The 106,059-nt window shown below is 36.1% G+C and overlaps 6 protein-coding genes and 3 long non-coding RNA genes across 15 annotated transcripts; 3 read left to right on the plus strand and 6 right to left on the minus strand.

The window, feature by feature from the left end:
• Positions 1 to 2,153: 2,153 nt before the first annotated feature.
• Positions 2,154 to 23,491, minus strand: LOC125660699 (monocarboxylate transporter 2-like). Of its 3 annotated transcripts, XM_056152783.1 has the most exons (8): positions 21,940 to 23,491; positions 21,468 to 21,658; positions 7,721 to 7,864; positions 7,274 to 7,630; positions 7,032 to 7,173; positions 5,116 to 5,372; positions 2,599 to 2,651; positions 2,154 to 2,289 (listed from the first exon to the last, which is right to left on the minus strand). In XM_056152783.1, the coding sequence occupies exons 1-8, from the start codon at positions 21,975 to 21,977 to the stop codon at positions 2,269 to 2,271; spliced, it is 1,203 nt and encodes a 400-aa protein (XP_056008758.1). In that variant the 5' UTR covers positions 21,978 to 23,491; the 3' UTR covers positions 2,154 to 2,268. The 3 variants fall into 3 exon arrangements, with proteins under 3 accessions (XP_056008758.1, XP_048748397.2, XP_056008759.1); XM_048892440.2 differs by lacking the exon at positions 2,154 to 2,289 and having other exon boundaries at positions 2,313 to 2,651; XM_056152784.1 differs by lacking the exons at positions 2,154 to 2,289; positions 7,721 to 7,864 and having other exon boundaries at positions 2,313 to 2,651.
• Positions 23,492 to 23,628: 137 nt separating this feature from the next.
• LOC125660672 (monocarboxylate transporter 2-like) lies at positions 23,629 to 43,561 on the minus strand. Its single transcript, XM_048892396.2, has 7 exons — positions 43,423 to 43,561; positions 42,974 to 43,164; positions 34,944 to 35,087; positions 34,497 to 34,853; positions 34,243 to 34,384; positions 31,582 to 31,838; positions 23,629 to 25,107 (listed from the first exon to the last, which is right to left on the minus strand). The coding sequence occupies exons 1-7, from the start codon at positions 43,458 to 43,460 to the stop codon at positions 24,932 to 24,934; spliced, it is 1,305 nt and encodes a 434-aa protein (XP_048748353.2). The 5' UTR covers positions 43,461 to 43,561; the 3' UTR covers positions 23,629 to 24,931.
• Positions 26,577 to 29,856, plus strand: LOC125662571 (uncharacterized). The gene is made up of 2 exons (XR_008799641.1): positions 26,577 to 26,916; positions 29,461 to 29,856. It is a non-coding gene; the product is annotated as an uncharacterized LOC125662571 (long non-coding RNA).
• On the minus strand, positions 29,213 to 31,573 carry LOC125662573 (uncharacterized). Its single transcript, XR_007365437.2, has 2 exons — positions 30,539 to 31,573; positions 29,213 to 29,819 (listed from the first exon to the last, which is right to left on the minus strand). It is a non-coding gene; the product is annotated as an uncharacterized LOC125662573 (long non-coding RNA).
• Positions 43,562 to 45,824: 2,263 nt separating the features above from the next.
• Positions 45,825 to 64,334, minus strand: LOC125660684 (monocarboxylate transporter 2-like). The gene is made up of 6 exons (XM_048892422.2): positions 63,113 to 64,334; positions 51,158 to 51,301; positions 50,711 to 51,067; positions 50,466 to 50,607; positions 49,143 to 49,399; positions 45,825 to 46,947 (listed from the first exon to the last, which is right to left on the minus strand). The coding sequence occupies exons 1-6, from the start codon at positions 63,231 to 63,233 to the stop codon at positions 46,772 to 46,774; spliced, it is 1,197 nt and encodes a 398-aa protein (XP_048748379.2). The 5' UTR covers positions 63,234 to 64,334; the 3' UTR covers positions 45,825 to 46,771.
• On the plus strand, positions 59,119 to 62,292 carry LOC130051225 (uncharacterized). Of its 2 annotated transcripts, none has more exons than XR_008799642.1 (2): positions 59,119 to 59,905; positions 60,581 to 62,292. It is a non-coding gene; the product is annotated as an uncharacterized LOC130051225 (long non-coding RNA). The 2 variants fall into 2 exon arrangements; XR_008799643.1 differs by having other exon boundaries at positions 59,119 to 59,229.
• Positions 64,335 to 69,078: 4,744 nt separating the features above from the next.
• Positions 69,079 to 90,254, minus strand: LOC125660649 (monocarboxylate transporter 2-like). The gene is made up of 7 exons (XM_048892382.2): positions 88,365 to 90,254; positions 87,721 to 87,911; positions 78,502 to 78,645; positions 78,049 to 78,408; positions 77,773 to 77,914; positions 77,253 to 77,509; positions 69,079 to 70,449 (listed from the first exon to the last, which is right to left on the minus strand). The coding sequence occupies exons 1-7, from the start codon at positions 88,400 to 88,402 to the stop codon at positions 70,274 to 70,276; spliced, it is 1,308 nt and encodes a 435-aa protein (XP_048748339.2). The 5' UTR covers positions 88,403 to 90,254; the 3' UTR covers positions 69,079 to 70,273.
• On the plus strand, positions 70,444 to 73,583 carry LOC130051226 (uncharacterized). Its single transcript, XM_056152786.1, has 3 exons — positions 70,444 to 72,619; positions 72,728 to 72,763; positions 72,865 to 73,583. Exons 1-3 carry the CDS (start codon positions 72,481 to 72,483, stop codon positions 73,377 to 73,379), a joined length of 690 nt encoding a protein of 229 aa, XP_056008761.1. The 5' UTR covers positions 70,444 to 72,480; the 3' UTR covers positions 73,380 to 73,583.
• A 301-nt stretch (positions 90,255 to 90,555) lies between the features above and the next one.
• LOC125660618 (monocarboxylate transporter 6-like) lies at positions 90,556 to 100,565 on the minus strand. 4 transcript variants are annotated; one of them, XM_048892374.2, is made up of 7 exons: positions 100,368 to 100,565; positions 95,930 to 96,120; positions 95,706 to 95,849; positions 94,979 to 95,335; positions 92,511 to 92,652; positions 92,114 to 92,402; positions 90,556 to 90,761 (listed from the first exon to the last, which is right to left on the minus strand). In XM_048892374.2, exons 1-6 carry the CDS (start codon positions 100,403 to 100,405, stop codon positions 92,138 to 92,140), a joined length of 1,137 nt encoding a protein of 378 aa, XP_048748331.2. In that variant the 5' UTR covers positions 100,406 to 100,565; the 3' UTR covers positions 90,556 to 90,761; positions 92,114 to 92,137. The 4 variants fall into 4 exon arrangements, with proteins under 4 accessions (XP_048748331.2, XP_048748319.2, XP_048748312.2 ...); XM_048892362.2 differs by having other exon boundaries at positions 92,146 to 92,402; positions 95,706 to 95,840; positions 100,368 to 100,564; XM_048892355.2 differs by having other exon boundaries at positions 92,146 to 92,402; positions 100,368 to 100,561.
• Positions 100,566 to 106,059: the final 5,494 nt, after the last annotated feature.

Consider the following 106,059-nt stretch of genomic DNA (forward strand, 5'->3'; position numbering starts at 1 on the left):
TATATTTATTTTTTCATTGGGTAGAGGGGGTATGTACATGAGATCTTTATAAACACGCTATCCAGTTGAGGTACCTGTGGTTTCTACAAAATTTGTAGGTCACAAATCAATATCTTACAGTCGCAAATGCTTCATTTTCAAGTTTGTTGTTCAATTTAATAACATTCATTCGTTATATTCGCCTTTCATTAGTGTACCAGAAAAACTATGAGATACTTTAACATCGATTTCATTGGGAGCATTATTTATAAGTTTTACATTATGACCCCTGGATCGAGGCCTCTGCTGGTGGACTGTTAGTCCCCGAGGGTCTCTACAGCCCAGTAGCGAAGTACTTCGTTACTAGCTTGAAAATACGGATGTATATTTAATTGCTGCTATAAAATTTAGAAATTCAATTCAAAATTAAGGATTATCTCCCTCATGCATAGCTCTTATTCTTAGACGAATTTGACTCCACTTTTTTTTAGGCACGCTGTTTTTGGCTATAATAGCTCTAAAACTTCATTGTTATTTCGGATTTCAAACATTTCGGTTGAGCATCACTGAAGAGACATTATTTGTCGAAATGCGCATCTGGTGCATCAAAATTGGTACCATATAAGTTTTAAATACAGTTAATAATTGATTCAGATAAATCTCTTATATAATGTATGTACATGTATACCACATTTATTGATAAGTATGAAAAATGCAACATATCATAAATAGAATATCATGCTAAAATCCACATCATATGTCATATCAGACCCGAGCCCCATGAAAACTCTCGGTCCCCATCTCAACCCCTTGGCTGATATGGGGCCACTCAGGCTGATATGACATACGATATGGATTTTAGCATGTAGCATTCTCTATATGAACGAGTCTACTCTCCATCCCAAAAATAATGAAATTGAGAAATTCTAATCATTAATCTATCTGAGGAATGAAACACTGTAAATAGGGAAATGATTGCGGTGGTTTTAATTTCGTTATGGGGATTTTTCTGCGAAATTAAAACAACCGCAATCATTTTGCAAGAGTAACACAATACGTTTTGAACAGTTACCAGTTAATAAATAAAAATTTGATTCCGCAAAAATAAAACCACCGCAGTTAGAGCAATATGAAAAACCGCAAATTTTAAACACCGCGAAATTAAAACCAATTACAGCATCTAATATTGACCCATTATGGGTAAAAATATATTCATCCTTTGGCGACCAAGTTTATATTTTCATACAAATCTTATTTTGTCAACCATCCATCTTTTAATCCTGAGAATCCTTGCAGCACTGTCCTGGCCGTTGTGGGATTGTAGGAATATGTTTTTCTTATTCGTGGTCGTCTGTGATATTGCAATAACTGTGTAATAGTTTTCCTTTTATCTTTTTTCTTCGTGCAAAAAATGAATGGCAAAATCAGAATTCTTTTCATCAAAATGATTTGTATTTATATGAAAACATGTGTATGCTATGTATGCTATATTCTAATCATATGCCTCAAAATGCTATCATTCACATCAATGATTATGCATTTTGAAAGTTTGTCATTCTTACCGACAACCTTTCATGGTAGACATCAATCACAGTTCATGGTGAAATGATCACAATAAAATCCACAATGCAAATATCCTATTCACACTGTCCGTGGAGAAAATGTTTCGCTCCATCTCGACCAAACCATGCAGTTATCATATAGAGGTCTCAATGTACCCCGGAGGAGGTATAATCTATATGTATACCTTGAAATTGTTTAATTTCCTAGCGACCGATTTCCGTGATTGGTCGAAATTTAACAGTTTCATTTGGATGTAATATCATATATGAAAGGTGAACATAACGAACAGGGATCAATTTCATCACTCCTATAAGCAATACAAAATAGATAGTTGGGCAAACACGGACCCCTGGACACACCAGAGGTGGGATCAGGTGCCTAGGAAGAGTAAGCATCACCTGTTTCTGTGTATTGGAACAGTATACAAGTTGTGAATTTCATTGTGGTTTTACCTATCCATTGAATATTATTTTACCTCCCTTTCGAGAATATTTCACTTATATGGACACGTCACCACTGCCAGAGAAGGGCTGCAGAAATTAGGTTTTTGCTCTGCGCTTGTGTCCAATGATCAAGGAGGGATCTTTATCGTACCGCACCTTCTGTGACACGGGACCTCGGTTTTTGCGGTTTCATGTCCCATTTAGTCGCCTCTTGCGACATGCAAGGGGTACTGAGGACCTATTTGAAACCTGGATCCCAACGGCATCGTTGTAGTTTGAAATTCTAGGGATATGAGTACCTAATCTAGCAAAATTGAGCTCATGTCAAACAGTTATTCCAGTATATATTCTTTTTTCTGTTAAACATTTTTTTAATTAAGGACACTGACTATAAAGGGTGAAGATAAACAATCGTTTCTGAAATTTCGTGGATGTTCTTAAAGCCGTGTTACGTGATCTCAATATCGTGACCACATTGTCAAATGCATTATTATAGGTGTGAGATTATGGAAATAGAGTTGTTATTATGAACATGTTTTCTGTCTCTTCTTTTATAAATGTTATCCACAATAATGAGAAGCAATGACGCAAACGAACAAATAATAGACGATACCGATGCAGTGTAGAAGACGCCTTCATATCCACCTGTGACGTCACGAATTAATCCTGTAATGAAAGTTAAAAAGAAAAAACAATAAGATACCTTAGAGAGATATGAAAGTGACATATACTAAGGAAATACTTTGAACAACACAAGTAATGATGTTTCTAAGTGTATGAAAGGTGAAAATAACGAACAGTGATCAATCTCATAACTCCTATAAGCTATACAAAATAGAGAGTTGGACAAATACGGACCCCCTGGACACACCAGCAGTGGGGACATGTGCCTAGGAGAACTAAGCATCCAATGTTGACCGATCACACCCGCCGTCAGCCCTATATCTTGACCGTTCAATCCATGTGTCAAGGCTGTTTATTGGTTGTGACTGTGACAAAGATAAAAGCTAGGACAATGGAGGCCTAAAAGACGCCTTTCCTGTATTTACAGTACTCTTAGGTCACCTGAGTCACTCGGGTGATTATTATCATTGGTCTTCATCATCGTGCGCCGTGTGTTGTCAGTTAACAATTTTACATTTTTAACTTTTTGAAAACTAAATCATGATGGCTAATTATTACAATTTATGGCGTGAAGCATCTCTAGGATAAGAGGAATAAAAGTTGTTAAATTTATTACTTTATCACCCCTGGGGCCTATGGGAGGGGCCAAATATACTTTTAAAAAGGCCATATTTTCTTCTCGACTCCCACCCAAGTGGGAGAAAACTAAATGCATGGATATGATGTCAATGAAGAGCTCTACTTGAATTGTGATATTTATGGTCACTAGGTCAGGAGGGCCGATGTGACCATATAGTGAACGTGTATTAAATAATTTCTTCTCCCATACATGCATACATATGAAAAAAACTAAACGTTATGATGTCCATTAAGCCCTCTATCAAAATTGTGAAATTCATGGCCCCTAGATCAAGGGTTCAGGCCCTAGGGGTGAGACCAAAATGGCCATATAGTTAAAATATATTAGATCTTAGAAAAACTTCAGAAATGATTATGATGTCCATGATGCTATCTACCTGAAACAAGAACTTTATGGCTTCTGTGTCAGGGTTCAGACCCTAGGGAAGGGCAAATACGACCATATACTAGTAGCGAAAATGTGCTAAAACCTAGAAAATCTTCTCTACTGTCATATTTCTGATTATTAGAAAAACTAAATGCATGATTGTGGTGATGTTCATGAAGCTTTCTACTAAATTGTGAAATTCATGGCTCCTCGGTCAGGGGTTCATGACTTTGGGTTATTTCTTTCTTCTCTACTTTCACAGTCATGGGAGATAAATTGAATGCATGGTATGATATCCGTAATGTTCTCTTCTTAAATTGGGAAAATCCTTAGTCAGGATTTCGAAGGAGGGTGCTAGATGTCAAAATCATTTATGTTACGGGGGAGGGGGCTGGATGTCAAAATGGGTTTTGTTTCGGGGGAGAGGGCTGGATGTCAAAATGATTTTTGTTTCGGGGGAGGGGGCTGGATGTCAAAATGATTTTTGTTTCGGGGGAGAGGGCTGGATGTCAAAATGATTTTTGTTTCGGGGGAGAGGGCTGGATGTCAAAATGATTTTTGTTTCGGGGGAGGGGGCTGGATGTCAAAATCGTTTATGTTTCAAACCCCATTTTTCATTCTGTAAATGAAATTAGGAATTGTGTACATATTTTAAAAAATCATGTTGGCCTCTTGTGAGTTTCTTTATTGTCATATTTGCAAAAGGTAAGACTTAATCCATTTAAATGTCGAAAACTACCGTAATTTAGTAATAAAATGTCTAATTTTTAGCATAAAAATTTCAGAATGTTCGCCTTGGTAATGCAAGGTGAAGATAACGAACAGTGATCAATCTCATAACTCCTACAAGCAATACAAAATAGAGAGCTGGGCAAATACGGACCCCAGGACACACCAGAGGCGTGATTAGGCGCCCAGGAGGAGCAAGCATCCCCCGCCGACCGGTCACATCCGCCGCGAGCCCCATATCCTGATCAGGTAAATGGATGGTCTTACCCTTACCATCAAACGGACTTTCAATAGCATATTGAATGTACCGCTCTTACCTAAAGCTGATATCTCGGAATATGCATATTCACTTTTAGGTTTTAAATGTTTTATTATCTTACAATTTTATGTGCCCCCTTTTAAGAATCCCAATATATTTTGGATCGTACCTCGATGTAACAATTTCGATAGTTACATATTGTAAAATATATCACATGTATCATTCCATTTAAGGATATCCACATCGAAATATTAACGAAACAGAAATCGACTGTCTTTACGTTTCAAAGTGACCCTTACCATCCAACTTCTAAGATTTGAACAACACGATCATAAGTCTGTAAATGTTTCAGTAACTCCTTGTCTGATGTAAAACGTTTGCGAAGTCTGACAGAACAGGATGCGAAAAATAATCTGAACAAAAAGATCTACAACAGGGATACTGATGCTATATCACTGATTATCCCTTGTCCTAGCATTTCATTACGATCATTGAGAATATATCAAACTCACCACCAATATATCCGCCAACCGCAGTTGAAACTCCATAGGAGGTCATTTCGATTGCTGTTCCAATCGGAAAAAGATCCATGGGGAGTGACTGAAGAACAATGGGTGCGCCTTGAGAAATAAGTAGTCCAAAGCAAGTACCGTATAGTCCGGAGGTGATCATCAGGACTGGGTGGGACTGAAGGAAGTATGGGTATAGCGCATGACTGATAGCCAAGGCTAGACAGATGTAGCTCCAGTGATACAGTATCTTGGGTCGACTGAAAAAGAGTCAATATTGGTTTCTGTGTTTTCGTATTTTCCTGAAATCCTGATAATACTTACTATCGCGAGATCTTTTGTAAACTGCCAGGAAATTTATATCAATTTTATCTCATGGTACATCTTTAAGCAATACATTCGATGTAGATAAACAGTCAAGATAACAAACAGTAATCAATCTCATCAATCCTATAAAAAGTGCGAAACTAAGAGTGGGACAAGCAGGAGCAGATTATCATATGGCTAGGACTAGTAAACATCCCTGTTGAAGGGTCACATTCACGGTAAGTACTGTATCTTGTTCAGCTAAGATAAGTCATCCATAGTCAAATCCGGGTTACAATAGGTCCTCAGTACCCCCTTGCGTGTTGTAAGAGGCGACAAAACGGGGCAGTCCTTCGGATGAGACTGAAAAAACCCGAGGTTCCGTGTCGCAGCTGGTGTGGCACGATAAATATTCCTCCCTGCTCAATGACCATAAGCGCCGAGAATAGACCTAAATTTTGCAGCCCTTCACCGGCAGTGGTGACGTCTCAATATGAGTGAAATATTCTCGGGAAATACGTTCAACAATATTCAATCAATCTATAGTTAAAGTCAGTATGTAAAAAATGGTCTAACAATTGGTATGAAACACTTCCGACAGCATTCGACCAAACGACAGGTTGTACTTGCGAATATGTAAAACTTATATGGTACCAATTTTAATGCACCAGAAGCGCATTTCTGCAGGATGCTAACTTTAAAAGATAGTAGTCAAACTCCTGTTACATTAACGTATTTGCAAGTAGCTCGGTTGAAAAATTCATCATGCGCAGAACATCCTCTTGCTTATCAAATCAGCTAGGAGACACAGACACCACATGCAAGTGTTTATGGATTGAATCATTGTACATGTATATTGTTTAACGTCCCTCTCAAGAATATTTCATTTATATGAAGACGTCACCATTGCCGGTGAAGGGTTGCAAAATGTAGGCCTGTGCTCGGCTTTTACGACCTTTGAGCAGGTAAGGAATCTTTATCCTGCCACGTTTAGTTTGATACGGGGCGTCGGTTTTTACGGTAGCATCCGAAGGGTGTCCGGGTAGCGCAGATGTAGCGTTCTCGCTTCTCACCGCTGCGACACAAGTTCGATCTTCGTGATCGGCTGTGGTTGTATGTGAGAGGGTATGTCGGTCGCCCGTTCGGACACGTGTTTTTCCTTCGGGTATTCCGGTTTCCTACCACCTGAATGACCCATAGCGTAACCATCCGTGCATCAATGGACCCCATTGAACACAAGCTTTCGAGTTTTCATGGGTTATCCTTGGTATTTATGTATATATGTCTGTATGTATGTATATACCGAATAAACCTTTATCTAAGGACCGCCCCATGTAGTCGCCCCGTACGACAAGCAAGGGATACTGAGGACATATTCCAAACCAGATCCATACGGGACGGTGTTTATGGTATATTTCTACATAAATATCAGAAGACTGCGATGCAGAAGCCGAAGTCTTAACGTCCAGAAGAAATACCAAAATTCGTCGAATATAAATGATAAAGCTATTCTCTAAAATGTCTATCAACCATGTACGGAAAGCTTTGTAAAACCATATCTTAATAGCAATAAGGACATCTTCAGCACAAATCTTTTGACATTTGTTTCTTACCTGAAGAATGATGATAGAGGTACCGCGAGAATTCGTCCACCCACATTGAATACGCCGCTCACAGTAAGTAACAATGCAGCATCTTCTTTGGTATAATTGTTTGAGACGATGAAATCCGGTAGAAACCATGACTCAGCGAAACCTGCCTCAAATACATGTAATAGTATATACCGTGATTGTATGAATAAAACATGTTGATGAAGAAACAAGAGTTATAAATAATATATTTACAAATTAATTACCAAACATTCCAAAGAGAAAAACATCGAATATGTAAATTGAAAACCCTCTCTTTTTGAAAACGGCAAATTGGTCATTCCACTTGAAGTCTTTAGATTCAGTCTTATCTAATGGTGGTAAATTTAATTTCACTGCTATCCCAATCAGGTTAAGATGAAAGAATATTCCAGCAGCTATCATGAAAGTTCCTCGCCATCCGAACTCTCGTAGGAAATACTCAGTCATATAAGGTGTTACGAACAACCCCACTCCAGCTCCAATGGTAATAGATGAAAGGAACTTGTTTATAGATGAGTGACCCTGGAATGCTCGTCTGGCATTGACATATGACAAGAATACTGCAAACACAAATCCACATCCTAAAAATGAAATAAAATGGGTCACGTTTCGGAGTTCAATCAAAGACGTTGTGTATTTTTATACTTTTGCAAACTGTTTAGTAAACCTACCTCCACCAACACCAACAAGAAGAACAATTGTGGTAACACTTTCTGAAAATGCTGCTGCTAGAAAACTAAGACTTCCTAGCAATGATCCAGCCATCATACACGGGAATTCCCCTACTCGTCTGATAAGAAGTTCCGCTACCACTCCTGTGAAATATGAGTTCTAATAATTATTGAGTAATGCTAATTCGACGAAAGTTGGTCAATCTTATGTGTCGGTACATCTCTATGGATGTAAAGTAGTTTCTCTATTACTGACATATAGGGATCGGGTAAATCTGCATTTAATTCAATCCATATTGAAAGCATCTTCATATATGACATTACTGTCATTAAATGAATGCAGTATTAAAGCATAATATTCTAATTATGACTTCATTAAAGTTGTCGTTTGATTCAAATCCGCGTTCGGTATTCCAAGGTAGGTTTTTTTTATATACAAGATATAATGTATGATAGCTTAATTCTAATATGCCATGCATACCTCTTATCCTTGGAAGAATTTGGCTCCATTGTTGGAACTCTACTTTTCCTTTTAGCTCTTACAAGTTTATTGTTTTTTCGAATTTCCAAACTTTCGGCTTGAGCATCACTTAAGAGACATTTATTTGTTGAAATGCACATCTGATGCATCAAAATTGGTACCGTATAAGTTTTACATTATGACCCTTGGGCGGCGCGGGTTCGAATCCCGCTCGCGGCGGTAAGTGAGAAAGTTTCCCAGTCTACTTTCGGAAGGTCTGTGGTCTCTTCCCAGGTACATTGTTTCTAGCTTCTCTCTTCCATCAAGAAAATCTGGGCGCCACCAGATAACTGATAATTTGTTGCGTGTGTCGGAAAACACAAAAAAATGACCCTTGGGTCGTGGCCTCTGCTGGAGGACTGTTAGTCCCCGAGGGCCTCTACAGCCTAGTAAGCTAATTACTTCTTTACTAGAATGAAAATACGGATGTATATTTAATAATTGGGATAAAATTGACAAATTCATTTCAAAATTAAGGATTATTTCCCTCATACATAGCTCTTATCCTTGGACGAATTTGGCTCCATTTTTTGGCACTCTAGCTTTCCTTTTTAGCTCTTACAAGTTTATAGTTTCTTCGAATTTCCAAACTTTCGGCTTGAGCATCACTGAAGAGACATTATTTGTCGAAATGCGCATCTGGTTCATCAAAATTGGTACCGTATAAGTTTTGAATCTATCATGTGCTCAACTTTGCTAATTTTGTGTTTCATATCTCAATAGTTTGTGGTTTATGTTTACCTTGTGTAACTTGTCACAGCACTAGCATGCATCATAAGAAACGTGTTTCTTTGTAAATTAACCACTGAATTTTTAGTAAATCTTCGATTTTATGAATGCAACTGGTTTGCTAAAAAAAATGGAATACCGTACATTAGCATTGTGTGATAATTTGTTAAAATAGCCATTTCCTTTCATAGAACAAAAGATTTTAAAAATAAGAATTCACTACTAATACTTGTATTTACCTTCACATAAAACTTTGACAACAAAATAATTTAATTTATTTCATATTCTAAATTTCGTGTGTTCAATTTACAGAAGAGCTCGCGTTGATTCGTTTCTAACGAAAACAATGTACTAAATTGTGACCCCAAAAAAGAAGTTTGGACTTAATTTTATTTCAGTCATGTACTGTATGATATGTGCTATGTCAGAAAAATGATACTCTTCAATTAAAACACGAATGTAACATTAACATGAACGTCTTTTGAACAAGTAAAAACACGAAACACCTGATGTCGTTGTCCGGTCGGATCTTCATGTTTACATCGAATGTAAAAACAGGAGTTCGGTGAATATTGAAAAACACAAGGGAAATTATCTCACTGAGCGTTTAATGTTCTGGGTATCCAGAATGAGATGGTATCCCTGGAAATGAAATTCGGGACAGATTAGTGTCTCTTAAGTACAATCTCGATTCCCACGTGTTTGACTTCCTGGATCAATTGCTTGGGTTAACTTGTATCATGTTTTAGAAACATTTGTGTAACATTTTGAGTCATTTGCTTATACGTTATCGAAGAAAGGTAACAAACTTTGACTTCAGTGAAAAATGGAGATAACGAACAGTGATTAATTTAATAACTACCAAAACATACAGAATAAATAGTTGGACAACCACGGAACCCTGTGTATACCAGAGGTGGGATTAAGTACCTAGGAGGAGTAAACATCCCCTGTCGATCGGTCACACCCGCCGTGAGCCCCATGTCTTGATCAGATAAACAGAGTGTATGATTTTTACACAATTGTTAATTGCGGTCATTTTCATCGTGATTGTATATATAATTCCAGAAAATGAATCAATACCCTGTGATGCGTCCTGCTGGAATTTATTTGGAACATTTTACTTTTCATATCTTTAATGCATTTCTGTAGGAAAAGTATTGAGAATGTAAATATTATATTATTTAAACAGTAGTTAGTACTACAATACACATATGAAAAGTGAATATAAAGAACAGTGATTAATCTCATTACTCCAATAAGCAATACAAAATAGAGAGTTGGGGAAGCAAGGACCCCTGGGCACACCAGAGGTGGGATCAGGTATCTAGGAGGAGTAAGCACCCCCTGTCAACTAGTTACACCCGTCATGAACCCTATATCCTGATCAGGTAAACGGAGTTATCCGTAGTCAAAATCAGTGTGCCAAGAACGGCCTAACAATCGGTATGAAACACGTCGGACAGCATTAGACCCGATGATAGGTTGTATTGACGAAATATGTCGTTATAACGACCATATAATTTGCGAAATGCTGACTTCAATCGATACTGTTGAAACCCTTGTAACATCAACTTGTTTGTTCATTAGCTTGCCTCGTTTGAAAATTGACCATACGCAAAGCAAGCTCTTGTGTATTGAATCAGTTGAGATATATAAACACTATATGCAGGTGATAATTGAATATAACTACATAAATATGGGAAGTTGATGATGGAGAAGCGGAAATAATCCCGTTTGCCATACAGTTGAGTTATCAGTTTGCCGTTATTATATACTTTCAATAAAATATTTTTGTATGAAACAGAACTGGACGACTCTGTGTTGTTTTTTATTTCGAGCTCCCGGGGGATATATCAAATTTACACATGAATGAAAGTTATTATTGTTCACAAAATATCGTCGATATACCTAAATATTGAATTGAAGGCCACAACAAGAGATTTGTTCTTCTCATGTAGAAGTTTTTGAATAAATCCTGCTTCATATGAAAACACACAGGTCAGCTAACAAAGTCGTACCCATGGGAATTCCAACAGACTGTTGAAAGACCTTATCACCAAAAACCACGAAGATATTGTCAATGAGGAACTCTAGCATATTTTTTTAATTTGAACTTCAGAGTAGTTGTGCGTGGAATCAGAGTTGTGTTTAACAAAGTAATTTTTTGGATGACTGATCACTAGATATGAATATTTCCGTTTTCTATTTTGTTGGAGAAGCAACTGTCTATGACGTCAAAAAGTCGTCTTTAATTTATCGTAAGGAATGGCCGTGTACAGTGTTGAAAAGTCATAGATTTTGATGTTATTGATTTTTTGGAAAGTTTTGTAATTTCAAGTTTACTAAAGGTAGTTTATAATTTTTTAGAACCCACATTTGGTGAACACCAGTTTCTCCTTCATAACTGTTAATGTTTTCATATATTTATAATATAGTCATATGTTAAAGTCAAACTGGTAGAAATGTGTGTGCATGGATGTCATATTTCTAATCCGCGTCGTAAAATTATACTTCCTCTCCGAATTAGCATCTTATTAAACAAACATCGATGTCAGTGACTGTTAACATGTGTTGTTCATTCCGTTCATTTATCTTTTGTTTTCACTATCAATCAATTCCCTTATCCATGACAAAATACACTGGCATAAAATGACCTAACTCTAAAAATACCACCTTCATAGGTTCAGATCATTTTCTGAATCCGCCCATGAATTTAACATTTATACCGAAATAGAGCAAACATGACACTATACAAAACAATGACCATGCATCAAACGGCTGGGTATGGTACATTTAGGTGGCAGGGGACAATTGTTTTGGTTCTGAAACATGTGGGCAGGGGTGTACATCAAAGTCAGATTTTGACAGACTAATGAAAAATCATATTTCCCTTTTATGTCAATACTTGTATTTCATATCGGTCTAGTTAATAAATCATGACCCTAATTTACAGGTAATCTATAAATACTAGTACTGGTGCACAAAATATGCTCTGAGCAGGTGCCCCTTTTTGCTTTGATTTTCTCTCATTTTGGCTAATCCGCTCCACCCCCACACTATCACAGTACCAAGCGTGGGGATGTAGACACTGTGCACAATCAAGAACCCTATCTACCCCTCTCAAAAATCTACCTTTCATATGGGGCCATTCACCTTGCCTCTCAGCTACAGACCTTTTGTTTGCTGGACCATGCATGTTTTCACCGGAATTTCTTCAGCAACTGACCACGTGTCTTAGTTTCGTATTTGTACCCATCTATATGCTAAGAATCATGGTAACACATGTTGTATATCAACATTCTTATTAAGTCACATTTGACATGCATCCTAGGATTATTGTATACACTGTTACACATATAACATCACTTCAAATATGGGGTATTTCCAGTTTGTTGTAAAGTTGACCGGGCCTATAGTGAGAAGCTATCCCCTGCTACCTTATGTTGGGGAATATGTAACAACAGCACTTCGTGCAGAACTATTTCGTATCCAACGTTTGTTTTGTCAGAGTAAAAAAAATATTCACATTAACAAGAATTCGTTGAAAAAGGACCAGAGCCACAAAGTACTAAAATTGGCCCTTTCACCAAAATAAATGAGACTTTCACAGTTGATGCTCTAGGATTTATAGGTCATAGAACAATTTATTTTATAACAATATCTTTTCTAGTTTTCGTTTTACAGTCATTTAAACTTTGTGTTGTTTTTCAACAGAAAAACTATATAACGTCATGATGTTGACGTTATGAGAATCACAGTGTAATACACAAATAATGGACGCATAGGTTAATATATATTTTTTGGGCTTATTCTGATTGTAAATCACAACTGTTAAAATACTAGGAACTTGTATATTTTCTATCACGATGTTTAAATTTGTGATATATTGCCCCCCCCCCCCCTTCCCACTACATAACACTACAATTTTTTCCCCGCTGTATTGGACATAATTGAAAAATCGTGATCAAAAATTAAAATTCCTTGCAGTGAAAGGACCACAGCAAACAGTATTGTTTTACCGTCTATCTCAAAGACGAGTTTATATTTTCAAGTTGCATATATCTATTTGTATCAACTTCCATTAAAATTGATATAATTGAGGATTAAAAAAAAGAGAGACAACTGTATAATTTTGATTAAACTTGAATTATTATAGTAACTAATTACAAAAATGGAGTTTTAAAACTATTTTTTTTAAAATAAAACACGGTGGACCTTGAAAATTGTCGGCACCTCTGAAGTCTTAATTTTCTGAGCGAGGTAGACATTTAAGTCCACGGAGATCTGACGTCTGTGTCTCCTTTGTGCCACCGTGCACCTTCGTGTGATAAAAAAAAAAATACTAAGCGAAATATTAGTGGGTGAAAATTAAAACGTATAAAACGGCGACTTGTATATATTCATATCATTTAATGATATATATCATTGTAAATTTAAAATAGTAATTTAATTTTTAAAAATGTACCTTCACTGTCTATCTTTAAAGAATTACCATACTGATTTGATAACTTACTTAAATTGTTTACATGTTGGAGTTTGCTATTCGAAACAATTCATCTTAATTACCCTTAACTTATGACGTCCGTTCTGTATTAACTTTCCACGTTTATATGTTTGAAGCAGATATAGAGTGGACAGTGTCACTAAATGGATTTTAATTATCTCTAAGTAGAAACCTCAACATGTTTGTAAATCGGGATTATTTCTTGTATATAGATATATCAAGATATTGATATATATCCGTATGCAGACTTCCCCGCAGACGTTCACACCTTTATGAAACGCCCAAATTCTCGACATCCCGTACACTAACACCTGTACGTGTTAGTCGCACATTGTTTCACAGCACGAGTTCACCAAGAGAAGGATCATTTGACTTTGAAAATGAACAAACGAATATCACATGGTATAAATTGGCATTGATTTCAATTTGTTAAATAGCATGAATTATATCAGCTCAAAGAAATGTGGACCATAAAATGACAAGTAAAAGCATTGGTTTATTTGTGCGATTATTTTAAAAGATTGACATTTATATTAGTGCACCACATGTATTTTAATGTATAATTTTCATTGTAATTAAGAATATTAGATGATTTAGATCCGCTGTCTACATGTTTACAGGTAGTGTAGAAATATCAAAAAGTGTACAGTTGACAACGCGATTGAAATAAGAATGCGGACAATTTTTTGTTTATTCAGTGACTCACGAACTTACCCGTCTTCTGAATGAAAGTTATAGAACATACTAATTTTTTTTATATCAGTTATAACACCCGAAAACGGGGGCAAAAATCATCTTCGCTTGCCATGGGTTTTGGGTCGATTCTGCTCTTCGTGGGCTGAACACATTTTGCTATCGAAGATGGAAATTTTCTTTAAAATGCCTAGATTGTCCGCTTGCATAAACATGTATTACGGTGGTAAAAAAAGTCTAGTAAATCCAATGAAGTTGTAGTAATATAAATTTTATATTTATTTCATTTTTGACTGAGAGGGCGTTAGATAGCTAGGCACGTAATATCGGTTTAAAAAAGGGAGGGGGGGGGGGGGGGGCAGTCCTAACTCGCGCCAGCCGAATAATTTAACATGGAAAAAAGAGAAATTAAATATATCAGAATGAAGTGGAATGGTTAATTAATAAGAATAATATTGTACATTTAAGATTTGATTAAACTTCCCGTACCTGTATACAATTACTGGTGCTCTCTCTCTCTCTCTCTCTCTCTCTCTCTCTCTCTCTCTCTCTCTCTCTGTTATAGATTCAGTACTGTTGTATAGCGTGTATGAATAGAAGCAACTAAAATGCAAATCGTCAAATAATGTTGTCTATATATATTTGTGTGTGAACTAATTGCATTTGAAACCGATATTTTAAAACATCCTTACAGTAGACTTGGATGGGTCCATGTGGCGATCTATCCACTGCACACTTAAAGAAATTGAATTTGGGAGGGGGATTGGGGCAGTTTGAGTGGATGAAAACCACCACCGCCACCACACACATGTACACAATTAAAAGGTTTTGAAGATTGGACAATTTAAGCACAATTTCCTGTTGCTATTGTAGGCTGGATTATTAAATTAAGATATATTTATTGGCACAACACATGTCCAGTTTATTAATTGGCAAAACATATATAATATAGCATTCAGTCCGTCTGTCATAATTTAATTTTATTTGTATCACGCAATTTGATTTGTTGAGCACGCTGAAAAAAATATTTGTTTATATTGTTTAAATGTAACTTGGCATTGGGACACACCTCCTTGACAACCAAGACGACACTATTTTTCCTTTTCTAATTTTACATTGGACAATGGAACACTGATACGTTGATAGGCCTTCGAACTAGGCCATGAAATTGAAAATCAACGGACTCAAACATGCACAATCTATAAATGCTGTACTGTCTTACCCCCCCCCCCCCCCACTCCCCCACCCCCCAAACAAAAAACAAAACGCACAGTCTTTGTTTACAAGTAAAGTTACATAAAAATAGAAAATAAAAAACTCATGACATGTACAACGATATCATATGTGAATTCAAAACAAAACAAAACCAGTATATCGAGTATTTTCATATGGGGGTTACTTGATCCGCCTATCGAAGCATAAAATGCGTCATGAATATCTTACAACAGATGACGTCATGTCTCATCGATAACATGTGGATCGCTATCTATGAATTGCTTACATAATTTACTGTCGGATTTAACTGGCGGCAATGCTGCATGCTATGGTAAGTCATGTTGTAGTTTAAATCTGTTATTTTGAATTCCTTTTTGCCTGACCAGGTCATGCTAATATTCAGCCCGAAACTTGGATGTACTGTAAAACAAAGGACTTGCTCCCAATGTACGTAAAGTTAGGTTAAATAAAAGTTATTTCGAATGTTGACAGTCTAAAGCTGCGTAGTAACACTTTTGTAAAATAAATAAAGCAAAAATTATTCGATATGATATCAGTACCATACAAGAATACTTGCGTGAAGCCTGAATATTTTCCGATATCCCAAAGTGAAAGAAGACGCTGCGCCATGTTCATTTCAGTCACTAGGCCTAACAGTTTCGGTAACTGTCGTTTCGTTCAGTGATAATGTTTATGATAATAATGTAAAACTACCAAAATTGTACACAGTTTTTAAGCAACGATGCAATGAAGATGTATTGTGAACGACTTTAAAAGATGAAAACAACTAGGTATTGAAAATGATCATTTATAGTAAAAGGGCAAAACAAGCTGCAACCGAAAACTATTATTATTTGAGGGAATTTCCCTTGCTTTAAAAATAAACACCGAACTAAAATGACCTATGTACATATACATGACACGAAATAAAAAGCGTAGTTTCCTTCTCCATAAGATACTTAAACCAGCCATAGTTTCTGTAAAATTCAAGTTTACCACCACTAGCGCATTATAACCGTAATATTTTTCAGCAATCCGGAATATCGTTTTTTTTAAAATAAAAATAGTGCTCATAGCTCGCCCTAAAATATTTTTGCATTTATGGTCAATTGAAAAGGTGTATATTATAAAAATACTTTAAATATTTTGGGCGAGATGAAACCAGTATGACAAAACCTTTACAAAATAACCAGTTTTTGGTGGAAAATGACAGAAATACGGTACCATATCCGGTTTTAGTAAGTATACAGCTTTAGTTGTGCTCCTATTTTTAAAATCTAACATGTTTTTTTAAGCCCCGGATTCTGATACATATTTATAACACCAATACTCCTATTCAACACTTACTTTCATTTTTATATATTTTAAGGGCCATAATATGGGGTTTGTGGCTCTGGTCCTTTGGGTACCGGTGCTTTGCTTTGATCAAACACCTCAAATTGAGCTAGAATATTTCCTACAAGTGATGTAGAGTTGTAATCATTTACATATAATGGAAATATTTACAATTTCAATTATCAATGTCAATGACCTTCCAATATGAATAGTAGTCAAACGCTCTATCCAAGGTATTATTTCTTTTAAGTATACAAATATTTTTATAAAACTGCACTTTCGGAGTTTCCATCCGTGACATTGGCCTTTCACTTGCAGCCTTGTATCTAATTTTAACAAATGTAGTCATGCTGGAAATGCTTGATCATACCAAAATGAAATTACAACGCATATGTAACATGTTTTGAAATCGATGCTAATCATAAATATAGGCACACAAGGCGCATGTATGTTTTCCAACATATGTGAATAGTATGAGTGGCAAATATTTCTTTTACGTTGTGTTAATAAAATATATATTTTATCCCTATGGTTTTTTTTCTTATGATTTTAATGCTTTTTGCTTAAGATTTTCACATGTTACACAAGAAAAGGTGAAGATAACCTAACAGTGATATCATACGGTAACTACTACATGGAATACAAAATTAAAGAGTCGGGCAAACACGGACCCCTGGATTACCAGAACCGGGATCAGGCGCCTAGAAAGATTAAGCATTCCCTATCAACTGGTCACATCCACCATGAGCCTTATAACTTTATCAAGTAAACAGAGTAATCCGTTATCAAAACCAGTTTGTAAAGAACGAACAAGGCTTAACAATCGGTAGAAAACACGTCAGACAACATTTGACCCAATGACAGGCTGTATTGGCAAACTAGATCGTTATAACGACCATAGAATTTGCGAAGTGTTGACTTAAAATGAGATTGTTGAAACCCCTGTAACATTAATTTGTTTGTCAGTAGGCTACTTCGACCATACGCAGAAGAAGCTCATGCGTATCGAATCAGTTCAGGATCATAAACATGATATGCAGATGATAATGAAGTATTGCTACACAAATATGGGAAGTTGACGATGGAGAAGCTGAAGCCATTCCTTTTGTCATAAACCTGAGTTTTTAGTTAACATTAACATCTAAGTGCAATAAAATATCCGAGTACGATGCAGATGGAACACTGTGGTGTATTTTATTTAAAGTTATCTGAAATATATCGAATTGACATATGATTGAAAGTGAATTTATCTATTAAAAACGTCAATACATCTAAATGTCGAGTTGAAAGCAACAGCAAGAACGTTTTCTTCTCATATAGAAGTTTTTGAATACATTCGACCTCATAAGAATATAAAAACAGGTCAGCTAACAAAGGAGCAGAATTCGCACCCGTGATAATTCAAAAAGGCTGTTGGGAAAACCTGGTCACCAACGACTACGAAGGTAGTTTCAATGTGAAACTCCAGCATCTTTTTAATATCAACTTCAGAGTACTTACGCGAAGAATCAGAATGGTGATTAACAAACTAATTACTTTAATGACTGATCGCTAGATAAGAGTATTTCATTTTTATTGAGAAGCAACTGTCTATGATGTCAAAAAGTTTAATATTTAATTGATCATAAGGACTTATTGTTTAAAGTCTTGAAAAGTAATATGTTATGATGTTGTTAATTTGAAAAAAGGTTTTGTGATTTAAAATGCAGTAAATGTTCTTGAAATTTTTTAGAATACATGTTGATTTTAAATTTAATAATGTTAATTTTAAGTCAAATAAATGATCAATATTTACCATTCTTTGCTTATACGTGCATTTTGTGATCATAACTCTCGAAGAAAATTGTAATGCAATTCATCAGGAAACCGAGCATTTCTTTACGTAATCATTAATGCTTGTGGGTCCATATCTATTTTTAGCTTGCTTTGTATTTGACATGAAAAGGAGAGAGGCAATTCATTTTTGACAGTATAATTGCCACAATATTCATATTGGCTTAAATTAAAACAATAAATGAATTGTATCTTAAAAGCATGCTATGATGGACGAATGTAACATTCAAAGAGAAATGGCAAATTTCTTTGGAATGCCTCAAGTGTAAATGACAATACTTACAAGATAATGGAAGAAAGTATGATTGATGTCTACAAACAAGAAATTTCAACAGATATTTCAAATTCATCAAAAGGTTTTTTATATCAGCATTTGATCGATAACTATTGTTTACAATACTACTTAACAAAAATCTTATATTACACGCTTTAGATCTTCATCTCATAAACTGAATGTTGAGGTTGGAAGATATAATATTATAGTCAGAAAACGACGGATCTAAATGATGTGGAGGATGATTTTCACTTTATTTTAAAATGTCCTCTATATGATGACTTGAGAAAAAATATATTCAGAAATGTTATTATACAAAACCCAGTGTTTTCAAACTGATTGAATTTCTTAGTGTCAAAAATACTTAAAAAACTGATTAAGTTTCGAAAATTTCTACAACATCCAGAAAAACTACGAAAGTTTCATATGGTGTGATACTTCTTTCATTTAAATTGTGTATCATTGTAACATTGTTGTCTACTCACTCTACACAACGTCATTTTTTAATCTGAATCTGAAAACATATATCAAATTCCCTTTGTTTGACGAACAGATGAATAACTGAATTATTATTTCTAAACATACAAAAAAAAACACCTGGAAAAGGATAATAATCGCTTATATATGCATGCATCAAATACCAAGCATTTTCTTATAAACCTCATTCATTCCTTGATATTGAAACATGTAAAGCATGCTTCAGTACATATAAAGGGAAGGTAAGAATGATGTCCCTTTAAATACCATAGATATTGCAATTTTGATGACCAGCAAATTGTTAGATAATAACGAAGTACGTAGCTACTGGATTTTGGAGACCCTTGGGGATTAACAGTCGACTAGTAGAGGCCTCGACACAGGGGTCGTAATGTAAAACTTATACGGTACCAATATTGATGCACCAGATGTGCATTTCGACAAATAATGTCTCTTCAGTGATGCTCAAGCCGAAATTTTGAAAATCCGAAATAAGAATAAACTTGTAAGAACTCAAAGGAAACGGTTTGTTATAATACAAGCGTTTCTCTACATGCTGACTTTTTACATTTGTCGCCCTACGATATCGATAAATAATTATGATGTGGAATCAATCGTGGAATTGTGTGTAAACAAAATAGGATGTCTTTCAAAAACTGTTTAGATTGTAACACTACTTGGAGGAAGACATGGAAAGTAGCTGTTAGAAATGTCTGTCAATTGAAAATGAAGGCATGAAGTGTTCATCAATACCGTGCGAATCTCGGATTGGCTGAAGGCAAAAAAAAAATGACAAAGATGAGCAAATAAAGAGATGATCTCTACATATGTTCAATGAAAATTTTGTGATCCATATAGGCGCCGCCATTTTGCTTTGTTCATTAGTTGCTTCTACAGTTATTCGTGTTTTGATATTCAATGCCAAAAATACAAACTGACGTGCAATTTGTAATTCAAACACTCCATTTCTTAAAAATGAATGGTAACATTATTATAGTTACAGTTTTTAACCAATCATCAAGTAGAAAAACAGTAATACGACTAAATAGATCAACGAGTTTATGAATTTCTTTGAATAAAAAGTATACGACATATTTACTCTTTTTTATATCACTTTAAATATTTGGTTAATTTTGTTTAGTGTTGAACGTCTTTTAAATTACAAATGGGATGTATGTCGGTTATAATTGTTTGATTTAAGAAATGAAACCTATTATTCTTTATTTGCTGCATGTATCGAATGAAAACTTGGACGGAGAACTTTATCAATGCGCGTAGCAGATCCCGCAATTATCCTCATATATTTCTCCTTCAATATTTAGGTGTTACTGAGCAATCAGCGCAAGGGGAATTTCATCAATAATATATATTTTAAAGTGATTCTAACTTATCGTACTTAATCGAATTCTGAACACCAATGACCATTTCACGCTTCGCTTGGTCCGACGGTCACACCGTAGAAACACATTGTTTTCTTTAAAGAAATTAAACAGCAGCTTTGGGACCAATACGGTAATGGTTGTGTTTTTTTGCAGTCACCCATAAAACGTGTAAAGTGAGCACGAGTCGGGTACCACCATTTTTCTTGTCAAATGATCCAAATTACTTGCAATTTATTGACGTATTACATCCGAAGTTTCTTTCTCGATTTAGCGATGTTCCGATTATATGAAGAATGTTATTTTTCTCCGTTTATGACGGATTAGCTTTTAGAATACATACACATGAATACATGTACATGTAGCTATTTAATATCACACTCCATTCGATGATTTAATCATTGATATAGAGCAGACCCGTAGCAATGCTTTTGAGAGAATGCAGACAAAACATCACCCAACAAAAATATGATTATTACAATTTTAGATCATTCATTCTCACTGATTTTCAATTCTTTGTTTGTTTCGATGTTTTCTGCCACCCTCAACAATTCATTCTCACTGATTTTCAATTCTTTGTTTGTTTCGATGTTTTCTGCCACACTCAACAATTTTTCAGTTATATGGTGGTGCCCAGTTCCGGGATTGGAACTCGCGCCGACAGAGGTGAGAGGCCGTGTGATTTTGAGCGCAATGCTCTAACCACTCGGCCACGGAGGCCCCCCGATTTTCAATTCTGTTAAATAGCATTGTATAATATTTTTAATAACAAAGCATACATTTACCTCCACCAAACACGATACCGCGAAACAAAGACTGCATTAAGGCCACCAAGGAAGCGTCTGCTTCAAATTCTCTGATGACGTCAACATAAACGATCCCCAACATCGCAGACGGCATTGCCATGGCGATGAAATGAATGAGCAGGGAACCAACAAAGACCACATAGCGTCTGTTAGATTTGTCATAACGTTGTCTGCCATGGAAAGATTTACATATTATATTGGACTACCTTGAAAAGAATAGAATTGTCTAGTCTATATACTATAATTTAGAACTGTGACTGGGAAACGATCTCTAGTACTATATCGACGAATGCATTCAAAGAGCTAGTTATGTACACCTTGCTTTATGATGAAACATGTGAGACCCTAATGATTTTAAAATCACGAACAAGTGCACCAATAAAATTTCATTCCTAACTATTACAAAAAGATAAGCCAGCATTACAGACAGAATATGCATAAACACACTTACCTCGTTAGCGATGATTTTCTTTTACCTAACGTTGTCATATCAATGATGAGAAATCGATCTGATGGTCCATTAAAACATTACTGTACCTTTCCCAAATACTTTCTTGGGTATTTTTGTATTTTACCTTGTAGGAGGGCAATATTTAGGACCTAACTAAAAGTATGACTTTGCATATATTTTTTTTAATTATTACTCACAATAGAGCAATGCATTTGGATCGATATGATACTGCATGTTTTTCTTTGGTACTGGTGATTCCCAGTAAATATTTTGAATTAACGCATTTCAGGAGTAGATTGGACTTATGATCATAATCAAATGTATTTTTTATGTTTTTGATAATTTTAAAAATATATTTCTTATGTATTTGTTATCCCTTCTCGCAACTAGTTGCAAAGATGATATATCATCGCTAGTGTGCGTGTGTGTACCCTTACCAAAGCTAAATGCTTACCACAACTTTGTCATTAACTCGCGGCAAGTTTGTGGTAATTAGATTTGTTTGCCATGATTATTCACCAAAACATTACAGAACTTTGCCAATAGTGGCAAACAATTGTAGCAAACTTCTAGTAAATATCTGGGAATTTTAGAAAAGATTTGTCACTAATGGCGGCAATTTTCTTGCAAACAATAGATTAAAGTTTCTTGACCCGCCTATCAAAATATAGAATGCGTCTTGTCCTGTTAAATGACGTCGTGTCGCATCGACTGACATGTGGACCACGATCTGTGAATTGCTTGTATTTTACTCTCTCGGATTGAATAGGAGACAATGTTCATGCTAGGGTAAGTTATAACGTAGCTTGATAAAACTCTAATGGAATAAAAAGACGCAAATTATCTCTACTACATGTTCTGTTGCATGGCCTGATTTTGTGGGATGTCTGTCTGAGCGACACCAAAGTCGGATCTTGCGCTCCAAAGTAAACATTAGGCCTACATAGTATATGTAGGGACAACTGCACTTTATCCCACATGTAGCCTACACATTTCATCTGAACAGCTATCAAGATTAGTTGCATACTCCATCTTGCGTTTTTAAATTTGATAACCTACAAACTCTTTAAAGTGGTTCGTTAGTTGGATGCAAGGTGAACATAACGAACAGTGATCAATCTCATAACTCCTATAAGCAATACAAAATAGATAGTTGGGCAAGCACGGGCCCCTGGACACACCAGAGGTGGGATCAGGTGCCTAGGGGGAGTAAGCATCCCCTGTTGACCGGTCACACCCGCCGTGAGCCCTATATCCTAAATCAGGTAAACGGAGTTATCTGCAGTCAAAATCAGTGTGCCAAGAACGGCTTAACAATCGGTATGAAACACGTCAGACAGCATTTGACCCAATGCGAGGTTGTATTGACGAACTAGATCGTTATAACGACCATAGAATTTGCGAAATGCTGACTTCAATCGAGACTGTTGAAATCCCTGTACCATCAACTTGTTTGTCAGTAGCTTACCTCGATTTAAAAACTGACTATACCCAGAACAAGCTCTTGCATATCGAATCACTTGAGATATATAAACACCATATGCAGGGGATAATGGAATATTGCTACATAAATGTGGGAAGTTGACGATGGAGAAGCTGAAATCATCCCGTTTGTCATACAGTTGAGTTGTTAGTTTGCCGTTAATGTCTACTTTCAATAAAATATCTAAGTATGAAGCAGAAGTGGACGACTCTGTGGTGTCCTTTATTTCGAGCTCACAGGGATATATCAAATCGACATATGAATGAAAGCTATCATTGTTAATCGACAAAACTTCATCGATATATCTAAAAGTCGAATTGAAGGTCACAGCGAAAGATTTTTTCTTCTCACTTAGAAGTTTTTGAATAAAATCCAGGGTATAAAGCCTTTGGCGACCAAGTTTATATCTTCATATCAATCTTATTTTGTCAACGCTCCATCTCCTAATTCTGAGAATCCTTGCATAATTATCCTGGCAGTTGGAAGATTGTATTGATATGTTTTCCTTATTCGTGGTCGTCTGTGTTATTGCAATAACTGTGTAATAGTTTTCCTTTTATCTTTTTTGTTCATATAAAAAAAATTAATGGCAAAATGAGAATTCTTTTCATCAAAATGATTTGTATTTATATCAAAACATGTGTATGCTATATTCTAATCATATGCCTCAAAATGTTATCATTCACATAAAAGATTATGCTTTTTCTTAGATTGTAATTTTTACTGACAACCTTTCATGGTTTAGATCAATTTATGGTAAAATAATTAACAAAAAAACACACTGTCCATGGAAAAAATTTCTTCCTCCACTCCCACCAAACCCTGCGGTTATCACAGAGGTCTCAATGTGCTATGTTACCCCGGAGGACGTATAATCTATATGTATACCCTGAAATTCTTGGGGACCGATTTTTGTGAATTGTCGAAATTTTCATTGGGATGTAATTTCATGAATATGGTTTCTGTACGTTGGAACATTATACAAGTTGTGTATTCCATTGTGGTTTGAATAATTCATTGTATATTGTTTAACGTCCCTCTTGAGAATACTTCACTCATATGGAGACGTCACCACTGCCGGTGAAGGGCTGAGAAATTTAGGCCTATGTTCGGTACTTATGGCCAATGAGCAGGGAGGGATCTATATCGTGCCACATCTGCTGTGACATGGGACCTCGGTTTTTGCGGTCTCATCCGAAGGACCGCCCCATTTAGTCGCCTCTTACAACAACCAAGGGGTACTGAGGATCTATTCTAACCCGGATCCCCACGCGAGAATTGTAGTTTGAAATTCTAAAGATACGAGTACCTAATCTACGAAAATTGAGCTCACATGAAATAGTTATTCCATTCTATATACTTTTTTCTGTTAAACATTTTATGAATTAAGGATACTGTTTAAATCGACTAGAAATGGTGAAGATAAACAATCGTTTCTGAAATTTCATGGATGTTCTTAAAGCCACGTCACGTGATATCAATATCATGACCACATTATCAAATGCATTATTATAGGTGTGAGCTTATCGAAACAGAGTTGTTATTATGAACGTGTTTTCTGTCTCTCCTTTTATAAATGTTATCCACAATAATGAGAAGCAATGACGCAAACGAACAAATAATGGACGATACCGATGCAGTGTAAAAGACGCCTTCATATCCACCTGTGAGGTCACGAATTAATCCTGTAATGAAATTTTAAAAAACCCAATGAAACTCCTTAGAGAGATATGAAAGTGACATATACTAAGGAAATTCTTTGAACAACACAAGTGATGATGTTTGTAAATGCTTGAAAGGTGAAAATAACGAACAGTGATCAATCTCATAACTCCTATAAGCAATACAAAATAGAGAAGTGGGCAGATACGGACCCCTGGACACACCAGAGGTGGGGACAGGTTCTTAGGAGAAGAAAACATCCATCTAATAAAAGCTGGGACAATGGAGGCCTAAAAGACGCCTTTCCTGTATTTGCAGTACTTTTAGGTCACCTGAATCACTCGGGTGACTATTACCATTGGTATTCGTCATCGTGCGCCGTGTGTTGTTAACAATTTTACATTTTTAACTTCTTGAAAACTAGATCATGATGGATAATTATTACAATTTATGTTGAAGCATCTCTATAATAAGGGGAATAAAAGTTGTTAAATGTATTACTTTATCACCCCCTGGGGCCTATGGGAGGGGCCAAATATACTTTTAAAAAGGCCATATTTTTAAAACTCTTCTCGTCCCCCACACATGTGGGAAAAAACTAAAGGCATGGATATGATGTCAATGAAGAGTTCTACTTAAATTGTGATAATTATGGCCACTAGGTCAGGAGGGCCGATGTGACCATATAGTGAACATGTATTAAATCCTTTTTTCTCCCAGACATGTATACATATGTAAAAACTGAATGCATGATTATTATGTCTATCAAGCCCTCTATCAAAATTGCGAAATTCATGGCCCCTAGGTCAAGGGTTCAGGCCCTAGGGTGAGGCCAAAATGACCATATAGTTAAAATATATTAGATCGTAGAAAATCTTCATCATTTAGAAAAGATTATGATGTCCATGAAGCTATCTACCTGAATTGTGAAATTTATGTCTTCTTGGTCAGGGTTCAAGCCCTAGGGCAGGGCAAATACGGCCATCCACTAGTAGCAAAAATGTATTAAATCCTAAAAAAATCTTTATCTCTACTGAGATATATATAATTATTAGAAAAAGTAAATGCATGATTTGGTGATGTTCATGAAGCTTTCTACTAAATTGTGAAATTCATGGCTCCTCGGTCAGGGGTTCATGACTTTGGGTTATTTTTTCTTCTCTACTTTCACAGTCATGGGAGATAAATTGAATGCATGGAATGATATCCGTAATGTTCTCCTCTTAAATTGCGAATTTCCTGAGTATGTTGTTCGGGAGAGGGTGTTGGATGCAAAATGATTTATGTTTCAACCCCCATTTTTCATTCTGTAAATGAAATTAGGAAGTTTGGGCATATTTTAAAAATTCATGTTGTCCTCTTCTGAGTTTCTTTATTGTCATATTTGCAGAGGTAAGACTTAATACATTTCAATGTTTAAAACTATCGTAATTTAGTTATAAAATGCCTAATAGCCGTGTTTCGAGTTACTCCGGAACACAGTGTTTATTCTGTGTTTAGTCACGCCGCGTCAAAAATGTTCCACAGGGTTACTTCCGGTTTATCGTGGTTTACCTTTGTAAACCAACAGTTGACACTTCGTGTATTAGGCCTAGGCTTAATTTTGTCGATCATCATGAAATTGAAATACACATTTAATAGTTTGGGGTGTATGCGGTACACATTTGTTTATGAGCGTTTGATAAGCTACTATTGATCTACGAAATACAACGAAAGACTTCGTCAAGAACAGAAGAAGACGATGTCGTGTAACTCACACAAGGCCCAGCTGTCTAGTAACCGGAGGTGTAAAGGCAAAGAACGTATTAGACTTACTGAAACCTGTCAAACAGGTAAAATGAAAATTATGATGACATTATATATATATATGATTAAACAAAACACAATGTGCACTGCTTCATAAAGCAGGCATTAGGTCCAGTACAGTCTATAGGGCCTATGTGAAATAGAATTTACGGTACCAAATCGGGGCCAAAATGGGCATAAACATGTAACATATATAACCAGGTCCATTCCAAAGACTATTTCTACCTACGTAGCTATTAATAGCTACCTAGGTATTTAAAGCTACTTAAAGTAGCTACTATTACCTACTTTTACATGTTTTTAAAGATATAAATAAATAATAATTAAGTCACATCTTTTAAACAGGTCAGTCGTTTTATGTATCATGTTGTGCATGTGCATGACAAAATTCGGAGTGTAAATTAAATACTTTACGAGGGTGGAAAATGTAGAGGAAATTGCATGAAAAATTGACTCAAAAACTTTTAATGTAAGAGTGCATGAATGTTAACTTTAAAATTAATAAAGATTTGTAAAACATTCTAGACTTCTTATCATGTATCTTTGATCCTAAGTTCCTAGAGAATGGAAGTGGGTGCAGTTATTGATGCAAATTTGAAAGTAATCATTTTTTTGTCCAATATTTTTGTGGTATTCATTGTCAGTATAAGTGAATCAAGAAATTTGGTACACACCATGTTGCGCCGTTCCTGCGTTTGGCCACGAAATGCAAGTAAAGGAAAACGTAGGTAAAAATAGCTACCTGGAGTAGGTTTAAATACCTAGGTAGCTATAAGTAGCTACATAGGTAGAAATAGTCTTTGGGCTGGACCTGATAATTATTGATATAAAATATAGATAATGACAATACACAGTGAAAAGTAATAGATTAGCTATAATGTTATAGGTATTTGAAATGGCTTTATTATTTAAAGCTATTTTAGATTGAATTAGACTGGGTTTCTGAGTGCAATGGTATAGCCATATGTGAGTGAGGATAAAATTATCTACTTGGGTATAGTCAATATGCTGTCTAATTTGAAACAATCTAATTAAAATTAGATCTTTGATCCGCTCATGCAATCGCTACACAAAGTGTAGCGATTGCATGAGCGGATCAAAGATCTAATTTTAATTAGATTGATTCGACTTTTAATTTACTTGAATTTTCACTATGCTCAGGTGATCTCTAAGAAAAGACTGCACTTGTTATGAAACTGGTGTATAGTCCTTTGTGTAGCGATTGCATGAGCGGATCAGATATAATTTTAATTAGATTGAATTTGAAAATAATTATTTATCAACTAATACTTGTGATACAAATTAAGTCTTTGGAGTTTGACTTCTAATGATATACTCATGTAATTAGAAGAATTTTTAGCATGACTATTTATTGTTGTAGTCATTTTATTGACTTTTCACAATCCAGTAGGTATTTGTGATTACTGCTCATATTTATATCGCTGAACAAAATATATATCTGGTCATGATTAAGGTAATATTATTCCTTTCAGCAATATAATTTCAATTATGTGCTCATAGACTGGTCCAGCACAATCTCTAGTATAATTAGCTATATAAATATGCTAATCAAGCTATATAGCTTTTTAAAGCTAATTGAAATTGCTTGATATAACTATTTCAAATCTTCTATCAAATATATTTTTAAAGCATAAAAATTGAATTTCTAAGTGAAAATATTTCATCCTTGTACTTGAAACAACACACTGTAAACAAAAAAAGCTTCTTAAACTATGTACCTTAGGAAGAATTTTGATTCAAAATTGTCAAATGTTTAGGATTATTAAGTTGTTAAAGATTCCACATTGTAAAGTCATCATATACTTATCAAAGCTTCGACACACATAAGGCAGTGGACAGTTATCAATACAAAAGAAATTCTCTTTTCATGAAAATTCTTAAAATGACATATGATCTATACCTAGAATAGTGTTGTGGTTAGTTCAAAGTACATGTATATTGTTATGTGTCATTGCACTTAAGAAATTTAATCGAAACTAGCTTAATGAAGCTGTTTGAAATAGCTTTATAAAACTATATAGCTAAATATAGAGATTGTGCTGGGCCTGATAGATATAGCAATACAGAGGAAATCCGTCATATGCATCAAAAGTTTGAAAAAGGTGAATTGACTTTTAAATATAAATTTATGAACAAAATTGAAAAAAAAAAGAAATTAGGAAGAATCTTTTCTCTTCATTTAAAACATGTTGGGTAGATTTTGAAGTTGTTTAACTCGGCTTTATACATGATGTCAGATCTCTGAATGCAAGCAAGCTCTCATATGACTACAATGTATAGGGGAAATCAGATATATGTACAATAAATATGGTAAGCTTTATTGATAAAAATCATGAAAACTCATACATTCAGTTTTAATATGAATTACTTCATGTATTTCCAAATAAGTTAAAAAAATATACATGTATGTACAGTGAACAGTATTTTTAACAAATACATGAATTATAATTTCAGCATTATTTATTTATTTTATTTTATTTTTTACATCTTTGCTTCTCAAATTGACAAAAGTCTATTATCAATATTGTGGCATCCCTCCTCTTTTTCAGGTTAATGGGAACAGGATAATTTTCCATGCCTTTCACTTGAGGTCTTCAGTTTCATCATTAATCATCTGAATGTCGGTATACCAAACTCTCATGACGTCATGTCATTACTGGATATTCCTTAACACTGGTTTATTTAAACCACACTACCTATAACATTGCCAAATATTAGACTGAAAATTTTCAAATACACAAGATTTGAAGCAGCAATAGAAAAGAATTACATATGTATAACACACAAAAAAGAAGAAATTAATTCTCACCTGGCTGATATGAACTTTTTACTCCTTTTTAGCTCCCTTTCACTGCATACCAGCCAATAACTAGCAGTCATTATATGCAGATCAGCCATTGTTATCAACCTGTGTATATATATGTTGAATAAAATATGAATGAAAATTGTTGTTCTTTGTTATTCTTTTTAAAAAATATATATACTCAATAGTATATTTCCTTACACAGTACTGAATCAAAGGGGTAGGAGAGCAAATATATAATATATAACATGGCTCATGTTCAGCTGGTTCCATTCTTGTATACAAGTGGTTTGAGTGGAAATGTACATATCTGATGTACATGTAAAGTACCTTGATTGCACAGGCAATATGCATCACTTGTGTTCGAATTTACTATTAAAGAGTACTCTTTAATAGTAAATTCGACCCCAAGCGATGCATATTGCCTGTGCTTGATTGGTATTAAAAGTTGGAGAAAAGATCAATGTTCTTTGATATAATTCAAAATTTTGCAGTGAATGAACCATCAGTATGGAGCTTGAATAAATGATCATGCAAATTCTAGTATAGATCCGTAGGGATATATTATCTGGTGTTCTCATATTTTATTTCATTGGCAGATATATATACCCCCCCCCCCTCTCACTCCCTTGTGAAATTGCTTCATAATTTTTATGAGCCTGAACCATAAGTTCATAATTGAAATTATCTATTTAATGTCATATGAACACCGTTGTAAAATACATACACTGCTCAGATGTGGCTGAGGGTACAAGTATACCTATTCTTAAAGATTGACAAGATTTTGCACAGTCTATATTATAATTTTAAGAGTCAGTACAAACCTCTTGGTTTTCCTAAAAGTTAATATAAGCAAACTGGCTAGAACAATGATGTTTCTTTGTTGGTTCAGCTTTCACGGAATGTAATAATCGCACTCAATTTCGGCTGCTCGTGGTTTTCTACACAAATGACACCATCGTTTCCTCTGCGTGAACGCTTATCCCGGGTTTGGGAAAAGGTAAACTTTGACATCTTCCCAAGTAAATATATATCCCTTGCTATCCTTTATCTGATTTGCGACAGTTTGTGCCGCAAAATCTATATTTTGTCAAAAACAATTTTGTTACCAGTGTAAACAAAATTAACCGGAAGTACCCCTGTGGAACATTTTGCTCATATCACGTGACCGGCGTGGCTAAATACGAAAAATCCCGGGTGTTCCGGAGTAACTCGAAACACGGCTATTATTAGCCCTAAAATTTCAGAATTTTCGCCTTTGTAATGCCAGTTAATGTACACCACCAGCTACTGCAAACACAATACACGCTTTTAAAGGAGTAACTTTAATTGTGATTTACACAACTCTTCTAAACCTTGTACCCACTCATGCTTTCATTAAAATATTGAATGCACCTCTATCTCCAAAAGCTGATATCTCGGAAAATGCGTATTCACGTTCAGGTTTTAAAGGTTTTGTTATCTTACAATTTTACGTGTCCCCTTTTAAGTATCCCAATATATTTTTAATCATACCTCCGTGTAACACCATTTTAATGGTTACATATTGTAAAATAGAATACATGTGTCATTCCATTTAAGGATATTCACATCGAAATATTACCGAAACAGAAATCTTTACGTTTAAAGTGACCCCTACCATCCAACTTCTAAGATTTGAACAACATGATCATAAGTCTGTAAATGTTTCATTTATTCCTAATCTGATGTAGAACTCTAGCGAAGTCTGACAGAACAAGTACACTAAGGTAGGATGCGTAAAATAATCTGAACAAAAAGATGTGCAACAAAGATACTGATGTCTACATCACTGGTCAGCCCTTGTCCTAGCATTTCATTACGATAATTGAGAATATATCACACTCACCACCAATATATCCGCCAACCGCAGTTGAAACTCCATAGGAGGTCATTTCAATTGCTGTTCCAATCGGAAAAAGATCCAAGGGGAGTGACTGAAGAATAATGGGTGCGCCTTGAGAACTAAGTAGTCCAAAGCAAGTACCGTACAGTCCAGAGGCGACTATAAGGACAGGGTGGGACTGAAGGAAGTATGGGTATAGAGCATGACTGAGAGCCAAGGCTAAACAAATGTAGCTCCAATGATACAGTATCTTGGGTCGACTGAAAAAAAGGAGTCAATACTTGTTTTCGTATTTTCATGAAATCCTGATAATACTAGCTATCACGAAATCTTTTGTAAACCGCCAGAAAATTGATATTAATTTTATCTCATGGTACATCTTTAAGCAATACATGATAATGATAAAGCAATGTAGATAAAAAGTCAAGATAACAAACAGTAATCAATCTCATCAATCCTATAAAAAATGCGAAACTAAGAGTGGGACAAGCAGGAGCGCCTGGACGTACAGGAAGCGGATCAGATGCCTAGGACGATTAAACATCCCTGTTGAAGGGTCACATTCACAGTGAGAACTGTATCTTGTTCAGGTAAGACAAGTCATCCATAGTCAAAGTCAGTGTGTAAAGAACGGTCTAACAATTGGTATTAAACACGTCAGACAGCATTCGACCTAACGACAAATTGTATTTGCAAATAAGATCATTATACCGAATATGAATTTAGCGGCTTACAAACTTCAAAAGATACTGATCAAACTGCTGTGATATCAACGTATATGTAAGTAGCTTGCTTCGACTGAAAAATTGATCATACGCAGACATCATCTTGCTTATCGAATCAGTTGAGAGACATAAACACCACATCAGGTGTTTATGGATTTATTCATTGTATATTGTTTAACGCCCCTCTCAAGAATATTTCACTCATATGAAGACATCATCATTGCCGGTGAAGGGTTGCAAATTGTTGACCTGTGCTTGACTTTTACGGCCTTTGAGCAGGGAGGGAATCCTTATCCTGCTACAATTGCTTTGACATGGGGCGTCATTTTTTATGGTCTCATCCGAAAGAGCACCCCATGTTGTTGCCTCTTACGGCAAGCAAGGGGTACTGAGGACCTATTCTAACCCGGATCCACACGGGACGGTGTTTAAAGTATACAGTGAAACTTCTCCAAACCGGCCCCTCAAAAAACCGGTTCTCCCTGAATATCGGCCGCTTTTCAAAGTCCAGGCAAAAACCTTCACATTTCCTTACAAAGGAAGTCTCACAAAACCGGCCACCCCTGCAAACCGGACATCAGCCACTTTTTAAAGTACAATTGTTAACAAACATGTGTAATTTACCCTTATCATACCGGCCACTATTTGAAGACTAGAAAATTTTGGCCACAGGGGTGATTAAGACTGGCTAGGTGTGAAAAATGACTCACCTATCAGGCAGGTGGGAAATTATCGACCGGAGGTGTGAAAAACACGAGTGGCCTCTATAAGTACTATAGTTTACCTGTACTGTCCAGGGTGTTAATTGGTGCTTGGCTAATCCAAGTGACCCTTTTAAATTTCTGTGCAAAATGTTATAAACAGATATGCACATATTGAATGACTACAATCAATACGCCATATTGTTGCACCATGGATATAAGCGGTAGTTAATAAACAACAAACCCATCGCTGTTAATGATCATTTTCAATAGATAAATGATTTTTGGGGAGTTTCTATAGACTTCAAATTCCTAAGAAACATCACAATTAAAATTATATATTTACTACTGTACTTTTCAAAAACGTCAAAACAAATTTGTTAACGATATAAGCAATGGATGTAAACAGAGTTTTTATAGGTAAGAGGAATTCCAATAATAGGCCTTCGTGTTTTCTTTATGCATCCTGTTATAAATTTTAAGTTAAAATTAGATGATTGCAGCAAGACTATTTCTGGTAATAATTACCTGTAGGTACAAGCGGTCTAGTTTGATCTCCACCGTTAATTGATCATAGATCCCCATATCAAAGTGAGCAGTACCTACTCTGTGTATTAATTGCAGCAATCAAATGGCTATGTGTTTGTTTTGTTTATTAAACATAAGCCGAAATTCTACATAAATGCTGCTAGTCTACATATTTCTAGACATATATCAAATGCAGTTTTATTTAAACGGAATATTTTCCATTATTTATGCATGTCAATGAAAAATGTTTATTCATGTTTAATTCGTTTTAGTGCTATAAATTGAAAATAAACATTTAGTAAATTATTTTGTTTTATTTCCAATAGTGAAAAAATAGTCCTTGAACACCATATTATATGGTTTGTGGTATGTCAATGAAATACCTAATAAAAATTGAGCTGAAATGTCTCTAAATGCTAAATTCTCGGTATACCGGCCACCCCTCTAAACCAGCCGGGGTTTTTTTTTCGGTTCGACAGCTGGCCGGTTTAGAGAAGTTTCACTGTATTTCTATATAAATATCGGAAGTTCGCGATGGAAAAGTCGAAGTCTTATCGTCCAAAAGAAATACCAAAAATCAGTCAAATATAAATGATAAAGCTATTCTATGGATTTCCTATTAACCGTTTACGAAAATGTTTGTAAAACCATATTTCGTTATTAGCAATAAGGAAATTTTCAACACAATTCTTTTGACATTCATCTCTTACCTGAAGAATGATGATAGAAGTACCGCGAGTATTCGTCCAACCACATTGAATATGCCGCTCACAGTAAGTAACAAGGCAGCATCTTCTTTGGTATAATTGTTTGAGACGAGGAAATCCGGTAGGAACCAAGACTCAGCGAAACCTGCCTCAAATACATGTAATATTGTATACCGTGATTGTATGAATAAAACATGTCGATGAAGATCTACTTAACAGAAACAAGAGTTTTACTAATATATTCACAAATCAATTACCAAATATTCCAAAGAGAGAAACATCGAGTATGTAAATTGAAAACCCTCTCTTTTTGAAAACGGCAAATTGGTCATTCCACTTGAAGTCTTTAGATTCAGTCTTATCTAATGGCGGTAAATTTAATTTCACTGCTATCCCAATCAGGTTAAGATGAAAGAATATCCCAGCAGCTATCATGAAAGTTCCTCGCCATCCAAACTCTAGTAGGAAATACTCAGTCATATAAGGTGTTACGAACAACCCCACTCCAGCTCCAATGCTGATAGATGAAAGGAACTTGTTTATAGATGAGTGACCTTGGAATGCTCGTCTGGTATTGACATATGACAAGAATGCTGCAAACACAAATCCACATCCTAAAAATGAAATGAATTCAGTTACGTTTCAGGATTCAATCAAAGACGTTGTTGATTTTTATATTTTCCCATACCATTTAGTAAACCTACCTCCACCAACACCAACAAGAAGAACAATTGTGGTAACACTTTCTGAGAAGGCTGCGGCTAGAAAACTAAGGCTTCCTAACAATGACCCAGCCATCATACACGGGAATTCCCCTACTCGTCTGATAACAAGTTCCGCTACCACTCCTGTGAAATATGATTTCTAATGAGTTCTAATAATTATCGAGTAATGCTAATTCAAGAATAGTTGGTCAGTCTTATGTTTCTTTTATGTACATCTCTATGGGTGTTAATTAGTTTCTTTATTACTGACATATAGGGATTGGGTACATCTGCTTTTAATTCAATCCATATTGAAAGCATTCGTATATGACATTATTGTTATTAAATGAATGCAGTATTAAAGCATAATATCCTAATTATGATTTTGTTAAAGTTGTCGTTTGATTTAAATCGGCGTTCGGAATTACACTTCCATGTCTCAATATTTTTGTGGTTTGTGTTTAGCTTGTGTGACTCGCCACAGCACTAGCATGCATTATAAGAGAGAGGCGTGTCTCGTTATGAATTAACCACTGAATGTTTTTGTAAATGTTCTTTTTTATGAAAGCAAATGCTTTGCTAAAAAATGGAATACCCTACATCAGCGTTGTGTGATTATTAGTTAAAACGGTCATTTGCTTTTACAAATCAAAAGATTTTAACATTAAAAATTCAAGACTTATACTTATATTTACCTTCACATAACGTTTTGACAACAAATTAATATAATTTGTTTCATATTCTAATTTAGCGTCTATTATGAATGTGTGTGTTCAATTTACGGAAGAGCTCGCGTTGATTCGATTTCAACGAAAACAATTAATGCACTAAATTGTGACCCAAAAAGAGAAGTTTGGACTTAATTGTATTTCAGTTATGTACTGTATAATAGGTGTTATGTCAGAAAAATGATACTCTTCGATGAGAACACGAATGTAACAATAGCATGAAAGGTTTTTTTAAACAAATAACAACACGAAACACCTGATGTTGTTGTCCGGTCGGATCATCATGTTTACATCGAATGTAAAACAGGAGTTCTGTGAATATAAAAAAAAATACAAGGGAAATTATCTCACGGAGCGATTAATATTGTGGGTATCCAGACTGAGATGGTATCCCTGGAAACGAAATTTGGGTCAGTCTCTTAAGTGCAATCTCGGTTCCCACGTGTTTGACTTACTGGATCAATTGCTTGGGTTAACTTGTATCATGTTTTAGAGACATTTGTGTAACATTTGGAGTCATGTACCTATATGTTTCCGAAAAAAAGGTAACAAACTTTGACTTCGGTGAAACGTGGAGATAACGAACATTGATCAATGTCATACCTCATATTAGCAATTCAAAATAGAGAGTTGGGCAACCATGGACCCCTGTATATACTAGAGGTGGAATCAGGTGTTTAGGTGGTATAAGCATCCCCTGTCGACCGGTCACACCCACCGTGAGCCCTATATCTTGATCAGGTAAACGGAGTGTATGATTTTTACACAATTGTTAATTGTAGTCATTTTCATCGTGACTATATATATATATTTCCAGAAAATGTATTAATACGCCATGATATGTCCTGCTGGAATTTATTTGCAGCATTCTACTTTTCATTTCTTTAATGCATTTCTGTCGGGAAAGTATTATGAATGTAAATCTTGTATTATTTTTAGCACAGTAGTCAGTACTACAATACGCATCTATATATAATATAGTCATCTGCTAAAGTCAAACAAGTAGAAATGTGTGTGAATGGATGTAACATTTTTAATCCACGTCATCAAGTTGTATTTTCCCTCCGAAATAGATTATTAGACAAAACATCGATGTCAGTGACTGTTCACATGTACTGTTCATTCCGTTCATTTATCTTCTGTTTTCACTATCAATCAATTTCCTCATCCATGACAAGATACACTGGCATAAAATGACTCAACTCTAAAGATACCACCTCTACAACTTCAGATAATTTTCTGGATCCGCTGATGAATTTAACATTTATGATGAAATAGAGCATAATTTCCATGCATCAAACGCCTGGGTACGGTACATTTATGTTGGAGAATATGCAGACACTCGTGCAAAACTATTTCATATCCAATGCTTGTTTTGTTAAAGTAAAATATATTCATATTAACAATAATTTGTTGAAAAATATGGATACCAGTGCTTTGCTCAAATTGAACTAAAATATTTCCTACAAGTGATGTAGAGTTGTAATCATTTAAATGAAAGGTGACGAAAACGAACAGTGATCAATCTCATAACTCCTATAAGCAATACAAAATAGAAAATTGGGCAAACACGGACCCCTGGACACACCAGAGGTGGGATCAGGTGCCTAGGAGGAGTAAGCATCCCCTGTTGACTGGTCACACCCGCCTTGAGCCCTTTATCTTGATCAGGTAAACGGACTTATTCGTAGTCGAAATCAGTGTGCCAAGAACGGCCTAACAATCGGTATGAAACACGTCAGACAGCATTTGACCCAATGCGAGGTTGCTTTGACGAACTAGATCGTTATAACGACCATATAATTTGCGAAATGCTGACTTCAATCGAGACTGTTGAAACCCCTGTACCATCAACTTGTTTGTCAGTAGCTTACCTCGATTTAAAAACTGACTATACGCAGAACAAGCTCTTGCATATCGAATCAGTTGAGATATATAAACACCATACGCAGGTGATAATGGAATATTGCTACATAAATATGGGAAGTTAACAATGGAAATCCTCCAGCAGCTGTCGATAGTCTTAAAAATATATATACTTATAAATAAAATTTTATGTCTCATAAAATGCTTTATATGCAAGCTTTTTACATTGTAATTCCATGATACTTTATAATTTGCAATTATCATTATTTGTTGTATTAAGATTGGATTCAACTCAGATAGGGATCGAATTCCAAATAATGAAAATCCGGTGAAGCACGAGGTTTTGTTCAATCTTATTTAACTGAAGATTTGCTTCAAGTTCATATAATTATCCAACAATTGTTTGTTCTAACATATCTGAGATACCACTTAAGGTAATTTGAAGATTTCGATAATTAATTGATTACTCCAGCAGATGGCATGGAGGTAAGCATTCGATACCCAAAGCCAACAACAGAGGTGCTGATGGGCGATTCCTTCATTAGGAGGTTCGGTGTATTCATGAACAATGTGCAACATTATGATAATTTACGTCTTCAGAAAGATACTTTTGAACTGATAATTTGTGCCACAGGACCTACGAGCTGACTAATTCCAGGGAACTACTTGACGTTCAAAATATTCATACCGAGAGCGGTATTTGTTACATCCAGATTGGTAGAAATGATTTAGCAGATCCACAGGCAACACCACACGATATGTTGCTCGACAAATCATGGCTCTGGCACAAATTTTACTATTAACCAATAACTTCTCTTATGTAATTATTGGACAATTGCTACGTAGACATCCATTAAAAGTAGATAGTCAGTATTTACCAAAATAATTGATACCAATAAACTTCTTCATGACCAGTGTCACTTCTCAAACAGTAATCTCGTTTTTTTGGCACCAGTAATTTTATAATTCTGGGACCCAGACATGAAACACATGGCGCTTGACGGGGTTCACATAAAAGACAGCAACAATGATCACCTGTTTATAAGCAAGTACTTGCAAAGTGTTAAAAGTGCTGTCCTCCATGCTTCCCATTTGTCGGTACGGGCAAAGAATCAGGACTAGATAAGTATCAATACTAGTACATAGCACATATGGTGCTTAATAATGTCTGATCTCCGCACGGAAAGTTATCCCTTGTTTGTTAGCTTGTTATGCAAATGATAATTTCTGGCTGTGTGTTCATAATTAATGTAAGACAGTATCAGTTTTATTTATTAACCATTTAGTTATTAGCTGTTTGTCTACATATTATGCCAATTTTCTTCAAGTTCATAGTAACCTGTTTGTGTCAGTTGGGTCAGTTTGTTGAATGATCACTATTTGATTTCTTGATATTTATGCAAAGGCAACAAGTTTGTTTATTTTATTCTTCCTGGCATATGTGCAGGAGTTGGAAGGATTCGTTTATTTATGTAGCATTGGTTGCCCATAATTGTCATGAAATAGTTGCAGCTAAGTTTGTTTATTTATAGCTCATTTCTATTTGAGATGAGAATATACTTGTTTAGCTTTCATTTATAATGGACTGGGACTAATTCACTTATAACTGACCTGTATACATTGAAACTTAAAATGATACTGATATCTTGGCAATTTTATCATGGCAAGACCTATGCCTTTTTAACACAATCAGGATATTTGCATAGTGTGTCATATCCCATTGTGATAATAACTGGGTGCCAACAATTAGTATCTGTATTATATTCTCACATATGTCAATTACAACATGCTTGGAATTATTGTAGAATGAGATGCCACCAAAGAAAAAGGAAAAATCCAAATCCAAACCCACAAGGAAAGAAGAGGCTACACACTCAAAAAGCTCCTCCTGTGGCGTCTCCCCCTTGTGATGTTGTTGATGCCTCCAGTAAGCTCCTCTTGTGGCATCTCCCCTTGTGATGTTGTTGATGCCTCCAGTAAGCTCCTCCTGTGACGTCTCCCCCTTGTGATGTTGTTGATGCCTCCAGTAAGCTCCTCCTGTGGCATCTGCCCTTGTGATGTTGTTGATGCCTTCAGTAAGCTCCTCCTATAGAGTCTCCCCCTTGTGATGTTGTTGATGCCTTCAGTAAGCTCCTCCTGTGGCGTCTCCCCTTGTGATGTTGTTGATGCCTTCAGTTAGCTCCTCCTGTGGCGTCTCCCCCTTGTGATGTTGTTGATGCCTTCAGTAAGCTCCTCCTGTGACGTCTCCCCCTTGTGATGTTGTTGATGCCTTCAGTAAGCTCCTCCTGTGGCGTCTCCCCCTTGTGATGTTGTTGATGCTCCTTCTGTGGCGTCTTCCCCTTGTAATGTTGTTGATGACAATTCATCATTTCCGCCAGTAAGCTCTTCTAGCAACCCTTCAATCGATTACGATCAGCTGGCAGCAGCAATTCTGAGGGAACACCAACAAGCTTTGACATCCAGTAGTAATTCTGTTTATACGAATATCGCCACACAGGCTTCTAGCACTTCTTCCGGAGACTTAAATAATTCTAATTTGTCAGCAGACTTCAGATGTTTTCATGTGAGTCCCTGGCAGATGCATGTGATACTAACACCTCACATGCTGTTCCATTGTCAGTGACAAATGGCATTCCTCTTGGTGCGGGTGTTCCAGTGCGTATTAAAAACAAAATCTGTAACGATCAATGTATTGATCTTAAGTGTTTACTACGCAATTCTTGTTTTCTTACAATGGTACAGGCAACAAGAACAAGCTTCGGAAAAGGCATTTAACTTTACTATAAAGGTATAAGCTTTGTTTAATGAAAAAGTTGTTAATATAAATATCATTATCTTAAAGATAAAACTTATAAGGTACCAATTTTGATGCGCAATATCGACAAATAATGTCTCTTCACTGATGCTCAATCCGAAACTTTGGAAATCCTAAATAGCAATAAACTTGTAAGAACCAAAAGGAAAAACAGAGTGCCAAAGACTGGAGTCAAATTCGTCTAAGGATCAGAGCTATGCATGAGGGAGATAATCCTTAATTTTGAAATGAATTTCTCAATCTTCTCACAGCAATTAAATATACATTCGTAATTTCAAGCTAATAATGAATTACGTAGCTACTGGGTTGTAGAGCCCCTCGGGGACTATCAGTCCACCAGTAGAGGCCTCGACACAGGGGTCGTAATGTTAAACTTATATGGTACCAATTTTGATGCACCACATGCGCATTTCAACAAATAATGTCCAAAATAATAATAAACTTGTAAGAACTAAAAGAAAAGGGTATGTTATAATACAAGCGTTTCTGTACATGCTGAGTTTTTACATTTCTTGTCCTACGACATCGATAAATAATGATGATGTCGAATCAATCATGGTATTATGTCTAAACAAAATATGATGTCTTTCAAAAACTGTTTAGATTGTACTACTACTTGGAGAAAGACATGGAACGTAGCTCTTAGAAATGTCTGTCAACTGAAAATGAAATGCATGAAGTATTCCTTAATACCGAGCGAATCTCGGATGGGCTGAAGGATCTTAAGGTAACATGTATGTAAACAAGTTTCAAAACTACATCAGATTCCTCTGTACAGTGGCTACAGTATCGACTTCTTCACAGAATTCTTCCTGTCGGCTACTATCTCAAAAAAATTCAAATCAAAACATCAGATGTTTGTAACTTGTGTAAAAAAGAAACAGAAACTATTCAACATATGTTTGTGGGTTGTAATGAGGTACTGGATCTTTGGAGAGCTTTAAGTTTGCATATTTACAGGACTACTTCAAAAAGGATTGGTTTTAATTTTGAAAATATAATTTTAGGAGAATTACCACTTACTAAAGACAACATGAAAATTAACTTTATTATTTTGTATACTAAACAGTATATTTTCAATACCTCATTACAAGGTAAAACATTAAGCATTTTAGGTCTTTTGAACCATTTGAAAATGAAATACAGTATTGAAAGGTGTTTATCTATTTACAATTCCAATCAATTATTTTTTGAAAAACAATGGAATTTGTGGAACAATATATTTGAACCCACTGAATAGTATATTTTTTACTGCATGTTTTGTATAAATTTACATATTTTTGATACTATTATAGCAACCTCAATAATTATTTCTTTGGTATAATTTCAGTTAATTTTGAAATGTATGAGTGGAGTATGAATGGTTGGTATGAGTGATTATATATCCATTGTACATCGTACCTATAAAAGTATACAATATGATGCACTTAATTTCTATTTGTACAATGGACAATGCTAATAAAAAAAATTTAAAAAAAAAAAAAAACATGTATGTAAACCAAAAAAAATGACAAAGATGAGCAAATAAAGAGATGATTTCTACATACGCTCAATGAAAATGTTGTGATCCATATAGGAACCGCCATTTTGCTTTGTTCGTTAGTTGCTTCTAGAGTTATTCGTGTTTTAATATTCAATGCCAAAAATACAAGACTGACGTGCAATTTGTAATTCAAACACTCCATTTGTTAAAAATGAATTGTAAAATTATTATAGTTACAGTTTTTAGCCAAACATCAAATAGAAAAACAGTAATACGACTAAATAGATAAAAGAGTTTATGAATTTCTTTGAATATAAAATATACGACATATTTACTCTTACTTTTATATTACTTTGAATTTTTTGGTTAATTTTGCTTAGTGTTGAACGTCTTTTGAATTAGAAACGGGATGCATTGTTGTTTATAATTGTTTGATTTAAGAAATGAAACTTATGATTCTCTATTTGATGCATGGATCAACAGAAAAATTGGACGGAAAACTTCATCAATGGGCGAAGCGGATCCTGCAATTATCATCATATATTTCCCCCTCAATATTTAGATGTTACTGGGCGTTTAGCGGAAGGGGAATTTCATAAATAATATATATTTTTAAGTGAATTCTAACTTACCGTACTTATTCGAATTATGAACACCAATGATCATTTCTTGCTTCGCTCGGTCCAACGGTCACAAACACATTGTTTTCTTTAAGGAAATTAAACAGTAGCTTTGGAACCAATACGGAAAAGGTTTCTTTGCAGTCAACCATAAGAAGTGTAAAGTCGGGTACCGCCATTTTTCTTGTCAAGTGATTCAAATTACTTGCAATTTGTTGACGTATTACATCCGAGGTTTCTTTCTCGACTTATTGATGTTCCGATAATATGAAGAAAGTTATTTTCCTCCGTTTATGTTAGATTAGGATTTAGAATACATGTACATGTATATAATCTCACATTCCATTCCATGATTGAATCATTGATATAGAGCAGACCCGTAGCGATGCTTCTGAGAGGATGCAGACAAAACATCACCCAACAAAAAATATGATTATTACAATTTTAGATCATTCATTCTCACTGATTTTAAATTCTGTTAAATAACATGGTATAATATTTTTAATAACAAAGCATACCTCCACCAAACACGATACCGCGATACAGAGATTGCATTAAAGCCACCAAGGAAGCGTCTGCTTCAAATTCTCTGATGACGTCAACATAAACGATCCCCAACATCGCAGACGGCATTGCCATGGCGATGAAATGAATGAGCAGGGAACCAACAAAGACCACATAGCGTCTGTTAGATTTGTCATAACGTTCTCTGCCATGGAAAGATTCACATATTACATTGGACTACCTTGAATGGAATAGGATTTTCTAGTCCATATACTATAATTTGCCCAGAACTGTGACTGGGAAACGATCTCTAGTACTATATCGACGAATGCATTCAAAGAGATATTTATATGCACATCGTTTTATGATCACATATATGAAGAACCTACTGATTTTAAAATCATAAAACTATTACAGAAAGAAAAGCCAGCATTACAGACAGAATATGCATAAACACACTTACCTCGTTAGCGATGATTTTCCTTTACTTGACGTTGTCATATCAATGATGAGAAATCGATCTGATAGTCCATTAAAACATCACTGTACCTCTCCCAAATATCCTGAATACTTTCTTGGGTAATTTTGTATTTTACCTTTCGGGGGGGGGGGGGAGAGCAATATTTAGGATCTAACTAAAAGTATGACTTTGCATATGTATTTTTAATCATTACTCATAATAGGGCAATGCATTTGGATTGATATGATACTGCATGTTTTTCTTTGGTACTGGTGATTCCCAGTGAATATTTTGAATTAACGCATTTCAGGAGTAGATTGGACTTACGATCATCATCAAATGTATTTTAATATATTTTGATGTTTTTGATATATTTCTTATGTATTTGCTATCCCCTCGCGCAACTAGTTGAGAAAAGGATATAGCGTCGCTAGCATGTGTGTATGTACCCTTACTAAAACTAAATGCTTGCCACAACTTTGCCACAAACTCACGGTAAGTTTGTGGTAATTAGATTTATTTGCCATAATTATTCATCAAAACATTGCAGAACTTTGCCAGTAGTGGCAAACAATTGTAGCAAACTTCTAGTAAACTTCTGGGAATTTTAGAAAAGATTTGTCACTAATGGTAAACAGTTGCGGCAATTTTCTTGCAAACAATACAGATTAAAGTTTCTTGACACGCCTATTAAAATATAGAATGCGTCCTGTCCTGTTAAATGACGTTATGTCGCATCGACTGACATGTGGATCACGATCTGTGAATTGCTTGTATTTTACTGTGTCAGATTGAATAGGTGACAATGTTCATGCTAGGGTAAGTTATAACGTAGATTGATGAAACGCTAATGGAATAAAAAGACGCAAATTATCTCTACTACATTTTCTGTTGCATGACCTGATTTTGTGGGATGTCTGTCTGAGCGACACCAAAGTCGGATCTTGTGCTCCAAAGTAAACATTAGGCCTACATAATATATGTAGGGACAACTGCATTTTATCCCATATGTAGCCTACACATTTCATCTGAACAGCTATCAAGATTCGTTGCATACTCCATCTTGAGTTTTTGAATTTGATAACGTACAAACTCTTTAAAGTCGTTAGTCAGTTGGATAAATTATATTAGTTTTATATTTATGTTTTCATTGGGTAGAGGGGGTATGTACATGAAATCTTTATAAACACGCTATCCAGTTCAGGTGCCTGTGGTTTCTAGTTAATTTGGAGGTCACAAATCAATATCTTACAGTTGCAAATGCTATATTTTCAAGTTTGTTGTTCAATTTGATAACATTCATTCGTTATCTTCACCTTTCATTGGTGTACCAGAAACACCTATGCGGTACTTTAACGCCAATTTCATTTGGGGCATTATATACAGTTAATAATTGATTCAGATAAATCTCTTATATAATGTATGTACAAAAATGTACATGTATACCACATTTATTAATAAATATGAAAAATACAGTATCTGATGCAAGGTGAAGATAACGAACAGTGATCAATCTCATAACTCCTATAAGCAATACAAAATAGATAGTTGGGCAAACACGGACCCCTGGACACACCAGAGGTGGGATCAGGTGCCTAGGAGGAGTAAGCATCCCCTGTTGACCGGTCACACCCGCCGTGAGCCCTATATCCTGATCAGGTAAACGGAGTTATCCGCAGTCAAAATCAGTGTGCCAAGAACGACTTAACAATCGATATGAAACAGGTCAGACAGCATTCGACCCAATGCGAGGTTGTATTGACGAAGTAGATCGTTATAACGACCATAGAATTTGCGAAATGCTGACTTCAATCGAGACTGTTGAAATCCCTGTACCATCAACTTGTTTGTCAGTAGCTTACCTCGATTTAAAAACTGACTATACGCAGAACAAGCTCTTGGATATCGAATCAGTTGAGATATATAAACACCATATGATAAATAGAATATAATGCTAAAATCCACACCATATGCCATATCAGCCCTCGAGCCCCATAGCAACCCTTGGGTCCCATATCAACCCTCTAGCTGATATGGGGCCATTCGGACTGAGATGACATACGATATGGATTTTAGCATGTAATATTCTCTATTCATAATATGAACGAGTCTACTCTCGATCCCTAAAAGTAATGAAATGGAGAAATTCTAAGCATTAATCTAACTGAGGAATAAAATATGTAATATTGACCCATCATGGGTAAAAATATATTCATCCAGGGTATAAAGCCTTTGGTGACCAAGTTTATATCTTCATATCAATTTTATTTTGTCAACCCTCCATCTTCTAATTCTGAGAATCCTTGCATAACTCTCCTGACAGTTGACGATTGTAGGGATATGTTTTCCTTATTCGTTGTCGTCTGTGTTATTGCAATAACTGTGTAATAGTTTTCCGTTTATTTTTTTTCTTCATGCAAACAAAATGAATGGCAAAATGAGAATTCTTTTCATCAAAATGATTTGTATTTATATCAAAACATGTGTATGCTATATTCTAACCATATGCCTCAAAATGTTATCATTCACATAAATGATTATGCATTTTGTTAGTATGTAATTTTTACTGACAACCTTTCATGGTTGAGATCAATCACAGTTTATGGTAAAATAAAATTTTTTAAAAACACAATATAAATATCCTATTCACACTGTCCGTGGAGAGAATTTCTCCCTCCACCCCGACCAAACCATGCGGTTATCATAGAGGTCTCAATGTGCTATGTTACCTCATAATCTATATGTATACCTTGAAACTATTTAAATTCCTGGGGACCGATTTTCGTGAATTCTCGAAATTTTCATTGGGATGTAATTTCATGAATATCGTTTCTGTATGTTGGACCACTATACAAGTTGTGTATTCCATTGTAGTTTGATTAATTGATTGTATATTGTTTAACGTCCCTCTCGAGAATATTTCACTCATATGGAGACATCACCACTGCCGGTTAAGGGCCACAAAATTTAAGCCTATGTTCGGCACTTATGGCCAATGAGCAGGGAGGGATCTATATCGTGCCACATCTGATGTGACACGGGACCTCGATTTTTCTGGTCTCTTATGACAACCAAGGGGTACTGAGGACCTATTCTAACCCGGATCCCCACGCGAGCATTGTAGTTTTAAATTCTAAGGATATGAGTACCTAATCTACGAAAATTGAGCTCACATGAAACAGTTATTCCACTGTATATCCCTTTTTTCTGTTAAACATTTTTTTTAATTAAGGATACTGTTTAAAACGAACTAAAAAGGGTAAAGATAAATAATCGTTTCTGAAATTTCATGGATATTTTGAAAGCCACGTCACGTGATATCAATATCGTGACCACATTGTCAAATGCATTATTATAGGTGTGAGCTTATCGAAACAGAGTTGTTATTATGAACGTGTTTTCTGTCTCTTCTTATATAAATGTTATCCACAATAATGAGAAGCAATGATGCAAACGAACAAATAATAGACGATACCGATGCAGTGTAAAAGACGCCTTCATATTCACTTGTGATGTCACGAATTAATCCTGTAATGAAATTTAAAAAGAAAAAACAATAAGATACCTTAGAGAGATATGAAAGTGACATATACTAAGGAAATGCTTTGGACAACACAAGTAATTATGTTTGTAAATGTATGAAAGGTGAAAATAACGAACAGTGATCAATCTCATAACTCATATAAGCAATAAAAAATAGATAGTTGGGCAAACACGGACCCCTGGATATACCAGAAGTGGAGACAGGTGCCTAGGAGGAGTAAGCATCCCCTGTTCACCCGTCACACCAGCCGTGAGCATTATATCTTGACCCGGTGAATCCATGTGTCAAGATTGTTAATTGGTTGCGACTGTGACAAAGATGTTACTATTTTGGTTATAGCCAATAGCACCTGGGAAAATAGAGGCCTAAAAGATACCTTTCCCTTACTTACAGTAATTCTAGGTCACCTGAATCACTCGGGTGACTATTACCATTGGTCTTCATCATCGTGCGCCGTGTGTTGTCAGTTAACAATCTTACATTTTTAACTTTTTGAAAACTAAATCATGATGGCTAATTGTTACAAGTTATGATGTGAAACATCTCCAGGATAAGAGGAATATAAATTATGATATTTATTACCTTATCACCCCTTGGGACCTATGTGAGGGGTTAAATATACTTTTAAAAAGGCAATATTTTCAAAAAATCTCCTTCACGACTCCTATACATGTGGGAGAAAAACTAAATGCATGTATATGATGTCAATGACGCCCTCTACTTAAATTGTGATATTCATGGCCCCTGGGTCAGGAGTTCAGGTCTATTGGCAGGGCCGATGTGACCATATAGTGAACATGTATTAAATATTTTCTTCTCCCATATATATATATATATATATATATATGAATGAAAAAACTAAATGCATCGTTATGATATCCACGAAACCCTCTATCAAAACAGTGACATTCATGGCCCCTGTGTGAAGGGTTCAGGCCCTAGGGCGGGGCCGAAATGTCCATATCATTAAAATGTATTAGATCTTAGAAAATCTTTAGAAATGATTATGATGTCCATGAAGCTATCTACCTGAATTGTGAAATTCATGGTTTCTGGGTTAGGGTTCAGTTCCTAGGGCAGGGCAGATATGGGCATCTACTAGTAGCGAAAATGTATTAAATCTTAGAAAATCTTCTTCTCTACTGCCATATATATGATTATGAGATAAACTAAATGCATGATTGTGGTGATGTTCATGAAGCCTTCTACTAAATTGTGAAATTCATTGCTCCTCGTTCAGGGGTTCATGCCCTTGGGTTATTTTTTCTTCTCTACTTTGATAGTCATGGGAGATAATTTGAATGCATGGTATATCTTCTTAAATTGCGAATTTCCTGAGTATGTCGTTCGGAGGGGGGGGGTGTTGGATGTCAAAATGATTTATGCTTCAACCCCCATTTTTCATTCTGTAAATGAAATTAGGAATTGTGTGCATAATTAAAAACATCATGTTGGCCTCTTCTGAGTTTCTTTATTGTCATATTTGCAAAGGTAATACTTAATCCATTTAAATGCCTAATTTTTAACCCTAAAACTTCAGAATTTTCGCCTTGGTAATGCCAGTTAATGTACACCACCAGCTGATGCAAATACAATACACGCTTTTAAAGGAATAACTTTAATTGTGATTTACATAACTGTTTTATAGATCACCTCTAAACCTTGTACCCACTCCAGCTTTCAATAAAATATTGAATGTACCTCTATCACCAAAACTGATATCTCGGTAAATGCGTATTCACTTTCAGGTTTTAAATGTTTTGTTATCTTACAATTTTACGTGTCCCCTTTTAAGTATCCCAATATATTTTTAATCATACCTCCGTGTAACAGCATTTTAATGGTAACATATTGTAAAATAGATAGCATGTGTCATTCCATTTAAGGGTATCCACATCGAAATATTAACGAAACAGAAATCGTCTGTCTTTACGTTTTAAGGTGACCCTACCATCCAACTTCTAAGATTTCAACAACTTGATCATAAGTCTGTAAATGTTTCATTTACTCCTAATCTGATGTAGAACTTTCGCGAAGTCTGACAGAACAAGTACACTAAGGTAGGATGCGTAAAATAATCTGAACAAAAAGATGTGCAGCAATGATACTAATATCTATATCACAGATTAGCCCTTGTCCTAGCATTTCATTACGGTAATTGATAATATATCACACTCACCACCAATATATCCGCCAACCGCAGTTGAAACTCCATAGGAGGTCATTTCGATTGCTGTTCCAATCGGAAAAAGATCCAAGGGGAGTGACTGAAGAATAATGGGTGCGCCTTGAGAACTAAGTAGTCCAAAGCAAGTACCGTATAGTCCGGAGGCGGTCATGAGGACAGGGTAGGACTGAAGAAAGTATGGGTATAGAGCATGACTGAGAGCCAAGGCTAGACAGATGTAGCTCCAATGATACAGTATCTTAGGTCGACTGAAAAAGAGAGTCAATACTTGTTTACGTATTGAAATCCTGATAATACTTACTATCGCGAGATCTTTTGTAAACCGCCAGAAAATTTATATTAATTTCATCTGATGGTACATCTTTAAACAATACATTCGATGTAGATAAAGTCAAGATAACAAACAGTAATCAATCTCATCAATCCTATAACAAATGCGAAGCTAAGAGTTGGACAAGCAGGAGTGCCTGGACGTACAGGAAGCGGATTAGATGCCTAGGACGATTAAACATCCCTGTTGAAGGATCACATTCACGGTGAGTACTGTATCTTGTAACAGAAGTCATCAACAGCCAAAGTCAGTATGTAAAGAACGGTCTAACAATTGATATAAAATACGCCAGACAGCATTCGATCTAACGACAGGTTGTATTTCCAAATAAGATCATTATACCGAATATATTTTTTGCGGCTTACTAACTTCAAAGGTACTAGTCAAACTCCTGGAACATTAACGTATTTGTAAGTAGCTTGCTTCGATTGAAAATTTCATCAAATGCAGATCATACTCTTGCTTATCGAATCAGTTGAGAGACATAAACACCACATCAGGTGTTTATGGATTTATTCATTTTATATTGTTTAACGTCCCTCTCAAAAATAGTTCACTCAAATGAAGACGTCACCATTGCCGGTGAAGGGTTGCAAGATGTAGGCATGTGTTCCGCTTTTACGGCCTTTGAGCAGGGAGGGAATATTTATCCTGCCACATTTGATTTGACACGGGGTGTCAGTTTTTTCGGTCTCATCTAAAGGACCACCCCATGTAGTCGCCTCTTACGGCAAGCAAGGGGTACGGAGGAGCAATTCTAACCCGGATCCACACGGGTATATTTCTACATAATATCGGAAGTTCGCGATGCAGAAGCCAAAGTTTTAATGTCCGAAAGAAATATCAAAAGTTGTCAAATATAAATGATAAAGCTCTTCTCTAAATTTCCTATTAACCGTTTACGGAAATGTTTGTAAAACCATTATTTCGTTATTAGCAATAAGGAAATTTTCGACACAATTCTTTTGACATTCATTTCTTACTTAAAGAATGATGATAGAGGTACAGCGAGTATTCGTCCACCCACATTGAATACGCCGCTCACAGTAAGTAACAAGGCAGCATCTTCTTTCGTATAATTGTTTGAGACGAGGAAATCCGGTAGAAACCATGACTCAGCGAAACCTGCCTCAAATACATGTAATATTAAATACCGTCATTGTATGAATAAAACATGTTGATGAAGAAACAAGAGTTATAGATAATATTATATTAACAAATCAATTACCAAACATTCCAAAGAGAAAAACATCGAATATGTAAATTGAAAACCCTCTCTTTTTGAAAACGGCAAATTGGTCATTCCACTTGAAGTCTTTAGATTCAGTCTGATCTAATGGCGGTAAATTTAATTTCACTGCCATCCCAATCAGGTTAAGATGAAAGAATATTCCAGCAGCTATCATGAAAGTTCCTCGCCATCCAAACTCTCGTAGGAAATACTCAGTCATATAAGGAGTCACCAACAACCCCACTCCAGCTCCAATGGTGATAGATGAAAGGAACTTGTTTATAGATGAGTGACCCTGGAATGCTCGTCTGGCATTGACATATGACAAGAATAGTGGAAACACAAATCCACATCCTAAAAATGAAATAAAATCAGTTACGTTTCAGGGTTCAATCAAAGACGTTGTTGATTTTTATATTTTTCCATACTGTTTATTAAACCTACCTCCACCAACACCAACAAGAAGAACAATTGTGGTAACACTTTCTGAGAAGGCTGCGGCTAGAAAACTGAGGCTTCCTAACAATGACCCAGCCATCATACACGGGAATTCCCCTACTCGTCTGATAACAAGTTCCGCTGCCACTCCTGTGAAATATGATTTCTAATGAGTTCTAATAATTATTGAGCAATGTAATTCGAGAAAAGTTGGTCAATCTTATCTATCGGTACATCTCTATGGGTGTAAATTAGTTTCTCTTTCACTGACAAATAAGGATTGAGTAAATCTGCTTTAAATTCAATTCATATTGAAAGCATCCGTATATGACATTACTGTTATCAAATGAATGCCGTATTAAAGCACAATATCCTAATTATGACTTCGTTAAAGTTGTCGTTTGATTCAAATCCGCGTTTGGAATTACACGTTGGTTTGTTTGGTTGGTTTTTTTTTCATTTATAAAGAATAATGTATGATACCTTAGTTTCTCTTTCACTGACAAATAGGGATTGAGTAAATCTGCTTTTAATTCAATCCATATTGAAAGCATCTGTATATGACAAGCAAACAAGAGCTTTAGAAACTTTTAAAATTATCAACAAAATGTCCCCACTTTTTTTACAAGATCTAGTTGTTATAAAAAACCATTCATACAATTTTAGATATACAAATACAGCGGAAGTACCAAGACTTAGAACAACCAGGTACGTGATTAAATCTTTTAGATATGAGGCAGCAAAGCTCTGGAACTCTTTGCCAAACGAAGCAAGAAATATTACATCTTATAATCTATTCTCAAATTATATTCAAAATTGGTGTGGGGAATTAAATTGTAAATGCAACTCATACAGATTCCAGCCTCTCCTGCCTAAATCTTAAAGTTTTGATCCAACTTCTAACTATGCTTCTAAGTTGACATGTACAAATTTAACTGTATTATTTTTACTCTGCTCTATGCATATTTATTTAGTCTATGTATGTACCCATATTTTTATGTTTGTGTTGCAAACTTTTTTCAGTGCTGTGCATCTTGATATAGCTAGTCCCTGTGTATATATATGCATGACTTGTGATGTCTGTATACATGTATGCGTCCTGTTTTATTTCAAATTTCTTTTTTATGTCTATGCATGCAATTATATATCATTCGTGCTTTGTGTTTTATGCTATATAGCTGGTTAAAGAGCTCTTAGCTCATGTTTATTGTTACCTGTATATAGTTCCGACTTTAAATAAAAATTACTTAATTACTTACTTACCTTAATTCTAATATATCTCTTATGTGCTGGAATTTGCTAATTTTCTGTTTCATGTCTCAATATTTTTGTTGTTTTTGTTTACCTTGTGAAACTCATCACAGCACTAGCATGCATCATAAGAGAGAGACATGTCTCTTTGTGAATTTATCACTGAATGTTTTTGTAAATGTTCTATTTTATGAAAGCAAATGTTTTGCTGAAAAATGGAATACCGTACATTAGCGTTGTGTGCTAATTTCTTAAAATGGCCATTTGCTTTCATAGATCAAAAGATTTTAAAAATAAAATTTCAATACTTATACTTGTATTTACCTACACATAACGTTTTGACAACAAATTAATATAATTTGTTTCATATCTTAAATTTAGCAACTATTATTAATGTGTATGTTCAATTTACAGAAGAGCTCGCGTTGATTCGATTCCAACGAAAACAATTAATGCACTAAATTGTGACCCAAAAAAAGAAGTTTGGACTTAATTTTATTTCAGTCATGTACTGTATGATATGTGCTATGTCAGAAAAATGATATTCTTCAATTAAAACACGAATGTAACATTAACATGAACGTTGTTTGAACAAGTAAAAACACGAAACACCTGATGTCGTTGTCCGGTCGGATCTTCATATTTACATCGAATGTAAAAACAGGAGTTCCGTGAATATCGAAAAATACAAGGGAAATTATCTCACTGAGCAATTATTATTCTGCGTATCCAAACTGAGATGGTATCCCTCGAAACGAGATTCGGGGCAGGTAAGTGTCTCTTAAGTGCAATCTCGGTTCCCACATGTTTGACTTACTGGATCAATTGCTTGGGTTAACTTGTATCATGTTTTAGAGACATCTGTGTAACATTTGGAGTCATGTGCTTACATGTTTTCGAAGAAATGTAACAAACTTTGACTTCAGTGAAAGGTGGAGAAAACGAACAGTGATCAATGTCATAACTCCTATATGCAATACAAAATAAAGAGTTGGGCAAACACGGACCCCTGGACACACCAGAGGTGGGATCAGGTGTCTATGAGAAGTAAGCATTTCCCTGTCGATCGGTCACACCCGCCGTGAGCCCTATATCCTGATCAGCTAAACGGAGTGTACGATTTTTACACAGTTGTCAATTGCAGTCATTTTCATCGTGACTGTATATATATTTTCAGAAAATGTATTAATACGCCATGATATGTCCTCCTGGAATTTATTTTGAACATTTTACTTTTCATTTTTTTCATTCAAGGCGAAGATAATGAACAGTGATCAATGTCATAACTCCTATAAGCAATACAAATAGATAGTTGGGCAAACACGGATCTCTGGACACACCAGAGGTGGGATCAGGTGCCTAGGAGGAGTAAGCATCCCCTGTCGACCGGTCACACCCGCCGTGAGCCCTATATCCTGATCAGGTAAACGGAGTTATCCGCAGTCAAATCAGTGTGCCACGAACAGCGTAACAATCGGTATGAAACACGTCAGACAGCATTTGACCCAATGATAGGATGTATTAACGAACTAGATCGTTATAACGACCATAGAATTTGTGAAATGCTGACTTCAATCGAGACTGTTGAAACCCCTGTACCATCAACTTGTTTGTCAGTAGCTTGCCTCGATTTAAAAACTGACTATACACAGAACAAGCTCTTGCCTATCGAATCATATGCAGGTGATAATGGAATATTGCTACATAGATATGGAAAGTTGACGATGGATAAGCTGAAATCATCCCGTTTGTCATACAGTTGAGTTTTCAGTTTGCCGTTAATGTCTTCTTTCAATAAAATATCTAAGTATGAAGCAGAAGTGGACGACTATGTGGTGTCTTTAATCTCAAGCTCACAGGGATATATCGAATTCACATATGAATGAAAGTTATTATTGTTAATAGACAAAACGTCGTCGATATATCTAAATGTCGAACTGAAGGTGACAGCTAGATATTTTTTTCTTCTCACGTAGAAGCTTTTTCATATGAATATAGATTGATTGATTGATTGATGTTTTCCGCCACATTCAACAATTTTTCAGTTATCTGGTGGCGCCCAGTTTATATTGGTGGAAGAGAGAACCCAGATACAATATACCTGGGAAGAGACCACCGACCTTCCGAAAGTAAACTGGGAAACTTTCTCACTTACCGGTGCGAGCCATATGAATATAGCAACAGGTAAGCTAACAAAGGAGTACAATTCGTACCCATGGCAATTCCAAGAGACTGTTGGAAGACTTGATCACCAAAGACCACGAAGATATTGTCAATGAGGAACTCCAGCATATCTTTAATTTCAACTTCAGAATACTTGTGCGTGGAATCAGAATAGTGTTTAACAAAGTACGTTTTGGGATGACTGATCACTCTAGATATGAATACCACGGTATTTCCTTTTTCCGTTTTTGCTGAAGAAGCAACTGTCTATGATGTCAAAAAGTCTAGTCTATAATTTATGGTGATGAATGGTCGTGTATAGTGTTGAAAAGTCATAGGTTTTAGTGTTATTGATTTGGGAAAAGTTTTGCGATTTCAAGTTTACTAAAGGTTCTTTAGAATGTTTTAGAATCCACATTTAAGTAACGGGGTACCCCTTCTGGTATATGTAGTCGCACAGTAAGTTTGAAATTTCTCTTTCAGACCTGTTAATATTTTTGTGAGGAGGAAATATATAATGAAAAGATTTACAATTTCATTTTTCAATGGCCATTACCTTCCAAATGAATAGGAATCAAAGGCTCTATACAGGGTATTATTTCTTTTAAGTATACAAATATTTTTATAAAACTGCACTTTCGGAGTTTCCATCTGTGAATGTGACCTTAGTGTCTAATTCTAACAAATGTAGGCATCCTGGAAAAACTTCATCATACAAAAGTGAAATTACAACACATATGTAACATGTTTTGAAACCGATGCTAATCATGAATGATAAGCACGCAAGACACATGTATGTTTTCCAACATATGTGAATAGTATGAGTGGCAAATATTTGTTTTACGTTGTGATAATTAAATATATATACTACCCAAAATTTGATAAGGATCACTAGGTTATATGTGTGTAATTTACCACTAACATAACAAAAGACATAAATTTGACTCAGAATCGTGTTTACTCAGGTTATGAATGAAAATTCATGAACGACATGAACTTTTATCAATACGGAATGCTTGAAATCTGATAACAACACCAAAAGGCATTTCATTACAAAAAGTTAACAGCAAACCAGAGAAAGAATTACAGTTTTTTGGGATAGTCCATCATTACACTTAGTCGATGAAGTGTCAATACCGGGTATGTATTGTCAATAAGCACCCGGATGTTTCCAATGGGAAGGTTGTTTCACTCTTCCACGAGGGCGTTTCCGAGCTCTGCCAAAGTCGTGGGTTGTGCTCTACGGCATGAAAGGGCAACCAGCAGCATGTTCCATACATGCTCAATCGGGTTCAAGTCCGGCGAGCGCGCTGGCCAGTCCATACGGACAATTGTCTCCTGCTGAAGGTACTGCTCCACCACCCTGGCGCGATGAGGACGGGCGTTATTATCCATCAGGATGAACTCAGGGCCAACAACACCAGCGTAGGGTCTGACGTAAACATCGAGGATCTCATCCCGGTACCGCACCCCCGTCATGGTTCCTCTCTCCAGGGCATGAAGATCTGTTCTTCCATCCCTGCTGATTCCACCCCAGACCATGATGGAACCACCACCATAACGGTCATGTTCACTGATGTTGGCATCATGGAAACGTTCACGTTGTCGTCGCAACACTCGGTGCCTCCTGTCTGTAAAGTCCAAACAATACCTGGACTCATCGGTGAACAGAACTTGAACCCAATCGTTCTGTGTCCAAGTGACATGATCTTCAGCCCAGTCCAATTGCTCCCGCCGGTGTCGAACAGTCAGAGGGACTCAAACACATGCCCTTCTCGAGTTGAGACCTGCATTGTGAAGCCGATTCCGTATCGTCTGAGTGGACACATTCACCCCCGAGGCGTTCAGGAGGTCATTACGTAGGCTGGTTGCTGTCCAGAAGGGATGGCGTCGTGCCTGAAGAGCCACAAAATGGTCTTGGCGTTGGGTTGTCGACCTCTGACGACCACCCCCATGTCAGTGTGCTGCTGTACCAAAAGTTTACTGTCGGTTCCAGGCCCTGTTTACAACGCTCTGGGTGACGTTTAGTGCATTTGCAACGTCACGTTGTGAATAGCCAGCGTCAAGCATTCCAATACATCTGCCCAGTTGTTCTGTCGTCAGACGACGCCTTACACGTTGAGGGGGCATTGTGTTGATAAACGTAGTGTAAACACTCAAGTGAGTTTGAAATCTTAGAAAGAATCAGACATCGATGCCTGAGTGAAAATCGTGCAATGGTTGCAAAAGCATAAACTGTGATGAGAAACGCATTTCCCAGGGCATGAAATGAACGTGCAAGTTTGTTGAAGACGATTTTGATTTCACTTGGACACAATATTGCCAGTTATTCAGCTATTAATTTTTTAAACAGAAAAATATCTATGATCCTTATCAAATTTTGAGTAGTATATTTTACCCCTGTGGTGTTTTCTTATGCTTTTGATGTGTTTTTTTTAGTTTGCTTAAGATTTTCACATGTTATACATGAAAAGGCGAAGATACCTAACAGTGATCAATTTCATACGATAACTCCTACATGGAATACAAAATTAAAGGGTCGGACAAACACGGACCCCTGGATATTCCAGAGGTGGGATCAGGCGCCTAGAAAGATTAAGCACCTCTTATCGATTGCTCACATCCACCTAGAGCCCTATAAGTTGTTCAAGTAAACAGAGTAATCCGTAGTCAAAACCAGTTTGTAACGAACGAAGAATGCCTAACAATTGGTATGAAACACGGCAGACGGCATTTGACCCCATGACAGACTGTATTGGCAAACTAGATCATTATAACGACCATAGAATTTGCGAAGTATTAACTTAAAATGAGACTGTTGAAACCCCTGTAACATTAATTTGTTTGTCAGTAGCCTGCCTCGACCACACGCAGAATAAGCTCTTACGTGTCGAATCAGTTGAGGGTCATAAACATCATATGCAAATGATAATGAATTATTGCTACACAAATATGGGAAGTTGACGATGGAGAAACTGAAGCCCATCCCTTTGTTACAAAGTTGAGTTTTTAGTTAACATTAACATCTAAGTTCAATAAAATATTCAAGTCGAAGCAGACGTGGAAGACTCTGTAGTGTCTTTTATTTCGAGTTATCTGAGATATATCGAATCGACAAATCGTCAGCTAACAAAGGAGCACAATTCGTATCTATGTTAGCTCAAAAAGACTGGTGGAAGACCTGGTCACCAACGACTACGAGGGTAGTTCCAATGAGAAACTCTAGTATCTTTTTAATATCAACTTCAAATTACTTGTGCGAAAAATCAGAATGATGTTTAACAAATTGATTACTTTAATGACTGACCGCTGGATATGAATATTTCCTTTTCTTAATTTTTTATCGAAGAAACTGTCTATGATGGCAAAACGTTTAGTCTTTAATTGATCAAAAAAGTCATACATTATGATGTGGTTAATTTGAAAAAAAAGGTTTTGTGATTTCAAATTTAGAAAACGTTCTTTAAACTTTTTAGAATACATGTTGATTATACATTTAAAAATTTTAATTTCAAATTATATAAATGATTAATGTTTACCATTCTTTGATTATATATGCAAAATAAACGCTTACAAAAGTATGCATTAAATACCAAGCATTTTCTTGTTAATTTCATTCATTCATTGACATTGAAACATGTAAAGCATGCTTCAGTATATATAAAGGGAAGGTAGAATTGCAATTTTGATGACCAGCAAAATTGTCAGATGTTTCTTTTCTTGCAGTGGCCATTGGACGGAAGAATATTTCCAAGGTAATTGTGAATAACTTTAGTGCAAGTCATATGACAGTGGCAGGATAAATTTTCCCCATGTATTTGTAGAATAACTTGATTGCAAATCTCTCCATATCAACTACCCTGTTGCATTTATTACCGAAAAGAAACAAACAGATACATGTAAGACACTCATGTAGATATTGATATCTATAAAATACAATCAGACCTGTTTCAATGGAACTACTACAATCCCAAAAACTACATATGAGGCATTTCCAGATGTTGATAATGTAAAATATGCTATACATTTACCTTGACCAATTATGTTTGAATTAAGATAAAAATGTATTTCAATTCAGAAAGTTATTACCTAAACGTTTTCACCCAGTGATTGTGATATTTTTCAAACTTAACTTGGTCCTGAATCATGATAGGTCATAATGACCTGTCACATGAATCCAAAGGTTTCTGCTTTTTTAAACTGGTTTACATATTTCTCTTTAGGTATGATTCAATCAATAAAGAATATCAAATATTATAAAAACTGGAGTCCTTATACATCGTTGAGAATTTTCCGTGATTTTGTCAAGTAATGCTGTGCCGGGAAAACAGCTGTTGGTTTCGATTACTGGGGTCCATTAATATAACTACATGTGGATCCTCCAGCAGCTGTCGCCATGTTTGATAGTCCTAAATATATACTTATAAATAAAATTTTATGTCTCATAAAAAGTTTTATATGCAAGCTTTTTACATTGTAATTCCATGATACTTTATAATTTGTAATTATCATTACTTGTTGTATTAAGATCGGGTTCAACTCAGATCGGGATCGAATTCCAAATAATGAAAATCTGGTGAAGCACGAGGTTTTAACTGAAGATTTGAAGTCCATATAATTATCCAACAATTGTTTGTCCGAACAGATCTGAGATACCACTTAAGGTAAATCGATTTGAACATTTCGATAATTAATTGATTAGTCCAGCAGATGGCATGAAGATAAGCATTCGATACCCAAAGCCAAGAACAGTGGTGCTGATGGGCCATTCCTTCATTAGGAGGTTCGGTGTATTTATGAACAATGTGCAACATTATAATATTTACGTCTTCAGAAAGATAGTTTTGAAGTGATAATTCGTGCTAGGGGCGATCTCAGGACCTACGAGCTGGCTATTTCCTGGGAACTTCTTGACTTTCAAAATATTCACACCGAGGGCGGTATTTGTGATTGGGGGAAATGACTTAGCAGGTGCACAGGCAACACCACACGATGTTGCTCTTCAAATCATGGCTCTGGCACACTTTTTACTGTTAACCAATAACTTCTCTTATGTAATTATTGGACAATTGCTACGTAGATATCCATCAAAAGTAGACAATCAGTATAATACCAATAAACTTTTTCATGACCAGTGTCACTCTTCAAACAGTAATCTCTTATTTTGGCACAACCGTGGCTTCTGGGACCCAGACATGAAATACATGGAGCGTGACTGGGTCCACATAAAAGACAGCAACCATGGCCATCGGTTTATGAGCAAGTACTTGCAAAGTGTTAAAAGTGCTGTCCTCCATACCTCCCATTTGGCGAGACGGGCAAAGAATCAGGACTAGATAAGTATCAATACTAGTTCATAGCACATATGGTGCTTAATAATGTCTGATCTCCACATGGAAAGTTATTCCTTGTTTATTAACTTGTTATGCAAATGATAATTTCTGGCTGTGTGTTCATATTTATTAATATAAGACAGTATCAGTTTTATTTAGTAATCATATAGTTATTAGCTGTTTGTCTACATATTATGCCAGCTTTCTTCACAATAACCTGTTTGTGTCAGTTTGATCAGTTTGTTGGAGGATCACTATCTGATTCCTTGATATTTATGCAAAGGCAACAAGTTTGTTAATGTTATTCTTCCCGACATATGTGCAGGAGTTGGGAGGATTTGTTTATTTATTTACAATTGGTTGCCCATAATTGTCATGAAATAGTTGCAGCTAAGTTTGTTTATTTATAGCTCATTTCTAATTGAGATGAGAATATACTTGCTTAGCTTTTATGTATAATGATCTGCTACTAATTCACTTGTGACTGACCTGTCTTAACTGACACTTAAATGATACTGATATCTTGACAATTTTATCATGGCAAGACCTATGCCTTTTTAACACGATCAGGATCTTTGCATAGTGTCTCATATCCCATTGTGATCATAACTGGGTGGCTACAATTAGTGTCTCTGTCATATTCTCACCCATGTCAATTACAACATGCTTGGAATTATTGTAGAATAAGATGCCACAAAAGAAAAGGGAAAATCCAAATCCAAACTCATAAGGAAAGAAGAGGCTACACACTCAAAAAGCTCCTTCTGTGGCGTCTTCCCCTTGTGATGTTGTTGATGACGTCTTCCCCTTGTGATGTTGTTGATGACGTCTTCCCCTTGTGATGTTGTTGATGCCAATTCATCATTACCTCCAGTAAGCTGTTCCAGCAACCCTTCAATCGATTACGATCAGCTGGCAGCAGCAATTTCGAGGCTTTGAAATCCAGTAGTAATTCTGTTTATATGAATATCCCTACACAGGCTCCTAGCACTTCTTCCGGAGACTGAAATAATTCTAATTTTGTCAACACACTTCAACAGTCGTTTCCATGTGAGTCGGTGGCAGATGCTTGTGATAGTAACACCTCACATGTTGTTCCATGTTCCATTGTCAGTGGCAAATGGCATTCCTCTTGGTGCGGGTGTTCCAGTGCGTATTAAAAACAAAATCTGTAACGATCAATTTATTGATCTTAAGTGTTTACTACCCAATTCTTGTTTTCTTACAATGGTACAAGCAACAAGAACAAGCTTCGCAAAAGGCATGTAGCTTTACTATCAAGGTGTAAGCTTTGTTTAATGAAAAAGTTGTGAATATAAATATCATTATCTTAAAGGTAAAACGGTATCAATTTTGATGCGCAATTTCGACAAATAATGTCTCTTCAGTGATGCTCAAGCTGAAACTTTGGAAATCCAAAATAGCATTAAATTTGTAAGAACTAAAAGGAAAAACAGAGTGTCAAAGGCAGGAGTCAAATTCGTCTAAAGATCAGAACTATACATGAATGAGATAACCCTTAATTTTGAAATGAATTTCTCAATCCTATCACAGCAATTAGATATACATCTGTATTTTCAAGCTGATAACGAAATCCTTAGTTACTGGACTGTAGATACCCTAGGGGACTAACAGTCCACCAGTTGAGGCCTCGACCCAGGGGTCGTAATGTTAAACTTATACGGTGCCAATTTTGATGCACCAGAGGCGCATTTCGACAAATAATGTTTCTTCAGTGATGCTCAAGCCAAAATTTTGGAAACCCGAAATAACAATAAACTTGTAAGAACTAAAAGGAAAAGGTCTGTTATAATACAAGCGTTTCTGTGCATGCTGACTTTTTACATTTGTTGCCCTACGATATCGATAAACAATTATAATGTCGAATCAATCATGGTATTATGTGTAAACAAAATATGATGTCTTTCAAAAACTGTTTAGATTGTACTACTACTCGGAGAAAGACATGGAACGTAGCTCTTAGAAATGCCTGTCATTTGAAAATGAAGGCATAAAGTGGTCATCAATACCGAGCGAATCTCGGATTGGCTGAAGGATCTTAAGGTAACACGTATGTAAAAGAAAAAAAATGACAAAGATGAGCAAATGAAGAGATAATCTCTACATACGTTCAATGAAAATTTTGTAATCCATATAGGCGACGCCATTTTGCTTTGTTCATTAGTTCCTTCTACTGTTTTTCGTGTTTTAATATTCAATGCCAAAAATACAAGACTGACGTGCAATTTGTAATTCATACACTCCATTTGTTAAAAATGAATTGTAAAATGATTATAGTTACAGTTTTTAGCCAATCATCAAATAGAAAACAGTAATACAACTAAATAGATCAACGAGTTTATGAATTTCTTTGAATAAAAAATATACGAAATATTTACTCTTATTTTTATATTACTTTGAATTTTTTGGTTAATTTTGCTTAGTGTTGAACGTCTTTTGAATTAGGAACGGGATGTATTGTTGTTTATAATTGTTTGATTTAAGAAATGAAACTTATGATTCTCTATTTGATGCATGTATCAAACGAAAAATTGGATGGAAAACTTCATCAATGCGCGTAGCGGATCCTGTTGTTATCCTCATATATTTCCCCTTCCATATTTAGATGTTACTGGGCGTTTAACGCAAGAGGAATTTCATTAATAATATAGATTTTAAAGTGTTTCTAACTTACAGTACTTAATCGAATTATGAACACCAATGACCATTTCACACTTCGCTCGGTCCAACGGCCACACCGTATAAACACATTGTTTTCTTTAAGGAAATTAAACAGCAGCTTTGGAACCAATACGGTAAAGGTTTCTTTGCGGTCAATTACAAAACGTGTAGAGTGAGGACGAGTCGGGTACCGCCATTTTTCTTGTCAAGTGATCCAAATGTTGTTGACGTATTACATCGGAGGTTTCTTTCTCCACTTAGCGATGTTCCGACTATATGAAGAATGTGATTTTTGTCCGTTTATGACAGATTAGCTTTTAGAATACATGTACATGTATATAATCTTACACTCCATTCGATGATTTAATCATTGATATAGAGAGACCCGTAGCAATGCTTTTGAGAGGATGCAGACAAAACATCACCCAACAAAAAATATGATTATTACAATTTTAGATCATTCATTCTCACTGATTTTAAATTCTGTTAAATAGCATTGTGTAATATGTTTAATAACAAAACATACATCTACCTCCACCAAACACGATACCGCGATACAAAGACTGCATTAAGGCCACCAAGGAAGCGTCTGCTTCAAATTCTCTGATGACGTCAACATAAACGATCCCCAACATCGCAGACGGCATTGCCATGGCGATGAAATGAATGAGCAGGGAACCAACAAAGACCACATAGCGTCTGTTAGACTTGTCATAACGTTCTCTGTTATGAAAAACGCGTGTTATAAACCTTACACGTTACTATAACATGCATTTTCACGTTAGACTACCTTTAGAAGAATATGATTTTGTAATGCGTTTGTAATAATTTGTTCAAAATTCTCGCTGCCCCATCTACACAAAGATGAAAGTCTCGGTATTAAAAAGTAAATTTTTTTGTCAAAAGATAAACATGACAATCTGTTAATACTCACCTGGATAGGGTCGATTTCGGGTCGCTTGAAGTTATCATATCAAGTATCTAAATAATGAGGATATCAATATGATAGTCCGTGAAAGTATTACGTGTTACAAAGTTCTTTTGGGGGGTAACCTATTTTTAGAGTGATGCAGTTCAAAGGGGCAATTTTAAGAACCTTGAGAAAATGTGACTTTGCATACACGGTTTTACACCATTATATACATGCATGATAGGTCGACCCATATTATTCTACAACTCTTTGTTGTTAGCGTGTGACAATCTAGTCATGTGACTGCTTTGAAATAACGCCTGTATGGAATAAAGTTTATTTGATTTATAGCATACCTTATTTATATCGATATTTAAATAGCATACCTTATTTATATCGATATCTATATACAGACCCTGAAGCGTGCTACTACACATCCAAAGCGTTTCGTTTCCTTCCGTGCAAACCGTTCAGCGTTCCGTGCAGACCGTTCAGCGTTCCGTGCAGACTGTTCAGGGTTTCGTGCAGACTGTTCACCGTTCCGTCCAAATCGTTTCGTGCAAGAATCGTTCCGAGCATGATCAAGCCACGCCCATAGAAACGTGCAGATCATTCAATCCATGGTCTTAGAAATGTACAGACCGTGCAAGTCGTTTAGGCATGGAATGTAGGACAGGTAAACATTGTTGGGAATTGGAAGAATTATTTCAAAATGTCTCTAAGACGTGCTTCCAATGGTGAAAATCTGCAAATAATCGAAAGAACAGTTTGTAAAAAAAAATTTAAATTAAAAAAAAACACCAGGCAGAGCATAATCCGATACCATTTTATCACTCTTGGTAGTATCTAGCAAGTGCAGAGACATGTATATCTCTGCAGTTATTTCTTCTTTTCTTTATTCTTTATTTTATTCCTCTTTTTTGTATATAGGAATAATTCATTTGTCTTGTGATACTTGTATGATCAAGTTTCTCTTATTAAATAAAAAAATATTTTCATCAAAATTGTTTATGGAACTGTCTGCATACAGCAAAGACCGACCTGTGTATGACTTGTATATTCTACGCAAATTCCAAGGTGCTTTTTATTTTACCACAATAGAGGTAAGCTAATCCGGGTATTTGAAATAAAATTATTAACATTGTACAGAAGGTGTGAAAATCGGCGGGGGCAATTCAAATATGACGAAAGGGGTGTTTATATCTTTTGTCTCTCAAAAATGAATGCAGTTTTCTATAAGTTTAAAATTGAGGCAAATGCAACAATCTAATTGAAATTGGATGTTAGATCCGCTCGCATATCTGTTGATCATTACTGTAATCAGTCAATATTTGTTTTATCTATTTGTTTACATATTTGATTTATTTCTCAATCTATCTCAATCATATTTTGATTGTTTCTTTTTGTTTTGTATTTTCCCTTCTTATCCAAGGTGACACGTCCTTTATCGAATAGCTAATACCTGTACGATGTCTAGATGCACCCCCCTGCCCGATCAAAATATCTTCCAGTCTTGCCTGATGAGTTATTTCGAATTATTTTATCTGTTGTCATACACGTATGTAAAAATATAGAGGTTTATTAAATAACTGTCTTTGAGAAAAGGCCTGAAATATACAAATTGCACACGTGTTTTAAGGGTACACAGATAGAATGAACAAAAATAGCGAAACAGACGCGACAGTTTCAATGATAGAGTGATGAATAAATATTGTTGAATAATCAATATTACGCGACAATACAATTTATGCATCTTTTTCCTTTATTTCCAACGTTAAAATATATTAATTTCCTTTTATCCAACACGTTTAGAAGTCAGTAAACTAACCTCAGGATAAAACAAATAATGCCGAAAAAAAATCAACGCATGCAGGGCATGCCTATCGTTTCGTGCAAACCGTACACAACCCTCTCCCCGCCAAAAATGTTTCAATCTTTCCTGAGGAGAAGTTTTCTAAAATCAATTTATCTGTTTTCATACATGTATATAAAAATGTATATGTTTATCTAACATCTGTCTTTGGGAAGAGACCTGGAATATACAAATTGCAATTTGTATTTTGATATAACGACACTCAGAATGAATGTACAAAAATAGCGAAACAAACGCGGCCATTTCATATTCAGTTTCAATGAATTTAATATTGCAATGAATAAAAAAAAAATTGATTGATCAATAATCCGTGACGTTAACATTTTGCATATTTTTCTTTTATTTCCAAAATTAAAGAAAATATTCATTTGTTTTCATTCCTGTTCAGGTAAACGGAGTTATCCGCAGTCAAAATCAGTGTGCCAAGAACGGCTTAACAATCGGTATGAAATACTTAAGACAGCATTTGACCCAATGATAGGTAGTATTGACGAATAGAATTTGCGAAATGCTGACTTCAATCGAGACTGTTGAAACCCCTGTACCATCAACTTGTTAGTCAGTAGCTTACCTCGATTTAAAAACTGACTATACGCAGAACAAGCTCTTGCATATCCAATCAGTTGAGAGATATAAACACAATGGAATATTGCTACATAAATATTGGAAGTTGACGATGGAGAAGCTGAAATCATCCCGTTTGTCATACAGTTGAGTTGTCAATTTGCCGTTAATGTCTACTTTCAATAAAATATCTAAGTATGAAGCAGAAGTGGACGATTCTGTGGTGTCCTTTATTTCGAGCTCACAGGGATATATCAAATCGACATATGAATGAAAGGTATTTTTGTTAATAGACAAAACGTCATCGATATATCGAAATGTCGAATCGAAGACCACAGCGAGAGATTTTTTCTTCTCACGTACAAGTTTTTGAATAAATTATGTTTCATATGAATATAAAAACAGGTCAGCTAACAAAGGAGCACAATTCGTGCCCATGGGAATTCCAACAGACTGTTGGAAGACCTGATCACCAAAGACCACGAAGATATTGTCAATGAGGAACTCTAGCATATTTTTTATTTCAACTTCACAGTGCGTGGAATCAGAGTGGTGTTTAACAAAGTAAGGTTTTGAATGACTGATCACTAGATATGAATATTTCCGTTTTCCATTTTTGTTGAAGAAGCAACTGCCTATGTTGTCAAAAAGTCTAGTCTTTAATTTATCGTGAGGAATGGTCGTGTCTAGTGTTGAAAAGTCATAGGTTTTAATGTTATTGATTTGGGGAAAATTCTGCGATTTCAAGTTTACTAAAAGTTCTTTAGAATTTTTTCGAATCCACATTTGATTAACACCCCTTCTGCCATATGTAGTCGCATAGTAAGTTTGAAGTTTCTCTTTCACAGCTGTTAATATTAGTTTGTCTGTCGGAGATGAGCAGCAGAGATATACGCATTGCATGCATAGTCTACACATATTTCTATTATGACAAACTTCACTTTCGATACAATACTAGTATTTTGATAAATGGCTAGGCTCCGTAGAACTAAGATTAAAGATGGGGACCTTCACAGCTAGACGCTTCGTGTCGTTGTTGTTCAGTGAATCATTGCGCGGCTCAGTTGACTTGTATTTTTCCGAGTTTATGTACATTTTGATAAACGAAGGTTAGCATCTTTGTCGCTTGCATTAAATTATAAGGAATGACTTTAATTCTAGGGCAAATTATACGAGTATAACCTGGTTTGGGTCAGTTTACGTTTTTTTATAATCCACTTCAACGTAAACTGACCCAGAATTAAAGTCATTCCTTAAATGTACAATATTTGTAAACGTTACGTTATTCAATTGTTGTTACTGACAATTTATAAAATTAGTTTCAATGCATCGCATGTATCATGGCATGTCTTCGTCGTACATTTATCAGTCAATGAATATGCACTGGTATTTACTGGGCACAATTTAGATTAAAGATGATTAAAGTAAAAAAAAACTAAAATCTTATATTTACAGAAGAAACAATAGCAACAAGAGAGGAGGGTTGCTTCTTTTCTATTCCCCGTAACGTTATATTCTCACTTCTATAAAGTACGATAAAGAAATTTCACTACTGCTGCCCTGAGCAGTAGGTATGATAAAGAAACCATGCTACTACTGCCCTGAGCAGTAGGTACGATAAAGAAACCACACTAATACTGCCCTGGGCCGTAGGTACAATAAACCCACGCTACCACTGCCCTGAGCAGTAGGTACGATAAAAAACCACACTAATACTGCCCTGAGCAGTAGGTACAATAAACCCACGCTACTACTGCCCTTAGCAGTAAGTACGATAAACCCACACTACTACTGCCCTGAGAGTCATACATAGTTCTAAATTTGTGACACTTCACCAATTGTTAGTCGGTTCTTTACATACTGATTTTGACTACATATTACTCCATTTACCTGGTCAAGATCAGGGCGGGTGTGAACGGTCAACAGATAATGTTTACTTCTCCTGGGCACGTGATCCCACTTCTAGTTATCCAGGGATCCGAGTTTGCCCTTCTCTTAATTATAGGATTTAGGAACTTGGTCAATGTTCGTTGAGAAAAACAAATATCAAACGGATGTAATACAAATAAACAAACACACATGAATGACCATACATTTTATTATTTCGACCTTTTGTTGACAGCCTTTAATGATAGAAATTAATGGCAATTCATAGTATAAAAAATAAAAATATTCGAGTCTCACTGTCAAAGGAATAATCCTAAACGATGCCTCAAATTCTTTCTGTTTGACTTAAGGAAGAGATGTAATCTATATGTATGCTTAGTCTTCCTTGTGCTGAAAGTACGTAAGGCCTTTACCGTGGGTCACCACTGTCTCTGACCTGTTATATGGTCCACCATGCCCCGAGTCCATCCATGATCTTTCGTCTGTTCTACTGACTGTCGTTTCTCTTTTGGTCACCCTCTGTTTATACATGTATATAGCAACTATATGTTGTGTTAAATGTACAAATGCATCACTTTAAACCACAACTTATTATTTCAAAGTAAGATGTTTTTCAAACGATTGGTATTTGGGTAGGTATAGAGATTTGTATGTGCTATTGTCGTCATTGACGGGACTACAGGACGACAATTAGACTTTTCTCGTCATTTCGCCCCGAAATAAAAGAAAACTGACGACAGAACGAAAAGACGACAATATTCAAGGGCAAACATGCCAAATACCACCCGCAATTTAGCGACCTAACCTTGTCAGATTTTCGTCTTTTTCTGTGTTCTGTTGTCTTCTTGTCCCGCTAATGTAAGATTTTCGTCTTTTTCTGTGTTCTGTTGTCACCTTGTCCCGCTAATGGCAGATTTTCGTCTTTTTCTGTGTTCTGTTGTCGTCTTGTCCCGCTAATGTCAGATTTTCGTCTTTTTCTGTGTTCTGTTGTCATTTTGTCCCGCTAATGGCAGAATTTCGTCATTTTCTGTGTTTTGTTGTCTTGTCCCGCTAATGTCAGATCTTCGTCTTTTTCTGTGTTCTGTTGTCGTCTTGTCCCACTAATGTCAGATTTTTGTCATTTTCTGCGTTTTGTTGTCGTCTTGTCCCGCTAATGGCAGATTTTCGTCTTTTTCTGTGTTCTGTTGTCATTTTGTCCCGCTAATGGCAGAATTTCGTCATTTTCTGTGTTTTGTTGTCTTGTCCCACTAATGTCAGATCTTCGTCTTTTTCTGTGTTCTGTTGTCGTCTTGTCCCGCTAACGTCAGATTTTCGTCTTTTTCTGTGTTCTGTTGTCTTGTCCCGCTAATGTCAGATTTTCGTCTTTTTCTGTGTTCTGTTGTCGTCTTGTCCCGCTAATGTCAGATTTTTGTCATTTTCTGTGTTCTGTTGTCGTCTTGTCCCGCTAAGCACCCTCTTGGATCTTGTGTTTTCTTCCCTGAACAATTTCTAAGCTAAAATATTTCAACAAGTCAAATCAGATTGATTAATAAGCAAAGATCACACTACAATTATGACACCAACTGCAGTTCTGGGAAAATAAAAGGGGCAGGAAATTCACTATTTAGGGCGCCCAGTAGACCACTATCAATCTCAATGAAAAAGGTCAATAGAGCTCTAAGAATGACAACTGGTACCCGACACAATGCGGAATTTTAAAAAAATCAAATATTGCAACCGTTGCTGAGCATCAGATCGATCAATAGTCTCCCATTCAGCTTTACAATGGCAGATCTTCACTTATTTCAAGGCAGAATTAATTTCATCTCCTTTTCCAGATACGATGTTTTTGACATCTATAATCGTCGGAATTTATCAGTTTCAGCCATGGATTCCCACAGGTTTTTGCTCACAGCGGCCTCAGACACACTGTCTTATTTCTAGGAACTTATGATAAAGGGTCTGGATATGCTCCTGTACGTTCAATCAAAATTTGAAATTGTGCCACTCAGAGTCGGGACCCCCCCCCCCCCCCGATCGGTTTAGATGTCAAAAAACAACATACAGACGTTGTCACTTGGTGCTAAACTATTGATTAAACCCCGTCTGTTATGTACATCTTGATTTACTGAGAAAATACAAAAACAACAGAGATCGCAAAGTAACGGGGCAAAAAGACGAAAAAGTCGCCAATTAGCAAGGCGAAAAGACTACAAAATGTAGATCGAAAACACGCGATGAAGACAAAATCAAGTCGCTAAATTGCGAATTCTATATGTGTCGTCTTCTTTTCCTAAATGTTGTCGTCTTTTGTTCTGTCGTGCTGTCGTCTTTTCATCATTTCGAGGCGAAAAGACGTAAAACATTGTCATATCCGAAATAACGAAAACAAAACGCTCCCATTCGTAGATCCAATTCCCTTGCTTGTGTAGCACTTAACGAGCGTTGATAGAACTATGATACCACGTCATCAATTTCTCTTACAGGTGTGAGATTATCGAAATAGAGTTGTTATTATAGGCATCTTTTCTGTTTTTTCTTTTGTAAATGTTATCCACAATAATGAGAAGCAAAGACGCAAACGAACAAATAATGGACGACATCGACGCAGCGTAGAAGACGCCTTCATATCCACCTGTGACGTCACGAATTAATCCTGTAATGAAAGTTAAAAAGACAAAAGCTATGAGACACCTTGGAGATATATGAGTGAAAGTTATATATATTAAGGAACTTTGTTGGACAACACAAGTAACGGTGTTTGGAAATGTATCTTACTTTTTTACGAACTGTAACGGAACAGGAAAATAGTCATATCTAGCATTCTGTCATTTAAAAAATAATCTGTTAAGGACCACTCTGATTCTACACAAAAGTACTCCGGAGTTGATATAAAAAATGCTGGAGTTCCTCAGTGACAACATTTACGTAGATGTTCGTGATCAAGTCTGTTGAAATTGTGCTCTATTATTAGCTGACCTGGTTTTTATTCTTATCAGGCAGAAATATTCAAAAGCTTGTACATGAAGAGAAAAAACACTCTTCTTGTGGTCTTCAACTCCACATTTAGATACATCGACGACGTTTTATATATTAACTATACTCATTTTTATTCATATGTTGATTCAATATGTCCCAATGAACTCGAAATAGAAGACACCCCAGAGTATTCCATATCTGCTTCTTATTTGTATATTCTTATTGAACATAGTTATCAATGACAAACTAACAATAGAACTTTATGACAAATGGGATGACTAGCTTCTCAATCATCAGCTTCCCATATTGATATAGTAATATTCCATTATCACCTGTATGAAAGGCGAAGATAACAAACAGCGATCAATCTCATAACTCCTATAAGCAATACAAAATAGAGAGTTGGGTAAACACGGACCCCTGGATATACCAGAGGTGGGATCAGGGGCCTAGGAGGAGTAAGCATCCCCTGTCGACTGGTCACACCCGTGTTAGCCCTATAAATTGATCAGGTAAAAGGAGTTATCCGTAGTCAAAATCAGTTTGCCAAGAACGGCCTAACAATCGGTATAAAACACGTCAGACAGCATTTGACTCTATGCTAGGTTTTATTGGCAAACTATATCGTTATAATGACAATAGAATTTGCGAAATACTGATTTTAAACGAGACTGTTGGATTTCCTGCATCATCAACTTGTTTGTCAGTAGCCTGCTTCGATTTAAAAACTGACCATACGCAGAACAAGCTCTTGCGTATTGAATCGGTTGAGAGATGTAAACACCATATGCAGGTGATAAAGGAATAGTGTTACATAAATATGGGAAGTTGACGATCAAGAAGTTAAAATAATCCCGTTTGTCACAAAGTTGAGTTGTTAGTTTGCCGTTAATATCTACTTTCAATAAAATATCTAAGTATGAAGCAGAAGTGGACGACTTTGTGGTGTCTTTTATTTCGAGTTCACTGGGAAATATTGAATCCACATGTGAATGAAAGTTATTATTATACCTCATATAAAGAATCACTAGCAAAACAGAATCTGATTGGCCGAGAAGGTCACGTGACCATCGTGTTTGCCCTGCAACAAAGCGTCGTGTTCCACCCCTTCGGATATCTCTTGTTTCACTTTCGTGTCCAGTTAAATGAACAAACCCGAGTGTTTCGAATGACACAGACGACAACAAACATGGCAGGTTTCATCAGCCTGGTAGTGATGATTTCGCTTTATCATTGAACGAAAAGGTCGCTGTTAACACAAAAAAGGCAACGAAAGTAGCAGTTAAATGTTTCGTGACTATTTGGCGGAGTTATCGGATTTGACAGCGAATTTTGAGGATTTACCAGTAAAAGATTTAAGCAAAGCATTGAAATATTTTTTACGTTGGTGGCAGGAAAACATCAGGGGAATTATTCAAGAAAAGTGCATTACAGAACATTCGTTATGGGTTAAAACGTTTTCTGAAAGAGAAAAGAAACATTGACATCGTGAAAGACTCAGAATTTCATGAAAGTAACGAAATTTTTAAAGCAGTTTCTACAGGTCTGAAGAGGAAAGGACTTGGAGGAACTAACCATCACCCTCTAGAAATTGTACAGCGGGGACACACCGGTATTTGATCTAAACACTCCCTATGGTTTACAGAGAAAGATTTGGTTTGAAATAACTCTTTACCTATGCAGAGGAGGGAGAGAAAATTTGAGATCAATGACAATAGACACATTCAAGATTGCTAGAGATGATGTTGGCAGAGAGTATGTTTATCAGTTTGTTGATGAGTTGGATAAAAATCACAGAGCTGATGCTGCAGGGAGTGTAACAGATGGTCGGATGGTCGAGTTACCAGGTAATGGATAATTGGAATTAATTATCTAAACAATTCTGATTATCATAATTAGAGGTATCCTGTATTATGTAGAATTTTATTACATTTTTATTCTGAATCTTTTTCTAGGAAGAACAAGAACTGTCCTGTGCTGTCATTCAAAAGGTATGTATCAAAGTTAAATCCAAACAAAAATTATTTGTGGCAGCGACCCAGGGATTCATTCTCATCTGATGATGATGTATGGTATGTAAATGCATCTGTAGGGGAAAATTCACTGGCCAGCTTTATGTCCGACATTTCCAATGTGGGAAAACTGTCTCAGGCTTATAAGAACCATTATGTACGTGCTACAAGTATCAAAGTGTTGGATGTCGCTGGAATCAGTGTCCGACACGTTATGAAAGTTTCCGATCATAAATCAGAGACCTCACTTAAGCCTTACTCCCATTTCATCAGTGATGACAAGAAGAGGGAAATTTCAGAAACATTAAGTGCAGCTCTTGGACACCAACAAAAAACAAATGAAAATGTGGTTCCTGAAACTGTTACAGAAAATCGTAGTGATTTAACCAGTGTTTTCGCAGATGACTTTGAACTTGACCTTCTTGATAGTTTTCAAGCAAACGAACTTCCAAATGTTCTCTGTGATCTTAATGATAATAAACCAGTTTCTCAAAATCAGATATATGTTGCTGGGGGTGGAACTGGATGGCTGAACTTCAGGTCAAATTTCTCTGGAAATTGTTGTGTTCAAATCAATATTAATTATCAAAAGTAATGAACTTCTTCAATGATATCTCTGATTTAACATTACCGGTTAAATTTCACTACTGTATTTCATTAATTGTTATAAGATTGAAAATTGTTAATATTTTTCTTATCTGTGATACAATGCATATCAAATGTTTATATGAATCATAGGATATTGCTCAAATAAACCCATACTTTTTGTATGTTAACTGAATAAATTTGTTAAACTTGACCATATTTATTCATTTTAATTTTATGCATTTTGCTTGATTCAGTATAATAAACAATTTATTGCATGAATGTTCGGGAGATATGAAGATTTATTCACCCAATATAATCGGGCGTTGCCCTCGGGGAATATGATTTTTCTTGGACGAATAAATCTTCATATTTCCCTCACTATCATGCAATAAATGTATATTATTGTTAAAAGATAATACATCGTCGATATATCTAAATGTCGAATTCAAGCCCACAGCAAGAGATTTTTTCTTCTCACGTAGAATGTCTTTCATCTGATTCTGTACGCGATAGCGCTATATCCTGATCAGATGAACAATGTTATTCGTAGTCAAAATCAGTGTGCCAAAAACGGTCTAGCAATCGGTTTGAAACACGTCTTACAGAATTTGACCCAATGATAGGTTGTATTGACAAAGTAGATCGTTATAACGACCATAGAATTTCCGAAATGCTGACTTTAAACGAAAGTGTTAATACCCGTGCACCATCAACTTCTTTGTCAGTTGCCTGCCTCGATTTAACGCGTAACAAGCTCTTGCGTATCAAATCAGTTAAGAGATATAAACATCACATGCATGTGATAATGGAATATTGCTACACAAATATGGGAACTTTACGATGGAGAAGCTGAAATTATCCCGTTTGTCATAAAGTTGAGTTGTTTGTTTCCTGTTAGTATCAATTTTCAATAAAATATCGAAGTACCAAGCATATGTGGACTTTTAATCCATTCTGAAAAGGTAGCAAAGTTCTTCTTTCTCGTATAAAGCTCATGATATGACATAATTTTCAACAGAATTCATAGCAAAGATGAAGTTCTGTCGCCAATTGAAAGACCGATGTTCTTTGAATTTACGATCTTTCTAAATAAGTGATTTGAGGTCCTCATTTTCAACTTTATCAACATCACCACTAATGACATGTCCAGCTGGACTATAGGTGCCAGTAGATGAAGAACACGTAGGTGGATTAAATATAAGATGGTCTATATCTAGGCACTTCAAAGTTTGTTTTTGATTAAAAAGTTTGGATGCAATAGTAGAAGTATATTTGTAGGAAATACAGGATGTACACTTGAACTTAAAATATGTTGAAATACAAGACTGAACTTTTTTTTATGACGAAGAATGTTACTTACATGTATGTGGTGGCATCTACTCCTTTGAATATTCTAAGGTGAGATGCGTGAAATTGTTCTCAATAAAATATTTCAATAATAAGGTTGGATTTTTCAACACCAGAATATAGACTGAACTTTATGACCATGGATGTTTCCAATCACAGGCTCTTTAAACCACCGCGAGTCACGGATGATATTCCTTCCAAATCATGCCGCCAGTGCCGTAAGCTCAAATTTACAAACAAAGGAAGATATGTCGTCAACATAAGCAACATTCTTTGTCATCAAAGAGTTCAGTCGAGTATTCCAACTTATTTCAAGTTCAAATCTACACCATGTTAAACTGATACGGTACCAATTTTGATGCACCAGATGCGCATTTCAACAAATAATGTTACTTCAATGGTGCTCAACCGAAATGTTTGAAATCCAAAATAACAATGTATTTCCTACAAATATAATTCTACTGTTGCATCCGAACTTTTTGATTAAAAGCAACTTTCCAGTGAATAGACCACTTAATAGATAGTTAATTCATCTACGTGTTCTTCTTCGTCTTCTTTAAACTACGTGTTCTCGTTCCTCGTCTTCTTTCAACTATAGTCCAGATGGGCATGTCCTTACTGGTTATGTTGATATAGTTGAAAATGAGGACCTCAAATCACTTATTTTAAAAGATCCTAAATACAGAAAACTTCAGTCTTTCAATTAATGACAGAATTTCATCTCTATTTGAATTTTGTCGAAGATCATGCCAGACGATGGGCTAAATATGAAAAAGAAGAACTTGATACATTCTCAGAATGGATTAAAAGTATGAGAGGAATATCAAAATTCCGCATTAAACACATCGAAAAAAATACATACCATCTATCCTTCTGTGTTTAGTAAACCAGAAGTAATAAAAGAATTAGATAGGTTGCATGAGGAATATGTTTTGGTTCCAGCTGACAAACCTTGTAACAACATTGTCTTTGTTTGTAAGGCTCATTATTACAACTGTATTTTAAACGAACTTTGCATTAATGTCACTTCTGGTAATCGTACTTTACTCCCCTTTCAAAAGATGAAAATCTTCAAAACCATGCTTCAATTTTAGACACAATGTCAATGTCAATGGATCGTATGAATATGAGTTACCATACTTATACTGGATTCCTAAACTTCATAAAAACCCTTACAAAGATACATTGCTGCATCCAGTAAATATTCTACCAAGCTCCTATCTTTGCTCCTTGAATTACGAAAATAAAAACAGCTGTGAAAGAGAAACTTCAAACGTATTGTGCCACTACAAATTCCAGAAATGGTGTAAATCAAATGTGGATTTTGAATAATGTTAAAGAACTTTTAGTAAACTTGAAATCGAAAAATTTTCTCAGATCAACAACAAAATGTATGACTTTTACACGATCAGTCCTCACGATAAATTAAAAACTCTTTTATTAGATCATAGCAAGTTGCTTCTTCGACAAAAAGGGAAAACTGAAACATTCATATCTAGTGATCAGTCATCAAAAATTACTTTTTTAACACAACTCTGATTCCACGCAAAGGTACTCAGAGGTTGAAATAAAAAATATGCTGGAGTTCCTCATTGACAATATCTTCGTAATCTTTCGTGATAAGGTCTTCAAACAGTCTGTTGAAATTCCCATGGGCACGAATTGTGCTCCTTTGTTAGCTGACCTGTTTTTATATCTTATGAAGCAGAATTTATTCAACAACTTTAATGTGCAAACAAAAATCTCTTGCTGTGGCCTTCAATACGACATTTAGATATATCGACATTTTATCTATTAACAATAATAATTTTCATCAATACGTCGATTCGATATATCCCTTTGAACTCCAAATAAAAGACACCACAGAATCGTCCACTTCTGATTCATACTTAGATAAAAAAAAATTAGAAAATAGATATCATGGACAAACTCAACTTTATGACAAACGGGATGATTTCAGCTTCTCCACCTTCAACTTCTCATATTATGTATGTAGCTATATTCCATTATCACCTCCATATGGTGTTTATTTCTCTCAACTGATTCGATGCACAAGAGTTTGTTCTCGTATGATCAGTTTTTAAATCGAGGCAGGCTACTGACAAACAAGTTGATGGGGCAGAGGTTTCAACAGTTTCATTTAAAATCAGTATTTCGCAAATTCTATGGTCATTATATCGATCTAGGTTGCCAATACAACCTACAGTTTGTATCATCGGGTCAAATGCTGTCTGACGTGTTTCATGCGGATTGTTAGGTCATTCTTGGCATACTGATTTTGACTACGGATAACTCCGTTTACCTCATTAAGATATAGGGCTCACACGGGTGTGACCGGTCAACAGTGGATACTTACTCCTCCTAGACCGCTGATCCCATTTCTGGTATATCCAGGGGCCCGTGTTTGCCCAACTCTCTATTTTGTATTGCTTTTAGGAGTTATGAGATTGATCACTATTCGTTATATTCACCTTTCATGTATATAGATCAGCCATTGTCCTTGCCATTGTAATTTCTAATATGTTATACCCACCACCAATATATCCGCCCATTACAGAAGAAACTCCAAAAAATGTCAATTCTGTTGCCGTTCCTGTTGGATAAAGATGCATCGGGAGTGATTGCAGAATAACAAGTGGGCCCTGAGAAATAAGTAGTCCAAAGCAAATACCGTACAGTCCGGAGGCGACAACTAGGATCGGATAAAATTGAAGGAAGTATGGGTATAGAGCATGACTGATAGCCAAGGCTAGGCAAATGTAGCTCCAATGATACAGTATCTTAGGTCGACTGAAAAAGAGAGTCAATACTGGTTTCTGTGTAATCCTCAAATCAAGAAATTGTTAATCATCGTATCTTTTGTAATTTCGGAGAGAATTGATAATGATTGAAGCAATATATAGGAGGTAGATGTTTGAAATAGTGAAAAGTCATAGGATATGAATGATAATAAAAACCCTCACTAATTCTGCGATTGAGGGTATGAGAAATCAATGTCTCGCAAATCTACAGCACGTCAACTGCACACCAATAGCTTTGCAATAACATTTTACCCTAAGAGTGATGATAGAGGTGCTGCAAGTATTCGTCCACCCACATTGAATACACCTGTCACTGTAAGTAATAAGGCAGCATCTTCTTTGGTATAATTGTTTGAGACGAGGAAATCCGGTAGAAACCATGATTCAGCGAAACCTACCTCAAATAAACATGTAATATCGTAAACCGTGATTGTATGAAACGGGGTCTATGTCTGTAAAGATTTTAAAGTAGAAGTCGCTTGAACAGAAACGATGAAGTTTTAGCTACTATATCTACACATCAATTACCAAATATTCCTAGGAGAAAGAGATCGAAAATGTAAACTGCAAATCCTCTGTTTTTAAAAATGGCAAATTGGTCACTCCACTTGAAATTCGTAGACTTTGTCAGAGCCTCTGAAGGTGGTAAATGTAATTTCACTGATATACCAATCAGGATAAGATGAAAGAATATCCCACTAGCAATCACAAATGTTCCTCGCCATCCGAACTCTCTTAGAAAAAACTCTGTCATATAAGGAGTCACTAACATCCCCACTCCACCTCCAACGGTAATAGATGAAAGAAACTTGTTAACAGATTCGTGACCATGGAATGCTCGTCTGGTATTGACATATGACAAGATTAATGGGAATGCAAACCCACATCCTAAATAGAAAATAACATGTGTTACGTTTCAGGACCCATTCACAGACGTTAACATATGTACGTAGAATTTTCCCCAATCTTAATAATACGCACCTCCACCAACGCCAACAAGAAGAACAATTGCAGTCACGCTTTGCAAAAATGCTGCTGCTAGAAAACTAAGGCTTCCTAACAATGACCCAGCCATCATACACGGGAATTCCCCTACTCGTCTGATAACAAGTTCCGCTACCACTCCTGTGAAATAGCATTCCTAGTAAGTCCTTATAAATATTGAGTGGTATCGCTATTTCAAGACAAATTCATCAATTTTTGGTACATTTCAATACACGTAAATTAGTTTCCATATTCTTAATATATAAAGGCTGGGGAAAACCTTGACCACATAAGCTTGATATTGGAATGTCAATGTAAATTTAATTTGTATGCAATACTAGTAACTCATACATTGAAAGATGTACAAACGTCACCAAAATATACACCCTACTGATAAAGTGATACAAGCAGACTACACCCTAATGATAAAGTCATACAAGCAGACTACACCCTAATGATAAAGTCATACAAGCAGACTACACCCTACTGATGAAGTCATACAAGCAGACTATTACCCTACTGATCAAGTAATACAAGCAGACTACACCCTACTGATGAAGTAATACAAGCAGACTATTAGTTTGGGCTGAAAAGACAAACATTCTAGTGAAATCTTTCGACATTTGAAATATTCTTATTTCATATCATTAAGGATTATCTCCCTCACGCATAGCTCTTATCCTTAGACGAATTTGACTCCACTTTCTTGGCACGCCGTTTTTGGCTATATTTAGCTCTAAAACTTCATAGTTATTTCGGATTTCAAACATTTCGGTTGAGCATCACTGAAGAGACGTTATTTGTCGAAATGCGCATCTAGTGCATCAAAATTGGTACCGTATAAGTTTTACATTCATACAAAGATCTCTGTATGGAATTCCCCTTACAATCACAATCAATTCTTTGCAGCAAGGTTGAATTCATTCTGAAGAGAGCGTGCACAACGATTTGATGTATACTGTCTATAAATAAACTCTGGTGATCCTGAGAGAGGAATTTCGAAGTTTGATAAAACTTCCACATCTTCGTATCATTTTCTATCAGTAAATGTTGAACTTATCGCAAAATATGATTTAGACTTTTGCTGTAAGTGCATCTCTGACACAAATGTCAGCAGTAGAATAATAAATCAATTTCTGCAATGTCCTCAATGTTTTAACAGAATAGAACCAGGACTAACGCTATAAGAAACCTTTTGGTGAGGAAAATATTGTTGGCAGCCAATAAAAAATTCCATAGAGAAGTCAAAGGTCTTAAATCGTGATATTGTCACATAAGTTTTCCACTTTGAAAAATCAGTGTTTCAAGTCTTGTTTATTTCACATGCATTTTCTCAAAGGTGTGCATTTGGGTCATTGAGGGGGGGGGGGGTATATGAACATAGGAACTCGGAAATAATCATGTCTTATGATAGGAGATCCAAAAAATCTTATTCTACGCACAAGTACTTCGATGTGAAGATTGAGATCCTCATTAAGAGACACGTTTTGGCGCTGCAATAGTTAACAATATTGCTGATTTTTTTTTTTTTTTTTTTTTTTTACAATTCCAATGGTAAATCTTTGTTATCTGATAGGAAATTACAAGATCTATATCCCACAAAATCCTGTATTTTTGCAAAGGGGCTGTTCTTTTAAATTCCCGCTCAATAGATGCTTAACTTGATAATATTGACCCAGGTGTAAATTACCTACAAAAGGAAGTCCGACGACATAGCTGACCGGTGAATATCAATTGTGCAATACTGATAACCACCACGATATAACCAGCTCAAAAACTCTAATACGGAAGCGAGAGATTCCGAAACTCTAATACGGAAGCGAGAGATTCCGAAAGGGCATCAGTTTGTCTCTCCATTCACCAGCATGTCCACTTATTGCAGACTGAGTCGTAATGACTGTTTGTTACTTTAGACCACGAATTTAAAAGTAGTTTTTCAGTGTCCTCTGATAACGAATACGATTTTTCCTGAAACAACCCAACCTACTAGTTGTAGAAATTCGTTCTGGAAATGGGGATGAATCTGTTCGTTCGGGACTATAAGAGTTATAGGGTGGATTGGGAGGAGAACTGGGTCCAGCACTGACATTTCTAGGAGACTCGATTACCATGGTTGTGTTGTCCGTGCAGGGATTATTATTAGTAACGTCACCTTCTCTAATCTCGCCTTTTTTAAACGAGAGCATCGTACGCCACCGTTTGGGAATCTGGAAGCCAACTCATGCAAGTCTGTGGCTGGGTGGGTTTTTTTTCGTTCTGCAAAAAGGTCTACATCTCAATGTATGGTCAATAGACAAACTTTCTGAAACAATTCTGGATCCATTATCCAAATGCTGGAATCGAAATGTTATCGTGATTCCCAATCTGCTAGTTGATTTTGGTGACCTGGTATGTGATCTGTTCTTATTGTTGTTTCTTTGAAGGCACCACTGCCAAAACTCCAAGGGTATCTTATTGCACTGAACAGACCAAGTCCCCTCCATTTTGTTTATGTGTGTCATAATGGTCTTATTGTCGGTTTGAACCAGAACTTGCAAATCTTATCTTTCTTTCAGAAATGCTTTTACTGCGTGTGTAACCGACAGAATTTCTAAAACATTCATATGATGTCGAGAATCATCTAGAAACCATTAAACACCTATGCGTACGCCCTCGCATGCTAATAATGTTATGGAGCCGGAAATATCGCTTGAATTGATGCTGTTAGATTTCCTATGAGTTCTGATAGCGATCTTATGGATAACTGATTGCTCTGAATTATTTGACAACTCAAATCCTTTATCTTTTGAATTTTCTGCTTTGGAATTGACAACGTCATTTCCTTTGTATTGACTGTAAACTCCAGAAACTCCAGCACATTTGATATGGCTAACACATATTTCATTTGCATATTTGGCATTATTCTGCCGCTGATAAAATTCTTGGAATTTCATTGGCTGAAACCCATACTACATACAACGATGCTATGCCGCTTACTAGCCTACTATTGTCAATATGCCCCTTCCACGTAGTTTACTGACTACACATGTGCACTATGACGTACTGAGAATACATATACATAGTCACTGGAATCTTTTTCATTTCATTTCATTTTATTCAGGTATAAAATATCCCAGAATGTCAAATTGAAACCTGGCATAATCTATAGCACTGTGTAGTTATAACAGAATAAGTAATGACACATGATGATATAATAACCTAATGATAACCCATCAAAGGTTAAATTAGCTTATTTCCAATAGGGTCCTTATATTTATATAATAGATATGATCAACAGACAAAAAGAATAAACATTACATGACTAACAATTGGAATTTTGGCAGGTTTTGATTAATAGTTGCATAATTTGTTGAAAAATCACAAGCTTTGGACATAGTTTATAATAGAAAACTAAATTGTTAAAAAAAATAATGAGTAGTAAACACAATTGGACATGATGTTATTTGGTTATGTCCCTTGCCTTGCTGGCTAATAAGGACTTTACAGCATTTTTGAAACTTTGCTTAGTTGTCAACTCTTTTGTATCTAAAGGTAAATTATTCCAATCCTTGATAGCATTGGAAAAAAAGAAAATTCTTTGCCTTTTATCTTAGGTATGATAAAATTTTGTTTGTAGCACTTCTAGTATTATTATGGTTTAGAACAAAGAGTCAAAGCATATTATGACGTCATAGGTATAATAAAACAAACGAATGCATTTTTGAATTTGTAGAAAAACTTGTTTTTATCCGTTGTTGATGGTTTAAATGTTGCAACCACTTTTTCATTGTTGTACGTTTGATAAAGTATCTCAAGAATACATACCTTGCAGTCATTTATTATGACAGTTGTACAAGTACAGGAGAAAGGCATCATAAATGAATAATGTATACGTAAAATTCGTATGATCGCCTCGCCCAATATGATTTTTTTTTTTCAAGGACCCCATTTATTTCCGTATTACCCCTCTAAGCGTCTAAAGGACCTCCGTGGCCGAGTCGTTAGAGCATCGCACTCAAAATCACACGGCCTCTCACCTCTGGTCGGCGCGGGTTCGAATCCCGCTCCCGCCGGTAAGTGAGAAATTTTCCCAGTTTACTTTCGGAAGGTCGGTGGTCTCTTCCCAGGTACATTGTATCTGGGTTCTCTCTTCCACCAATAAAAACTGGGCGCCGCCATAGAACTGAAACGGAAGGATTGAAATTTACACCAGAATCAGAATCTGACTGTTTATCACTAGAAACACCAGATGAAATGTCTAAACTCACATCATTGGTTTCCCTATACCTACACTTCGCTCTGAGACGCTCACGTTCTAGGCTTTTATGCGAGTCTCTTACACTATTGAATGTAGTATTTCTTGTACCCTAAATAGATGTGTTTCTTGTGCCTGATATGGCGAATTCCTACTTATGCCAGTTACAGGTGAACTTGTTCTAATGCCCTTTCTTGGCGAATCGCTTGATTCAGTTTCTGACGATCTATATGTTCAGACTTGGAAACATCAACACGTAACTGGTCTCGTGGAGTGTGCCAGCCCTCAGCATAAGGTGAGAGTAACTGCGATTGAGTCATGCAATACCCATTAACACTGCACAAGAAAAAACCAGACTACTCACTTTGGGAGTTAAAATTGAAAACGGATCGACTTGGTCACTTTGGGCACGTTTGATTGAACAAATCGAGTTGCTAGAGTTGTAAATAAAACGTGTATTTCGTGACACTGCTATTAAGAACGTGTTGGAAAAGTTTACACCTGATTTTAACGGGCACATCAAGTGTTCAAAATGGCGAAGAAAGAAGAGAAATACCGAGTTTAACATGTGAAATTCGAATTTTTTGGGAATGTAATGCAAAATTACCATGAAAGTAGATACACAATGTTCTAATGTTTAAGTAACTGATGGTTTTTCAAAAATATATATCTACAAATATTTGTAAGCGTTGCTAAATGTATGTTTGATTCCAATATTGATTTGTAGATAAACTTAAGTCAATTTTTGTGGTTAATTATATACGGTCTACATTTGGTTGATTTTGATTTTGATGATCTTTGCATTATTATAGTACTACATGTACATGTATATTCATGTAATAGGAATTCAATACTGCTCGGTATTTAAATGAAGTAAAAATAAACTACCACATGTAAATAAATTGCCATTGATACGATGTTCATATTAAACGCCATTTTTTCAAAACAACACTGGAGCAACAGTTGACGTTTTATTCACATTCAAGGATTCTAGTCTCTGCGCATGCACAGGCAAACTCTAGCGTCACACGAGTTTTCTCATTCAAACGTGTTCTTTGGTGTGCTACCTGAGTCTGGACGAGTTTAAATCTCTATATGGGTATACATTCTATGAACAGCTGGTTTTACGTATTTTTAGAACTACACGTACTATTGCAACCTATTACAATGTTGTATTTTATTATTTTTGAGTATAATTTACAGTGTATTTATACAAAAAAATGACGTTTCCAGAGCTTTCGGTTGTAGAACGTACAATTATGGCAAAACAAGTATTACGTAATCTTTACACAACGTACTAAATTCAGAACGTCTCCAATATTGCCTCGGTCACAGGTGTCGATCAAGTACAAATATATTACACAGCACGGCGAATACATTACTACATATATTACTAGTATGCAGTTAGTAAACCGCCTTAAAATGGCTGAAACATTGACAAAACGGCGTGAAAACTTAAACAAAGACCTATATATAATGTTATATATGTTTCTGCCAGAATCAATCAATCAATCATTACTAGTATCAGATTCCTACTTTCCATATACTCCAAAATCCCTGACCACTAAATTATATAATAACGCAATAAGGAAAATATTCCATTCTGATAAGATCTCCCCTGACTGAAAAAAAAGCTGATCGACACGGGCGAAGGACAGTGCAATCTGTATAATGGAGGGACAACATGTATGATGTGGGTATAGAAATGGAGTTTATCATTTTGTTTCGTGGATTTATCAGAAGAAATGAAATATTTTCGGTAAATGTACATCTCCAGTCTTCTACAACAATTGTCCGCCACGGAAACGCATTACATGCGGACAGCTGTTTATCTGGGGTTACTGATACCGGTTGGAGCACCTGTCAACTGTAAGCATCTGTATTTTCCGTGAAGTGAAAGTGAATAATATAAATCATATGCGCATTGCTTACTGTATTCTATCAGCAAATAATCAGTAAATGATTTCTCCCGCGTTTATTTAATGTTAAAACATCATTACTGCAAATACTTGCATGAACATTTAAGCAGCCAGAAAAAAGCTTTTATTTCGCATTTTGGTGTAAATGATCCAAACCTTTTAGAATGTTTGACTGAGTTACGATATTTTCATTGTAATTTTAAGCAATGCGTGATGTTCTAAGTCATGATTTTATTTGTTTTTTATTTTCTATAAACTAGTCGCGGTAGCTCAGTGGTAGAGCGTTCGTTTCGAATCCGGGAGTTCGTGAGTATGAACCCCGCTCGTGCCATGGCCGCGTCAAACATACAACGTAAACATATGTAGTGATTGCTCCTTCGCCAAGCGCTCTGCATTTGGAAGTGAGAATCACGGGTTTTTCGGATTTGATCTTTTAAAAACGGAGGTCCTGTGTCGCTGCAGGCGTTGGTACGTTAAAGAACCCTCACTGCCACGACCCCTAGCGTTAAGCATAGATACTTTGCCTACAGCTGGTGACATCTCATTCGCGACGGGACGTTAAACAACCAACCAACCAACATTCCTTACACATTACTATCGGAGATGTGCACCAGTCGGGTTTATCTGGAGAAACAGCTACCTGAAAGAAATATGGCTAATGAATAGAGAAATGTGAAAATATCTACGAATTCGTGTCAGCTTTAAAAGATTTAGAATTTCTTGACTAGTTTAGATTTCACCTTGTATGGCAATAAGACTTTATACAATGTATCATTCCTATGTCTGACAAACCGTGTGTGAAAATGCTGCTCACTTATGTATACACTTTCTGAGTTTCCTTCAATGACCTTGATCTTTTACATGTACCTGTGACCTTGCAATCCAGTTGTAACCACGACAGTCATTCATATCTTTTATTTATCACCTCAAATCTTCATGTACACAAAACATTACGGATTTTTTTTAAGTCAACTTTATTTTGAAAACCGATAAGATTCACAATCTTTATCTATCGAAGTGCTGTATACAGTCCCCGTTTTATTCGTCCCCTTTTGCCTTTTTTGTCAGTGGGCGAATTTAAGACAGGGCGAAATTGTTTTTTCTTTTATCTCTCTTTTAACACAACTGTGTCTGGGCGAATTTAAAACCACCAGCAAGAGTAGAAAAGCGAAAATAAACCTGTATACAGCACCATATCTGTGAAAATAAGCCTGTATACAGCATCATATCTGTGAAAATAAGCCTGTATACAGCACCATATCTGTGAAAATAAGCCTATATACAGTATCATATCTGTGAAAATAAGCCTGTATACATATATATTATTACTACAGTAACTTGATCCGAAGAGTCGGATCACGTCGAGTTGACAGGCGCGGATCATCAGATCACACGAGACGCGAAGCGTCGAGTTTGATCTGATGATCCGCGCCTGTCAACGAGACGTGATCCAACTCTTCGGATCAAGTTACTGTAGTAATGATAAATTTATTATATACCCCCTTCTGTATTTTAAATCCACATTTATAAGATGATAAATGTAATCCAAATTATCAAAAACAGACATACCATGAAATTATGTTTTGTGTACGCAGTTTTGTTCACAGGCACCTGAAGTATGGATATTACTACCCCCCCCCCTTTTCATAATTTTTTTTTTTTTTGGTAGCAATAATTTCTCTGAAATGTATGAATTCCCAGTCTATCTCATCCCTCTTTCGATTCATGTAATCGTTTCACGCTTTTTGTAAGCTTTAAAGATTGGCCTTCTACCGGTATAATAAAATACACAAGGTAAAAAACAAAAATTTGTAAACAAACAGGGGGTCCCCGTTTCCGGACACATTTTCCAAGTAATTACAGCGTTACCTAAGGAATTTTGACGAGCGGCAGGTCGGAGAGATGTCATACTACAAGTCTCTTCAACTCAAAACCCATCTCATCTCTTTTATTTGACACAATCTTGCGTGCATTGATCGGACAGGGCTTCATCTCTTCCACTGGCAGCCAAAAAGGAGGTCACAGAGTACGAATTTATAACGTGTCGTGTGATTGGTCCGCGAATAATCCCGAGACCCTTCGGATGATCCCGAGACTAAGCAATGTCTTTGCGAACCAATCACACGGCGCGTACAACAAATTCGTACTCTGTGACCTCCTTTTTGGCTGCCAGTGGAAGAGATGAAGCCCTGTCCGATCAATGCACGCAAGATTGTGTCAAATAAAAGAGATGAGATGGGTTTTGAGTTGAAGAGACTTGTAGTATGACATCTCCCCGACCTGCCGCTCGTCAAAATTCCTTAGGTAACGCTGTAATTACTTGGAAAATGTGTCCGGAAACGGGGACCCCCTGTTTGTTTACAAATTTTTGTTTCTTACCTTGTGCATTTTATTATACCGGTAGAAGGCCAATCTTTAAAGCTTACAAAAAGCGTGAAACGATTACATGAATCGAAAGAGGGATGAGATAGACTGGGAATTCATACATTTCAGAGAAATTATTGCCACCAAAAAAAAAATTATGAAAAGGAGGGGGGGGGGTAGTAATATCCATACTTCAGGTGCCTGTGGTTTTGTTTTGTGACGCGGTCAATATTTTCCACAAATAACGTTGCGTTGATGCATTGTGACGGCATTGTGATACGGAATCAGAAAACCACAGTGTGGTGATCCGGAAAACCGGATCACACGCTGTGAAATCCACAGTATCAAAGAACGATACATTGATGGGTATATAATAAAGTACCATATCTGTGAAAATAAGCCTGTATACAGTACCATACCTGCAATGTCGATAACAATTGGGTGAGAATTGTCATCTGAATCTTCATAAGGCGGATTTACAACACTCAAATTAACAAACGAACCTATGAACGAATGGACAAATCAATGTATCCCCCCAGAACTCTCTGGCAAGCAGATAATAATACACAGATATTAAAACCTTAATAAAGTACCTTTTAACAAAACTTTAATATGATCACAATTTTGAACCTAGGTCATCAGTTAATTAATTCTCCATGATTTCGAATTCTGATAAATAAAAGTAAGACACTTATGTACCTCCTCCGAAGACAAGCCCGCGATGCAACGACTGCATTAAGGCCACTAAAGAGGCGTCTGCTTCAAACTCTCTGATGATGTCAACATACACGATCCCCAGCATGGACGATGACATTGTTGTGGTAATGACCTGAATGAGCAGGGAACCAACAAAGACCACATAGCGTCTGTTAGACTTGTCATAACGTTCTCTGCCATGGAAAACAAACCATATCGAAACCTTACTCCAATATTATATTTATACCGAACTACAGTAAAACACGCTTATAGCGAAGTACTCGGGACGAACAATTCTGTTTCGATGTAGACGTAATTCTTCATATCCAATAAATGTGTACGATAAATTAAAACTACAAGGAAGAAAAATCAATTGAATTTATTAAAGTGTGTCGCTGTAATCGTGTTTTATTGTATGTTGAAAACATATACATGATTTTCCAAAGTGTATGCAGTGATTTGTTAAGAACTCTTACTGAGAGAAATATGACTAGTACTAAATCAAAGAGCTAGATAAACACAAAAATGAAGGTCTGACTAATTAATCAAGATCCTATAAATTAATAGTAAACCAGTACTTGTTATAAAAAAAAAATAACACTTTGAGCAGTTAACAATACAAGAAATTGATGCACTAGCATTCTTACCTTGATAGAGTCGAATTTCCCTTACTTGGAGTTGTCATATTTAGAATAATGTGGATATCGAACTCATATATCGACAGTCAATGAACACACAAATTTTACAAACTTACTACTGACTTTTTTGGATGATATTTTTTATCCAAATAAGCTGGGCGTTATCAAGATTGTGACTTTGCATATTTGATTTTAAACGTAAATTAGGTCAATATATTTCGATTGCTATGATACGACAACTGTTTGTTCACTTTTGGGAACAATTCTTAAAAGAGCGAGTTTAAGAAGTTGGTATTGTACTTGCCGTAATTATCAAATGCAATATAAATAACATACCTTATGCAGGTTGCTATTCGTTGTAATTCAGGTTAGATGTGGTTTTATCATCTATATTTGAACACCTATTTCTGCTTTTGGGGGGGGGGGGGGAGGTACCTAAGACCAAAAAATCGAGAAATGATAAGAGGAATTAAACTACAATCACATTGACAACAACAATTTAACACACACAACCAGTTACAGCAAAAGATGAAAAAGCGAAAATAACGAACAGTGATCAATTTCATCAATTCTATAAATAATACAAAATTAAGAATAGTCCAAACATTGACTAGTGGACACAGCAGAGGTGGGATCAGGTGCCAAGGAGGAGTAAGCATACCCTGTTGATCGGTCACACCCGCCATGAACCCTGTATCTTTATCAGGTAAACGTAGTAATCCGTAGTCCAAAACAATATGTAAAGAACGATCATAGAATTGACATGAAACACCTCAGACAACATTCAACCCAGTGATAGCTTGTATTTGTGAATTACATGACTATTACTACCATAGAATTTGCGAAATGCTGACTTTAAACGAAACTGTTGAAATCCCATTAACAGCAACTTATTTGTCAGTAACTTGTCTCGATTTTAAAAATTGATCATACTCAAAACGAGCTCTTGTGTATCGAATCATTTGAGAGATGAAAGGTGAAGATTACGAACAGTGATCATCTCGTAACTCCTATAAACAATACAAAATAGATAGTTGGGCAAACACGGACCCCTGGACACATCAGAGGTGGGATCAGGTCCCTAGGAGGAATAAGCATCCCCTGCCGACCGGCCACACCCGCCGTGAGCCCTATATCCTGATCAGGTTAACGGAGTTATCCAATTTGAAGAGAGTGAATCTATTTTGAACAGAAGACATCTAAATGTTGGCAGATTCAAGATCAAGTCGTCAGTAGACCACCATTTCTAGGAGATAACTGGGAATGTTGTAGGTAAAACAAGTGTTTATAGAATTCTAAAATTGATGTCTATCTAAAATTCTTCAAACCTTATATAATGCAGCACGACTTTATGACAAATGAGATGACTTCAGCTTCTCCATCGTCAATTTCCCATATTTGCGTAGTAATATTCCATTATCATTGGCATATGATATTTCATTCATATGTCGATTCGATATACGCCTGTGAGCTCGAAATAAAAGACATCACAGTGTCTTCCATTTCTGCTTCATACTTAGATATTTTATTGAAAGTAGACATTAACGAGACACTGACAACTCAACTGTATGACAAACGGGATGAGTTCAGCTTCTCCATCGTCAACTTCCCATATTCATGTAGCAATATTCCATTATCACCTGCATATGGTGTTTATATCTCTCAACTGATTCGATAGGCAAGAGCTTGTTCTGCGTATGGTCAGTTTTTAAATCGAGGCAAGCTACTGACAAACAAGTTGATGGTACAGGGGTTTCAATAGTTTCGATTGAAATCAGCATTTTGCAAATTCTATGGTCGTTATAAGGATCTAGTTCGTCAGTACCACCTATCATTGGGTCAAATGCTGTCTTAAGTATTTCATACCGATTGTTAGGCCGTTCTTGGGACACTGATTTTGACTACGGATAACTCCGTTTACCTGATCGGGATATATGGCATACGGCGGGTGTGACCGGTCGACAGGGGATGCTTACTCCTCCCAGGCACCTGATCCCACCTCTGGTGTGTCCAGGGGTCCGTATTTGCCCAACTATCTATTTTGTATTGCTTATAGGAGTTATGAGATTAATCAATGTTCGTTATCTTCACCTTTCATTAATATTATTATTATTTGATCAGAACGAAATCAAAATATGTGTTCTAATTACGAAAACGCACCAACTGTATCCTTCCCTACAAAGAATAAACAACAACATCACGCTGTCTCGCTTTTACTCGGTCAAAGGTCAGTTTAGAGGTGAGATATAACTGACACTGAAGGAATGTGAACATCAGTTTTCACTTTTCTGGAACACAGTTTATCCATACACAGCAATACACCACAACTAGCAGCAACAATCATGGCCGTCAATGACGCTACGTAGAAAACAGCTTCATATCCACCAGTGACGTCACGAACCATTCCTACATTTGAAAACAAAAAACTACTTGTGTTTCTTTCTAGACAATGTCATGGCAATCCATTTTGTTTTTAATTGTGTAACAAGATAACTTTCAATACATTTACAGATAACTGCCGTACCATACAAAGCAAGTTTCATTTCTCGATTGATTGATTGATTTTATATTGTTTAACTAAGTTATCGAGAGGGACTCTCGAGAATATTTCACTCATATGGAGACGTCAGCATTGCCGGTGAGAGGCTGCAAATTTTAGGCCTATGCTCGGCTCTTGCGGCCTTTGAGCAGGGAGGGATCTTTATCGTGCCACACCTGCTGTGACACGGGACCTCAGTATTTGCGATCCCATCCGAGGGTCCGCCCCAGCAAGTCGCCTTTTACGACAAGCAAGGGGTACTGAGGACCTATTCTAACCAAGATCCCCATGGGACTTTCTCGATCAATCTCACTCTAAGTTAAAGATGAATCTTTCATAGTTGATATACATATTTCTCAGTAAAATCTCTATTTCAATCAATGGGTGCCAAGGTCTTTTTACAAGGTAACATTCCTCCGAAATAGAATAGATTTCGAGTAAAAGATGGGACTTTAAAAGTTGAAGAAGCTAACATACGAACGAACGTTTGAAGGATAAAAGGAAAAGTTATAATGTACCTCCGCAACTATGTTCCAAAGCAATTGAAAGAAATCCATACACCCAACACTACAAGCATCGTTAGAATAGATAAGTTTCTAACCGATTTCTTGAAAACAAGTGATTTAATTCATACTTGATTATGATACAATCAAAGTCTGTGTTCTAATTAAAATCATGCTGTTAATAACTAATTACCAAAGTCAATGTTAACATTTTAAAGGCATATATTTCACTTAGAGATATTTTTCTTTTCTTCTGAAGTGTGGTACATCAAATCACTTACACAGATCAGCAGGCTTAAAACAATAAACATGTTTGCTGTGTATGTATATTTGTAGATTTAGTGCAGGCTTTTTTATACAAATTTTATTTTTTGTAAAACATTTTCGTTTGCCCTGTGGAAGGGACGGATCGTACCAAAAATTAAAAAAGGCCAACATTGATGATTAATCAAGCTCTAAATTACCCTTCACAAAGTGAAATAATGTCGAGACAAAAAGTTTGAAAAATCAGCATTGAATAATCCGTAGATTGAAAGAAAGAGGAGTGGAGTCAGCAAATCCGGCCGATAGCTGGTGGGCATTCTTAGGTCTATTAAAAGCCTGCTTTATTTTAAAACAAAAATATCAACAAGAAAACCAAGGTAATAAACTTGGTTTAACTCTAGTTGGCAGTCTCGATATCTACCTTATATACACTTAGAATTGCTGTAATTAACCTGGTTTATTGCGCATGCTTGATTTTACACACCGCCGACATATCCTCCAAGAGCAGTAAATCCCCCGTAAATAGTGAACTCGGTGGCCAGCCCTGTTGGGTACAACTCCAGAGGCAGTGACTGGAAAACAACTGGTGCACTCTGGGAAACCACCATACCAAATGTGATTCCATAGATCACAGATGCCCCAATCAGGACGGGAAACAAATGGATGAAGCACGGAAATGCCGCGTGACTGATCCCCATTAAAGCAAACACATAGATCCAGTGGTATACCAGTTTTGTTCGACTAAAAAATAAATAGCCAGTGTGAACAAAAGATAATTACCTACCGGTAGAATGAGTTTCGGTACAAAATACGTGGCAGAATATACCTGTCTTAATTTATTTTTATTACCTTAACAGAGGTTCTAACACGCCTGCCAGAATACGACCCACCAGACTGAAAACCCCGATGACTGTCAGCAAAAATGCGGCATCTTGTTGGTCGTACTTATTAGACACGAGGAAATCCGGAAGGAACCAGGGTTCGGCGAAACCTTGTCGAGTAAATCAGTAACTTCAGCTATCTTATTCCTAAGTAGGTATCTTATCATAATATTAAGCCAATGGGCTTTCATCAAATTATATTTCATATGTTGAATAAGAAAGTTAATAACGGTTTGTGGTAGCGACCATTGCACTATTTGAATTTGATTAACATTAAATACCATTAAAGAATTTGTAAATGAAATGAAATGAACGTTGCCTCAATGGATTGATTGTTTCTTCGTATGTTATTTTGCGGTCCACTCGAGAATTGTTCACTCATGTACAGACTTTACCAGTTTTTAGCTCACCTGAACCGAAGGTTCAAGTGAGCTTTTCTGATCGCTTTTTGTCCGTCGTCTGTCTGTCCGTCTGTCTGTTAAACTTTTCACATTTTCGACTTCTTCTCCAGAACCAATGGGCCAATTTCAACCAAACATGGCCAAAAGCATCCTTGGGTGAAGGGCTTTCAAGTTTGTTCAAATGAAGGGCCGTGTCCCTTTCAAAGGGGAGATAATCACAAAAATGCAAAAATAGGGTGGGGTCATTTAAAAATCTTCTTCTCAAGAACCACTGGGCCAGAAGAGCTGAAATTTACCTGAAAGCTTTCTGACATATTGAAGAATCAAGTTTGTTCAAATCATGGCCCCCGGTGGTAGGATGGGGTCACAAGGGGGGATCAAAGTTTTACATACAAATATATAGGGAAAAACTTAAAAAATCTTCTTCTCAAGAACCACTGAGCCAGAAAAGCTGAGATTTACATGAAAGCTTCCTGACATAATGCAGATTCAAGTTTGTTCAAATCATGGGCCCCGGGGGTTGGATGGGGCCACAATAGGGGATCAAAGATTTACATACAAATATATAAGAAAAATCTTTAAAAATCTTCTTCTCAAGAACCACTGAGCCAGAAAAGCTGATTTTTACATGAAAACTTTCTGACATAGTGCAGATTCAAGTATGTTCAAATCATGGCCCCCGGAGGTAGGATGGGGCCACAAGGGGGGATCAAAGTTTTACATACAAAATATATGGGGGAAAACTTTAAAAATCTTCTTCTCAAGAACCACTAAGCCAGAAAAGCTGAGATTTACATGAAAGCTTCCTGACATAATGCAGATTCAAGTTTGTTCAAATCATGGGCTCCGGGGGTTGGATGCCCGGGGCCACAAGGGGGATCAAAGTTTTACATAAAAATATATAGGAAAAATCTTCTTCTCAAGAACCACTGAGCCAGAAAAGCTGATTTTTACATGAAAACTTTCTGACATAGTGCAGATTCAAGTTTGTTCAAATCATGGCCCTCGGGGGTAGGATGGTGCCACAAGGGGGGATCAAAGTTTTACATACAAATATATAGTTAAAATCTTTTTCTCAATAACCAATGAGTCAGAAAAGCTGATATTTACAAGAAAACTTTCTGACATAGTGCAGATTCAAGTTTGTTCAATTCATGGCCCCCGGGGGGTAGGATGGGGCCACAAGTGGGGGGGGGTCAAAGTTTTACATACAAATATAGGAAAAAGCTTTAAAAATCTTCTTTTCAAGAATCATTGGGCCAAAGAAGTTGACATTTACATGAAAGCTTTCTGACATAATGTAGATTCAAATTTGCAAAGGGTAGTTTGGGCCATAATAGGGACTAAGGTTTTACATGCAAATATATATGGAAAGTCTTCAGATATGGGCCAGGGTGACTCAGGTGAGCGATGTGGCCCATGGGCCTCTTGTTTAGGTAAAGGACAACAAATTTTGAACAATGCATAGCTATTACGGCCCTATCGTGCCAACGACTACCGTGACCCGGGAACTCCCTTTCTAAGGTCATTTCCACAAGCCCCATGACTTTTACTTCTAATGCTGAATGATTGGTGAAGGATCCGTCACTACCTATGTTTAGGTTTGACGCATCTCCGGGATCGAGAATCGAACCCGGGACTTCCGGTTGCGATGTGAGCGCTCTAACCACCAGGTGTTGCGACCGGAACAATGATTTAAAAATACAAGCAGAAAGTTATGTATGAATGAAAAAGTAAAAATACAAAACTGATCAATCTCATAAATCCCATAAAGAACACAAAATTAAGAGTAGGGCTATCACGGACCTCTGGGTACAGTAGAGGTAGGATCAGGTACTTAGGAGGAGTAAGCATCCCCTGTTGACCGGTCAAATATAAAGTTTTGAATTTAATATAAAACATTAGAGATTACTAATATTTGCACATTTCTTTCAATTTATTTAATTAATTGGATTACCTTGACAATACATATAAGCTCTAAAATATAAAAAGCATGTAGTAATCAAAAAAAAAAAAAAGACAACAAAAATCTTACCAAACATTCCAAACAAAATCATATCAAACGCAAACACTGAATATGCTCTGCATTTAAAAATAGCGATTTGTTTCCTCCATTGGAAAACTGTGGACTTCTTTAGATTCTCTGATGGTGGAAGGTTAAGCTGTACCACAACACCAATTAACAAGAGGTGGAGGAATATGCCTCCGAAGATGAGGAACGTTCCTCGCCATCCATATTCCCTAAGGAGGAACTCTGTTATGTAGGGGGTCACTATGAGACCTACACCTCCCCCCACGGCGGTCAGGGTGAGAAATTTGGATGCGGGTTTTCCGGTAAAAGCTCGTCCGATATTGCTGTAAGCCAGCAACAATGGAATCATGAATCCACAACCTTTAATAAGCGGAATGTGCATATTCAAATAAAACTGGTTCCTTCTTAGTATAACTAAACTGTATACACATAAACATGTACACTAAAGTACAGGGTATCAATCTTGAAGAAATTATATTGAACTTATTCATGAAATATATTTTTTAAAACTCCATTAAACACACTAGGAGTACTATGTTCCTTTTTTCAATTTTAGTGGGAGTTTACTTTAGCATAATTCTGTGAGATTTGTACGGTGATGTCCTATCAATTTCCTCAAAGAACCAATGCACATTATATTTCAACATTTCATGAATTAGATTTTGATTTACTATATTTTTATGAGTCACCCTTAAGTGTTGGTAAAATGATAGTTAGATTATCAACAAACCTGCCCCGAGACCAACAAAAAGGACGATTGTAGTCACATTCTGTGCAAAAGCCGCTGTTATAAAACTGAAACTCCCTACTAAGGATCCCACCATCATACAGGGAAATTCTCCGGCCCAGCGCATCAGATGGTTTCCTACAATACCTGTCACATCTTGTGGTTAGAAGCTCTAAAAAGTTTAAACAAAAGAAAACAAATTTCAACAAACACGAACGAAAACTTACTTCCTCCAAAGGACAGTCCCCGATATAAGGAAAGCATCAGAGCTGTTTCCGAGGCGCCCGCTCGGAATTCCCTCATGATGTCAACATACACAATTCCCAACATAGAAGATGGCATCCCAATAACCAGGAACTGCAGGAACAGGGAACCAGTAAAAACTACATATCGTCTGTGGGATTTATCGTACCTCTCCCTGTCAAAACGAAAAGGGAACCAGTAAAAACTATATATCGTCTGCGGAATTTATCGTACCGCTCCCTGTCAAAATAAAAGGAACAGGGAACCAGTAAAAACTACATATCATCTGCGAGATTTATCGTACCTCTCCCTGTCAAAACGAAAGGAACAGGGAACCAGTAAAAACTACATATCGTCTGTGGAATTTATCGTACCTCTCCCTGCCAAAACGAAAGTTACTGAGTAAAAACTACATATCGTCTGTGGGATTTATCGTACCGCTCCCTGTCAAAACGAAAGTTACTGAATTGTTTTCATATACTGTACAACAGACTGTGCGTAAAGTACCGGACATTTATTGAAATTTACTGATACACTTTACAGTACTAGAAATTTACTGTTACACTATACAGTACTGGAAATTTACTGATACACTTTACAACACTGGAAATTTACTGTTACACTATACAGTACTGGAAATTTACTGATACACTTTACAACACTGGAAATTTACTGTTACACTATACAGTACTGGAAATTTACTGATACACTTTACAACACTGAAAATTTACTGATACACTTTACAACACTGGAAATTTACTGATACACTTTACATCACTGGAAATTTACTGGTTCACTTTATAGCACTGGGAATTTACTGAAGTTACTGTACAACACGTGAAATTTACTGAAATGTATTGATAGACTGTACATGGATATTCACAAAATGTACACATACACTGTACAGTTCTTATATCACCGAGGTACTAAATTGCGTTGATACGTTTTTTAAAGTATTGAATGAAATTGTGAGAGTAACATAAAAAAAAAAGGAGATATGTTACTCTCTTACATTAGTCAGTAGGACAGCCAGAAATATTTGGCGATTTTAGAAACTGTTTACCAAGTGTGGATTCTTCGACCGACGTTTGAGGTTTGCGGTTTCTCAACCCAGAACCTTTCTAATTTGATCTATTGACAGATAAAATTTACGCACGTTCAATATCGTGTTGATGTAAAAGTAAATAATTACTGAATTTTTACTTTTTTTTTTTTTTTCTTTTTTTTTTTTGGCCAGATTTGTCCACAGATATAAGAATTATGCTTTTAATCAGAAATGAATTTATTTTGAAGAACATCGAGATAAGATGCAGGTGCAAGATTGCTTTATTTTATTTCATCAGACAACTCTTTTTTTTTTTTTTTTTTAAAGTAGAAGCATACAGCTTTTTTTATTATCAATGCTAAATCAAGATATGAAATCTAGAATCTAACTTATATAACGTTTCTGAGTTTCATGATCATATATTGAGACTATTGATCAAACATTAGTTTTATATACCCTTAACTTGGCTTGTGAGTATCACTACTCAGTAAATAGTGTGTATTTAAGGAATCGCTGTCTAGTTTGTTGGGTATATTAAGTGAATAACTACATGGAAAACTTTATGATTTGCTTAAAGACAAAGCCGTAATAAACAGTCAACCGCATTCGATGTGTGTTCATGGCGTGCTTGCATGTCATGTGCATTGCTTAAACTAGTATTTATGTATTTGCATTTTGCATGAGGTGGTTGTAAATATGAATGATATAAATAATATGTCCTTCCTTTGCTCATTTATTTAACAATTTATCCGCGTAATTACATAATTTGGGCATGTTTAATGCAAATAATTGCATACACGAGCATGCTGACAAAGAAAGGCTTTTCCTTCAGAACCATCCAAAACTGAAAATGTTTTATGAATTTACGATGTTGTAATTTTGAGCACTGCACAGTGTTTTATTGATTTACGATGTTGTAATTTTGAGCACTGCACAGTGTTTTATGAATTTACGATGTTGTAATTTTGAGCACTGCACAGTGTTTTATTGATTTACGATGTTGTAATTTTGAGCACTGCACAGTGTTTTATTGATTTCCGATGTTGTAATTTTGAGCACTGCACAGTGTTTTATTGATTTACGATGTTGTAATTTTGAGCACTGCACAGTGTTTTATTGATTTACGATGTTGTAATTTTGAGCACTGCACAGTGTTTTATTGATTTACGATGTTGTAATTTTGAGCACTGGACAGTGTTTTATTGATTTACGATGTTGTAATTTTGAGCACTGCACAGTGTTTTATTGATTTACGATGTTGTAATTTTGAGCACTGCACAGTGTTTTATTGATTTACGATGTTGTAATTTTGAGCACTGCACAGTGTTTTATTGATTTACGATGTTGTAATTTTGAGCACTGGACAGTGTTTTATTGATTTACGATGTTGTAATTTTGAGCACTGCACAGTGTTTTATTGATTTACGATGTTGTAATTTTGAGCACTGCACAGTGTTTTATTGATTTACGATGTTGTAATTTTGAGCACTGCACAGTGTTTTATGAATTTACGATGTTGTAATTTTGAGCACTGCACAGTGTTTTATTGATTTACGATGTTGTAATTTTGAGCACTGCACAGTGTTTTATTGATTTCCGATGTTGTAATTTTGAGCACTGCACAGTGTTTTATTGATTTACGATGTTGTAATTTTGAGCACTGCACAGTGTTTTATTGATTTCCGATGTTGTAATTTTGAGCACTGCACAGTGTTTTATTGATTTACGATGTTGTAATTTTGAGCACTGCACAGTGTTTTATTGATTTCCGATGTTGTAATTTTGAGCACTGCACAGTGTTTTATTGATTTACGATGTTGTAATTTTGAGCACTGCACAGTGTTTTATTGATTTACGATGTTGTAATTTTGAGCACTGCACAGTGTTTTATTGATTTACGATGTTGTAATTTTGAGCACTGGACAGTGTTTTATTGATTTACGATGTTGTAATTTTGAGCACTGTTTTATTGATTTACGATGTTGTAATTTTGAGCACTGCACAGTGTTTTATTGATTTACGATGTTGTAATTTTGAGCACTGCACAGTGTTTTATTGATTTACGATGTTGTAATTTTGAGCACTGCACAGTGTTTTATTGATTTACGATTGGTTTCCTTTGTTTCTCATTCCCTAAACATCACTATCGATGTACACCGGTGGAGTCGATCCGCACAGGTAAATCGTCAACACCAATGTGAAGTGAGGCGTAGCAATACACACCCCTTTATCACAATAGACTACGCTACTAATATGACGGATGGGCAGAAAATAAGGTGGATATCGAGAAATTTAATACATTTATGAATTTATACCAGCTTTAAGTTAACTTTCATGTGGATTTCGGTGTGTATTCATTCACGATGTATTTGCATTTGCAATGTTTTTGCCTTAATTTTGAAAAACATAGTACGTCTATTACTTTAAAAGGCTGGGAATTCCAACAGAAAGGAAATTATAATGTAAACATAGAAAATAAATTTCAGCTTTGAAAATAGATAAGGATATAAACTACGAAGCCTCACATCGGTATAGTTTTCATGGAGTTTTATGAAATACGACACTTCACACCGGTATAGTTTTCATGGGGCGGTATGAAATACGACGCTACATGCCGGTATAGTTTTCGTGGAGCGGTATGAAATACGACACTTCACACCGGTATAGTTTTCATGGGGCGGTATGAAATACGACGCTACATGCCGGTATAGTTCTCATGGAGCGGTATGAAATACGACGCTACATGCCGGTATACTTGCGCGTTGCCGTCATACCCTGGTGTGTTTTCAAAAATGAAATGTGTAAGGAAATGTAAGAGGAATTCACGTCATTTAATCAAAATAACGAAAGTAACTGTTAATTGAATACATTATTTTAAGACAAAGAAATGGAATTTACTGAATTCATTTTTAATAAAAGCTGTACAACAATTTAGTACAATCCAAGCGTGAAGAGAGGTGTAAGTGAAGTTATTTAATGTGCCCTGTGGTGAGAGAGGATGAATGAAATAACACCAATCACTAAAATTTGTTTTAATGCAACTGCAAATTACATTTTATTTAATCCTTCCCCTTGGTGTGCAATTAATCTTGTCATATGGACTTCAAAATTCTAAAAACATATTTTAAAAGCTTTGTAAATCCAAGACTTGAAACAATAATATATAAGCCTAGTATCCAATATCACGTTTTAATTAAAACATCCATGGATTCGTTTCAAGTGAATATCTTATCAAAAGTGTAAAATTTCGTTATAGAAGTGAATATTTCCATGTACTTTTCATTAAAAACAAATTATGCACATGGATTCATGAAATTTAAGAAATAGCATCAATTGATCTTACGGCAACTTGAACACTAATGATAAAATGTACTTACCTCCATGTTCCCCATTTATTAGGACTTTCATCGGCCATTCTTCATCGGTCTTAGTACACTGTTCACGGTGACTGCTTTAACATTGGAGACCGAGGTCGGAGATCAACCGTTTTGTTTTCTCTGTGCGAGCATGAAGCGGATTTTACGCCTATTACTATTTTATGTTAACATTACGTAAACAACATCCTGGTTTTTTCAGGTTAAAAAGTCAATTACATAATTTCTAAATTAGAAAATCTTATCTTGAAATATTTGTTGAGCATAAATAAATATAAATTCTGTTATTTTTACAATCCATACTTATTTGTATAACCGTAATGTGTACGTGAATATTGCAGACCATGAGGTGCGTCACGCGTTGTCAAGTCGTATTTATTGTGTTAGTAACAGCAGTTCATGTAAACAAAGGTGACACTGAATTCCTCAGAAATCAGAGAAAAACTGGTCAAAAACGGAGGAAAACACCCCTCCCTACCTGGAAAAATATAATTTTCTGTTACTTTAGATCAAACCCAGAGTTTCTTTTTAGTTTTTTCTTTTTATTTTGTTTTTTTTGGTTTTTTGGTTTTTTTTCTTTTTCTTTTTAAATTGAGCCAATCAATTATATTATTGAAGAAAGTGTATGAAGTATCCTCGATTCCATGAACAGTAACCTGCTTTAAGGAAACACTGCTTGGTGTGGTTGTGACAACCTGCTTTAAGGAAACACTGCTTGGTGTGGTTGTGATAACCTGCTTTAAGAAAACACTGCTTGGTGTGGTTGTGCCTGGTAGGTACCTGCTTTAAGGAAACACTGCTTGGTGTGGTTGTGCCTGGTATGTACATCTGATACCTTCGCAATTCGTTATGAAGGAAATCTTTGACTTTGTTGCTTTGTTGCTTTTCCCAATTGTTGGGGTTTTTTTTTTTTAAATTAGGGATAAGAAAATAATGATATTACAGAACATGAAAAATTGAGTTTTTAGAGGGAAAATGACAAGTACATGTATAACATCAATTCTCTCCCGAAAACATATCACGACAAATCAAACTCTTAGCAATGTGCACTGTACCTTACCATGCGTAGTAAATAGCATCCTGCTATACGGCCGATTACTGTGGAAGGAATCAGCTGGACAATGAATGACCAATGAGTGCTTCATCTTACCAGAGATAACCAATTAAACATCCCAACAAAAAAATTGTTAAAAACAGATTTCCTGAAATATTCTGTACTACCTTGAGATACGTACCACTACCCCACATAACCTGACGTACCACTACCCCACATAACGTGACGTACCACTACCCCACATAACGTGACGTACCACTACACCACATAACCTGACGCAAACTCCCCGTCGAGGCCTCATTACGTCACCTACGAATAGACCTCTCCTATGTGACGCAGCACAATATACAGATCTGCATATTGTGAGTCCGCGATTATCACGCAGGCAAATAACACTAAAGAAGTAGTTCGCAGTTAAAAGTTTGAAGATATTGATATTAAGAGCATTAATATAAAAGTATGGATTTTATTTTAAACATAAAATGATCAAAAGATCATTAAAAAGTAGGGAGACTCAGTTCAAATTATTGTGTAAAGTAATGAACTTGATGTTTACGTTCTTGTTTTGAAAGTTGTTTACGTTTGACGTTATGTTTGTGAGCAAACGAACTCTGGTGGAAGTTTGAACCTGACGTACCACTACCTCACATAACCTGACGTACCACTACCCCACATAACGTGACGTACCACTACCCCACATAACGTGACGTACCACTACCCCACATAACCTGACGTACCACTACCCCACATAACGTGACGTACCACTACCCCACATAACGTGACGTACCACTACCCCACATAACCTGACGTACCACTACCCCACATAACGTGACGTACCACTACCCCACATAACGTGACGTACCACTACCCCACATAACCTGACGTACCACTACCCCACATAACCTGACGTAAATTGAATGATATTTAAATAGTTAAGGGACAAGCAAGGAAAACCAAAGGTGGAGGGTCACAATGTAACAAAGTTAATGGGCATGCAAAGAAAAATCAAATAGATAGATTAAAAAAAAGACATTAAAACATTCTTTAATAACATTACGTACATTAGAAGTCTTTCACAATAATTATCGTAAATCCCAGTCAGGTTAACATGAACACCACTTAAAATAGATTTTTTACAAAAACACCCCTAATTTGCATACTTCCACGCCATGTCAAAATGTCCAAAGGTGTGTGAGTTAATTACATGACGAATTGGTAAAAATAGCGTTCCTGTTCCTTCGTAAGTAATTATCATTGCTTTCATGACTTATATCCATACAAATTAGTTGTATTCACTTTTTTTTTAAAAAATAGTACACCCTCAAAAAGAACCTTTTAACAACATAAAAAAGTAATTATCCATGCTTTAAAAATTTGTAAGCAAAGTTTAATTAGCCCCGGTTATCAAGAGGTGAGATGAATTTCAATTATCAATGTTAATTATAATAAATCAGTGTATGTTTGATTTTTTTTCTAAATCCAATCAAAAGCGTTTTATGATTACCAGAATGCATGAACAGAAATTCTAATATTTAAACACATACCACGGTGTCTAAAAGACACGTGGTTTCCATAGTAACAATGTGAGAAATTAATTTTGGTTGAATAGTTTTATCCGACTATTTATCAGGAACATTTTATATGAGTTTCAAACATATCTATTTTAGTGCCACTTTCCTTTTTCACAAAATGCTTGCTGATTATGAGTCTTAATCATCCTGGTTACCTCGCTGCTGTCTATTTTTGTTCGTCGCGCGTTAGACTAGATTTAGTAGTCAGTATTTATAGGGTAGCCGTAATGTTGTGGTCCCTGAACCCCTCGTGGCTGAAGGACCGGACTAAAATAAGAATAAGAAAATATTATTGAAAGTCGGGATTTACACAAACTCTGTAGAGGTTTTTACCAACAAAAACTTTTGAAATAATGCAATCTACATTTATAACAATATGTCCGATATCTAGCAAAATGCGAGCAAGTATAGAGCTCTTACCAAAATGTAAAAAGTCATTGACCATGGGTCAGGGCTCTATAGTTCATAATGTGAAGCATTTCTTTAAATATCTTCCTCATTGCTGGACATCAAACAAACAACTGTGTGCATATCGATATAAAAACATAGGATTATTCTAGCTCAACCATGTTCTGACGTGAACCGGTTCGCTCTGTACCCAAGAGGTCATGAGTTCCATCGCCAAACGCTCGGCATCAGGTGTGAATGTCACGGGTCCTCGGAGATGACTTTAATAACGATTGCCCCGTGTCACAGTAAGAACCCTCACTGCTCAATGGCCGTAAGCGCCGAGCATATAGGACTAAATTTGAAGCTTGGTGACGTCTCCATATGAGTAATTCTCGAGAGGGACGTTAAACAAGATACAATCTCCTATAAGGAATACAAAATAAAGAGTTGGGCAAACACGGACCCCTGAACATACCAGAGGTGGGATCAGACAAACACGGACTCCTGGACATACCAGAGGTGGGATCAGACAAACACGGACCCCTGGACACACCAGAGGTGGGATCAGACAAACACGGACCCCTGGACATACCAGAGGTGGGATCAGACAAACACGGACCCCTGGACATACCAGAGGTGGGATCAGACAAACACGAACTCCTGGATATACCAGAGGTGGGATCAGGTGTCTAGGAGGAGTTAAAAACATTATAGTGTGATACTTCTATGTAAAACTTATACGGTACCAATTTTGATGCACCAGATGCGCATTTCGACAAATAATGTCCTTTCAGTGATGTTCAACCGAAATGTTTGAAATCCGAAATAACAATAAACTTGTAAGAGCTATTTTAGGGGAAAACAGGGTGCCAAAAAGTGGAGTCAAATTCGTCTAAGGATAAGAGCTATGCATAAAGGAGATAATCCTTAATTTTGAAATGAATTTCTAAATTTTATCACAGCAACTAAATATACATCCGTATTTTCAAGCTAGTAACGAAGTACTTAGCTACTGGGCTGTAGAGACCCTCGGGGACTAACTGTACACCAGCAGAGGCCTCGACCCAGAGGCCATAATGTAAAATTTATACGGTACCAATTTTGATGCACCAGATGCACATTTCGACAAATAATGTCTCTTCAGTGATGCTCAACCGAAATGGTTGAATATATCAGTTTAGTTATCTTACGGTAACTCATATTCATTTGTCCCATTGACTGGTATCAAATGTGTTTAAATGTCGGAAGCGTGATTTTGAAGAATTTCGTCTTTTGAAAAGGAGTATATGCCGAATTAACAAATGAAGGGCGAAGATAACGAACAGTGATCAATTCCATAAGTCCTATAAGCAATACAAAATAGATAGTTGGGCAAACACGGACCCCTGGACACACTAGAGATGGGATCATGTACCTAGGATGAGTAAACATCCCCTGTCGACCGGACACACCCGCCGTTAGCCTATATCCTGATCAGGTCTTTAAAGGAGCTATTCTCAGTCAAAATCAGTGTGCCAAGGACGGTCTAACAATCGGTATGAAACACGTCAGACAGCATTTGACCTAATGATAGCTTGTATTGGCAAACTAGATCGTTATAACGACTTTAGAATTTGCGAAATGCTGATTTTAATCGAGACAGTTGAAACTCCTATACCATCAACTTGTTTGTCAGTAGCTTGCCTCGATTTCAAAACTGACCATACGCAGAACAAGCTCTTGCGTATCGAATCATTGAGAGATATAAACACCATATGCAGGTGATAATGGAATATTGCTACATAAATATGGGAAGTTGACGATGGAGAAGCGGAAATCATCCCGTTTGTCATACAGTTGAGTTGTCAATTTGCCGTTAATGTCTACTTTCAATAAAAAATATCTAACTTTGAAGCAGAAGTGGACGACTCTGTGGTGTCTTTTATTTCGAGCTCACAGGAATATATCGAATCGACACGAATGAAAATCATCATTGTCGATAGACAAACCGTCGTCGATATACATGTATCTAAATGTTGAATTGAAGGCCACGGCAAGATATTTCTTCTCACTAGAAGTTTCAGAATAAATTCTACTTCTTATGAATATAAAAACAGGTCAGCTAACAAAGGAGCACAATTCGCGCCCATGGCAATTCCAACAGACTGTTGGAAGACCTGATCACCAAAGACCACAAAGATATTATCAATGAGGAACTCTAGCATATTTTTCATTTCAACTTCAGAGTACTTGTGCGTAGAATCAGAGTGGTGTTTAACAAAGTAATTTTGATGGATGACTGATCATTAGATATGAATATTTCCGTTTACCATTTTTGTTGTGGAAGCAACTGTCTATGATGTTAAAAAGTATAGTCTTTGATTTATCGCGAGGAAAAATGGTCGTGCACAGCGTTGAAAAGTCACAGGTTTTGATGTTATTGATTTGGGAAAAGTTTTGCGATTTCAAATTTACCAAGTTCTTAAGAATTTTTTCGAATCCACATTTGATTAACACCACTTCTAGCATATGTAGTCGCACAGCAAGTTTGAAGTTTCTCCTTCACAGCTGTTCATATGGGGCAACGATAGGGGCTTGGTAGAGCACTTACTGGATCCAGCATTGTATCTTTGTAAGGGTTTTTATGTAGTTTAGGAATCCAGTATAGGTGCTGTAGCTCATATCTATTCGCCCCATTGAC

Source organism: Ostrea edulis, chromosome 1 (genome assembly GCF_947568905.1).
Source record: "Ostrea edulis chromosome 1, xbOstEdul1.1, whole genome shotgun sequence".
NCBI lineage: Eukaryota > Metazoa > Mollusca > Bivalvia > Ostreida > Ostreidae > Ostrea > Ostrea edulis.

What these genes read in the sequence shown, in the direction of transcription:
- LOC125660699 (XM_048892440.2), bottom strand. Translation starts at nt 21,977, where the DNA reads ATGACAACGTTAGGTAAAAGAAAATCATCGCTAACGAG. An exon ending in CGGTATCGTGTTTGGTGGAG is followed by an intron (nt 7,865 to 21,467) that starts GTAAATGTATGC and finishes CATATTTCACAG; the next exon opens with GAGTGGTAGCGGAACTTCTT. An exon ending in TCTTGTTGGTGTTGGTGGAG is followed by an intron (nt 7,631 to 7,720) that starts GTAGGTTTACTA and finishes TTTCATTTTTAG; the next exon opens with GATGTGGATTTGTGTTTGCA.
- LOC125660672 (XM_048892396.2), bottom strand. Translation starts at nt 43,460, where the DNA reads ATGACAACGTCAAGTAAAGGAAAATCATCGCTAACGAG. An exon ending in CTTCTATCATCATTCTTCAG is followed by an intron (nt 31,839 to 34,242) that starts GTAAGAGATGAA and finishes CCTTTTTTTCAG; the next exon opens with TCGACCCAAGATACTGTATC. An exon ending in GGTTGGCGGATATATTGGTG is followed by an intron (nt 25,108 to 31,581) that starts GTGAGTGTGATA and finishes ATTTCATTACAG; the next exon opens with GATTAATTCGTGACCTCACA.
- LOC125660684 (XM_048892422.2), bottom strand. Translation starts at nt 63,233, where the DNA reads ATGGCAATGCCGTCTGCGATGTTGGGGATCGTTTATGTTGACGTCATC. An exon ending in CGGTATCGTGTTTGGTGGAG is followed by an intron (nt 51,302 to 63,112) that starts GTAGATGTATGT and finishes CATATTTCACAG; the next exon opens with GAGTGGCAGCGGAACTTGTT. An exon ending in CCTCTATCATCATTCTTTAA is followed by an intron (nt 49,400 to 50,465) that starts GTAAGAAATGAA and finishes TCTCTTTTTCAG; the next exon opens with TCGACCTAAGATACTGTATC.
- LOC130051226 (XM_056152786.1), top strand. Translation starts at nt 72,481, where the DNA reads ATGACAATAGACACATTCAAGATTGCTAGAGATGATGTTGGCAGAGAG. An exon ending in TCGGATGGTCGAGTTACCAG is followed by an intron (nt 72,620 to 72,727) that starts GTAATGGATAAT and finishes ATCTTTTTCTAG; the next exon opens with GAAGAACAAGAACTGTCCTG. An exon ending in CCTGTGCTGTCATTCAAAAG is followed by an intron (nt 72,764 to 72,864) that starts GTATGTATCAAA and finishes ATGCATCTGTAG; the next exon opens with GGGAAAATTCACTGGCCAGC.
- LOC125660649 (XM_048892382.2), bottom strand. Translation starts at nt 88,402, where the DNA reads ATGACAACTCCAAGTAAGGGAAATTCGACTCTATCAAG. An exon ending in CTTTCTCCTAGGAATATTTG is followed by an intron (nt 77,915 to 78,048) that starts GTAATTGATGTG and finishes TATTTGAGGTAG; the next exon opens with GTTTCGCTGAATCATGGTTT. An exon ending in AATGGGCGGATATATTGGTG is followed by an intron (nt 70,450 to 77,252) that starts GTGGGTATAACA and finishes CTTTCATTACAG; the next exon opens with GATTAATTCGTGACGTCACA.
- LOC125660618 (XM_048892355.2), bottom strand. Translation starts at nt 100,405, where the DNA reads ATGGCCGATGAAAGTCCTAATAAATGGGGAACATGGAG. An exon ending in AATAAATGGGGAACATGGAG is followed by an intron (nt 96,121 to 100,367) that starts GTAAGTACATTT and finishes TCGTTTTGACAG; the next exon opens with GGAGAGGTACGATAAATCCC. An exon ending in TTTTGTTGGTCTCGGGGCAG is followed by an intron (nt 95,336 to 95,705) that starts GTTTGTTGATAA and finishes CGCTTATTAAAG; the next exon opens with GTTGTGGATTCATGATTCCA.